The sequence below is a fragment of the Ammospiza caudacuta genome, chromosome 11 (assembly GCF_027887145.1).
Source record: "Ammospiza caudacuta isolate bAmmCau1 chromosome 11, bAmmCau1.pri, whole genome shotgun sequence".
Taxonomy (NCBI): Eukaryota; Metazoa; Chordata; class Aves; order Passeriformes; family Passerellidae; genus Ammospiza; species Ammospiza caudacuta.
In genome coordinates, this window is record NC_080603.1 from 12,905,761 (window position 1) to 13,049,939 (window position 144,179).

The following is a 144,179-nucleotide window of genomic DNA, read 5'->3' on the forward strand; positions in this document are numbered from 1 at the left end:
AGTTGAATAAAAGTAATTAACTATGACATTTTCATAAAGATTACCTATGTAGCAGGTACATCTCAGGAATATTTGTAATTGCCCGTTTTTTGAACGCATAGAAAGGAAAAAATTTCCCTCAAAGCTGGAGGTCTTAAAAGGTCTTGTTTTAGTAGTAAATCATCCACAAGTTGCAGGTTGTTAGCCAAGTAGATTTAGGATGATTTACTTGCATTACAGTAATTTACACAATTGAACTTTAGGCATACAGTACAAAACTATAAACAAAAAGGTGAAGCAAACTTTTTTATTTATATTCAGGTAAAAACATTAACCTGATGAAGTAAATTATTGCAGATTTGAGAAATCAGCACATAAAACAGTTGGACAGAGCATTGCTTACAGGTGTTTTATCTGTGTCAAAAGACAAAGGCTGAACTGCTTGTTCCAAGCTAGCACTGGGGGGAAAGAAAAAAAAGAAAAAAAAACCTACAAAATTAGCCAGGAACTTAGATCAAGAACAGAAAAACTGTTTACTCAAACAGGGAATGGAACGACTAATTTGTCTTTTAAAAAACTTTACATCAATTCGAAATGCTCTGGGCCTTACCACAATACACGCTGGCCAGCCCAAGCTGTTGGACTTCAACTATATGAAAGAAATAATTCTGCCTGGCCTCCCCTACGAGGGTTTTGCTGCCTGAATCACTGTGTAAACAGCTCTGGAGCACTCTGGTAACAACTGTCGCCATTATATCCTACCACTACAGTAAAACTAAGCTATAAGAAAGTTCTACCTAGTTACAAAGGCTGAATTATATTGACAATATATATTTGATTTCAGTAAAATTTAAATTATCTTAATCAGAGAAAGAGGCATGGAGCAGTTAAATGCCCATGCTAACCAAAACATAACAATTGTTGAATGCTGCACACAAAAAGAACCAAGTGAATTGCACATCAGACAATACATGAGGATGGGTAAAATTAGAGGCAGGTGAGGGTACACAGAACTAGTCTACTAAACTAGATTTGTCAAATACATGGTGTATTTTAATTTCTGTACTTATGTACAAAAGTTGTCTTTGGAGGAAAAACTTCAGACTTAGCTAGATGGATACACACAGCCCAGTATTAAACTGCACAGCGACATTTATTGTTCCAGCCTGGAAAAACATCCCTTTTTAAATTTCACACAGCAAAGCAAGTTAAAAACTTCACTCATCAAATAAATGATAATTTAAACAAGAACTTGCTAAAGAAACCTTGTCACAACAACTTTTAGGGCCTGATCACTTTAAGTCCATAGGGGCTTTTAATGAATATCAACCAAGTGTCTTTGCTTATAATCTGCAAGCCGTTTTTCTACAACAAGAAGGCGTAACACGTTTCCTTGACTCAGGTGATATATTTAGAAAAGAATCATGAGTTTCTCTTTTGCTGTAACAGGCAGACATTGCATTTTTCATTGTGATCAGGAAAGATGGAATGACTGCTGCCCTTCTCTTGCAGCTATCAAGAGTTTTTCACGCATTATCTCAATAGTTGAATAGTCTGGCAATTTGAGATAGTTCACACAAGTCATTACTGAGGGTAAGAAATCATCGGGATTCTCTGTGGACTCAAATGTCTTCCGTACAATCGTCAGGGGAGGATTCAAACTTCGAAAACCTAGTAATGAGAAAAGACACTCAGAATAAGGCTGCTCCTCCTTAACACCCACTGACTGCAGACATGCCCAGTGACAGAAGCACACATCGCACAACTGACTTCCTGGACACCTTCAGAAATTCAGAATATAACTTTATAAAGCTGCACAATAAGCAAAAGTACCTCAAATCCTGCCTGCAGATTCGTCTTACAAGATTAATTTAAAATACAGGAATAAGCTGCATGAATCTCCTTTAAATTGTGTCCTGTATGTGTAAAAATTCTATTCTAACCAATTCTTTAAAATTTGTTGGCTTCATGCACATTTTTTAACAGGAGTCATCTATGACTCTAGTTACCTGATTATTCTTACTTCAGCTATCATTGCTATACTCCTAACACTCAATTGTGTCTGCATCATGTCTCCACAGAAGAGCTCCCAAAATATACTAAGGGAAAAGAAAAATCAAGTCTTTCCCCCAAATCCCAAAGAAGGTAAATACTGGAACAGATGCATGAATTCTTTTTTGATCTGCAAAGCACTCAGCTGAGAATACAGTAAAATGTGTATTCTACAATAGTCCCTAGCAAAGACAGTAAATTTCTGTTTACTGCACTGTCTCTTACCTAAATGCTGAAATTCAAAAGGGAGAGAAATTAAATAAGATGATTAATACTATCCTAAATATTGTCTCCTTTCTAGAAAGGAGACTATTTTTTTTAGGTTACAATGCATCATATTGTTGCCATAACTTAATGCACCTCTTGCCAAAAAAGATAGTATTGGGAGCTTTCAGTTTTATTTAAATTTTGAACACTCTTTTGCCCTCTGACAGATTTTCTGGCAACAATGTAAACCTGGACAGTCAACTGTTGGAAATGTCACGAGATTAACACAAAGGTTATGAGAATTATACCTGACTGCCCAGCCACTTCTGAAATCAGAAATGGGAAAACTGTATGAACCAATGTTAAGGAATTTCTTCCTATACTAAAGTAAACATCTTATTCAGAAATACATCAATAACAGTGATTTCATGCACAGCAATATGCAATAAGGAAAACCTACCTCCTACAGGCAGTCTGGGGCTGCCTGTCACAAACTGGAGAAACAGTCTCTGCTGCTCACTATCAAAACTACTGAGAATTTCAAAGAGATACTTCACTGCTCGACTGAGGAGAGAAAAGAACCAAGAGAATATTATTTTGTTTATAATTAAAATAACTGCATCAGATTCATATTCAGAACAGTATGAACATTTTCAAATCTATGCCATGTAATTCCTTTAGCTTGAATAACAATGTATGAATTATTTCAAGAAAGTATTTTCTACTAGTTTGATTTTTGTTTAACAAGACCAACATGTTACCTGTCATGCGTATAACCGTGATCAGGCCTGCAACATTCCATTAAAGTCTTTGCATCCCAAGTGTCTGTCTTGCTGCCACACAAGAGCTGCTCCAACTGTAAAATTAAACAACAAGGAGTAAGCCTTCCACTCTGCCTTGCAAAGCACCAGGAACACACGAGTGCCACAAAGGCTTGGCTAACACATTGTTCCAAAGTGTGCTTTAATGCTTGTTCTTAAAGTCAGAGGTCTGAGTTTGTAAAGGTAAAAAAACCCCTCAAAGTACAGTCTTCAAACAAACTCCCTCACAGAAGAATAAAACATTCTCTCTTCTCGTCCAGAGAACCATAATTGTGATTTAATTCAGTCCACTTAAGAGTGTTGAGAATTTTACAACGAAATTTATATGGTGGTGGTGGAACTAACGCAAGACCAACTATCCTTATTCCTTACCCTTTCATCTGAATCTCTTCTTACTGCTGAGGAGCTGACTACTTGTTTTATTGTTCTAACTGAAGATCCAGGTAGTGTCCACAACTAACTATCTACAGCTATTCAGAGGTACTGCAGTACAAAGAATTAGGGTACCCACATTGCACAGAGAAATGAAGTATGATACATAAATTAAAGCACTTCTCAGAAAAGCTGGATACACACATTTTAAACAACATGGAGCTGTTCATAATAAAAGCATTAAATAAGTGACTACTGCACAGAGAAATCTTTAAGAGTTAAGTGTGGAATTTCAGGGACACTCAATTTTACTAACTTGCACCAGAAATGCAATGTCAGGCTGTCCCAAATGCCCTGCACCCTGGTTAAGACTGCCCATACCTGCAGATAAAGGTTATAAAAGCAGCAGCAAAAACACTTTCACCAACCTCCTCAGGATAGAAGTACTGAAGATGACTAAGGGGGAACACCGACTCAAATCCATCTCTGAAGGAGTCAAACTGTCTGGCAACACCTTCATTTAGTGCCCAGAATATAACCAACTGCAGGGAAAGGAAAAAAACAACAATGAAAAAAGCCATTTGAACAAAGGAAGCATGCAGTGATCACTACTGTACCAAGAAGTGCAAAAGCCAAACTCCAGCAGCCCAGCCATATGCTCACTGGAGTTCCCACAGGGTGCACATTGATTCGTGGAGCTGCTCTACAGCATTGCCTCGTTCTGCTTTAATTCATAATTTACATTACCCTTAACATGAACTTTTGCAGAATTTAAACAACTTACTTGCCTTTGTTTTTAACAAAACAAACAGAACTCAGAATGGCTGGTTAAACTGAACCTATTTAACAGAATAATGTAAAGTAAATTCGAACATTTGTTATCTTTAGAAGCCTTACCTAGGTGTCCTCTCTCTACACCTCTTAAAATGCAGCACCTGAAGTAGAAATCCATAGGGCATCATTTGGCAGTATTATCTTAATTTCCCCCATGGAAATATAGGGGTCCCTATTCTAGTATTAAGTTTAAAAAAAAGCAACTCTATCATGCTTGATATATTAACTAGCTTAATACTATAAGAATACCTAGGAACAAAAGCAGTACCTTCATTTAAAGTTACTGGAATATGGTTAAGAATCACAATGCAAAAGACATTAACACACTAATCTAGGCTTTCTCAGAGTAATTATTCTGTTTTGTTTTGGTTTTATATCTGTAGTTATCCCCTCAACATTGAAGTAACTCCAAAGTGGACAGCACATACTGAAACAACCATCAGTGAGGGAAAGCAAGGTCATATGACACAAATGAGACCAGAGTTCTTTTAAATAAATCTCCTGTAGCCAGTATTTCTCCACAAAATTAAGGTATTTTACAAGGCAGATTGCAGGCCAAGTTCAGATTCTTTTGTCAGTCACTTATTGTTGATTACACTTGCCCTGGATATCCTCAACCCCAGCAGGAAACATGGGCTGGTCATAAAAGATGTCAACACAGAACTACTCATTTAAAACGTGTTAAAAGCTCTGGCCTGTGGTGCTGATTAAAGTCATCTATGGATGCATCTGAACAGGATTAAATCCCGTTGGAGTCCTGAAGCAAGTTTGTCACCCTATCCCAATAACTGAAGAGTTACTGCTTCCAGAAAGCTCTCAAGGTACAAAAGCTCATTAGGATCTGCTGATAAGTTTTCCAATAGAAGAGTCAGGCATTGAATTTCATGTGAGATACACTGCACTACTTCCACAAACCAGTTTTAATACTGAAGAGAAAGGAAGCAAGCACCAGCAGCACAACAGAATAGTCTATGGCTATTCTAGCAGCAGAGCTGCTTACCTACAACTGTGATTAGTTTTTATGATCAAGAGCATGTGGCATAATTAAGCTGCACAGTATTCTTGCAGATTCAAAGATAAGATCAAGTTCCTAGGCAAAAATCTACACTACTGAAACGTTTTGTTCACAAATTAGAACAAGCAAGGTGGCCTCTTTATAATACAGGGGAGAAGAGGGGAAAAAAAAGCCAAAAAAAAAGATAGAGAATAAAATCTTTCACTATACTGGTAATTGAAGCAGTTCTACTTTCTGATAAAGGCAGCTCCTGTGGGAACTGTCCTTGGGGGGAAAACAGGGAGGTAGAGGGAAGAGTGACATGATGGCAGAAGAGGCATGAAAAGGAACATTAGGATATTCCAGCTTTATAAACTACTTTTCATGTTAATCCTCATACAAGATTTTAGTGAAAATGACATGTTCAAGAGCAGGGCAGCTGACTCACAGGATGTTATACAGGCCAGGTGAGCAATTAAAAATATTGTTTCTAAAATGCAATTCATCATACTTGTGATGGAGAGCACACTAATTTTCTATCTGAAGTATTTTCTATTTCTTTCACATCATGTCTATAAAGCTATAAATCCTTTAGGAAAATAAAAGTTCCAAAAGTTTTTAGTAGGAGGAGAGAGTTTTCTGTTATCTCCTTTTCCTTTACAAAGACAGAAGCCTGCAGCAGGAAAACTACAGGACATCTGAGCCACGTGTAAGCCTTTCTCAGTGTATCAGATATCTGATACAAGTTACTTAGGGAAGAAAAAAAAAACAAAACTGCAAACTATGGAAACTAGTCTAGAATGCTTGAATGTAACATTACTCAGTAAATGGCGACTGCAAATTCTGTTTCGAAGAAACTGTGGAAGTTTGTATTGCTCCTCTGTTAGGTCTGCAAAGAGCTTTAAACCCAAATATATTTAATTCTGCAAGCGATTCTTGACTAGTAGAATTTACTTTTAACAAATAAACACATGAGAAGTGGATGGGTAACAGTATGGAACTATAAGGTAAACAGAAACTGCTCAATATTCACTTGTAAGGACTACTGAACAGCTCTGCAAAATTTCTCAGCTGATAGCCAGGAATTTATATGATCCTTATTAAATTGTTTCTACCAAAACATCAGATGTGTTTCTTATCAGTGCTTCAAAACTTAACAGTCCTCAGAGTGAAACTGGAAGTACCCTAACCTGTCAGGAAATGCACTATTTAGCAACTGGAGTACAGTGATCCTCCCCTCCATCCCACTCACAACTTCATGTGATAATACTGCATTCCTCTTGGCTTTCCTCATCTCTTTTCCAGGCTGTTTTTAACCAATTCCCTTTATCACTTCCTTCAACAGAAACAGCTTCCTACCTCAGTTCAGCAATATCAGCCTTCTGTTTTTCTATGTCCCTTTTGCCACAGGAATGAATCAATACACAGGTGTACTGTCAATTTATTCTGGCAATATTTTGTTATCTTTTCCTTATTTATTCTTTTTATGGTTTATGCTTTTCTCACATGTGTTTGGTTTTCTTAAGTTGATTGGTTCAGTTTTCCCTGGGATTTTTGTTGGTTTTGTTTTGGCTTCTTGGACAAAAAACTAACACTTTATTTTTGACTCACAACGGTTGATGTTTTCATAAGACTGAGACCAAAAAAATTACACTACCAGTAGAGCAGTTGTTCAAAGGCCACCGGATGCTAGATTACTACTGCTAAATAATTTACTAAATCACTATTCCTAAAAAATTCATTATCATAACCACTTACAATGAATCCACTTAAAATACTTTTTCCCCAAAAAGCCAAACTTCTGATGACTTCATTACATATAAACCAGACTTCTTGTACTACACAATTTTCAAGTCGGGTGCAATTAGGTTCTAAAGTCTTACTGTAGTAATAAACTAGTATAGAAAAGTCATAAGTAGGAAATATATGGAAACAAACTACCTGGGAGCAAGAAAAAAGATAATTTTAATCATAAATTTGTTTTTACATACTCTGAGATACTCCTCTAAATTGTGGATGGTGACCGGTGTATCTTTTCCCCCCTTTTTCAGCTCTATGTTGGGAAACCCAGGGAGTGTGAAGTCCAGCCCTAGATCTTCCACTGAGCAGCCATTCATAGTCAGAGCCTCCAATGCATACTGTAGACTTTCTTTGGTCTAAAAAATTGGAAGTGAAAACCAATGAGAACAATTAATTCAAATAAACTTATCCAAAAGTTATGACTTCTAAAGTAGCTTTGACTAATCAGACATTTCTGTAGAGCATAACCATTAAAACTGTTGCAGCTGTCCTTGCTCTCCTTCTGGAGTTTTCATACATAACAGTAAACCAAGAGAAACCAGATAAACAAGCTTAATGGACAAACTGGAAAGATCACAGGAGTACACTTTGTTCTAGCAGTTTTAGAATTACTTAACATGCCAGAAGACCAACTAGCTAGAAAATACTACTGCAAGAAAAAGAAATGTGAAATATGCTACGGCTCAGGCTGTTTTTTTCCCTTAGAATAGTTAATGGCATTTATATTTGGCATGCATACTGACATTTTTCAGCTTTCACCCACCAGGTTTCAGGCTTTTCACATTCTTGGGAAATTAAAAGCCATGACCAAGGAGAGAGAGTGAGACAATGAGGTAAAGAGGAACAAAGACCCACAAACTTGGAGTAGTTTCACTAGTAACAAACCAGACAGATGTATTAAGACTATAAATTGGGTTATTACTTCCTGCCATCTATTAACATTGGATGCTAGAAAAACCATGTGTGCCAAAAATCTTTTACCACTAGTGCCAGAGTGAACTGTGGTATTTTCAGCTAAGTGTAAATATCCTTGAAAAATTAATCTATGTCTGAAAGAACCTGTATGCTCATGCATGATGACAGGTCACCTCAGTTCTGAATACAGCTCTTCAGTGGGAAAAAAAAAATCCTACATAAAAGGATGAAATTTCCTACATGAAATATGAAATTTTGATTAAACCAACTAGTAAAAAACTTTTGACTCTTCAAGAAGCAAGGATAGATTTTTTTCCACCGATATTTGAATTGGTTAGTCTTTTAAAAGTGAACCAAAAAAAGTCAGGCAAACATGTGGCAGTTTTAGAAATTTCTGGGACTGTGTTTAATCACACAGATGAATCCCATAATGAATTTCTCATGCTAGACTTTACAAAAAGACTTTCATAATTATTAGCCACTGATCCAATAACATTAAAACTACTCTGTGTGAGAACAAAGTAATTATCAGTATTACAATCAGTTTCAAGCCCTATGATATGTGCTGAATTACTGTTATTTCATAAAATCCAAACGAGTAAAGGTGCACTCTTCCATTCTTAGGGTTATTTTCCCACCTGAGTTTTATCCTGTTCAAGTCTTTTCTTTTGTCTTACAATATCTTCAAGGTGATATATTGATTTGGCTACTACTGGATCAATACTGAACAAATCATGCGATGTCAAGGAAGTTTCCTGTCGCAGCATCCACTTATAAAAAGGAAGTCCAAGGGGAAGATCCACCTGGAAAGCAAAGCACTGAACTGTTTAGCTTTGAACGGTCTTCCAAAAGTTCTTTTACATCTCTTGACCAGATCTACAATACTACCTCATAGTTGTGGCACACACCAAAGCACCATGTCTTAGAGTGTCTTTGCCTCAGAAATTTACAGTTATAAAACCCAAGTGACTGCCTATTAAAGCTATCAGCAACTGGAGTAACAATGAGCCCAAAACATTCTTCAAAGACTGGAATGATTGCAACACTTAGCAGATAATGGTTTTTCCTTTCTACTCCATGGTCTCAAAAGCCACTGTAAAGATCTTCAACATGTAATTACCCTTTTCCCCCACAAAACCACTGCATGCTCATCGCCTTCCTGACCTGCCTCACACTGCCCTTACTTCTGGAGGTGAAAGTAATAAATACCATGTAACTCTTAATGCTTTTATCTCTCAACAGTCAGAACCAGTATTTCTATGTGACCCCTTCAGAATAGATTTTCTATTGCATTCTCACCAGTCTGAAGTCCATGATTGCCTTGGCCATTAGTTTTCCCAGAAAGCGGAACTTCATTTTAACTTTTGCAATGTGAGCTGGCTTGGCTGTTCTACCAAAAGGAAGTGCAAAAAGGCCTTGAAGGTTATGAATGTACTTGGTACCTTCCTGGCTTCCTGTTGAGGAAGAAAGAAGGAAAAGAGTTCAGTATTTACTCTACTAGTTTCTTTCAAGATGCAAGTGGCATTCAGATAAGCTTAACCTAAGCTTCTCATAAGAAAAACAAGACAAAAAAACACCCCACCAAACAACACACGCATAAAAACCCCAACAAAACTCACAAAGATCCACACACTATGATCAGGCACATTAGCGGACCACAAACTGAGATGCTCTTTACATAACTGAAGTCAACCTAAAATCAATTCAATATTAATTTATAGATTAGGTAGTAGAGCAATTACCTTTTGGATTGGCTAAAGTCACTTCTTCTCCCCTCCAAAGGCCCAAGTCTGCTCTCTGTAGTTCCTGAGATACAAGTGCATAGAACTCTAGTGTAGGGCCTAGGCCTGTACCAACCTTCAGGGGATGGAGGGTGAGGGGAGAGGAGGGGGAAGGAGACAGATAAGTCCATTAGGTCAGTTTGAATATAAAAATTTTACTTAGTCAGAGATATATAATACATTATTTGCTATAAAAAGACTACATGGCAAAAAGCATCTAGGGAACCTAACTACAGCAACATTCACAGCATGACAGACCTGGAAAGGTCACATATCAGAGGAAGTAACAGTGCAGTAAAAGCATTAATCACCTAATGCTCATATAGAGGAAACACAGCTGTTTGCTTAACAGTCAGAAAAAAGATGAGTTCTGCTGAATACAACTGATTATGAAATTTAGATCAGAAAGAACTTCTCCTAGCAACTAAAAATCACAACCAAGTGGATTAGGGATAATTAAAGGGTAAAATTCTTTAGCACCAGCAACATGAAAGACAAAGGGTCTGACCAAGCCATTTTAAGAAAGTTGTAGCTATTTTGTATTAAACTTCAGTAAAAAGGGGATAAATTAGACTGCAGTGATATTACTTACTTCATTCTCATACTGGATTTCCAACATGGCTCTTGAACTGCCTAGATCCTGCATCACAGATTCTGCCTGTTTCAACAGCTCATCTCTGTTCACAGTGCGCTACAAATAAGAGAAGTTTTAATTTCATTATGGCCTTGAGTTCCAGCTCCCAAGGCACTTACAACAGGTAAAAATCAGTTATGCACATTTTTCCACTCCATGCCAATAAGTCCCAGCTTACTTTTATCATGTTATGACAGGTGATTTACCCTCCCCAAATACAAGGACAGTATTTTTGTTTATTAAGGGTCTAAATCTCATTACTTGAATTCTTCTGAGAATCAGGCAAAACAGAGGTCTACAAGCGAGTGTGTGGAAGTATCACTAATGCTGTCTGAAACTCTGTGTTCACTGCTGGAATTTAGTTTCAGGAATTATGTCAGGGTGCCTCTCCTGCCCTCATGCGGCCGGCACGGAGAAGACACGGCGCCCTCTGCTGGGGGACTGCAGGAACAAACCCACCTCCCCTTCCCTACAGCACCAAAACATCAACTTCTACAAATAAGCCTTGCTCCCAATGATATTCTTATAGACAACACGAAAATAAATAGATCCTTCATTCCATTTTAAATAAGATGTACTTACTTTTTTCCTGTCCAGTCTTGGTGCCACTCTGCTATCCTGAGAATCTGACTGATTGATTTCTGGGTTAGTGTCCAGCAGCCTTTGCATGGCTCGATCACGATCAAAGGCCGTCACATAAAACAGCATTTGGCGGGTGTCAAATGGAAAGAAAAATGGGCTGTGAAGAGCATTAGATTAGTCAGCTGTGCTCCAAGCAGCATCTCAGACTAGCATTTGGTTTAAAACACAACAAATCTAGTATGTCCAAAATGAGTGTTCTATTATACTCTCTGGTGAAAGCAGCCTCCAAAACACACTTTCGTTTTAGTTACAATGCTTAGGAGTAGAAGTTTTGAGAAAAGCAATATATGAAGGAGACAAAAAATTCGAGAAACTTTTGACTCCTCTTGAAAAGTAACTCAAAATACTTGAATGCCTTGACTGTGCAAAGTTTACATCAGAAAATAAAATTCCTTGCTCACTACTGCTCTACAATTAACAAATCCAACAGATCAAAGACTTAAGCTCAAGCTCCCATATTTGGCAGCAGAAAGACACGAGAACCTGCCTAGAACAGCACCACTACTCTACCTTCCACCATTTGCAAAAAATATTCTAATTAATCTGTGAAAGACAACCAGAGAAACTTCTTATTTCAGTTTATCACTTCCACTATTCTCAAAGGCATGTGTATGTTAACAGTTTGGTCCTCCACTGGCATTAAGCGGAAAGGCCGTTTTATTGAACAAATAATGCTACAGATATTTAAGAATATACATTCATGCTCATCATCTTATCTGGAACATTTATGAAGCAAGTTAGAGATCTTATTTTTTAAATGAAAAGCCAGAGTTTCTCTGAGTATGTATTTCCACAGTCATCAACAATATTGCTGCAATTAACAGGCTTGAAAAACCCAAGCATGTCAACTCTAATTTCTCATTCTTTCAAATACAAGAACTTTACAGCTTGTACTCTGTATCAAGATACTACAAAGTACTATGTATATAGCTTCATAAAAATTATTTTTACTCTTTTATCAGTATTGTTTATAAATGTATCTTCCTTTGTATCATACTGAATGTGCAAAGATAAATACAGTGATATGGTAAGAATGCTATTAAGCAGTGTAACAGGAGAAAAAATATCACCTGAATAATCAAAATTTCAGTGGAAAACCTTCAGATTGCTCAGCAATTCCTGTAAGAAGTGGTCCAAACTCTGCACATAGTCTACCTCCCAGAATATGCAATATAGGTGCAAACATCCATGCCACTATGTAACTTGGCAACACTTCTGTGACTGCATTTTGCACTCTCAAGTCCTGTAAGGATGATGCACCGTGCTGCCCAGGCAAGGCTCCTACTGAACTGGAATTAGAGACACCACACAACAAATCACTCATACCATGTTTTTCCAAGTTCTGTCAGCCAAGTCGGGATGTTTCCTGTCATAATTACCAAAGGATCCTGAAGCTGCCTGTTTGCTTTTGCTGTCAGTTTACTGTTGATAAACTCTGAGGTTGGAATTATCTCCTTGCAGACTGCATTCTGTGTTAAATAAAAGCAATGTATTTCTAGTTAGAGAAATGCTGAAAGAAACAGCAAGTCTTCGTTAAAAAAGATTTTTAATGCTTCTAATTTGCTTAGCATGGAAAGTAAAAAAAAGCTTTCACTGCCATTTTGTTCATCCAGAGTTTCAGACATGAAAGAAGGACTCAGTATGTTTACTACCAATCCCCTTTTCAGGAACAGCGTTTGTCTTTGAACTTAAAGTAAGGTCAAAGCACGGATATTGTGTTCAAAACAGTAAAAAGAAAATATGACTGACATTAAGAATTTACAGCCTTCATCTTCTCAGAAGTTAGACAAACGTAGTGGAAGATGACAGTATTTGCATTATTCTGCCTTCCTGAGGAGCAGTGGAAAGGGGGAAAAGGTTATTTAAAATGTTACAGATCGTTCTGCGCTGAATCAAGTACCAAAGTGATTTTAAAAGTGCTCTACTCACATCATACAAGTAATACCAGTATCGGCTGATAGCATGTAAAACTCTCAAAAGAAGAATAACATCTAATGAGGGGTCTTCAAATGTTATATTTTCAGGTGGAGTAGATATGAGGTAAATTTCCAGTGGATTTAACACCGAAGGGCACACACCATCTAGCAGGAAAAAAAAACATCTTAGCAAAATAATTCAATTAGAATTTTTCCCAAGATTTAATTATTAGGAGCCTAGGCAGTATTAGTCATGGCATTCACTTAACTGCAACAATTCAGTTAAACAACTCAATAAATATCTTAGTTTTAATATACAGCTAAACACATATGCTTACTATTTTTATACTATGTCTGTTTTAAAAGAAACACTATAGTGGCAGTAAACATTGTGAAAGTTCTGAGAGGACTGACAGGAAATCTAACCTATAGCAAGGCACCACACTCACCATGCCATAATTCATCATGTTTTTTAGAATTCCTAGGGGAGGTTTTTGTGGGAGCAGTTTGTGCTCTTCCTCTTTTACCCCCAACACAGTCCTTATTACCATCTTCATCCTCTCGCACAGGTTTGTACCTAAAAAGCAAACAAAAGTTAAAAATATGTTTTGAAATGCTAAATTACAGCGAAACAACAGCACTTTTAAAGGTGTTAGTTCTCAGCTTTCCAGAACTTTCTTTGAATGACAGTTAAAAGCAGAAAGACAAGAACGCTGTACTGAGATATGATCCAGCCTCTGAAGCAAAGTATTTCACAGGGGAGAAGAAACAGGGACCCTTCAGCTCTATGAACTGCAAGGAGAGAAGGGGAAGGTATCAACAAAACCCCAAAGTGACTGAGGTTAGAGAGTTACAGTTAGGTTACGTTTTGGCATTTTTTGGTTGCTGTTTTATGGGTTTTTATTTGCTTTTTTCTTTTGCACATTTAAATGTTAAAAAGAATATTAATATCTTCAGCACAGTCACATGTCAATGTTTCTTGCAAAGTATGGCCACAGAATAGATTCATTTTCACAGCAATCAACTGGGAAAATTAGTATGAAGTCAACCATTAGTTGCACACTGCACATTCTCTGCTGTTTGTGGTTAGTTATCTAACACTAAGAATGGTTCCTCCCCATCTAGCAGGTATCATTTAGAATTCCCCATTTCTTGTTCACCAGCTTTACTCAGGAGCTAGAAAGAATATCAGGAGCTATCAATGCATTCTTCCTAAGTTTTAACTATCTCAAGCACATCAGGAAATGCAAAGCTCCAGATTTTTCAAAGAGATAAAAAAGAAGACCGCTATATTCCAAATTTCTTGATGTATATACATTTATTAAACTGGAGAAGTTATTCCTGGGTTTCTCTAGGCAACTTACCAAATGGTGTGTGTTTTTGTCCAAATCCCAGCTCTCCCCAGTGGGTTACTTTCATCATCTGTAGACTCCCTCTCTTCCTCAGCTTGCAAACTGTACTGCCTGACTGCCTGGTACACAGTCATATTGTATGGCAGCAAGTGATCTCCAATGTAAAACTGCAATCTATGTCTCACATTCCCTGAATTTAAGAATTGAGCAGCCTGAACAAAAAATAAAAAAAAAACAACCACCATACAAGTGAGAAAACTTGTTGCATAGCTTTTCTTTAAGGCCCTCCTCACCCTCCCTGCACCCTCCCCATACTCCCAGAGCAAAAGCTTACCAAAGATTCATCTATTTCTTCATCTGACCCATCATCATCACTATCTTCATCATCTTCTCTAACTCTTCCATAGCCTGAGGCAAGAGAGAAGACATCCTCATTTGCTGTTGTTCATGAAAAAGGTAACAATGCTTTGGTACTCCATCTGTTACAACTACTAAAACTTTTAAAACAGTTCCAAAATGTATCAGTTAAAAACAGTAAGATTCAGAACTGTTAAAACAAACTTCAGTAGCAACACCTGGCATGAAAACTGACAAGCTACAGCCAGTGTGACAGTAAAGCAGTAATACTTCTGTTAGTATTTTGACTGAACTGTTTACCACAGGAAACAGTCTGTCCCAGAAAAGGAAGATTCTCTACAGCTTTAATCTCCTCCCTTGTGAGCAAGGTTATCTTCATAGTTACCTTCCATTTGTCTTCAGCACAATCCTCAAGAGGTTTTTACAGACTCTACACTGACACCAGAAACTATTCCAAAAAGGAAAATGCAAGTGACTGTGTAATAAATAAATACCTCTAACTACAAGGTATCTTTCAATGGCTTGTACCAAAGCCAGAGGATCAATCTTCACAGGTCCACCTTTCCACTGTTTCACATTAGCACAGTCTGGATGTCTTTGCAGTTGGCATTTTAATTGATGTGTATTGAAGAATTTTAAAGCTTGGGATCCTCTGTTAAGAGAAAAACTCAAAATAATTTGTGAAAAAAGTTGCTACACAAAGAATCTAATAACCACAATTGCATTAAAAATGCAATAAAATAGGCTTACACATGCATTTACAATTTTACTTGTTCAGAGTATTATTTGTCAGACTGCTTCTCTAAAAATAAGCTAACATGGTTTGGATAAAACATTTTCTTCTACAAGAACACCAGAATCCAAGTTGGACAAAATCTGGAAGAGAGGTTCTATGAATTAAGAGAAAGCCCAGCCTGAGGTCTGATTACAAGATGGCCTACACTGACCATCTTTGAAATCTGAAGCAGTTCAGTGGTCAGCTGATGGCACAGATTTAGAGCTGTGCTTATGTGCAGTGCAACAAGGATCAGAAACAGGCATGGAAAATGCAGTTATTCATTTAAATAGATTTTTTTCTATAAGGACCGAAAGAGAAAACCTGAAAGTTCCTCTGTTTTTTCCCTTGCCAAGAACAGTTTATATATACATTCCACCTCACCAAACTACCAATACTCAAGCTAGCTGGTTTATACAACAAGCCTCTTATCTTGGGCTGCTTCTATTTCCAGGTGCTAGCAAAAGACTACCAAAACTTAATGCTTCAAAATCCTCACTGACATAATCCACAGTAAAACTTGCAGTCAAACAATGCTACAGCCCTCTGGCTTCTTGTGTTTCATTTTCTATCAAAAAGAAGAGCAGGATTTTGCTTCTATGATCAGCAGCTTTATAATTTTGGTTGTTATCCCACTTTTTACCAAAATAATATACATAAGGAGGCATTCTGAGATTACAGAGCACATACTATTTGCAAAAGCCAGTATAGAGACACTAATTTCTTCTAATAAGAAATCTGTGTACTGCATTAATTCCCACTGATTTTAAGTTTCACAAAAAAAAGTACTGAATTTTAATGTTAGATTAATGCTATAGTGTGAGGTATAGAAAAGAAATTGTAGAAACAGGTCTTGATTCATTCAGATTTGTTACTTAAAACACAACTACTAAGCTGGATTCCAAATTTATTTTGTATCTTAAGACTCAGGGTAGGGCTATAGCTATTTTAAACTCTATTCACAGCCAAGACTTATCACTTAATCCACTACCATCCTAGAGAACAGAACCTAGATGAATCATGAAGTTGAGCACTGTAATACACTCTCTGCAGTTTAATTACTCTGCTGAAAAGCATCAGTGTCCAAGCAATAGATTGTTTCTTTCCAGCATTTGTTACTTGGGGACAAGGAAGACATTTGGATATTTAAAGGGTAAATTTAGAGATTGCATTTAAACTTTATCTCTCACCCCCAATTTAAGTGAGACAAGTTTCAAGATGGTAAGCAAACATTTAGTAAAATATTCCATCTTCCACTGACTAAAAAAAACCCAACTGTGTCATTGCTTCTGTCTTTAACAGGGTCAGAAGTTTCCACTACCTCCTCTTGTAATTGTACATCTACTTGTACTCGTCCTTTTAGTGTTGCTCGAAACAAGTTTTCGAAAACCAAAGCTTCCAACAAAACTGTTACCTGAGCATTAATCCTTACCTGCTCCCTGTTCCATTTCCACTAGGGAAGTCATGCACTTTCACAGGAAACTGTTCCATCTGACTGAGGCAGTTGTTCATTTTATGGACTAATGCCAACAAAGGTGCGTTTTCTAATGGCTCTAATCTTCCAAGGGGCTCTTCTCCAGGAAGCTGAAATACAGTCCAGTCTTTAGTTACCTGCTTGAATTAAAACATCCTTAACAGTTTATACATTAATTAAGAATCCTTGCTCTCACTGAAAGTAGCAGCAGTATCAGGATGAGTAAATGACACAAGTTTATCAAAGACCTGTTTCAAAGAATGTACTTTTCTCTCCTTTTCAACTGAATAGCGCAACAGATTTTAAGTATTCACCCTTAACCATGAAAAACAAGCTTTTTAGAAGTTTTAGTTATCTGCTTTTCTCTCTTCCACTTCAAATTTCTTCCTTTAAAAACAGAACACTAGTATCTTGCAGTATTTAGTATCTTGCAGTATTTAGTCCTAAGTGACAACATTACTATCCAAATGCTTTGCATATCAACTTCTTAGAAGACAGAAACAACTTTTAAGTTGTTTAAGACTCAGACAATTGGCAATTTTGGCATTTTTTTCCACTGCTGCGTAGAACTTTCTGTAATTACAGGTTGTTCAAAAAGTTCATCACCTACAAAGACAGTGAACAACGTGAAAGTTACAGTGTTATACAACTTATACATAAAAAACCCATTCTTTCTGTATTCCACCTTTAAGATAAGGTCCACACAAAACCTCTCAGATGGTTTTTTGAGAAAGGAAATCAGAGAAAGACAACCAAGAATGCCAAAAAAAATAAGCAAGAAAACTTACTGGAGAAGAAAAAAATACATGAAGAAATCTTTTCAATCTGATATCCCTGCTAACAGCATCTTTTTCACTTTTAGATGTCAAATAGAGCAGCAGTTGTTTAACAAACCCACTATGCTGGATTTCAAATGAGGAGACGTCAGATTCCGAGACAATGCTACGGATTTCTACAAGGCACTCTGTTCCACCATCCACCTGGAAAATATGAAGAGTGTTTTACTACCCAGGTATTACAGGCTTAAGAAATGCTAGCTTTCTTTTCACTGCATGGAACAGCTCTAAAGGGTGGGGGGAAAAAAGGAAAGTCTGGAATGTACAGTAACTCAATACAAGCGGCAATGCAGGGCAAATAATCTGAGGATAAGCACGTCTCTGTTCAAGGGGAGACATAACTGGCAACATCTACATTTTCTCTACTTTAAGAGAAATACAAAGTCCCATTTCTATCTTATGCAAGGTAAAGATAAGCTCCAAACAGGGATGCTTTCTGTTTGGGGGAAAAAAGCCACTAACAGAAGCCTAACAACTCAGACTGCTGCATGTTTTACACGACATCTATGTGGGAGAGAGGAGGTGGGAAAGTTTCATATTTTAACGATTGCTCAGATCAAAGTACAGAACACAGTTCAGCTCTTGTGCTGTTTAGAAGTTACATGTTTGGACCACCTATCAAGGAGCACAAATGTCTGAAAAGTAAGGCTGAAGTTCTTGACATGCAACCACATTTACCTCAATCTGTATTTCTTCTATAATTTTAACAAAATGCTGCTTCCTTCTCCTCTTCCCCCAGTCTCAAAGTTCATACTATAACCAGTATTGTTCTTTAAGAATAAAGTTAATCCCTGACACTTAACTGCAGAACTTTTGAATGTGAAATGCTATGCAAATGACACATTGCTAGGATGGGTCTTTTATCATAAAGTGGTGTGTGTCAGAGCATACACACTCATTCTAAAAAATTACTCCAAGTCATAATGACTCATAAGTCAAGGCAAGAAATTGCTGCCCCCCATTCTAAGTAAGTTTGCCACATCTAACCTGGAGGTTGAGTTGTTCAGTTGCAGTGCAAAGTCTCTGTAATACATTTAGTGCAGGATTGCTTCCATCCATGTTTTCAGAACTAAAGTAATGTTCTACAAATTTATGGGCTTGCTCCTTGATCCAGCCCTTAATTTTTTCTCTGTAAAGAAGCACACAAAAGGCATTTAGCCACACTTAGCGTTTGCATACATCAATATTACAAGTAAATACAGCCTGAGTATAATTTTCTCCATGTTAAACAGCAGTCACAGAAAACCCTTGCTTTCACTCCAACATCATGAAGTACTTTTCTCTACAGATCACTTCTTGCATTGTTTTTCTCAGTTCTCCATTTTTTCCCCACCATGCAACTTTAAACTATTCAGAAGTTATTCTCTCTACCTTAATTTCTTGATTCTTTTCCCAGAAATTTTTTAACTCTGGTTAAGCTCCAACTTCTTTGTAGGTGCTACCCTAATCACGTGATCATAGTCAACATCATGTTACAAGTACTGTGATATTTTTTGTGTGTGTGTACCTGTTATTGGAAATGGTATCCTTGGAAGCAGCCCTTGCAAGACCACTTACTCCTGCTGTTCGTGCTGGTTCAATATTATTACTGTTGGACTGTGTGCTTAATCTTCCCCATGTTTTAGGATTCAAACTTGCCAAGAAAGATGATTTAGGAGACTGTGTAGTTGTAGGGCTTTTAGCTAGAGGAAGTAAACACAAAACTTAAGAGAATCAAGAGGTTTATCACAGGTAACTCTTTCTGCAGTTTATAAGTTTACTTTAAAAGGAGATAAGAGTATCATATGTTCAGAATTATTTACCTTGATTGTCTACTTTGTCATCATCTCTTGGAGGGGAGTATTTTGGTCTCCTTGGCCCTCGTTTTGGCAGTCTTTTTCTCTTTAGAACATCACTCAGTCGTCTGCCCAAATTTAAAAATAAAGTTACTTATTTCCACCCACAAACACATACACATGCACACACCCCTCTCTCAGTTTAAGATGCATCTGCCAACTACTTCCTTGAGAGGTAAAGAACAGGTTCCATCCCATAAAAAGGATATTCACTAACTCCATCCGGTAAGAAAGAGTTTGGCTGGCTGTCATCTCTCTATTATGAGCAGGCAAGTACAGTCAAAAGTGACACTAAATGGCATTTTTTCATGATTTTCATGCTTTAATTTGTATAGCCATTTGTTTGTCCATTCATTTGAATACACTTAAAATGAAAAAAAAAATTCCACAAATCTCTACCGAATAAAGACCAACCAACATTGGATATTTGACATGCCTCCCCTACAAAAGCACAGAAAACACTTCTCAAACAATTTGTGGCATAGAAATGCCATCATCTTCTACTCATCAATCACTACATTTCACAAGTTCACATATTTCAATTCTTGTTTAAAGTGACAAATATTTGACCTTTAAAATAAGAGCAAACTAGTAATTTATTCCTACACTGTATTTTAATTCTAGAAGTGTTCAAAATTAATGCCTTTCAACAAAACTTAAGGACAATTTATTTTTTCTCTGGTCTCCAGCAGAAAGGAACCATGCTCCATAGCTCTGAAAGAATCACTGTCCTCAACAGTTAGATGTGAGATTACAAGCTGTTGCTCTTGACAGTCTCCTAAACCAGAAAATTATTTAATATAATTATGACCTAACTATTGGGTCACTGCTTTATTTCCTCTTTTAAACATTTAATATAAAATGTATCAAAACTACCCATTGAAAAATTCAACATCACTCCAATTCAGTTCTTTTGAGGAAAATACCACAGTGAAATGCAGATGACAATGTGGGCAGCCCATGTTACCCCAGACATTTTTTTACAAAAATAAGGCAAGAAAAACCCAACACCCCACAAGAAAGCACCAAAGGCAGAATGCAGATTACGCTTCAGGAAGTGTACTTACCCCTGTGGGCTCAGATCCAAGGAATCCTCCCGGCTGTGCTGCAAGCTGGGAGAGCCCAGATCTGCAGCTGCATTGCTGGCAGCAGTGGCTGTCCCAGTACTTATGGTTGTAGTGGTTCCCAGCGTCCCTGACCCATTGGTGCATACTTTTGGGGGGCTTGTTAGCAAAGCCTCAGACTCTGCCAAGTTTTTCACTTGGTGCATCACCCCTTAGAGAAAGAAAAGATCTTGGTTTGGTGGGTTGGTCTGGGGTAGGGGGAGAAGAGGGGTGGGGTAGAGATGTGGTGGCAGGAACAAAGGTGTTTGAAAATGTAGAACTGAATGCTACTTGAACCTCTGCTTTGAATATGGCAGTATTTGCTCACCCCACCCATCAATACCAAGCTTTAAAAGCAGTTCAATCTTTTCTTCAAAAAGTTAACCTACGTAGTTTAAAAATAAAAAATTAGAACAGTAGCTAAAGAAACCCCAAGTGCAAAGACAAGTACAAAGACTTCTTCAGCCTAAGTGAGTTCACCAGTATCCAGTAAGCCTGTACAAACTTGCTTCAGACTCTGAAAACACAAGCTTGTTTCCTCCAGAGTCTGGGCCAGCTCCTCCCTAGTAGTATAAAGACATCTTGCACAGGTCTGCCTTTATTACTCAAGAACAATACTCAACTTTTACAGCTTGGGAAAATAGACACACATTTTTAAAATACTACATAAAGAAGTGAAGAGAAAAAAAAGAAACCACGATTTACCTTCTCTTCTGAAGTAAACACTAAAAATGTCAGGTAACTTTTGCATTAAAATCTCTGCCATCTGCAGGGCTCCAACTACTATCTTAAGGTCTTGACTCGACAGCATGGAGGCAATATGACTAAAACAGATAATTTATTAGAATTAGCTTTGTGGGGTTTTGGCTGAGTTTTTATTTTTAAATCAAGTCAGTTCATCTTGCATACACAGCACTGGAGACTGAAAGCAAACAAACTTCACAATGCTTTTATAAAAGCTATCAATAAAAAGACTTAAACAGCTCTCTTCCTACCTATATCACTTTTACCAAGTTTTAACATAGCATAAAGGAGCGAGTCTTTTATAAACATGTTCTGGAACTCAGTACTGTCTCTGAAAAACTATTTGGTTTATTTTCCAGTTGCATCCTCAGATCCCCAACTTTACCTGTAACATGTAGGAGAGGTTTCATGAATAAAACTTACCAGTTGAATGCTATTAGTGTCTGTTACTGTTCACACTGTATTACCTCAAAGTTATCTTGCTCTCAGAATTTCATAGGCAAGTCTTAGAAATCAAAAAACCAATAAAGGAAATATTTGACACTCCTAGTACACACAGCCAGAGGCCACCTAAGTTTCCAGTAAGAATGTCTAGCATTGGCAACTACTGTAAAATCTATGATGCAAAAAAAAATCCTGCAGAGCTGGCAGCCTCAGCTTTTGAAAAATAAGTAACACTTTTAAAGTAACACTTTTAAAGTATCATTTTCCCCTGAAAAAGATGATTCAAAAAAGTAATCTAAAGTTTGAGCTGTAAGCTCAAAATTAGTTTCATTTGCAGCACTTAAAGAACCCACCTTGAAACAGCATGGTTTTTCAGCACATCCTTCAGAAGTTCAGCATCAGCAAAATAAATTATCCTAAGAATTGCTCTAAGGCACTTGTGTCTAACAGCAGGTCCAGCTGAAGAACTATATACTTCATAAAGAACACCAAACAGTGTTTTGATAAAGGATTTTGCCAGTTCTGGGTCCTCTTTCATTAATTGTGCTCGAGCATCATCCTTCTTCAATTCCGAATGTCCACCTGTGAGAAAGTGCACAACAAATCACTGGACAACCTTTGCATCTCTGCTCTGACAATTACTTTCTTTTGTTAAAACTGATTCAGTTCAGCTCTCAAATTGAGAAAATTCAAGAACCAGAAGTCAAAGTGAGTAAGAAGGTACAAAACTTCCCCTTTCAAGGAGTTTAATATTTTTTTTCTTCAGTTTTTTTATGTATTTCTGTATAACAGTAAGAAGCCCTCACAGTCTTCCTTAAATAAAAGAGCTGTAAGAACAGAACTGTTTCAGAAATCCCAAGCCAGGAACACCCCCAGCTCCCTCTCAGTTTGATACTTTTTCAGGTCCCAGGAGGAGCTTACATGTTAAAAAGCACACATGTCAATAGTATAAGCTTTGTTATGAAATTTTCTACATTCATGTAAATCAGAATAGTTTGATGTTCCACAGAAGCCGTAAGAAATTCATTCATTAAGAAGTAAATGGCTGCACAACCCAACATATATTAGCCACAGCTAGAGAGCCCAGGTGTTTGCTGAGCTGTACTTACTAGTGTTTGTACTGGCTAAAGGGTTTGGTTTTCGCTGAATGGCACGAGCTGTTCCAGTATCCTCATTTATTTGCTGCATAGAGTTAAAATCAATAGTATAGACACGCCCAAGCGTAGACAGGCTTATCTCATCCTCACCAACCTGATGAGCTGCCTAAAATCAAGGAAGAATATAAAGTTAAGAAACCCCTAATAAACAAAAAAATATATAAAAGGTGAGGAGAAGGGTAACAGTAGGAAAAACAGTGAAAGAAATTCAATAAGAACAGCAAATAAGTGATTTGGTATGGCTGAACACCAAAACAGTGCAATATTACAGCAGGATGTTTGAGGAAACTTGTGTTTCTTACTCAGAAAGATCAGGAGTAGTATTTTTAAAGAGAGAAAGCACTCAATTCCCTATACAACCGCATGCAGATTTGAAAAGCATCACCACACAAAAGTGTGGAATTACTACCTCTATTATCCGACTATCAATCCTGTTATAGGGATGCCAGAGACCCCTGTCATCTCGCCATTGCCATATTGCACCATCTGTATTTTGTGCATTTCCTTTCTTTAGCATAGTATCAACAGCAAAGATCCCCTCTTTTGGCAGGCAAGGCATCAGTTCACTGTAAAGAACATTAAAACAGTATTTTACTACAAGTATACAATCAAGTCCATCTAAGCTGAAAACTGTTCGCCTTATTTTAGTCAAGTTAAGGATTTTAACATACCAACCACACCCAAAACCTAGCACTGCAAGACTTACCAGATAAGAGAAGTAAGTTCATAAAGTTCTTGAGGACTTCGTGGAACAAGGTCAATTTGTTCTTGACAACTCCCATTTGAGGCTCCACAAAGGAGGAAGTGAAGCGTTTCTGCAATATCTATAAAAAATTAGTATTCATGAGACTGCCTGCATCAGATATGGATTCCATTTTCTGTTGGACACTACACAAAAGAGGTATTTACTGCCCAAAGCAGAGAGTGGACTATAGGACAAAAGTGTTTCTTTGAACACTAAGAAATGTGCTTGTTCTCAGGTCTGGAGTTAGTGGCTTTTTTGGGTTTGTTTCTTTCCTTTAAGGGACAACTAGGGGAGAAATACCACTCAATATACAGGACACAGAAGAAAACAGGGAAAGATACAGGGCAGATGAAGGGGTCAGTCAAAATTTGTGAGATGGAACAAAAAAAAAAGTGACAACTAAGACAGCTCTACACCAATTACTTTTGTCAATATTTTCCCCTAGAAGAAGTACTTAAAGCACATCATTCCTCCACATGGTCACAACTAAGAAAAGAATTATTTAGCTTGCATTGGAATGAGAATAGCCTGTGCAGCCAATACAGACTCAAAATTAAGTGAGCACTGCAGTGGCAACAGCTAGGAAAAAGGATAAAAACCCCTCTGGATAAAAGCTTTCAACAAAATTTAAACAACTTTTTATCCCAGGGGAAACATACTAAGAGAGAGAAAAAATGAAAGAACAGAATATTTATATAACCAAGTGCATAGAGGTCCACACTGACTGTAAGCATCCAAATGAACAGGCCCCCTAGAACATGGAAAGTAAGAACTCACTTTGCTTCATAAGCTGGACTGCAAGTGTGGGGCAGTTGGAGCACATCAGGGAGAACATGCGCACCACCATGATGAACATTCCTGAGCTCAGGATAGGAGGTGTCACGACCAGGAGCTGCTGGATATTTGTCAACAAGTCCTTGGAAGCAACCTGCTGCAGCAAGTTCTTCAAGGAGGGAACAACAAAATGGGAAACATTAGTCCTTGAAAGGTGAGCCCTCAAGAGAAACAGGGTGGGTGGAGAAGAAAGCAGAAGTGCACCCCCATCCACTCCCTTACCTCTTCATGCTGGAAGTTGTCCACTAGCCGTGCAAAACACAGACAAGTGCTTTCAACAGACTTTTTGTCCTGTTATAAGAAAGTTTTATTTAAATTGAAATATTTTAACTTGCATTAGAACAAGCTGCCATTTTGAGGCATTCATAAAGTTTCTCCAAAAGGGCCAGTCTAATCACATTTTACACAACATTACAGCTCTCACTTTTAAACTCACTGACAGTCTTAACTGACCTCCTGATACAGCTGTGCTTCCTACATATTCCCTGGGAAACACCCCTCCTCTTGCAACACAAATACCTTTAGGGACCTTTAGAGATTAATAAATTAATCTCTAAATAGTCCTTCTGAATAGTCCTGGATTCTGAAAGGAGGAAACAATAGGGAAAAACTGAAGTAACAGGAGTTATAGATAATAAGCAGGAGTGAACACTACTATTCCACAGACTACATGAAGCCTGATTTTGCTATTATGCAGCACATACAACACAGCAAATTCAAAGACACAAGTAAAGACTGCCTTGAAAACAGCTTTGGTTAAAAGTTCAATGAAATGCTCAAAAAAGTTCACCTGAACATAATAAAACACTAACTGTAAGGGTAGCTGAGCAATGGAAGAGGTTAGCCTGAGAGATTAAGTCTCCATCCTTGGAGATACTTAAAAACAGAAAAAAAAAACAACTCATCTGGACATGCTCCTGACAATCTGCTCTAGCTCAACTTGCAGGAGAACTAGGACTAGGTAACAGGGCTCTCTTCCAACCTCAACTATTTTGTTAAGAGCTAACGCAAGATTCTTTTCCAGAAAATTTCCACTTCAAAATTTCTTGAAATCTTACTTTGGTGGGTTGTAGCTTCTCTTCAGAGATCAGGATCAGTACTTGTCCCTACTACTGGTGAGAATGATGCTTCCTGTTTCTAGAGTACAATCTAAAGCTGTCATTTGGCTTCTTAGAAGCTGCCTCAAAGATTCAAGCAGTCTTTCAGCAAGACGATGTAGGCAAAATTAAGAACAGCACAAGAATACATAAAACCATTACCTGGAAGCTTCCAATTATTTGCATTTGTTAACAAACAAAATATTTCTCCTTTTTCATCTTTTTAACAGGGATCTGCCAACCAAGCAGATCACCAAAAATCTCTTTTGCAGCAGCAGTTATTGTACATGCTCATTTATAAACACAGCAGCACTGCATGATACGTAGCCCTTAGGAGCCCCTTGATTTCAGAATCATCACTTCAAACTACTGTACAAAAGCAGGAACTTTTTAAAAATGCCATAAAATCCCCCAGAAAGTTAAAGCACAAAAAAACCACAAAAACTGAAACAGAGGGTGTTCTGATTTAAAGTGGGAGAGAACCTTGTAACTCATCTGTTAAGAAAAAATAAAACCAGTAATGCTACTGGACGACTTCTCACTGATATCCTTGTTCTTACAAGGACTACAAAACCATTACTCACGCTTTGAGTTAAAGTATCTTATTTGTCTTGTTTTATAAAATGTCACAGTTACAGGACCACAGAAGGTCCATATGTACATTGGTATATCAGAACCTGACAGTATAGAAACGTGAACTCAATTATCACCTTGCAAAGGCAAATAATACACAGCAAAGAAACAGGTATCTGAAGACATCTTTAAACTGCTTTCAGATCAAAATCAAGATGTTCCATTTTTTAAACAACTTCTTACCTGATGGGTTAGCCTTTGTGTTAGCAGTGGCAAAGAGTCTGCCACAAAGTGAAACTCATCAGGTGTTATACTCTGGCAGCAGTTGGCAGCAATAGCTAGTGCATTCCTTTGTGCATTTATACTGAAGAATTCCAGATACAGCAAACAGTCTGCCAACCCACCCTGTAACAAAACAAACAAACATTTTCACTCTCAGTACTGCTGAAGTCACAGAAAGTTGTTTTCTTATTTCATCTTCACAGAAGATCACAAAGATGTAGAGCTGGCAGAGGCAAACCTGCCCTGTTTTGGTTGTACTTACTGCCTGCAGAATGGCTTTACTGTGCCTGCGTGACAACATCTCCAGGGCTGTGAGCGCCTGCTCTGCCACATCAATGCACTGGATAACTTGCAGCTACAAGAAAACAAAAAAGCTTGTACATCAACTTCTTAACAGATTTTCAAAAATAATCATATTGATTAACACTCAGATACACAGCCTCTACCAAGACCCATATGCTAATGAAGCCAGCTCTGACTAAGTCTGACAGTCTGAGGCTACCCCAGCCACGGAGCTACTCCAAGGGGTAACAGCTCATTTATTTACACATTTTGTATGTTTGTGACACCAATCCAACAAAAAGTTCTCAGGGAAGGAGAGAGCACTTTTCAGTAAGGGTGGGAGCAAAGATTAAGCCTGGCTTTAGAAGCTTATCATGCACTTTGTATTATCTTGTAAACCAGAAAAAGAAGCCACTATCTTAATGGAATTTTCTAAAGTTAAAACAAACTATATAATCCCCTCATGCTGTTCTATCACTGTTTTAATTTCATTTTACCTTTTCCAAGAAGACAGGAATGGCATCTACCACTACAGCAGATGATCTGGGAAGTGCTTCCATCATGTATGTTAAGGCCCGACACGCATGATTCATCTATTAAACACACAGATATTTGATTTTAAGTTCAGATAACATTTTAATATTTCAAAAGCTTCTTAAATATCACAAACTACTTACAATGTCAAAGTTGTGCTCCATCTGCAGCAGTGTTATCTGTTTAAAAAAAAAGTATTGTTTGTTTAAAAAAATGTATCTAGATGATATCATAAAAAGGGTACAAATCACTACAGTAGCTTTTGAGTCAGGATTTTGGATTGTTAGTAAGAATTCCAAAAGAACCACTGCCTATTCATGAGCTATTAAAAATTAATAAGACTATAAAATTTAGCAGAACATCCTCTCAAAACCAAATAATAAGATAGATACACACACATTAAGAAGACAATATAAATAGTGATGATTTAATTTAATCAAGACATTGAGTGAAATATTATATCTTACAACAGAAATCTGAGATTAAATCTTTACCAAAGCTGGTACAACACTCTTGACTGGAAATCCTCCTAATGTTTCTTCATTTCCCATAACCAACAGCTGGCACATCTCAATCACTGCCTGTAGTTGCTGACTTTCATCAGTGGCTTGGAGACCTTGTAAAAGCTGTTGAGCTTTAGAACCTAGATATCCAGAAAAAAATTTAGGAAAAAAGGTATTAGAAAGTGTACAAGGGAACTGTTATGCTATACTTCTGCCAGAGTGGAAGACCAGAGATAGTTTGTTTTCCTCTGTATTTGTAGTTTCATTTCCTTTCCCTGTCATAAAAAGGGGGAATAGGGAAGGGAGACAAAAATCTCACTCTTGGCTGCCTTTCCAGTGCAGACTGGTCAGCACAGGGAGTCCGCCACACTGCTCAGCACAGCCATCTTGCCAACCTACAGCAGGAACCCACACCACCCCACCTTTGTGCAGCACCCCTCAGTTAATACAGCACATGGAGCACCCATGAGACCCCATCCTCTTCTTGGCATGCAGTGTAACAGGCTGCCTCTGGCTCTCCTGGGAAGCCAGACATGGGCTGGAAGGTGCACATCTCATCCAGCTGCATAGCGCAGACCTGGTGCAACAAGTCTGACCCACATTCTCACTGACACAACGTCTGAAGGAAATCCATTCTGTCCAAAACTGAAGACACTTTTGAAACTAAAACCAACATAATAACTTAGAACTGACATCCACTAATTGTTTTAAAGCTAGCTTAAGCATTTGTTTAAAGCTAGCAAAAAACCCAAGGGGGTTGGAGAGGTCTTTTGTTAAGCAGCCCATCATGCAAAAGAAAAAGATAAGAAATGGGTGAAAAGGCAAGAACCCTCCCTTCCCCACCTAGAAGGGAACATTAAGATGCCCCAAAAAAGAAAAGCAAAGAAATACAGCTAAGGCAAATTTTTCTTCCTTAAAGGAAGACAAGCAAATTAGAATTGTTGACAAGTGGTCTAGCACTATCATGACATACAAGTCTCCAACATGTAAAATACTATATTAAACTATGAAGCTAATACAAATATTAGATTTACTACTGGCTGAATTCTACTAGTCTGGAAGTGGAAAGAATTAAGTCAAATTAGACAAACTTTGCTTACTAGCTCCACTTCCAATTGTCCTGTGGAAGAGCTGCGACATCCGAGGACCAAGAGGGCCAAACAGGTGAGGAGGAAGACCCCTAGCCTCTAATAGAGCTAAAAGCAAACAGAGGATAACAGCCATTGTCAAAGCTTCTATGTATATTTTTAAAAGCTTAAATTCCGTGATGTTATCATTTAAGACTACTAGAATGTTGATATTTAAAGAGTTAGGATTAGATGATTGCAGCTACCTCGATTTTGAAAAAACACCAAAAAGATGACCTTAAAGGAACAAGTAACTGATTTTTGTTTGTGTCAGAGCAATAAGGTCCTTTACAAAGTCACCCGCTGAGTTTGCACAGCTGTGTATTTCACAAAAGTAACTTCCTGTATTAAACTGTTACAAGCCTAGAGCCAGAGCAGCAGATACATCTGGCTGCAATTTCAAAGCTAAACTCAAACTACACAGGATAGGTTAAGCTTATCTTCATGTTTTCAGGACCTGCAGCACTACTACTCTGAAAAAAATGGCACTGAAAAACAGGTTCAACAGCCTTATTTGCTGACGAGCAGGAGAGGAAGAACTCTGGTAAGTATTAGAGGGTTTCTCTTCTGATTGATTTTTAACACTTTGTTACAGTACTGTTACTTAAGCTAAACTAAGTGGGTGATTCTGATTTTTATTGCAAGCAACCATCACTACTGCTGATCATTAATAGTGAAAATCAATTTAGCCCAATATTTCTAATGCATACCTATACTTGCTAAGAACTATAAGCAAGTGAACAGATACTGACAGCACTCCCACATTAAATATACAGATTAACAAACACCTGTCATTTGCAAGGGAGATGATGATCTCAGGACTCCCTGCAATGTAGTAGCAAAATCATTAGACCAGTTGCAGGACATGCATACTGAGTTTATACCTGTCATACTCTCTGGTTTTGAGAGACCAGGCTTCTTTAGCCCAAGCACAAAAGCAAGCATTTTAAGAACATTCAGACTTTTTTTGGTCAAAGCTTACAGCAACATGGGTATCAATGACAAGCACAAAAAAAAAATGTTATCCAGAAGCAGGCAGAGTATAACCTACCCTCTAAACTTAAAACATGCTTGCAAAGAATATTTTCATATTTGAGCTTACACACTTGATAGGACTGAGTTCTCAGTTCTCTCCCCTCCACCTCCTCATAGAAAACTATCAGAAGTAGGGTATTACACACCATTTAAATGAATAAAGACACTATCCCACCCCCTTCTCCAGACATGCTTGCATCTTTTGTGAATTAAGGGCTTGTAAATCCCTGCTTCAGAATTGCTGTGAGCAGAAACACATTCACAGACACTGAAACAAAATAGAGCCTTCTCACTTGAATGTAATACAGAATTTGTGTAGGTATGGTTATTTACAGGCTAACAAACAAAAAGGTAAATTAGTGACAACTTTTATACCTTGTAGTCTTCCCATCTCAGAATCATCTGACTCACTTTCTCCAGAAGTTGTCATACCTACAGCTCCAGCAACAGAACTAGAAGCTAAAGGAACAATAAGAGATTAATTAATACAAGTTACAGTGTCTTTAAAGCCACAAAACTCACATCCAAATAAGGCTCCACCATCAAAACCGCACTCTGCATTTAGTGCTGCCACCCACAAACTCCTGTAAAACTTCCAATTTAAAACGGAGCAGTCTAGAGTTCTAGCATTTCCAAAAGCTGAAGAGAATGGCTTTATCAACACAAGATAATGAAAAAAAAAATACAGCTAAGTCCATAAAATTAAGTTTCAGACAGATTTACCTGTACCCTTAATAAATGTATACCCTTCTTAATTGAGTATTATGCCATAGTTTCCATACTACTTTCTGTACTCACTCTTAGAGTGAGTTATAGCATAGAATGTTTAGTATTTTCTACCATTCAGTATAATTACTGCATAGTTCCTTTGAGCTCACTAATTATGGTCAATTGATAAAATTATCATCTAAAAGAACTGTGCAAGTAACAGAATTCAACTGGTCACAAATTTCTCCAGTACACACATGCTTGCAATTTCAACAGAAAAGCTGTGGAATATTCAAGTAGTTTCAACAGTGGTTTACAAGTAACGCTTGCCTTCTCTATTCTGAACAGTTTTATGTATTTTTCAGTTGATATTTATGCTGGTATTTATCAGCAGAAGTTACTTTTTTTTAAAAGTAGCAGAAGCTTAAAAGCTAACATCTGGATTACTGGATATAGTTTGGATACTACAAAAAAGCATAACTGAAACATGTACCAAATAGCCAAAAAAATCACGCTCGAATATAAGGATCCCTCTGACTCAAAAATCTTCCAGCATTATTTACCAGCTTAAACAATTGCTCTTCAGAACTTCATCCATTTAACTATTTTTAAATGCTTAGAATTTTATACTAGCAACTGTGCAAAAAATTCCTTAGTTTAAGTTCCTTTTCACCTGCAGCTCCCTGGGGAGGTTCATCTGTCCGCGCAGCTGAAGAGTTAACTCCATCCTGGTTGTTGTCAGGATCAGCCATCTTCTCCTGTCGGCGAGCTTCAGCTGCTCCTCTTTTGCCCAGGCCAGAGCCTCGCCGACTAAAAAGTTTCAAAACACAAAATTTCAGACCTTGTGAACTAAAATAAGAGATTTACTAATGCAAGCCCACTAAAGACTATATAATCTTTATGTACATCACTGCCACAACATTGTACAAATGAGCAATTTGTGGAAGAATCAATCTTCATAAAATTATCCAACCTCTCTGTACACTCCCTGCCCTGCACCATGGCAGTGATTTGTTTACACTAAGGCATTAAACATTTCAAGACCAGGCAGTGTACTAAAATATAACAGAGAAAACGAGCAAGGTTAAAGTGACTGTTATAAGTCATACACACATTTGGGAAGACTGATGATTGACGCCAATGAACATCTTTACAGGAAGTTCTGAACTACTAAAAGCAAGAAGACGACTCTGACATTCAATTTGGTTTTCAGAGTCAGAACAAGCTTGAGAGGATGAGTCTATTTAGATTTGCAGTTCTAAACACTACAGCGTTTATTGCCACAAATACATCTGCCTTCAAAGTAAACAGTCAAATTCAGATATGCACTTGACAACAAAATCAAGACTCCAGAAGTGGTTTTTTAATGGTGTGGAAGGGGGAAAAGAGGATGTGCTAGAAGTACTAAACAATCTAGGCATAAGAACAAAAATAAAGTTTGTTAAGGCTTCCTACATTTAGTCCCACAATATATGCAACTACAGAAGTTTACTGCATCACAGGATACATAAACTCTCCCCTCCCATTTAATCTTCCAGCTGTTTAAATTTACTAATTCAGGACTACTCCTCCTCCTACTTCTACTACCAAGAAGTACATTAAGTACTTAGATGCAGTTCAGACGAAACTGCTGACAAGCTGAGTCAGCTTAACAGTGCCCCTATTAAAACTGACTCCTGTGTGGTACCACGAAGACTTCTTTTTCAAAACAATTATCTATTTCACTATTCATGAGACAGTAGTTCAGCACTACTGTCTCTCTTCTTAAACACTTTTCTAAGGACAGGATTACTTAAGTTTGTGATGCTGGCTTTGGTTGTTTCTCTTCCTCCACCTCCACAGCTGGGCGACTTACTGGAAGTCTGATGGTGAAAAACTCTATGAGCTATCTATGACACCAGTGTACAGAGTAATCCAGCAGGCCTGAAAAGCTACAGCTGCTTTTACAACAGCCAAGTCAGAGACAGCCAAGGCATGCATGGAAATGACATGAATACCAGCTCACTGTAGTAACAAATTTCATTTCTTCAAGTTTTACCTGGTGCTAGCACAGGAGCCCGTGGTCTTTTGCCGTGTGCTCCGCCGTAAACTGGGGAGCTCCGCAGGTGGTGATTCACTGCGCTTCTTTGTGGATTTTCTTAGACCTAGGCAATGTGTAAAGAATTGAGAGTAAATCAGTCTTTAAATACACAGTAGTTCTACAAAGAAATTAAACTTTTGTGTACAGAAAACCTCCATGCAGAAGAACAGCTTCTACATAAGAACCACAATAAGCCCACATCAATTGTAGTCAGCCTACATTGAACTGCTACACCAGTAAAAGAAAAGTTCAGACATTTACTTTTACTTATTGACTTAAGTAGTACTAAACTCCAAGTTTTCATGTAAGTACCTTTTACTAAACTATATATAACAGCTATAGAGCATTTTTCTCATGCTAAACAGGTATCACATTATGGGATACAAGAGTATTATTTCTACGTTTCAGCAATTAAAAGAAGATGCTTTAGGCTTAAACAGAAAAAAAAAAGAAACTATATTTCAAGAGGGAAGGCAGTAATGGTTGCAATCTCAAATTTTAGTCAGTTTTATTCACACTAATCTGGCTTAAAAATTACTGTCTAAATCAGAACCATGCTCTCCTCCAGGAGTCAAGCACTGTCAGTGCTGAGAGCTATCCCAGGTATTATTTGTGCTCCTATTTCAACTACAGCCCCCTCTTACTGTCATAAGGCCATCCTTGATGTAAATAAGCAAGCACATCCTCATGGCTTTGGAAAAGGAGTTCCAGTGTTTAATTTACAAGCATTTCCACCACTGAAAACCGACCCAATTAATAATAATTTGCTCTAGGTGACAAAGCCATTGTTCTGGTAACATCCCACCACAGAACCAGGTTAAACACAGAAAAACCCCATGCAATATAACATTCTCAGATGATTCTCAGCAAGCTTAGTATCAGGTTGAAATATCCAGTGGCAGCTTCCAAAGCACAAAACTGATAATTTAGGGTAAAAATCAAAAATTTTTATCAGGTCCAGTCTGACATCGCAGTGACCCCATCCACACACCTCCACAATAAATAAACATAATAGAACAGAACATCGTAACATTGAATTCAGACATCTTATTACCAGAACAGATGTAAACAATTTTGAAAAGTAAGTAAGATCACTGCTCCCTCTTCTGGCAACAAAGCAGAAATAAAACACACTTAAACATGCAATGCATTTGAGTTCAGAAGTTAACAAACTAGCTCCTATTTCCTTAATCCTAAAACATTCCAGGAATGCAGAGTTGTGGTACTGAGGGATGAAATTATAACTATGCAGCTTCCGACTGGACATTTAACAGAAAAGGAAAAGTGATCTATAAAACTATAACTGATCTGGCCAATAATGTGTCCTTTCAAACACCACAGCATATGTGACCCAGAAACACAATGCTGTGTGCAGTTAAGGTCTATGTAGATGAAGGTTAACCTGATATTCATGTATTTACCACACACTTGGCTTAGCAACTCAAGAAATTTGGCAACCTTAAGAAAAAAACAATGTTCTGTAATTAAAAGCCACCAAGCACTGAACTGAAGCAGGCAGTTGCTTGAATTTCCACATGGTCTGTACATATAGTGCAAATGCAACTTTTTTGAATATTTAAAAAGTAGCGGCATATTTACTACGTGTGCTTTGAAACCAAAACTGTAAGTTGAAGTTACCACCTCACAGACTCAAACCTTACTTACATATAGTATATGTAACAGTGGGGGTGAGAACAGGACATATGTGACAGGAAGAAACACGTCATAACGTAGAGATACAAGACAAAACTCATTTGAAATGGTTGCAGCAGGATCCCATGCTATAGCTACGCTTCACAAGTACTCAGAAGTACAATGATACATCAACATTTCCCTCAGAGTTGGTTGTATTTTACACTAGAAAATGCATTCTTCAACTGGCACTAGGTATAGCACTGTACTACTCCACAGGTAAAATGTGTTGGCCCCACTGAGTTCAGACATACACTTTCTCATATATAACACACATGGAAAATTAGGTTACTCAGTACCTGTAACACTACAGTGAAATTCTAAGTGAAATGCACTTTTGCTTTACATTAGAATAAAATAATCACCTTGATACAGTAGACTTCACTAGAGGAAAAAAAAAGCACATTTTCATCCTTTATGTCAGCACACCATTTACTACTTCAAATTTGTGGGTAGTCATTTTCAAGTAATCAAACTTAAGTTAGGTAACTTCATATTAGCTTAGGACAGGGACAGGCTGTTGATGAGACACCACACATCCACTGTAAGTGAAGGCTGACTTAGCTTATATCAAAACAGGATTTCTGCTAAGGGCAAGAGTTTCACAAAGCAGCAGAGCCAGCTCAACAGCTCACTGTTGTTTAAAAGTATGGCCCATCCATCTCTTATTTTTCCCAAATCAATCCCAAGATGCATAAAGTACACATCTAACACACTTTCTTGTTTTAGTATTCTGCCAGTTTGGTGAGCTGAGCTTGCTTAAGGGTCAGATGAGTACATACACCATCAAGCAGTAGGACAAAGATGTAATAAAATAGGTTGTCCTTTTCCATAAGTGGCATTAAAAAAATTAGCTGAGCCATTTTTTTAAAGTGAACTACTTCAGAGGGTTGTAGAGAATGTACAGCTACCCACTTACTGCTTGGTGGCTGAGCTGCAGAATACATCACACCTTGAGCATCCAGAAACACTGAGCACATTTTTCCCCGCTGTTCAAGAATGTTCTACTTGGCAGATCTTTCTTTTCCCCAGTCTTTACTTTTCTGTCTCCGAGCATCTACCAGGATACAACTGAGCTTCTACCTCCCCCTATTTATTTTAAAGGCTAAAAGAGAAAGCAAAGAAAGTCCTCTCACAGCATGTTCCTTTGCTGCTGTTCAGTGCCACTCTGCCCTTAAGAAGCCTTCTTAATCAACTTTAAGTCAATCATACTCTTACCACCTGCATCTTCTGCAAATCCTTTGAGTCTTCCCAATACCATAACTTCAGGACTGCTAATCTCCAGACTGATTCTTCCTCCCCTCACTCACATAGTCATTAAAATTTGGGATAGCCAGCACAGCCTCCAAACTGAAGGTTAGTCCTGTGTCTTTAGGAGCTGCAGGAGGCTGAAAGTGGCAAGTATTCACCAGTGTTCAGGAAAATGAGATTAAGGATGCCCTGTGTATGCCTGATGGAGGAAAGCACTGGCCACACTGTCAGACAGTCAGCAAGGGTTCCCAGAGGAATTGGTTTGATGTTCATCTCCAGAAGTTGCTTACTTAGCACCATTTCTGTAATACATACAGCAATTGTCACAGACCCACAGGAAGCAACCTTCAGAGACCATCCAACACCACTGCTACAACAGGTTAATCAGTCACATCCAGGCACATTTTGAGTATCTCCAGAAAAGCAGACTCCATTGTCTCTCTGGGCAGCTGGCTCTACTGCTCTGCCACCCGCCAGGAGGTTTTTCCTCTTAGTCAGTGGAACTTCCTGTATTCAGTTTGTGTCCTCTGCTGCTTGTCCTGGGGCTGGGCATCACTGAAAAAAGAGTCTGGCCTAATCTCTTGACAACCACCCCCAAAGTGTTTGTATGCATTGGTAAGTCATCTTCTCTCCAGGCTAAACAGGCACAGATATCACAGCCTTTCCTTACCAGAGATGCTCCAGTCCCCTCATGACCTTCATTGCCCTCCAGAGGACCTTTTCAGTAGTTCTTTGTCTTCCTTGATCTGGGGAGACCAGAACTGGACACAGCACTCCAGCTGAGGCCTCACCAAGGCAGAGTAGAGGTGCAGGATCAACTTCATTGATCTGTTAGAAGTGCTCTTCCTAATGCATCCCAGAATTTTATTTGCCTTCTCAGCCACAAGAGCTCACTGCTGGCTCATGCACCACCTGTTCTCCACCAGGGCCCTCAGGTCCTTCTCCCCAGAGCTGCTTTTCAGCAGGTCAGCTCCTAACCTGCCCTGATGTGTGACCCTGCACTTGCCTTTGAACTTCACCAGGTTCCTCTCCACCCACCTCTGCAGCTTCTCCAGGTTTAGCTGAATGGCAGCACAGCCTCTGGTGTATCAGCCACACCTCTGACTTCTGTATCATCAGGCTTGCTGAGGGTGCACTCTGTCCCCTTATCCAGGTCATTGATGAACCAGCAGAACAGGACTGAACCCAATACTGACGCCCTGCCAGCTACAAGCCTCCAAGTGGACACTGCGTGCTGATCACAACCTCTGAACTCCGCCATCCAGTCAGTTTTTAACCCAGTCCATTGTCACACATCTCACCCACACTTCCTGAGCTACAAGGATGCTACAGGAGACAGAGTTAAAAGCCTTGCTGAAGTCAAGACAGACAACATCCACAGCTCTCCCTTCATCTACCTACTTAGCCAGCCATTCCATCACAGCAGACTATCAGACTAGTTAAGCATTACTTCCCCTCAGTGAATCCATGTTGACTACTACTGACAACCTTCTTTTACTTCACATGCTTAGAGATGACAATGCAGGATGAGCTCTTCCATCATGTTTCCAGGCATGGAGGTGAGGCTGACCATAGTTCCCAACATCCTTTCCCTTGCGCTTTCTGAAGTGACAATGGCTTTCCTCAGGCATCCCTGCTGTTCCCCATAACCTTTCAAAGATGATGGACAATGGCTTAGCAGTAACATCAGCCAGCTCCTTCAACACTTGTAGGTGCATCCCATCAGGGCCCATAGATTTGTGGGTGCCAAGTTTACCTAAAGGATCTCTAATCCAAACCCTTCAAAGAAAATCATGTTTAAGCACCTGCAAGAACTTCGAGAGTGAACTTCATAATTAAAGTAGAAGCACAGGCTTTCTTATGGCAGACATATATTGCTTATGCCCTGACATCATCCTATTTTGCATGCCAAGCACTCATGTTTATGAGTCAGAAGGAAAATACATTCAAACAGGCTAAACCTGAAATAGCACAGCCTAACAAATCAAACTGAAATATCTTAACTTCACATTTAAGTGTGTTTACTTGTCAGCATTTCTTAAGGAAGATTTTGTTGTGCAAAAGAAAAGTTCTGAATGCAGCTGTACTGTAACCACTTATTAAGTCTGAACATATTACTCAAGTCAAAACAAAGTTAAGACAAACTTTCACAGTTCATAACCCAGAAAGCCCTTCATGTGCAGTTCAGAAAGGCAATCAGGAGTGATTTACTTGTTAGGACTGGAATTTCAGTCTTCAGATTGGCTCCTGTGTGAGGCTGTTCTTCTCACCAGTTGAGAGAGGGTAAAAAGAGCTGTAGCAGGGGAAGGCAAGACAGCCTCCTGTTCTTGCAATCTTCCACTATCACCCTCCCTCAGTACCAAACTAGACATCCCCAGCTGTTATTAAAGCCCCACACAGCCTGTCATCACAATTAAACAAAGTATCTCCAAGCTAGCCATCTTACTGCCTCAATCCCAAATCCACAGTTCCAAGGCTCTAACTACTGTCACCCAAACCAGCACTGTACCCACAATCCCAAATAAACTGATTCAGAGCACTCTTTTCTCCCTCACCTCTGCCAAATCCCTCAAAGGAAGGAGTTACATACCATTCACACTCCATCTTTATGTTCACGTGGTTTTTCAGTACATACACCAATAACCTCCCTAACCCCCCAAATCTCCAAGTATTAGGTAGAGACAAGAGCTGTCCCAGGCAGGGACAGCTATCCCAAGTTACCCTGCTCTTAGCACTGTCCCAGCCATTGCTGCCAGCATCTTCCTACCTAGGGGCAACAAGACAATACACAAAGGACAGCAAAGATTCCCCAATAATGGAAACATAACTGAGTTTGATTTTATATTGTTGCATAATCAGTTACATGACCCAATTTGCAATGTTTGAAAAGCCCCTCCAACATATACGGCCTGAAAGGGATGTGAAAATAGTCAAGTCACAAGAACAAAATGAGAAACTTGCTTTCTTTCTCTCTTCCCCCTTTCCACCATGAAGAAATATTCAACTACTCAAATAGATGTGAAGAGCTTCAGTGTAGCCTGTTTTTATTATTCCAATATACTCTTTAGTTGTCATTCAGTGATATCACTGCTCTGTTATGGAGACTGCTGGGTAGAGCTTAACACTCTGAAAGTCACCTGGGCTGGATTTAACACCTATTAAGCTATCCAGGACGGATAGACAAGAAACCTCAGAGTATTGTCCTCATTCTCCTTCAGCATGTGAAAAACTTCTGCAAAGATGGCAACCATGTTTCTCCTCATTCTTCTCTTCAGCAGAGTAAGTCAGATCAGCTGCTGTTATTTTTCATTCAAAGACCACAACCCCTAACAATGATTCCTGCCCTTCTTAAACTGCATCATCTCCAGAAAATAACAGCATTGCAGTTATATAAACATGACTTACCAGATAGGGCTTTCAGAACCTGGTGTAGTGGAAGGTGGCCCTGCCTGTGGCAGGGGTTTTGGAATTTAAGATCCCTTTCAACCAAACCATTCTATGATTTTATATCAGCCTGAATAATCCCCTCCCCCCCTCCTCCCACTTATTTTCCTAGAGCCACTTCCACATATAATTTTCCTGATGTTATTGCAACTCTTATGTTTTCTTTTTTGTTTATCTCCCACTAATTCTATAAGCCCTATTTCAGACTTCTCCAAACATGTTTCATAACATATACACCTATAAAAGCCTATCAAGTTTAAGCTTTACATTTCTACACAGAATTACTATGATTTCTAAGGATTTGTTTCCAGGTAGAAGGGTGTACACGTCAATTTCATCTACACCACTCTTTGCTTTCCTGCTTTACAAAGCCCCACAGTGTTAGTATTTGTGTGAGACATCACTTTCTTCTGCTCCCTTATCCCCTAAGGTTATTGGTCTGCTACAGAAAACAAATTTGAACTCACCTATTCTTTCTCAAAAACCTACCCTAGTGGTTCTTTTTTTTTCATGTTTTCACAACACTTCTCAGCATTATGCAAAATGTGCATTTTGTTAAAAAACTTCAAATTTTTCCAAATAGTTTGAAAGTGTATGTCACACACACTTTCTCTTTTTTAAAAAGACTAAGCTAACAGTAGTTATTATTGATTCCAAGATCACCTCAACCTCTTGTCAGAGAGCACTATTTGAAAGGCTGAGACTGTTTGAAAATATCATAGTTTAAGACTTCTGTTCTAGGTTGGGCTCTTACAGGGATATCTGGTGATCAATGACATTTACTGGAGTATATTTTGCTGAAATCTATGGTAAAGAGGCATTAGACATTTTAGACTTCCTAATATCACCTGTCAGTACCTCTCCCCTCCCTCAAATTGAAATGGTATCTACAGAAAATAGTTTGGTTCTCCATCACATGTAGAAACATCTCTCACCATGCTTGGTGCCTCTTAGCAGTGACATTTTACACACACACCAAGTCCCCAACACCTTGGTTTTGTCACATATATTCGAGGACCTTCTGGCAAAAAACCTTTAGCTCTTCTATGACCTGAAAGTTAAGTCATAGTATCTTTCTCAGTTCAGTCTTTGCAGTAACAGTTTAGGCTCAAATTATAAATGCTGTTCTCTCAAGGTACACAAGACATACACACACAATCCTTTACATTGTGCTATTCCACCCTTCCCTTTCTCATTCCTTCCAGAATTTTTTTAACTTATCACATTAATTAGTCTCTGACTTCATCTTCTTGTTCACTTGCTGGAGGTAAATTCTCTTTCTCCTTCTTGTTGCCTTTCTTCATTGCCTGTAGTCTGACTTATTTCAGAACTTGCTGGTCGTTCCCATTGGTCCCTGACTTCTACTCACTTCCCTCTCCTTTCACCCTGTGCAAATTCAGAGTTTTGATTCTGGAATTCATCACCTGGTAGCCTTGAATCACAGAGCAGGTAGGGGAAAAAAAACTTTGTTGTAAAGCAAATAACTCTTCTCTCCTCAAATGCCATTCTTCATCTGTTAGGTGAGGTCATTCCAGAATCAATACTCCAGTCATGCACACTAGCCAAAACACACCTGTAAATTTAACAGACCTATGTTGAATGTTGTATGTCTACAGAAAGACATACAGTTGCTTTTGATTATTTCACCTACTTCCAGCATTAGTATTAGGTATGGATGTGTCCCCATTCAGACAAGCTACTTGTGATCACGCCTAAGTAAAGGAACAACAGTAAGCAAGCTTAGGAATCAACCTCTTACCTCAAGTTTAGAGAATGCAAGCAGTAAATAAATGATTCAAAAGACAACGACAGTAAAACACTTTAAAAAAAAAAATTGTTCAAGACAACAGAGTTACAAGCATATCTGCATACTAGCAAGCAGGTGCTCTGCTTGGAAACAGCCTGCATTTCTCAGTGATCATGTTTAGGAACAGTAGCTGCTATTCAAACTCAGCACCAGAGAGAAGCCATACTTTGTAAGAACAACTTAAAAAATAAAGTGACTGATACCCCCAGCACTATGTACACCAGGTTTACAAGACTACTGTTCTTAAATGTCAGATCCTCACAAAAAGAACAAACAGGGAAGTCTCAAAGAAGATACCTCATAGGCTCTGTTTTCCAGCATTTATCATTCCCACTTCCAAACAGAAGACTTAAGAAAATAAGGGGGAATAAACTCTGACAAAAGGAATATAATCAAGAGTGTTTTATAACATATATGCCCCCATCACAACATCTAATTATTTTGCATGTATTTTTAAAATTGATTTGTTAGACACAGAAGCAACTAAAATCCACAGAACACTGTCTGAACTTAAATTGTCTGCTTTAGCTGTCAATTTCAGTCACAGCTTTACTTAACTCAGCAGAACATACTAAAAATTAATTTCTAGGAAGATCATAAGCAGCTTGAAAAAACAGAAGTATTTGTTTAGAAGACTTGATTTTAAAACATATGTGTTTATTCTTCCAGAAAAGAATGACTTACTTGCTAGCTTAGCCTGTAGTCCTGAAGGTCCAGGTTTTGATGTCTCCGACTTGGAAGAGCCTGGTAGAGACAGTTTTGTTTTAGGCAGACTGACTTTGGGGCTAAATCGAGCAGCCCAGTCAAACTTTGAAGAGCCACCTGTTTTACTTGGTTCTTTGTCCCTGCTACTCCTTCTTGGACTGGGGCTGGATGCAGAACGGGAACGTCTAGCCTTACTCTGGTCCTTTCCCTGTTTCACTCTGGCACCCTGAGGAACAGCAGAAGAAGCAGAGGCAACAGCAGAAGAGGAGGAGGAGGTGGAAGCTGAAGAAGAAGAATCGGTGATGGTGCTACACCCAGCTTTGGCTGAGGTCACCGATTTTGAAGCCAGCTTGGAGACTTTTGCTGACTTTTCTTCAGTGCCAGTTGATTCAACTGATGACCCACTTTCTATACAAGACAGATTCTCTGTCCTTTTCCTTTTCTGACTTCGGGAGCTACCAGCAGCTCCACCCTTTCTGGTGTGAGCCTTGCTTGTTGATGGCAATTGTGTAGACTTGGGCTGCTCTTGGTCTGAGTGTCTTCTCTTAGATTTAGTATGTGGCTTGTTAGTTTCTGAGGAAGTTTCAGTGTGTTGAAGTGCTTTGGGTTTTTTAGCAGAGCTAGGAGAATTGGTCCTCCTGTAATCTGGACTAGCACTGCGTTTAACTCCTCGAGAATTGTCTTTCTTAGGCACTTGCCCCGTTTTTTGCTTTTCTGAAGTATTGACTCTCTCTGGATCTTCTTGTTGTGGTATTAAAACAGCAGATGAACTACAGCCTCTGTAGAAGTAAGCAGGAACAGCATTAGAGTTGAACTCAAGAAGCCTCACAGTTTGTAAGAATTCTGCATGATAAATGTCATCATTGTTTAATAATAAAGGATATTGCATGTAAGAAACACTGTTCTGCTCACACTGAAGCAAACAAACAAAAACCCCCACATGCTTGGATGCAAACAGTCGTACTGCACATATCTGCTAGCATAAAACCTGAGTATATTGCAAAATAAAAGCACCATACACCACTTTTTTTAAAAAAAAAGTAAATTTAACTTGAATAGATTTTACTTTTATACATATATGTCAAACTGATTAAAACCAAACAAAAAAAACAAATCAAGCCATGAAGCTATTAACTGAATGTCTGAGAATATAAGTTCCACAAGAGAGTAAGGAGTGTTCAGTAATGCATAACTAGTCATAACTGGATTCTAGTTCAAGAAAGGCTCTTAAAGGATAGTTTCTCATCAATCTTTAAATTGATGTAGTGAATCACATACAAAATTGGCAAAATTCTCTTCTACGTAACAGAAAACTGTTGTAGAGTGTATATAGCAGAAGCATAGGAAGAGCAGACAAGCAATACCAAGATTACCCTGAACATAGGACTACAGGCCTTTATATTATTGCACATTTCAATTCATATTGGGCATTGCTCTAAACTCCTTGGGCAATCTTTCCCCAACACGAAGCACAAGAAGGGGAGAAACACCTTGCAAGTATTCCAGGACTAGTTATGCAGAAATCGTTTCCTCCCCATCACTGATGGAATGCTCTTAGTTGGTGAATTAGAAAAAGAAAAAGCAAACAGAACTGGAAGCACTGAAATATATCCAGTGAATGCAATACCTAGATTAGTTAAATATCCATTAGTCATATGTTTTATTAGAACTCTGTGTAACTCAATAATTATACAAGTTTTTCAAGTGCAGATAACACTGGTTAACATATGAATATGAAGCACAATTACCTTTTAGAAAAGTATCCCTTGGACTGTTCAGAAGTAGTATTAGACTGCACTTTGGGTGTCTTTGAAATAGATTTTCTACTCTCAGGAGGGCTATGTGCCTTATGCTTTGCCTGCCCTAATTGTGACCTGTCAGCAGAAAGTCAAAACAGAAAGCTATCAGGATTCCAAGATACAGATACAGACCTGTAGGTGGAATATTGTTTATTTTTGTAGTATTTATACATATTAATTCACAGCTACCAATTTTTCCATATCAGCTCCTAATATTAAAGCAACATTTCAAAAGAACCACCCGATGCAGTTACAAATCACTACCAGTGTAACTGTTTTGCAAAGCACACAATTTAGTCATTTTAAATGAATAAAACATCTTAGCTCTGAGTTTTGCAGATAAGTTCAGATCTTTTTAGTGTGCAAGATTACTGAATTATTCACTTAATGATTAACCTAGCAGAGTAAAGCACAAGACTAGAGCATCTGTCAAAGATCTCCTCTCAAAAATAGATATATTCTCATCTAACTCCAGATTCCAGGCATTAAGTCCTTATACAGTTATGATTATTTACATCTTTACTCTTCAGTTAAAAAAAAAAAAAAAAACCCAAAAAAAACCCCCCCAAAAACACAAAAAAAAAACCAAAAAAAAAAAACCCAAAAAAACCCCCAAATGCTCACAATGGGAATGCAGCCAGTTCCACTCGGTAGGAAAGCTCAACCATACCAGTTATTTTCTGGCTGCAGCATCTACCAGTTCAAAAAATTGAGAACTGTGTGGTAACAGCTGAAGTAAGAAGAATGAAGAAATGCACACCACCAATGAAGGCAGTCAAATGAGACAGGAAACTTGTGATGTCAGAGACTGGAATGAGTTTCACATAGATAAGCTGTAAGAGTTCTAAGCAGCTTTCAGCTGCATGAAAAAAATGGTTTATTGTATGAGCTCCGACTGAAGGACAAAGTTAATACTGTACACTATGGATAAAATTTAAGACTTAAAGTTACATCTTTATATATTCCACATTTACTTTGAAACCCACTCAGAATTACCATCTGCAAGACTCAAAAGAGAATGCTCATCAGCATTTAAAACAGGACAGCATAAATAATTTCTAAGGCAAGAGACATCTCACTTGCACTTCCATGGATAAAATGTAGTTTTTGACTCAGCTGGCACCAGGAAAACCCTACTGAACATATCCTACCTACAAAGAAGGCCCAAGAACCACTAAGTTCTGAAAAATCTCAAACTAGTCCAGTATTAATGCTGAAAGAAGGAAAGTTTCAAAGTTAAAGAACTGCTGATTACATGGTCACATGCTATTAACCCAGGCCTAGACAGCTTTTGAATTGAGCTCTGTAAACACCCATGGAGGATGGGGAAGAATGTACACTTCCAATTTAAGTGTCCTGCTCCAGCCCATGACCCCAAACATCAAAAAGTTTAGCCCAAGAGACTAAGCGGAACTGGCAAGAGTTGCACAAGCTTTAAAATTAATTTCTTCCAATGAAATGGCAGAAGTCTGGTAGTACAGGCAGAGCTAAGTATACCACTGACCACTAGAAAGCTTCCCCATCCTCTTCAGGACTTCAACACAAACTTGAATCTCAGTAGAAAACAAAGTATCAAGTTTAACCATCCACATGAAAACCAAATGCTAATTCACTTAGAGTCAAAACAGTCAAACTTCAGCAGTATGACTGTTTTTCCTGATAACTTTCCTCCTTCTGCTTTCTTCTGAATTATTCTCATTTAGGCAGTTACTCAGATGAATGCACATAGACAGTACATATTCAACATTTTCTGTGCCCCATCTAAGAGTGTGACAGTTTGAAAGATTAAATTAACAACATCTTCTCCAGACTCCAGTAATTAATTTTTTTTATCACACTATAAGAAATATTGTTTACTATCAAAAGCAAGTGAAACAAAACTCTTGAGGTCACAGTAGCAAACTCCATCAAGGTAAACTTGGGAATGTTTCACCTAATCTTGAGTACTTGGATTTTCCTTTTCGCAACAAAAGACTAAGGCATGAAATTTAATTTTCCCCATGAAATGTTTTTATTATGGGAGTAACAGACATTATTACATAATTTGCACTTGGCATGAATCTCAAGTTTTATGTAAGCTAAACTGATCAGGGTTCATTTATTATGAAGTATATTTTAAAAGATTACTTTCCTGTAAAGATTTTTGCTTTGCTTTAGATATTCACAAAACACAATAACTGAAGAACTTTTCAACTAAAATACTGCTAAAACAATAGATGCAAAACAGGTACTGAAGAGTTTCCACTTGTTTCTGGCTCCTCCCCTTTCACATTTAAACCCTTCTGATTCTTACAAGTTTTACATATACACTTTCATACCAACATCCAATTTGTGTGGACTATTAAGCTACAGCCACATCCTAGGGATCATGAACACATGCAGAGTATTAGCATTTGCTTTGCTTTCTTTATCAAGCTATCAGTACAAACAGCCTTCTGAGCAGAAAGGTTACATCACAAATGGGGAGTCACAACCGAGATTTTTTTTTTTAAACTGTGCTCTCACGTCCCACTGTGAGTTTAATCATTCACCCTGCATAAATTACAAAAAGAAGGCCACAATACAACAGCAACTGTGCATGCAGTAGCATGTCAGTCACCAGGAACATGACATGAACTCTCCTCTCAGGTTTATACAAGAACACTGAGAATTTGATTACAGGATTAAGGTAAAACCTTTAACCATACATCAACAAGTATCATTGTCCCAATTTATATTTAAGTTGTGACAGCTTAGTTAAGGTCTCCTTAAAAAAGTTAACTCACATACAAAGGTAGTTAGAATAGTCTGTAAAGTTCAGAATAAGCAATGCTTGCAGAGCAATCAAGTGCTATAAAAGATATATGCACAACTGAAAGGCAGATTCTAAGGTTGTAAGCTACATGTATTTTGGTCTATAAACCAAGGCTTTCCACTTGTAACTTACAATTACAAGTTCTGCAGTCTTTTCCATTAATGTACCATTCATCAAGAACTGTCATTCCAGCAAGAAGTGTTTTGAGAGACTAAGTTCCTCATAATTGACAAAATATCATGGGCTAAGTATTTATGAGCTTGCATTCTCCCATTTCCACTCTCAGGGGCGCCTCCAGAAAGACTGCGCTCCTGCAGCACCCTCAAGCTGTGTTTTGTAGGGGTTTTTTGTTTTCCTTCCCTCCTCAAACTTAAAGACAGTTTCATAAACAACTCCAAGGCTTCATTCAACTGGGCAAAGCTGTCTGCTGATGCAGATTTTAGTTCACAGGCAGACACTCAAGTTTAGAGTAGCACAAATATACAAAAGTTGACAAGATAACCACCATTTAGCTTGCTGTGTTACATAAACAATATGGTGGAAAATGCCAGCTCTGAGCAAAACCATAATAAGGAACCAACTAGAACCTGTTCTCAGAGTTACTCTGTGCATATTAAAAAAAAAACCTTTTGAAGTTAGTTAATAAACAAAGTGTTTAATCTAAGTCATGTCCCTCAGCAGCTGAAAGAGAGCTATTAAATGCTTCCAAACAAAGTCTGCAAAACCTAGTTTTTTATTTCTGTCAAAAATGGGATTAAGAAAAAGGCAATAGCACAGATGAAAAAAAGCTGTGGAAAACCACCTACTTTCTCTCCTCAGAAATACTCTAAATGTCTTCCCCACCAACTCAAACATCCTATTTAGTTTTTTACAGGTCTCACATAAGTTCTTACCAGTTAACACATCACCAAGACTGATCCAAAACCAAATCTTCTGTTTAGAACAAAAGCAATCTAACTGACAAAAGCACTCTTTCTGCTTATATCAAAGTCCTACACAGAGCCAACAAGGATCTCATTTATCATTTAGCCTTCAATTCCAAATACACAAGTATTTATTTTATTCCAAAACATTAAACTTTACTTATAAAGTATCCTACTTCCATATAGAATAACAGTATAGCAGTTATTTATGTCAAAGTGATATGCTACTTAAATACTACTACTCCTAAAGATTACTTAAGACTAATCATATGCAAAAAGATAACCACCACTGTCATTTAATGTCACAAACAAAAGAAAATTTTTGCAGCACTGGTAGAGAAGGTTCTAGTGCATGGGACCACATCCATATACTCTATACAGTGAAACATTGCTCACAACTGAAAGGAACAATCAACTGCTCCATGTCCAGAAAAGATCTTATTGTTTCCCTTACAATACCACTTCCAAATTGCTCTCATTCAAAGTGAATCCTATGGCATCACTGGGAACTAAGCCAGGAGGGCACAATTCTTCAACACACATGGTAACAATGTCGATATACAGTTATGAAAATGCAATAAGTACCTTCCACCACCTCCTCCTATCCCTATGAAAAGAAAGCTTCATTAACACATCTGCTTCAGTTACTGCTGCAAAGGGAAACTGTAGCAGCAGCTCTCTGACCACAGAGAGCAGGGACAGGCCTTCCCAAACTTTTTCCCTGGGGAAGGCTGTGAGAAACTGTAAGAAAGCTGAAAGAAAGAATTAAAACAATTCACCTGTTACTAGACAAATGTAGAATGTGTTATAGAGATTTGTTTACCAAAAGGTAGTAACGTGTTAGTTCATCAATGAAGTCAAAACTGGTGCAATCGTAGCAGTAATTCTACATTTGGAGGTAAACACTAAATACTTTTCAAAATGGTATTAAAACCAGTGAGAACTATAATACCCACAAGAGCTAAAATTCATCCAAAGCACAGTTATTGCAACATAACTACTGACAACAGAAAGTGAAGAATCACATTAGTCCAACTTCACTAAGGCCAATTTGTTTACATGCATACATGGGGAGGGAATGACACCACCACCAGCCCATATACCCCTTTTCAAACACAGACTCCTGTCTTCTTTTAGAGAAAAGCACACATCACTGTTACAGCACAAATTGCAAATAAACAGCATCTGTCTTTCTACACTTCCTTGAGCCAAGTATCATTGCTTGTACCTTTAAACAATGCACCTCAAAATCAAACTCTAAAAGCTCCTATCAAGTTACTATACTGAGTATGAATTGCTGGTAAAACTCCAGCAGAAAACCATTACAGGCGTCCCCTGCTCATGGTGACTCAGGTACTGACGTTATGGGGACATCAAACAAGCCCAGTCTAGAGGAAAATGGGTTTGCATTGTTACTTCCAGGTTAAACCAGTCTGTCAATACTCAATGTAACAGGAGGGAGATTCTGCTTTTAAAAGAGGCAGGAGAGAAGTTTGGAAGGCCTTCATACAAGTGAACAGTAGCAGCTAAGCAGGTTAGATTGGCAGAGTTTTAACAAAAGACCTTTAAGCTGTAGACGTGTCAAAGATTATAGAAAGACATACATTAGCACTTCAGCTTGGCAGCACTACCATTCTTCTGACTCTCTCTTTTTTAACACCTTTATCAACTAAAATATCTTGCATTCACTCCCGCCAGAGCATAAAAGAGATAAAGGCAATGCTAATGCTATTACAAGGCCATCTGGCCATACCACACACTTACCTTGGATTATTGGCTTTCAAACCCAAGTCTGAAATTATGAGTGACAAACTGCATAAACTCTCCAAGCTTTCGTCACTTAATTTGTATTTTGAAAATGCACACACCTCAGCCACAAAAAAGCTTTGGAAAAAAAAAGCTGTTGCATTTCCAGCACTGAGAAAGCTATTTATACAAAGCAGAAATGCAATCAAGTACACAAGTTCAGACAGTATTGAAACCTGTCCTTGCTGGAAGGGTTATGATTGCATATCTATGACCAAAGTGAAGTAACCTCCAACACTGCAGAATGTGTGGCCCTTAAGTCTGCTTACAAACTTTGTGGCTAATTTTAGGCATGAAGCAACAATCCTCTACAGAGTCCCACTGCTGTCTAATTCCGTCTTTTTTACTGGGAAAGGGGGGAGTTGGGAGTCTTCAATCTCTGCATTGGCCTGCTGTTTCTTAGGGGAGGGCAAGAAATATGTGGATTTAATAAAGTGGCTGAATAAAATCTCACACTGTCTGTATAACAACATCAACCAGAGGTATGGATCAACAAAAGAAAATATATATATAAAGCAAGACAGTTGCCATTAAGGATCAGTGCCCACCATCTCTGCATTTCAATCATTTCTACTTCAAAGCATACCATATTACAACCACAAGTGACCAGCATACACAAACTACTCTCATAGAACACAACTTTCAACTCAGTTTCATCCAAAAGGATTCCTGTTCAAGTGCTCCAAGACCATTCCACATTAGCCAAAACACAGCAGGTGAGGATGACTGCTTGGCTTCAAAAGAACATCCCCAGATCCAACTGAAATACTAACATAGATACATCCCAAGTTGAGTTATTTGCTCAATGTGAGCCTATTACTGAAACTAGTAACTAGTCTTTCCACAGTTTCTTTATTCTATTTAAGTGATTTTACAACTCAAACTGAAAAGTTTCATTTTACTGATGACAAATGCAAGAAAGTCTGCAAATAAATTGTCTCAGGTTTCCCAAAGAACTCCATAATGTAAGAAAAAATGGGGGTTTTTCACTGTGTTTGGGGTTTTGTTGGGTTTTTTAATACAGCAGCGAAAGCAGTGTTTATCACTAGAGTACAGCGAGGCATAACAAGACACATCAAGCTGTGAACTCTAAATCTTCCTGCATACTGCTCAGCAGCAGAACTGAAACATACTATACCACTGCATGCTACATACATGGAAGGGTGAGTTCTGTGAGGTTTGTGTTCAAAGACAGGCATCAACTAAAAACTGTTACCTGAGAGCCTGCCTCTGTCAAAGTCATCCACAAATTTGGTAAGGACCTGAGAGATCTATTTACATCGGTCCTTGGACAAGAGCCATTTCTGCCCAGCACCTTATTCAAAAGGAGATGCTGGTAACAGCAAAAGAAGGCATTCATTTTAAATTTTATATTAATCAGCATGCTTTAACCAGGCCTTTTTATAGGCTTTGCCAGCTCAAAATGTTTGCTCAGAAATGCAAAGGCAGGGGAGGTCCTGTTCTAAAGAGACCCAGATTCTAAGAGGACTGTAAGCTTCTTCCATCCTGCTTACTTCAGCAAGGAGCTCATTCTGATAAAGGTCTAACACACTTTAAAAGTGCAATACACTCTTGTTCATGGAAGTCTGGCACAGATCCAGTGAGGGGTGGAAGAGGTCCAGTCATTTCAGACAAGTCAATCTTCAATCAATGTATGACAGCATAACAGATCACAATGCACCAAAACAACGGATGAGTGACTTCCTTAAAAGAAAACAGTGCTACCCTTAAAATGCTTCCGTTTTTCTGACTCACTCACTGTGGAGCTCCTCCCTGGTATTCTACTGTAAAAACTGAACTACCAGTAGATATCTGAAGAAGAATCCCCCACCTCATCTCCAAATAACTTGCCTCCAATCCTTTATTCTAGCGAGAGCTTCATTCACTCCAGGTGAAGTTCCATGTAAAAGGAAAGAGCTGGTAGGGCAATACCTAATTTAAACATCCACTGAGATGCAGAGACAACACAAAATGGGCAGAAGGGAACAAAGGGCTCACTATGCCTCTGTTAAAAAACCTATTCTCCAAAACCAATTCTATCTTACAAAATAATCAGCTACATAAGGCAGGAACTTCCCCTTCCTTATGCCACATTATTTGAGGGGAGAAGCCTTGTGTTTATCATCCGTTATTCTACTTGTACAGTAAACTAGTTTAGAGAAAGTGAAGCTGCATTCTTCAGATTCAATTCTCCCCAAAGGTCCTTAAAGGTTGGCCTTCTTCACCCATTCAACAGTTGTTCAACTTGTTCTCAGTTAGACTTGATACTAGTAAGAAAATTTACCTAACCTTCATTAAACTTTATAGCCTAGTTCCTTCATAGTAAAAAGCTTTTGTGCCACTGATCTTTAATATTTTAATACTCATCCCAAAAAAAATTCAAGTCCAAACTACACATATTCAACAACTGCACCAGTAATGTATCTGAAGGAGTAGAATAGATAGGTTATAGAGTGATGGTAGGCAAATCTTTCTTCATTAGACTGATCTTTTAACAAAATTAATGACACACTTATATCCATACAGGATTCACTCACAGCAGTAACAGTACAGTCATCCGTGGAACAGTTTTAAGGATCTTCTTTGTTCTGCACTGCAGAACCAACCACTAACAGACCAAATACAATCTGGTCCACTTGCTCATTGTATCAGGCATATTAAATTATGCCAAACCTTTTTTTCTTTAATTATTCAACATCTGCACAGGATTTAGATGCAGTGCAAAGGTATTCAGTACCAGTTATTCAGTCTTGCCGAAGAGGAACATTTTCCCAGATTCCCAGTAATGGACTCTCCCTATCATCCCCCTCCTATACTTTTATTATCAGCAAGAAAGACATGGAAAGAATTTCTTACTACATGTGATTTATGAAAAAAGCTTTTTCCCCCCTATAGCTAGCTCTACTACTGCTGTTGTAGCTGAACATGTATGGTAGTGAGTTCATCCATGGGCTTATCCCACACAGTAACAGTACAGACAGCATTTCAGGGGCAAAAAGAGTTTATGGAAGTTTCAGTGCTTGGACTGCAGGGTGGAAAACATTCTGTAAATCACATGCATGTCACTGTTAGACATTTGAACACTCAGACAGCAGCCATACCTTCCTCCTACTGCGTCGTCTTGTGGCTGGGCCCCGGCAGTGTTCCTCTGTGAACGTCGCAGTGACCCCCCTGGATTGTTACTAGGCCGGTTGGACATTGGCACCTCTCTCCTGAAGGGACATACCCTTTCTAGACACTATCATTCACTGAAAGACAAGAGAGAAGAGCCATAAGACACATGGCATGAAGATTCACTGCCACACCTCCAGAGACAAACGTACAATGGTATTGTTTAAGCAAAAACTTTCAAACAATTTTTAGTTAGAAGACACATGGACAAGGTTCTTGTCAAGACATTTAGAACCTTAATACAGAGCAACCAGGTTTTGGTATATATAGCGTACTGAACTAAATGGCCTTTAAAGCTCCCTTCCAACTCAAACTACAAACTCATCTATGATTTTGTGATGACACGCTTCCTTTCTAGCAGGCTTCTCCAATTATAAGGAGACAGGACAAACGCAATTTAGGAGAATCTCTGTTCATCAACATTAAGGAAAAACTCAGTGCTTGATAGAGAGCAACAGTATTCAAGTATTTTAACTCTCACTGTAGGAGACTACAAAGCCCATTTCAGGAATAAGAAGCAGTATTCACAATAACTACAGTGCTTTCCAAACAGCTTCTTTCTCTAGTGCGATTTATGCAACTTTCATTTGCATAAAGCAAGATACATAGTCATTCAGGAAAAAAGATCTAGATATAATCAGGAAGTTCTGCTCATGAGAGCTAAATTAAAGGGAAAAATATTTGAGACAGAAGGATTAATGAGTGCAAACAATTATTTTTAAAAAATTATCTGTGATGGTTTTGTATTACTACTGCTGGTATTGCTTTGTGACTGTTAGAGATCTACAGATATTATTTTGGTAGTTATTTATTAAAGACTACCATAACCCCCAGCCACCATCCTCTGAAACAGACATATTTCAAGAACAAGCCTTAGTTAATTCCTCAGTGAAGAGAGGTGACTTTTGTATCCTGTGCTAAATTGGTATTTCCATGTAGAGCATAGCAACAGGACCACAACCAGCAAATCCAGTTTTACTGTTTCTAATTTTGTGGAATCTGGTAAAAAAAGGTATTCACAGGTGAAAAAAAGAAGCTGTAAGAAAGAAAGTAACCCAAGTAACTCAGTTTATATACTGATTTGGTATCCAGAGCACAGTAGGCATGGAGTCTGTCATGAAAAAGTTTAAAACACTGCAGGCCTCAGATTCAAATTCAAATGTCTCCAATGAAATAATTTTCAAGATCTGGCATTGTCAGTAAAAACAGCGAATAGCTGAACATAATTGTCTATTCTTCTGAAAAGGGCTCATAGAAGTGAACAAAGGTGACAGGAGGGGAAGGGACGGACAAAGAAACAATCCTAAATGATTCAGTTTTACTGTAGGCCATAAGAAACCAGGCATATAAACACATTATCCAAACCATTACCTCACATATGATGCTACAAGGAACACATATATCATCCATATACCTGTGCAGCACAGGAAATTATTGATCAGGATTCTGCTAGCTCAGATTCAAGTCTTGTTACACTGTAATAATACAACCTAATATTGAAAGGTCACAGTCAGCATGCCAGAAATACTTTAAATATTTCCAGGAATTGAATAAGGATACAAATTAGGCAGAAGAATTTCTCCCCATCCTAATCCCCATATCACAGGAGCCAAAAGCATCTTTTGAAAGTTTTTCATGTTCTTTCTACTAAGAAATCCAAAATAGCAGCAAAAAAGCAAACACAGAAAGAATTAATTAACTAACCACTTTTGCCTTCATTTGTTTTGGCTGGGGTTTATTTTTACCTTGTGCTTAGGAATTTGAAAGAATATAAGTAAAGCACAAAATACACAACCCCACAAAATAGTTGTTTGATGAACCTCTTAGATAGAAGTCCTGATGACTAAGTTGAGAAAGCTATAAACACTACTACTCAAAAGGTGACCTTTCCCTCTTCACAACTGTTTCCTCTAATGCAAACTCCTTAATCAAAGGCAATATTCCCACTAAGAGAAAGTTTTAAAGCTTTTCAGTAACATGTAACACCATCAATCTAAAACTTCATATACTTTAGAGCACAAAAAGATTTACAACAAAACAGAAAAAGCTTGCAACTGCTCGAAATCATTCCAGCTTGCTGGTGCAGCCAGACCAGTCAAGTTCCTAAATTGCAGCATTCCCTTCAGAACAGCAGTGCAAGAAACAAAGCCTAGCATTAATCAGGCTGAAAGCTGAGCAAGGGCTCAGCACCTAGGGGGTCCAGCTGGAGTCAGTCACAGGCACTGTCAAATGTTTCTGTGCACTCTCTTTTTATTTCCTTGTATTCAAACACCAAAACAAAAAACCCCACCTCTCTACTATCAGAAATGAGGCACATTTTGTGCATTTTCTAAAAGGAGGGAGTAGTGTCCCCTTCTGCACGAAGGTCAGATGGCACTGAAACTGTAGTCATGTCAAACTTTCAGTCATACCACAAAATGGTTGCCACAGAACTACTGCCTCACCTTATAGGGATTGAAATGTGCATTCCAGCAGGTTCCACTCCACAAGAAGTAGTGCTCACCTAGACCTCTGCTAGGTTAGCCATGCACTTTCCCACCTAGGGCCAGAACATGGGCTTCTCCACACACCACCACAAGAGCCAGCTGAAGAAAACATTGCACAGGCAATCCTAGCCCTCCCTAGCAAAACTTTAACACTGATCTGCCTGGCTGTGCTGGTTTTGTCTCTGATCAACCTGAATTTATGCTAAAGTGGCTGGTGCAGGGCTGTGTTTTGGATTTCTGTTGAACACAGCCCTGATAATAAAGCAGTGCTGATAATACAGACGTAATATCAACAGTGTTGATAATACAGATGTTTTAATTACTGGTGAAAAGTGCTTAGAACCTTTAGACAGGCCTTTTCTGCTTTTTGTACCGTTAGTCATGCTGGTTAGGAGGCTTGAGGTGCTTGGGTGCATGCAGGTTGGGATGAGACCCAGTGAGGAGAGGTGACCCAAACTGACCAAAGAGATATTACAGAACACATGACTCCATGCTCAGTGTATCAATTGGGAAGGAGGAGGAAGGGGAGGACATTTAAAGTGATGGTGTTTGTTTCTCCTAGAGAAAGCTGAACACCTGCCTAGCCATGGGAAACAGTCAATTCCTTGTATGCATGGGTTTTGCTTTTCCCATTAGACTCTTTACCTCAACCCACAAGTTTTACCATTTTTACCCTTCCAATTCCCTTTCCCATCCCACTGGCAGAGGAGTGAGCAAGCAGCTGCCTGGTGCTTGCTTGCTGGCAGGGATTAAACCATGACACAGGGTTTAGCCAGACAGTTTAAGTAGTCTGTGCTTAGAAGTTATGCAGCACAATGTGCTGTCATACACACAGTATTTTCAGCTGTATAGAAGAATGAAATGACAACTGTTTTATCCTATAAGGCATCTGTCAAGTCAAGATGATGTCCAGAGTTATCTTCTATATTGATACCTCTCAACTTAACTGCATTTCTTATTGGGCAGTTATTACCACATGACTCCCAGTTTGCTTTTAAATACAATGCAGCTTCCTGACTCAGCTGTGACATTTAACATCAAAATGCTAACTTAAGTCTCACCACAAGCCACACAACCATGTGCCCAGTTAGTCCAGCAATGAAGAGACATTTTCACAACTGTGCCTTCCACATCCTAAAACAACAAGAGCAGAGCCCAGAGCTCCCTAAATCTCAGCTGTTCTCATTCAGACTTGTCTCTCTATCTCAGAGCTCACTCCAAGCACTTGGCTTTTTTCCCATTGTCAGGCAACATTCAAAGAAAATGTGCAGCTCAGCAGAGCCCAGCCAAATGCACCAGTGCAGTCCTGCCAGATTTTAAGACAATTTCCTCAACTACACCGATTCTTCCTCACACCCACAATAACAAAAAGCTACAACCCTCCATCAGACCTTCATGCTTCCACAACAGACAATACTATTTTGGAATTTTTAAGCTCAGGTCCCCTTCTAGCATAAAGTTATCTGCACACAAGCCTTTTTAATTAATGTTTCATAACTCCATATTCCTAGTTATGATGATGCCAAAGCATGGGCCTGCAGAGGTTCTCATCAGCAGCAGACTCTTTAGAATGAGGATGAATTCCAAAGGCCAGCATTTCATATAAACCCACAACATAACTTTTGAAGCTATGCTATCTAGTGCTTATTTTTATTATGCAGCACAGCATTTTTGAGTTTCATCAAACACAATTTGATTACTATTTAAAGTCATCTTTGTTATTGCACAGGAAAGCAACTAGAATTAATTTCTGTAGACCTTACATACCCATTGCAAACACTAGAGCTAATCTATGGCCAACATATGGCTCAGAGAAGTTGTACAGGAACACAAGACAAAAACCACCTGTTACCTTGCAGTGCAGCCTTTACCTTTCTTCTTGTGGAAAGGCCAACAGGAAACAACTAATATGCTTCCATGTTTTTGAAGCAAACTGGGAAAACAGAACTACACATCAAGCCTTTGCTTAGCATCCAAATCACTCCCTGCAGGATACAAGGAGCTAATGTAGCTACCCTGACATAGGCTACTGAGAGAAAAAGACAATGACTAAACTGAAGAACTCCAACATTCTCTAGGGCCATTACAGGGTAACATGGCAAATCAGTTACAATACCTGTAAAAATGAACTGAACTCTTCCACAAGGGCCTTCTCAATCTACTTGCATCAACTCTATAACTTGTTTAGGGTGTTTGTTCGGTTTGGATTTGTTCTGTTGTTTTAGGTGGTAGTTTTGTTTTGTTCTTGGGTTTGAAGTTCCTTGCAAAAATCTTGGTAGTGCAAGAGTTTTTTCAGACTCTAGCACTCTCCTGAATATTTCAGGATATGTCTAGCACCGCTGCCTATAATCCTCCATTATAATACTTGTTACCTGCTTGGAGTTGAGCTAAGTGCACTGGTCAGCATCCTTCCTCTCTCACAGTTTAGTCCAAGAAACCTGGTCCCTTATTTAATGTTGCTGCAGCAATCTAGCTCCTCAAAATTGTACAGACTTACTTCCCTGAAGTCAGTATTAGCCAAAAGGAGGAGGGGAAGAAGAAAGAGACAGGAGGATGTTTATATACCTTGCAAGATCAGAACATTTTCTTCCAGCATGTTGCACATCTTGCCCACCAGAACCCAGAGTTCACTGTACATATCAGAAAATATTAAGCCTGAGACTTCAGATTTATATTCCTTTACTTCAATGTAGACAACATTAATTTGCATGATCAGCTGTTTCTGTGATAAATCTTGTCACTTAAGATAGAAACAACACTCTATAAATATATAAGCATACAACACATTTAAGAGCTCAGACTTCAATTGTGACTAAACTGAAGAAATTACTGCCTACGGTTTAGTAACTGCTGAATTGTTACAGATTTACATCATTTTCAACTGATCTCAGCTGCACCTCATTTTTGCTCACTGTTCACAAGGCTCTCCTCATTTACCTGCAGACATACACACCTCTTTATTTGCCTTACAAGCAAGCACTTGCAAGTGCTCAATTACTACTTCTACTTCAATAGCTGACTTAAATTAAGATGACTTTTTAGTCCAAGGAGTTGCTTTAAACTCAGTCTTCTGCAGCTGGTTTCGACACAATATTCTCCCTTCCTATACTTTCCAAATTCAAGAGTTATCCACTCATTTTCCAAGTTCCAAAAAAAAAAAATATAAAAGCTTCAGTAAAACATTCTTCCTACATTCATTTACAGTGGAAGAGTTCTTTTTACTTCAGTTTCTCTGGAATCACTGGAGTGATTTCAATATAAAGAAAAAAAGTAAAATAAATCACTCAAGGAACAGAAGTTATTCCCTGTTCCACTGACTTTACAACCAACAGCCATCAGAAAATTAAGGCAAACTTCAGGCCTTGCTACATTAGGAAGTCAGCTTTCCCTTTCCCAGGCTTTCAAGAGATCAGCCCTTGCCTACCCTTCCAGCCAAGAGAGTGGCAGTGCTGAAGGCCACCTCGACAGAACAGCAAAAGGAGTGGCTAAGAGCTGTGAAAACAGAGCCTGAAAGGATGTAACCACTACTCAGGTTTCCAGACTGCATTTATGCACACATGTGTAATGACATAGTCTCTATGAAAGAGGAAGGAAGAAAAGCAAAAAAGTCAACATTTGTAATCTCTTACTGGCAGTATTTGAACTGGCAGTTCAAATACTCATTATCTGCAACCAGAGGATTTACAAGTCCTCACAGGTGGTAAGGACACTGAAAACACTTTTGAAAAGATGCACAGCACTACTTGCTAGAGGAATGTCCAGGCTGTCAGGATTATGTGATCCAAAAGGACATCCATGCTGTGACCCCAATCAAGCAAAGCAGCACATTTACCTACTGACTTCTGGCTACTGTCCTTCTGCAAGGACTGGAAGATATGAGAAGTTTTGATTAAGAAAAGATCTAAAGACAAGTATCACATATTTCAGTGTTGGTAAGAACAGTTCTGTGACAGTGACTAAGTTGCAGAAGCTGAATAGTCTCCCCTGCTTCAAGCAGATCGATTGAATTTGAAGTCTGAGAGTGCAGAGACCTTTCATTGAACCTGATATGGGAAAAGAAAACTAAAGACTTCAGGGACCTGTAAGAAATGTAAAAACTTGTTCCATTAAGATTACAGAGAACTGACAACCACCAAAACAATGGATTGGCCTTTATGCCACAGCCTAAACATCACTAAGTCCTCCTGGGCTGTGGAAAAGTCAAAGTGAATTAGCAAATGGGGCGCTATTCAAAATTACTGAGAAGTACAGGTACCACTGGCAGCCAACAATACAGCTAGCTTGTCAGCTGAAGAACCAAGAGAAACCTATGGATGGAGGAGAGGGCCACAAGTTGCCTAAAAAAACTTGTAAGCACCTGCAGAAGTTAGACAGCAGAACCTTCCCACACATCTGAATAGCTTAAAGGAACAAAAAACCTAAAGCTTGTACAGGATACAAGTGCAAGCTCAGGTATATCCGGTATGGTTGAACAACTGGTGTTCCCAGCTCATGGTATATATACAGGAATCCCGAGCTTCATTTCATTAGTGAAGAAAAAAAATCACTATATTTGTGCACTGAGAAATTACATATGGGTCTAAATCTTAACTGAACTCTTGCAAGGTGGTTGAGAGGGCTACCTAACATTAAGACAGTAAAAGTCCTTACTCCTATAGTCCTTTTTTTCTTCTGGAAAAACAGAAAATGCAGTCCAAGGAGAAAAACTAAGGAATGGAACATATATAATGGTCTCTTGAGAGCATCCCTCTTCAGTTCTGCCACATCACTGCTTTCTATCTCTCATGTTCATCAAGGACTGCAATATTACAATTTGTGTCACTCTTTGGACTGCACTTTGGTTCCAAAACAACACACGCATTATCCAATCCTCATCCAAAGGAGAAACTAGGGAAAACAAAGAATTTCTTTTTTTTTTTTCCTCTTGCTTCTCTGTAGTTTTACATTATGTATTGACAGTGTTGTCAACAGCTACTATTCCTTCTCTGCACAAGTAAAAGGGTTAACTATAAAAACCTCCTGGAACATTTACTCACTACTTCATTCAAAGAATTTGCCCTTCTACAAAAATGAAAATATTAAAGTTTTTCTCCTCCAAATAAACCCAATTTGATACTTCTCCATGTCACCTTCCATAACATGTCAGAACTAGTTCAGTGTAAGTTTTCCTCTACTATACAGTTTGACTTGGATTTATTAACAAAGGAAGAGAATGCTCTGACTCTGGAAGAGAGCCAGGACTCAAAGCTTCAAGAAAATATTTTTATGTTTACAAGACCTGTAGTTTCTCAGTCTAAATTCAGTGTCTTCTATTACCTTGGCTTTTTAACCAGCTAAACATGAAGCTCTGTTACATAATTCCATCAACTCTGCAGCAGTTAATTTTTTTGCTACTGAGATATAAAGATTATCAAAAGCATAAGAACCCAGAAACTCCTGAGTCAATCTATATAAAGATTCTGGATAGCTGAAAGCTAGCCAGAGACAGCACAGAGCTTCAGAAGCAGCCCAGAGGTATTTAAGCCATGTCAGTAACACAAAAGATTTGTTAGACCACACAGAGAACAGGCACACACAAACACAGCAAGTGTTTGCAAAATACTGAATCACATTTCCCATCTTTATGGACAGAACTTCTTCCCTTTTAGCACAGCAAAGGGAAACAAAGAGAAGTGAGGAACAAATATATTCGAAGTTTCATCTTCTGTACACTTGTGTCAGAGAGCAAAATTTTTCTGCCAAATCAGTCCCACAGCAAGAACTTGATTTCACCTCTACAGGACCTTTAAAACCAACATTACATACTGAGGAAGTCTACACTATGAGAGCCTCAGGACGCAATTCTGCTACCAAGTGTTAATAGAAATGTAGCTTCAACTTGTAATAAAAATGAATAGTTCTTTCCCTTTTTGAAACCAAACAAAAGCAGCTCTCTCCAACAGAAAAGAATACATTTTCCAACAGCCAAATTCTGGCCATAACCATGCTGTTTGAATGTAAAGTGAACTGATGTGAATTCTTTGTTTCTTCCAGGCTTTTAACTAAAAACACCATAAACAATAAAAGTACAATCTAACCTGATCTTCATTTTCAGACTCTAGAAACCCTTGTTTAGCTGTGTCACCATCAGAACAGTGGTTTAAGCTTTCACTAACAGCACAACAAAAAACATTAAAAAAATCAAAACAAACACAAAACCACACTGTCTGGCAAGAATGAAGAAGACTCCACTCAGAAGACAGGAATTCACTGGAATGAGGAGCTTTACCTTCTGTGAGACAACACGAATCAAAGCACAGAAACCTTCATGAAGTACAGATCAGTGACACTGCCAGAAAAAAAGCCAAGCTAGAAGCAGGTGGTCAAGCTAAGACCAAGTAAAAGAAGTGTGGCAAAGTTGGGAAAAGGGGTATTTATTACCAGATAAAAAGAAAAAAATATCTGTTCTATACAAATTTCAATTTAGTAGCTTATTTCAGTACTTTTTTGCAAGTGAACCAAAAAGTACTCAAAACCATCACCACCAATGCTTAATACCCAGCTGCCTTTGAGCTGCATAGCTGCATTTACTCACAACACTGAGTCTGAATGCAGAACCTACTGTTCAAACACCAAGCCTATTCCCTATTCTAATGCCACAGACCAGATGGTGCCTCATTTGCAGTTTGCCATTCACCTGCATCTGGCACACACAGCCCTGAAGCAAAACCAAGTGCAAGAGCACAAGACAAATACTGATATAGTGCACAGCCACGTCTTACCTGCAGAGCCTGCTAGACAATACCTGCCCAAGTTCCAGCATGGAAGGTTTTCTGAGACCTGCCAAATTCCTCATCAACTTTTGCCAAGCTGTCTTAAATTATTGAGAGACCCAGTGAGCTCAGTGACTAGTAAAACATGGTTTGGTCACCCAAAGTCTAAATTAACACAGGATGATCTCTGCAATCTCCTAAACAATTAGAAGGGTACAGCCAAAAACAAACAAACAAATACAACAACAAAAATCCAAGAGCTTTAATCAGCCACTAGACTGAAGAAATTCAGAGACTAGATGTCACAGAAATTACTGCTGGAAAAAGAAACACAAAAATCAGCAGACTTGTAGATGTGGATTAGAAAAGTTCCACAGATGAGCTCAGGACCACAGGTCTAAGTGTATTATAAAAACAGGCAAAGAAGCAGGAAACTGGATCTTCATTTTCATAACACTCTGCTTCAGCTCTAAACCAGCCTACAAATCTGTTCGGTAATAGCAGCATGCCTTAAAGAGGAAAACTACAAACCTAAAAACAAAAATTTCAAGAAATTATTTATGCTTCCAAGGCCAGGTAGAAGGTACTCATCTGACTTCTACTCACCTACAACAGGTCCTCAGATTTTTGCATCTTCAAAATATAACTTAGACAAGTTTGGGAGAAATCAGGAGGATTTCAGGAGTTTTAGTGGTGCTTTTCTAATCACTGATGTCCAGCACTGATTCAGACTAATGTCTGTTGAGGCTTCCTTTACCACACTGGCTCAAGCAGGTTATGTTGTTCCCCCGAACAGAGCCCTCATCCAAATGCTACACAGAAAAGGTAATAGGCCTAATGCATAGCAAGAGCCCTACGCCACATGACACAATCTGGGAAATGGTTTAATTGCAGTCATTGAGGAAGAAATCCAATTAAAACAGGTTAAGTTTCCGGCTTCCTCAGCACTGGATCTGCATATGGATCTTTTGCTATCACAAGAACACTGTAACAACAAACAAAGGGATTAAAACACATTTAAATTTTCTTAACTGGGCAATGCTCAAACCAGCAGCTTCTTGGAATTGTGTGCCAGAGACATATTCTGTCAACCATGGAAAAACTTCTACATTTACATTTTATCTTAGAGTGATGTAATTAGGAGCAAGCTCCAATACACATACCACATTACTGACACAGGCACAATTAAAGACATTTACCTTGTATGAAATCATGAAGTAAACTGCCTACCAAATATCTGTATAAACAGAAGAAGTTCTGTGTAAAGCTGAGCAAAACAAAGTCACAGCCCAAGAAACACTTGTTAACACTAGGGATTAAGCTGTCTTTAAACTGATCCTATGAATTGTAAGATCATGACTTTACAGTGCTCAGAGCTATTCTTTCATGTTAAATACAGGGAACAATATACATTCCACAACACTATTTAAGGAAGGTTCACTCTTTTACAGTCATGGAAAAAGTTGTCAGAAGCCAGAGCTTTATGAAGGAGAGTAACAACTTTACAGCACACTTTTTTGATAAGTGTCTACTCCACTCTGCACATTCACACCTTCTCAGTGCTCCACAAATAAAACAAGAGATTGCTGTGGTAACACAGCACTGTACACGATGCTGACCTTGAGCAAAACTAAATATTAGAGCTCCCTGAAGTGCTTTTAGCAGGATGCTAGATTTAGTCTTAGTTTTAAGCTAGACAAGAATTCAACATCACCAAATACACACAAAAAAATCTGCTACAAATTCCTCTCCTCCTTCCCTTATGCGTAAGTACCAATAAAGACATTTTTCTGCTTTACCTCACCAATGATTTTTACTTCATCTTTCCCAGGCTACCCACGCACTTTCCTTGAACAAGAACAACTGTAACTATGCCCATATGTTACAGCTCACAAGACTAAGAAATTAACACTAATGAGGTGTTTTTCCTAGGGTCCTAGCATGGCCAGGTTTGTCAAAGTCTGAATTTCCTGTCAATAGTCAATCACTTCAGGGCTGGAAGAAAGGCTCCTTACTTTCTGACAACAAAATGTTCCAACAGGTACTGCCTAAATCTGTTCAAAGCCTTTTGTTACCTTCTGATGAATACTGCACACATAACAGAAGAACACAGTCTCTTCACCACCCTGAGACACTCATAAAAGAGCAAGCAGAGCTGTAAGCTTTCTATAGCTTGATCAAAATTATTTCAGAAGATATTACAATAGCTGGTTTGATAAGTCTTTGCTCTTGCAATTTGCTCTGTGACCTAATCAGAATACTCAAAGAGTTGTATTCTATACTGGTGACCTTTCATCCAACACTAATGATTAACTATGCTTTATGAGCAAACCTACAACCTACTGCCCTGCAAAACAACACATTACTTTTGGCTTGTCCAGGACTGAAAAAGAATAGGGCGAGGAAGAGAGGAAAAGACGACAATGTTTCTCCTAAGTGCTTTGTGTATCCATCAATGACATAAGCAAAGCAATGCATCCATCTTGCTTCACTCCTAAAAAAACATTTTTGAAAGCATGAAAATAGCTCCATACTGGTAATATGACACAGAATTGGAGGCAAAGTTCACTCAACTCCCATGCAAGATCTCTTGTGTTTCTGGTTTGTTTTCATAGTTTGGGTTTTTTTTCTTCAAAGAATACCCATAAGACACTCCAAAACTACTTCACATCATCCTCTTTCCTCTCATCCTCTTATAAGCCATTTAATAAAAAGCACTAGTAAGGAAGACAAACAGGTATTTAACTGGAGAGGGCAGCTTCATCATGGTGCAAGATAAAATAACTCTTCACAACACTTTCATAAAAAACATCCAGGGAATGGAGTGGCTTCAGGGAAAGATAAAAGAAAGAATATGAAGCAGACAGGCTTGTAAAGAAAGACTGAAAATATCTGGAAGCGAGCCAGTTTCTTCCTTCCCCTCTGCACAATATCCTACATATGACAGGTAAAATGTACTAGTAATCCTAATATCTTTAGCATCTCCATTTCCCAATGTAAAGTCTTGGAAATACATCTTTTCTCCCATCAACTACTGGGATGAGGTGCTAAGGAGAGCACCTCAACCCCTATTAGCTACCAAAGATGCCAAATTATTGCACTGACTTTGGGTCTTTATTCTATGCTTTTCAAAATTTATCTTATGTTTACTTTGTATTTAAAGGCTTCCCTGACAGACCAGTTTTGGGACATAAACATCATATACTGCTATTTGGAAACAGCCTGATCTGTCCAACACAAACTTCTTCCACATAATTGAAAGCTGATGAAAATACAGCTCTCCAAACATGCAGTTATCTATGAAAAACTAATTGAAACTATTTCCTATTAAACATCTATTTTGGTAAAAACTGGAGGATTATAAAGCATCTAACATTCAATTTTCACAACAGAATTCTAGAGTCATTTTTTCTTATATCAAGGGCAGAATATACCACTAGCATATTACTAACATGGTATTGTTCATTATATTAAACAGTTACATGATAAGAGCCTGAAAGTTTCAGAAGTGCTTTTTCATTTTCAAGGAAAATATTTCAGATGGGGCATCACAGTCTGTGTTTTATAATGGATACTTTTTAAATTCAAATGACATCATAAATATTCTGTACATATGCAAGTACAACAGACGTTCTGAGCCAAACACCTACTTATTTTTTGGGGTTTTTCGTAACTCCATTAATTCTAAGCTTAGTGATGATTACACTTCCTTATACTCTTCATACAATATTTAACTCTAGTACTACTGAAGTTACAGCACAGACTAAGGAGACAAAACAAACAGACCAGACTTGAGGGCAGTAGAGCTGTGAGTCTGCACTATGCAGTTGCTCAGCTGAGCTCCATTGTATCTCTCAAAGCATACCAAGTACTGATGGAAGGTAAGAATCCCAACTACATTTCTTGGAAGACATCCTAGTGAGTATGGTCACCCAGATAAAACAGGAAGTCAAGTTACTTGCTCTAATCCAAACCTACATGGAAGGCTTGTGTACTATACAGAAGGTAATTTCCAACTATTACATGTATTTATCCAAAGTTCCACACACTTCACAGGGTATGGGGAGATAGAGTACAATCATAAGCTTCACTATTATGCCAGTGCAGATCATTTTCATGTTAAAATTCAGCACATGAAACTTAGGGAGTTGGTCAAAAATATAGATTGCATCTGTACAAGCTGACAGGGACAACTTAAAACCTGACGTTTTGATCTATCACCATTGTCACAAGTTAAACTTTTCAAATTCTGACGAAGCAACTTGAAATTACATCAGCTTCTCCTCCACTCTCCCACCACAAACGCTACTCCAGTCTACTGAAGTACAAAGAACAAAACAGTTTAAATGATAGCCAGTCACAAATTTGTATTTTCAAGTTACTCCCACTTCAAAGCTGGGCCACCAACCTTTCCAACAATAGAGCAAACACACCCCAAGAATAAATGCATTTCTAATTTGTTGTCATAACCTGGAATACTATTAAGTAGTAATAAACTACCTTGCTTTTGGATGCATCTAAGCTAAACTTAGACATTTAAATCACTATATTCTGCCATAGGTTGGGCTGCTGCTTCTAGCTGCCACTTGCACTAGTCTGGGCTTGCACTAGTCACATCCTGCATTTGATGCTGTCAACAGAAAGCCCAACTCCTTAGCAAGTAGGCTTTTTTACCAGGCAGATCATCTACATAAAGCAAGGATGGGGGTTCACAAGCCCCAGCTCAGCAATGTCTCACAGGGTTAGGTGAAAACTGGAGGAGATACAGTAGCTTGCATCTCCTCTACTTGTCACACTCAGTGATCTCTGAGCAGCATTCCTGAATCCATGGGTACAAAACTGAGTTTTTGAATTCCTTGACTCAGTTACTCAAGGCTCAGGCATGGCAGGTTAACATCTTTAGAATGCCTGAAAACTATCTCTCCTGGTAGATGTAACATTTATGACAACACAGCTAAAATCAGTGGTACGAAAACTGAACACTTGTACATCCTTCTGCACTTCAATTTTTCTCCTCAAGTTAGCCTTTAGCTGGCAACTAGGTATTTTACACAAAAATCAGGTGTTTAAAGTCATCTAGCCTAAAGCAATACAAAAAATACAGTAAGGAAGAATTGTCTCTCTGCTTCTAAAGAGACACCCTCAGTGCTGACTGTACTTCCAGAATAGGCCTTCTCCTTTGCTGAGAGACAAAGTCTATTTTTTTCAAGTACTTTACACAGGACAGCCTGTGTACCTTCGCTTCCCTATGTCAGTAGTGCTGTGACATTGTATTTGTTTACTCCAGGAATTTATGTAGATAGACATTCTCATTGAACCAAAGTTTCAAAGTTTAGCAAAATGTACTCTCTGATGAGGGCCACAGTTTCCGCCTGGTAGGCTTCAAAGCTGTGTTACAGCAAACACACTCAAGTAAGAATATTCTACCATTCAGATGTAGCTGGACTTAAAATATTCACAGTTACTCTGAACACACATTCAAGGCCAAGGTTTTGAAAAACAACTAGAAAACAGTGTCTCTGTAGGCTGTGGGTGCTTAAACTTAACATTTGAAGGCAGGCAATAATGTTCAAATTGTAACGGTATTAAATCTTGAAATCATACTTCAATAATGACAGGACATCAGCAGATTCCAGAAGCAAAAGATTTCGGTTTTTGACAGCAGAACTCTGGACACTTGTTTCTGTTTCCTGGCTCACAGAAGAGAGGTCATTCATATTTTATTTCTGTTTTGTTAAACCCAAGACTATTTAAATTGCTTTTAAGTAGCATCCAAACAGATTGCATCATTGCACAAATTTAACAGAAAGTGTTTGTAATGATAGAAGACTATTACCCATAGAAGAAAACTATTAACTAAGATGAAAGCTTGGTTATTATTATTGCCTTGCTTATTTACAAATAACTACACAGGTGATATGGTTATCTAAACACAGAGCTCTTCCCTTAAAACTTCCCTTTTTCCAAAATTATCAAAACTTGCAAGTCCCCTTTTCTCTCCTCTGTCCCTCTCCCAAAATAGTAAGGATATATGCAAATATGGAACAGTAAATGATTTTAAAGAGATACTTGCAATGCTATGAAGTACAATATTACCACTCAATATGGAGATGCTGTACTTCAGTACTGAACCCAAAAAGCATTTTCTGTAAGCCAAACCCCATCAGCATGTTCCAGTTCCTTCCATAGTGACGCAGCAGGGGAATGGGAGAGGAGGTGTGGAAGAGGAACCAATGCTTAGGTGTATGCACCATTACTGAGAAACTGAGAATTCTCAGTGCTTATCTGAAATACTCTACCCCATCACAGTGGGCCTTTGTCAAGAGACATGAATTCCAGCTGAAAACGAGAAGGGTGATCTTAAAGAAGGTAACTAATAAAACCTGTACTATTTAGCCCGGCAACAAGGCTGTACATACTTTCAGTAAGTGCCAATACTAAAACATCAACAGAAGAAAATGAAGAGAGCAATAGTATTGACACAGTTAGCAGGCAGTTAAGAGAAACTTTCAGGCTGGAAACTAGATGATCCTAAATTTTGAGACATGACATGCTGAAAGAATATCCCAGGAGGACTAAAGAATTAAAAAGGCAAGTATGACATTGTGCTTACAGACAACTAACAAGTTCTGTTGTCCTACTATGCCCACCAGAGAGGAGATGCTCATGCTGCTCAGCTACAAAAATCTCTTTCAAGGCTCAGTTCCTACAAAAAGCTAGTCCCCCCTTTGGGCCTTTTGGCTAAGGAAGTAACTAAAACACCATTCTTGCTATAGTAACAGACATCCTCTTTCTCAGAACGTGTAAGAAGTTAGAGAAGACACTGCAAAGAAAGCAACACCTCTATTATCTACAATTTGAGAAGCTTTTCCTGTCTTTCTTGTCCCATGGTACCTACCACTGAAGCTCTGTTATGACTGAAGAGAGGAAACTTGTCCCCACACCTTCTCCTGGGAAAGAGGAGGGGAGGCAGAAGACAGTCCTCCACAAAGCAAGTTATTGAAGTAAGCAGCAAGTTCTAGGATTTAAAAATAAAAAACCACAAACCATATACCACCCTTTTGGATAGGGTTAGTCTGTGCAGAGGTTGTTTACCCAGCTTGATCCTTCTACTGCTGTGTCACTCTGTGCCCATATGTTCATGTTTGATATCTGCCACATGGAAGGGGGGGGGGGGTGGGGGGGAAGCAGGGGGGAGGAAACTTGCCAAAGTTAATATATTCCAAAAACCAAACCAGTTATTCCATTTGTGGAAAGAGCTCCATGTAGAACCAGCAGACAAAAAACACAGGAATCCTATGAAAGTGCTGAGAAATTTTGTAACTGAGTTGCTAACATTCAACTCGAATGATGTTTGAGTGGGTTACACAACAGAGAAAGTCAAAATACTAACTGAATTCTGCTGTTAGATCAATTGGCACTATCACCTGTTATCTGGTTTTGATTTGCCATCTTACTGAGCTGACTTTCCAAGTAGCCTGACATCATCTTGGTGAAGGAAAACAGTATTGCAAATCTGTGAGCCTAAGAAAGAAACCATTTCTTAGCTGAAGGGGAACAGCTTTTAAATTAAAACACTACACAATTCGGTAATGCAGAGCGATCTACATGGCTTACTTGTGATAAAAGTTTTCAAGATACTCCAACACCACTAAAATAGGTTAAAAATTATTTCAATTAAAATTAATTAATTAAAATAATAGTACAGATGAGTCCTAATAGGGTTGCAAGATAGAAGTGAAACCAACAAACAGATGCGACAAACAGAAGCAACACTAGTTTAGCATAGGCAGACTGCAGAGAACAGGTTGAGGGAGTGTTCCTGATAACACTACAGGTACTACCAGCAAGAATCACAGTTTGCATTCAAGTGTGAGATCTCAATCTGATATAAACCCAAGACTTCATCTGAATAAAATAATGAATGAAGAATTTTTGAAAAACAGATGATACAATTTTTATCCATTAGTTGTTACTTAATAGGAATCTACTTTATTTAAACTACAAGAAGAGTTTTAACAGCTTTTGGCTAAGTCTGTAACAGAGGAAAAGCAGGGAATACGCTTTACTCCAGGCAATCTCTGAAGCCATGAAGCATAGCAACAAGTATGGTCACTGCGTTGTAGTTTGAAAGTGATAGATTGAGATTACTTGGCCTATCACTGCAGCAGAGTCTCAAAGGCAACTTCACATTTAGTTAAAGTGTAGTCCCAAAAATTAACTCATCACTACTTTCCTATTTACCCCCAGTTTTTAAAGTTCTCAGGTTCTAGCTTAATTGAGCTCTTCTCCATAAAGCACAATAAAATTGGAATTGTCAGTGCTCATTCTGCTCCAACTCTGGTTTGAGTTGGATAATACATCAAGAACCTCTAAACTCTTAAAAAAAAAGTATGGTCATAGTGCTCAAATGTCAACATTAACCAAAGGCATTAAAGTGGTACCATTCCTTCACATGCTAAATTTCATCTTTCCTCGTCACAGCTAATCTGAAGAGAGCTCCCTCTCTACCCGCTCCATGCAGCATTTAAATGTGCAGACTGAGGTGTGCAATGGCATTTCCCTTAACATGCTTCTTCCAATTCTAGTGACAAAGTGCTGGTGAAAGTTCTGAGGGGCTGTCCAGAGTCATGTATCCAGCAAGGCTATGTTCATTTGCAAGTCTACAAATACACAGCAGAACTGTAGCATCTTAAGAACTGCCATGGAAGAAATTTGACAAACACATATTTCCTATCTTACTTTTGGCAAAGGAATGTATCTGTTCTTCTGCCAAACTTCTTGTAACTGAGTAAGGGAGTGAAACTAACTTCTTAATCCACCATCTTAAGGTATAATTCAATTTTTAATTTTTATTACCAGCCTTTTATTGTAGACTATTATCTGCTAAATATAAAGGCAGAATATCACCAAAGTTAAGATATGGCAACATCCATTATTATATGAACTTGAAAAACACTAGAATAGACTGCAGCAGATCTTTAAAGTACAAGCTGCAACACTTGAATTTGTGACTTAAAGTTTGCCAAAGTTATGCAGCTTCCATCCCCTTCATTAAATGAGATTCAGCTGAAATTGTGTTTTCTCCAGCTGTTTAACTTAAAGATCTCATATGTACCTACCTAGCTATGCAGCTGCTTCACAGGTGCCATTCACTCAGGCTTATTGACACAGCTTATGACTGTCCTTGTTCAGCTGAGCAATTTCCTACCTTCCCCTCACCCCTGTGCAATGGACCTGAAACAACTGCAATGCTCAAGACAAGTGAAGTTTTAAGGAGAAATTACAGTTTGCAGTCAGTCAGTTGATTACAAAAAGTGTATCCCCAAAATAAAGAGGAAGAAAACACTCACTCTCTAAGGAAGACAGAGTTCCAAGTTTAAATTCAGCATACAGCCTATTAACATGCCCCTCAGTTACTTTCTTCATTTGTCCTCTTTAAATGCACAGCCACATCTCACCTGTGATCAGAAGATTCAGTTACACTGCACACACCTTCCAGGACAGGACACTCCCTACACTGAATAAGCTAATTACATAAGGGATTTGACATTAGAAGACACAGAACATTATTAACTTGGATAAGATGCCATCCTCTAGCCCTGACATTAACCACATCTTACAATATTACCTTGTCCAAAAACACTCACCTACCACATATTCCACAAAGGCATACATAATGTAAAAAGAGTTTCTCCTCACTAACTGCAGGAGTTAAAGTAAGCAACTAATCATTATGCCAGTATCAAGGACATGTAATTCAAGTCCCTTGATGAGTGGGTGGGATGCAGGTGTGTGTTTTTCCTTTTCTTTAGGGTTGGAGGGAAGGGGGAGGAGGGCAGCCATGGGGGATATTGGAGTCCTCCCTGACTAGCGTTACTATGCATTGTTTCCATCTTTTCTTTTTTGGTGCCTCAACGCATTTATGTTGCTCCTGATCCTACAAAAACTCAATGTTTGCAACTCAGAAGATACTATACAAGAGTCTATTTATTTACATGTTTATTTACCTGTACTTTTACATCTAAGCAGTCTTGGACTAGAGCAGAGGTACAGACCAGACTTCAAATGCATAAAAGCCCAGGTACAGCAAGATCCTTTCTCCTGCCCAGAGGTGCTAAGATAAACTATCACAAGCTCCAAATAAGACAAGTAAGACAGAGAAGGAGAAAAATGAGGGAGAACAGAACAGTATACATGCTTTCTAAAAGAAAACACAACTAAATCTACACCTAGTTACCTTGGGGCATGAGTTTGTCACAGACCTATTTTTCCTAATAGTTTTACTATTAAAAGCTACACCTGAAAATCAAGGTAAAAAATTAGTTACTGCTCTGCATTAACAAAAACTGGTATTAACCATGCTTCAAAAGCCAGCCACAAAACTGACAGAGGTGCACACTATCAGTATTAAGTCTAATGCCCATCTCAGGGCTTGACAGCCTTCTGAAAGTTTAACACTTTTGTTCCCAAAAAAACACATATACCTCAGAAAACAAAGAACACATTTGTATTCTTTTATTTCCAGCTTTACAAAAGTCTAGTCTTTGCCCTTCTTTACATTAAGTTTACTTATTTAGACTTCATGAAACACAACACAAGTTGTCAGCAGCAAGTTCCTCTAAAAGCAGAATAAAAGTGAAATATACTTTGCCTTTCAGATCTTAAAAAAAAGCCATCTTATTTGAAAAGTACCAGGGACCTCAGCTTCCAATTTGAAACACCAAATTGCTCCCTACAACTCAAGGTTCACATTCCAGAAGATGACTCAGACCCTTTCATACCTTTCAGGAAGGTCAGATCTTTGCAGTTCAGCATGTGCATTTTCTTGTGGACACTGTCAAATCAAATCATATAGAAAACACTCAAGAAAATGGGATTTTTTTCCCCCTCCAGTCCATAAGCCAGCATAGTATTACTACACACTGATAGAATCATTCCAGTTTCTTCTCCAAAAATACTTTTGTATGTTTGTAAGGTTTGGGGTTTTTTCTCCTTTCTTACCACTGAAGAAAACAGACCTCCTTTTAGCAGGCTGTAATCAATAAAAAACTACTCAAGGGTATAAGAAGTCAAATGTGAGAAGGGCCAAGTAACATCCTGAGGTTTCCAAAGAGGCTTGTATGAGTCCTTACAAGAGAGGCTTTTCTGCAGCAACTGAGGGCAACCATGGCTTGAACATCATTGCTAATGTTTTTCATGTATATTGAAGTCCAATATTAAACTAACAGGATTAACCTTTTTGATAATACACCTAAGTTCTAAGTTTTCCATTTCTCCTATATGAAAACAATATTTCCATTTTTCCTTACAGAGTTGACCATCTACTGCTCCCAGGGCAGTTTGCTGCCATATTTGTACCAAGTACCTTCATGAATGAATTTAGACCAGCAACAGTCAGTACCTTGCAAGACAAGCATCATAACAGACAAGGAGGGTAAAGAGATTGGTTCTGTGTGCTTGAACCCTGACTGCCAGACAGAACTGAAGGAGAACGTGCATATTTACACAGTTGGACTCTACCAACTTGATGGCAGGATGAGGAGAACAATTGCTCCTCAAACTGATCTTCATACAAAAGCAACCATTGCTGGTATCTGAAAGCAGGCAGAAGCCAGCTGACTTAGCCCTGTCCTCCACAGACACTGTACATTTGATAGGTAGCTAAAATTTCTCCGTTTGCAGAAGAAAACTTTAAAACATGAATTCAGCAACTGTTTTGTTAAAAAGAGCAATCCTGAGGCAAGTGGCTACATACAAGCATTTTTGTCATTATTGCTCACCACTGAGAACTCTGAAACTAGTTGTGCTCCTTGAGAAGCACTTTATTTCATATAAACTGAAAAAAAACTACATGAGCAGGAAAAAAAAAAAGTTAATATGACTTTGCTTTGCAGTTACCAACTTCATGTCCCAAGTTAAAACTGATCTATGGAAACCCCCAGCAATAAATTGCTTCATATACTACCATTAATCTGTTGTGACACCATGTAGTAATTAAAATACTAACAGCACATTTAAAATATTACTTTTTCAGAAAACTAAGCATACTCACCCAAAGCTAATATATTACTATATTAAAAAAAAAAAAATCCACTGTGGTACCACCTTCAGAGTCACTACTGAATGGGGCAGTGATACCTTGATGAAAAGAGTATAACAGAGTCAACCAAGTGCTTTATAGGCAGTGTTACTAATTTGACAGGTGATGAACAGGACACTGATCATCCAACAGGCCAATGGGAGATCCCAGAAACACCCTGGGTTAAGTTTTTGCCAAAGCTCTAGTTCACCATGTTGTACAACTTTAGTATTTGATTATTGATTTTTGTCACAAAAATTTAGTCTCAGTGTGACAAAGACAGATCCATGACCAAAAGTGTTCTACATGATGCTAACCAAATAGTTTGTTAGAAAACATAGCATGGCCTATAACTACAAGATTAACACAGATAGCTGTGAGATTCATTTAGCTGCAAATCAGGTACAAACACATAGTTTACTTACTAACTTTCCTACTTCAGCTTCATCACTTAGAAACAAAAGGAATTTAGTCAGGGTATGCTTCTGGACTGGTGCAGGTAAGTAACTGTGTAAGGATCCACATGGAAATTGATCATGTCTCCACTGGTGGCATTAAAGACAAATGCATCTTATTTTTGCTAAGCTGCTGCAGAAAGAATAGTGTTGTTGTCACCTATGGCTTTAGGCCTCAAATTTAGGAATTACTTTATAAGACAAAGTTTTCATTACAGGCTTTTTTTCTGTAATATTTACACTCTGGGTTTGAAGACAGTCAAAGTACAATACAAAAAGGAAAACTAAAAAAACAACAAAAAAAAAAAAAAAAAAAACACCCAAAAAAAAAAACCCTCCCCCCCCCCCCAAAAAAAACCAACAAACCAACCACACAAAAACTTGTGCATGATTCCTGATTAGGAATGACAACTTTGATTATTCATTTACTGGGAAGATGCAGAATATTTCCCCCTAATGGTCACTTTGACCTGAAAAACTTTTGCAAGACATTAAAAGACTCCATTTTCATAAGCTCTTACTCAACAGGTTGGCACTCCTACTGAAGTAGATCTGCTATATTAATATATTAATAAGCAATAATGTCACACTGTGGATGACCTACAATCTTTCTACTAACAGGTAAGACATGTTTAGGTTCCTACCTAGGCAACCATCTGGAGACTGAAGTCTTAAAGGTTGTTAGCTCAAGTTTACTACTCATTTTTCTCAGAAAAACCCTAAGAAGGGAAAAAAAAAATCTGATTACCTCTATCTCTAACACAACAATAAGACACACCAAACAATAAAACTTAAAAACACCTTTGCATTTAAGATCAAAAGAACTGAGCTGCTCACAATCAGCTGCATTTTAAAAATACAGAAACTACTACAAGTTACAAACATGTATATTGCCAAAAACTTTAGGCATAATTTTCAGAATTTATTCACCAGACCACTGTTTTAAATTTCTTAGTTCAAATACAACATATTTTGTTAAAATATCAGCTGCAAAAACTGAAATACAAGCATTTTCATAAATACATTTAACTCCTGTTGATATTTATTAAGTAGGCTACCAAAAATATAGTTATTTTTCCAGCACCTTCGTGTCTATTACATATATTTTTGCATACATAAAATACGACTTGCTTAAAAACTTATAGCTTAACAAAAATCTTAATAAATCTCAGAAACCTCAGAAATCAAATACCAAAAAAAATTAAAAAAAAAAATTTACATTAAAAAAAACCCAACCCAAAGCAGAACCCCAACTCTGTACAATTAGAACTCTAGTTCTGAGAGTGAAGAGGGAGAACTGAAGAGACTACACCAGAGATAAACAGAAATAATCACAGGAATGCTTGCTAGCTTTTGAAGTCTTATAAAAGTATATCTTACAAAAGTATTTTTCACAAGAAAATCTTGAAAAATTTATTTAAGTGCTCAGAATTCCTCTTCTTTCTCATTATGATAGATGTACTTGAAATTTATCAGCTGGTTACTACTCAGTTCCTCTTTATGGCAGCCTTTAAAGCACCAGGAAACTCAAAATTCGTATTACACAAAACAAAGCAGTGGAAGTTGGTCCGAGTTAAGTTTTGCATTACACTGTTAAAAGCTCTGAATCAGTATTATTTCTGCTGAACGAGGCAGGAAGAAAAAAAAAAAAAAAAACAAAAAAAAAACCTGAACTCTTTTTAGAGGAAAAAAATAATTTAAAACAAAAATTATTACTGGATTGCTACACATAACAAAAACACTCCCAAAACAAACTACACACTCTCTGAAAGCGTTCCTAAGTTCTATGCCAGACTTACAGAATAAATTTAGGCCAGTACCAAGCACTCATTTCTTCCCCGTGTGTAAATGCGACACAATCAGGCCTCACATGCAGGCCTCTCTCTCCAACACAGGCAGGACCTTTGTTCGATACGTCGATGTTTTTCCCCCAAAGCCCTTGACATAACTTTCCATTCTTTCCCCTATTATTTTCCGGTTCCCCGTCTAGACTTTGGGACTGCCGAGCCGAGCAAACCCCCGCCTGCCGGAGAGCCCGAGCACTCGGAAGGGGGAAGGGGGAACAATAAAAAAGTTGGACACAGGAAGACAGGCCTGCAGCTCTGCCGAGAGCCCGGCCTGGGTTCCTTCCCTTGCCCGGATCCCCGGGGCAGCAGGCGGGAGCCCCAGCGCCAGCAGCCCCCTCGAACTTGTGCCACGACCCAGCCCCCCGGGAGAAGGGAAGGAGGAAGAGCCAGGCAGGAAAGGCAGAACCCAGCGTTTGATCAGCCTCCAAGTACGACGCATTATGCAAGCAAACGCAAGGACCAGGCAACTTGCTTCTTGACTGAAAACAAGAAAAACATCAGCTCGAAAACATTTAGCTGCGAAAATAATCCCTTTCGTGGGCAGCCAGCTTTGTGACTCCGACCCCACGGGCGCCTCCGTTTTCTGCCCACCTTCTTCCTCCCCCCAAAAAAGCTTGTGAAATATGGACGTCGGCCGATTGTTTAGCATTTTTACCGAGCTGGGCAGGAGGGAAAGAAAAAGAAAATGCTATTTTTTTCCTTTAAGATATTCCCTAGCTTCTTTAGAAGGGAACAAAAAATAAAAGGGGGGTGGGAAAGAAAGGACCACTAAGGAAAAGGGGGCCAAGGGAAGTGGGGGAGGGAAGACAGGGAAGGGCATCGAAATCGGCACGGCAGTGTCAACACTGACACTACCCTTTTGTATCAGCAGCCACATAGGGCCCGCCGAGGGGCGGCCGCGCTGCCGCCCCCCTCCCCGCCAGGCGGCCCGGGAGAGGCCAGGGGGCCCCCGGCACCCCTGCCCGGGGTGGGGGCGCGAGGGATATCCCTGCAGCGGGCTCAGGGACTGCCTGGCCATTTTGTCAGCTCCGTTTCCACCCCTTCCTTGCACGGCGAGGGCCCCATTCCACTCCTCCGGGCCGCCCCATACACTCACCAGCACGGCGCCGCGTCGTTCCCGGCTCCCATTCGCCCCCCCACCCCCATCCGCAACAATGCTCCGGGATGGCGCCGCTCCCCTCCCCCTGCCCCGGGCCGCCAGGAAGGGCAGCTCGGCTAATGCCAGGATGACACAACAGGCCCGGCCCGGAGTCGCCGAGGGGCCCAGCGAGCGCCCCGCCGCCCCGCGCCCGCCTCCCCGGCGCCCCCCGACCGAGCGGAGGGGCCCCGGGTACCTAGTTTGTCCCGGTGCGGCCTCCGCAGACGCTCCGTGCCTCCCTCCTCCCGGCAGCAGCCGCCTCGCTTCCCTTCAATTATCAGCTGAAGCCGCAGCACCGAGCGACGCCTCGTCCGCCGCCTCCGCCGCCGAACCCCTTCCAGCGGCGCGAGGGGGAGGCCGCGGGACTACTTTCTCCTGGCGCCGGGGCCCCGCCGGGGCCCGCGCGCGCCCCGGGCCGGCGGGCGGCCCCTGCCCCGGCTGCCGCCCCCCGCGCAGCCCCCGCCGCGGCCCGCAGCGCGGCCCGCTCGCTGCGCTCGCCGGAGCCGCTGGCGGCGGTCGGTATCCCTCCGCCGGGGTCGTCACCTCGGGTCCGCGGGAATGTCCCCCCTCGGGGCGGCCAGGGGGCGGCCGGGGCGCGGGTCGCTGGTGGCACCGGCGGCGGGGGTCAGACCCTGCCCGGCACCGCGGGGCCGCCGCGGCTGCTCCTTTAAGAGGGGGCCGGGCTAGCGGTGACCCCGCGCGATGTCCGCCCCTTCCTGGTTGCCATGGAGACCGCCCGCCGGCGTCCCAAAATGGCGGCGGCGGAGCCGCGCGGGGCCGCCGCTCTCTCCGCCGCCTTGGAAGGAAAGAAGGCAGGCAAACCGGCAGCCTGAGGCGGCACCGGCTTTAGCCAGGGCTTGTCTTCCGGGAAGGAGCCCCTCCGTGCCGCTGCAGGACGAGGGGTCCCGTTAACGCCGCCAGGAAGCGACCCGGGAGGCGCCACCAGTAAGTGCCGCTGGCCTGGCCTCCTGAGGGCCGGGCACGCCCGGCTGCGAGAGGGCCGGCTACCGAAAGGGTATTTCCAGACATGGCGAAACTATGTGGGGAGCCTCAGGAGGTGGGAGTTCCTTCTACCTGGGCTTTCCCAGCCTGTGCGATGGGGCCCTGCGTGAGGAACCGGAGGGAAGGAGGACAGAGAAATGTGAGTTGGAAGCCTTGCGAAGTAGTATATGCACATCCATAAGTTTACTCTCACAAATAAATGTGGCACGACATTTAACGCAAATAAACGACAAATCCTTAAGTATTACTTCTAAAGAAAAGTTTAGCTGCACTTCCGGGGTAATCAGACTTAATGCAGAGGGGTAAACAATAACATGTCATTCCAAGGACATGAAACTAACATCTGGGAATGGAAAGGCTGTGTATATTTTCCACATTGTACCTGGAGATGTCAGATGTCCTGCCTTCCACCAGTGTAGATAACTGATTTTTCAAACAGGGAAATAAGCAATGATAAATATCTTGGAAGAGTTTTTTGAACCTTTGTTTTAAAATATCCTGCAAAATGTGCAATATGAGTATTTTTCAGAGTAATCTAATAGAATCATCAATGAGAAATGTTGGACAGTAAACAAATGAAATTTAACAAATCTATTATGAGTTTATAATATTATTAAATAAAAATACAAATATACTATAATCTTTGTTTCATTTTGAGACTTTTTTACTTAGTTTACTTACTTTATATTTGTTAGAGAGAGAAACACAAATACTTGTCTCAAGCTGGACATAATGATTTAGAAAATGTGAAGTTTCAAAAACTTTTCTGAGGAGGTTCTTTAAATGTCTCACCAGAACCAGAAAAAAAACCACAATATATTTTTAAACTAGGAGGAAGTTTTCAGTTTGTTTTCATAAAGTAAACCAAAATAGTGAACATATGTTCTTTCAGGGAAGAACTGCTGCACAATAACTGGGAAATATGTGGTTTTGAGTAGCTGAAGTTTTGTAGTGGGCCTGTCCCACTGACCCCATAGGAATCCTACCAGTGCTCTGTTTGTCTGTTGAATGTGACTGAGTGTTGTGGGGTCTTTGCTATTCATTTTTGCACTTGGATAATAACAATAAGATGGTTTTTGTTATTATTACTGTCTTCAGGTTTTTGGTTCTCGTATCTATTTCCTGTTCACACTTCAGGTATCTATTCTTGGGTTTGTTTTCAGCTGCCCAAATATATCCTGAAAACGAACCAAAACCAGTTAACATAAACCATGCAAAAAAGCTTCACAACTGTCAGTGTAAGTAAGTTCAAATTGTTCTGCAAATGTTCATTGTACAAAGCGTTACCAGGAAGCTGGTGTCATTGAAAAATAACTGGTTTGGACTGTTTAAAAAATTCAGATTTGATTTTATGTCAATAAGATCATTTGAGTATTGTGCAGTGAATGTATGTATTTGAATACATCACTATATTTTCTGAAGCTAATGCATCTGATTCCAGCAAACCTTTCCAATTCACTCAAATTTTAATTCCTCACTCCTCAAAACACCTTCATGTAAGAAGTGTCTCCAGTTTTAACTTCTGTACATGTAAAACTTCTGGATGCTAGTTAACCTTTCTCCAGGCTATGGAATCTCCTGCAAAGAGACCTGTGTCAAAAATAGCAGTTGAAGGTATGTGCATCACAGATGTTCCAAGTTGTGTCTCATGTAAAATATATTTAGCCATCCTGGGTTAGCAAGGAGGAGGCCTCATTGTTGGCTCACGTTCCCAGTGAGCTCTTTTGCAGTTTCCTAATAAATAACAGTCTTTGCCTGAAAGGCCTCACAGTCTAAGGCTCCAGCCTAGCACAGGGCTACATGAATGCTGAAACCTGCTACTTTGAACAGCCCTGTTCTTGGAAGTGAGCGGTTTCAGCACTGTCTGTTGTTATTTTCTTTAAAAGCAAAAAGGGGAGTTTGTGGCTGCATAGTGGATTTGTATGAAAGCCCCCATAATAACACTATCCAGTGTTGCCCTTCTTTGAACAGACTACTTGGGCTTTACATGAGCAGTAAATTCAGCTCCTCCAGGATGAAGTTACCAATTTACTGGGCATATCTTATAATGCTCCAAAGCTTGTGGACCTGTGGTCATGGCCAGGTTTTCCAGGTATCAGCTGAATATAAAGTCAAACTGTCACAGAACCAGAAATCCTGTACAAATACAGAAGATCTTAAGAATGTGTTAGGGCAAGGAACTTAGTTGCAGAAATGAGCATTCACAGAATGCAATTCACCCAGCTGGGTTGTGTGGAAGGGGAGATCTTCTGAGCCATCAGCAAAAATAATTTTTTTCAAGTAGCTATTTTCAGTCAGCAATCATAATTTTACAAATACACAGAAACTATTCTGCATATTTCCCCTGTGTGGGCATCTGCCAATTCCACTGCAGAAATATAAGACTGAAAGGGACAACTTCAGGTCATCCAGTCCCAGTGCCTGCTGTTTCATCCAGCTACATAATAGATCTTCATAGCATAAATGGGATTTGATGTGTTTCAAAGGCAGTGAAGCTTTTCTTCCTCTGCTACTTCACACAGAACAACTGCTCCAGATCATCACTTCTCTGATGGTTAGAAGTGCAGCTGTATATATATGTGTATATATATATGTGAGATATATTGTATATATTTAATAAATACGCACTCTGGATCGGGCTTGTTTTGTTTTATCAGTCTCCACTTGTGAAACAGACTCTCTGCTTCTTGGTCACTCTCATTTTCTCATTGCACTTATTCCAATTAATAATTTTGTTCTTAATCATAATAGGCCTAATAAGTATCATGTGCCAAAGCATTGTTACTTCCCCATGTCTTCTGAAAAAACCTGGGTGATTTAAATTTTAGGTTTGTATTTAACTTTCTCTACCAAAATCACTTTAATGACTCTTGATCATCCTTCGATTAGTTATTATTCCAATGTCTTTCTCCTCTGTCAACTTTCAATTTATAACCTTTGGTTTATGGCAGAAATTATTTCCAGATGAATGACTTTGCCATTTGTACTTTTCAATTTTTTTTTGTTTGTTTGTTTCCTTTTTTCCTCTCCAGGACTGCTCTGAGTTGTTATGAAGGAGAAGTTGGTGTACATGTCAGAATAAACGTGATAAATTACAAATCATTCTTGGCCATAAAATGTGTTCTAGGAATCCCACTAGTACTCATGGAAATGGTGAATAGTTTTTGTTTTCTTTGAGTGCACATACTATTACATAGAATGGGAATCTTTTTGTTCAAAACTGACACGAGGGACAGCAACTTTTTTCACGTATACCTTTTACTGTACGTGTTTTTCAATCTTGAAATGCCTAATTAATATTTGATATGCCAGTTATAATTTGGCAGTGTTTATCAGAAAAAACAATAGATATTATCTGTTTGTACAAGGCAAGTGATTTCTCTTATGGCTTCCAACATTAAATGTCAGCTGGCTTGAAAGAGCCACACAAATAACCTTCCAAAATAACATTTCTTACAAATTGTCTAACAGATGATAAGTACAGGTTTTGAAAAGTGCAAGAGAGGAATCCAGATGGTGGGGTAGTGTAGGAAAGATCAGTCACTCATTTTGGTCAAACAAGGAATATAGACACACATCCCCCAACCTCAAAAAAAAAAGTCTGGTGCTTAATCTGCTTATAGGGCAGGCTGATAACTGGAATGATGAGGCTGGTAACAAAAGAAATGTAATGGGAAAATGATCCGCTCAACATGTAATTAATACTAGCATCTGTTGCCATTTAATGAATGCTACACTAATCAGAAGATTTTGTCATGTTAGTAAAATGTTCAGCTACTTACCCACAAAAGACCAGCTTGGTACATTCACAGGGCTGCCGTGGTTCTGTGCAATATTCCACACGTGATCTGCTCCTGTAACAGCCAGGACTCTGTCAAATATGCAACTGCAGAATTGTGTGTTTGGCCAGAGATCAGCAACTGGGTTCTCTCAAAGACATACACAGGACATGTAGATGAACAAACAGTGTAAGTGACTGGGCAAACAGTTCTCATGAATGTTCTTGTTCTTTACCCCTCATTGCTCCCATTGTTTAGTGTTCGCCTCTCTTTCTTCAATCAGTTTCTGATTAAATCAATACATTCTGAGCACAGCACATTATTTTGGATACTGAGTACTACAGTATTTGCTTAAAAGATCCTATAATTAGTTGTTTCAATTTTTAAAATAAAGGTTTTTTCTGACTTTTTTAGTTGTAAGCAAAAATTCTGAACCTATAGCACTTAAATCTTTAAGAACCTTTTTTTAAAAAAATCCTTTTACAATAAACAACCCAATTCTCTAACTGATCTCTGTAAGTCCTATACTACAAAAACCCAAACAAAAAGTCACCACCACACCACCAACAACATATCCCAAACAAAAATTAAACAAAACAAAACACTCAATTTATAATTTTCAATAAAATTTCCATTTTAAGAGATGTTAATAAATGATCCTTAGGGTGGGCTGGCTGATTTTCAGTCGTAAGAACCTTCATGATTTATTAAACCTGCAAGGATAGCTCCTCAATTTGGTATTTTACAGTTAACTATTGTATCTTGGGCTTGATTTCAAGTCTTTATGATGACATTTGATATGTAACCTATTTGATTGACAGCAGATGCCATTTGAAGTGCTTAAGCCAGATGGATTGGGGCGGGGGGGAAATTAACAGATGTTCTAATAGTAATTGAGCTGAAATTAATTTCATGTTACACAAAACAATTTTTGGAAAGATAAGTCTTATTTTAAGTAAATATCTGTAGGAGATGAACCTTTTTCAAAATTCTACTATTTTATTTGCCTTTGAAACCTGAGGGATGCCATACCAGTCACTACCTAGTCAGATTGTATCCAGGTCTCTTCTTTGACTTTTCAAACAGAGATTTGTGTTCTTAACAAACAAAAAGAGCACAGAAATTTCTCAAGAGGAAGTTTAAAAAATTATATTTTATTATGAGCTATTTGTATGGAGCACTTCAACTGCATAAAATAGGAAATTGTTGTTGTTGTTGTTGTAAAGTAGAAATATTTCAAGTATACTTTGTTGAGACCAGGAGACAGCAGCCATTTTGTCCCAGCTCAGGAAATGCTCTGCTATGCTGAAAAGGTGTATTTCCAAAAGAATCAAACATTTTCATGGTAATTCTATCACACAGTATTAATCAGTTATTATCAGGAGAATGTTCATTAAGCCTAAAATACATAGGGAAATCACCTTTGCTTTTTTTGCTGTCTCTAATTCAGACATCAAACAGTAGAGCTGCTCAGAGAAAATGGAGACAGTTTCTCTGGGGAAATAATGCTGAACTGGAAAAACATGAATATTGTTGTCAGGTGTTCCAGTCCAAAGCTAAAATAAGTCAGTTTAGCAGTTTGGATGCCTGATGGTGCCTCTCATGTCTGTGATGTGCCACCTTTGGGTGTATGCACTTGCTAGATCTTATCCATAAGGTTTGGGGAAGATTTGGGAATTCTTTAGTCATGCTGCAATATTGAAAATGTAATGCAGCCACAAGAACTGACATAGGAAAATTTGGGCTTTTAACAACTGAAATGCAATTGGTGGTGTGTTGCACTGGCAATGCTGGAACTTCAGGGCTTTCATTATTAGTGGAGCAAGATTTCTCTAGAGAAGGGATTACGTACAGCAATGTAAGTGGCGGGGTTTTACCTTCCCAGAAGGCTCAATTCTCTTTTTGGAGGGTGATTGTTTTGGGGTTTTTTCCCCACAAACATTACTAAATGCTTAATCCTGTGAAACATTCATTTATTGATTTGAAATTAGATATATAACTTATATGGAGTGATTGTTACTTGTGAAGTTGAGTTCTTAGTGAGCCTATGATAATGCAGTGCTGTCGTGTGGGCTTATGAAATCCTTTTTCAGTAGTGGTTGAGCTGTTATTTAAAGATGCATTGGAATATTCTCATATCAGTTTTAATTAAGGTATGTTAAAGGTGATAAAGTAATCACAGTTAATTTGCCATTAGTCTGGTTTTACTATATCACTGGTAGCCTAGAGATGTCTCAGCTGGGTTTTGTCTACTTATAACTAGTCTTTAATATTCAGACAGCAGGATCTCACAGAATTTAAATGTGATCTCCCATTTTATGCATGATTTTAATATTTGTGGCTTTCTTTAAAAGTATCATACTTGATCTAGTCCTGCCTGACAAGGATGATTTTCAGGTCATGAAGTGAATAGTTTCTCAAGGTAAGCAATCACAACTACTTTCTGCTTAATAATGGAAACATTTCTTGCTGTAACCAAGTCATGTTCACATGTTCCTTATTGCCAGTGCTTGTTCTTTAGAAAAAAGATTTAGTGATATTTTTATACTTAGGTAGTAAATCCTTATCAATCTTGTTCTCTGTCTTGGGATATCTCAGGAGTAATTCTACTTTGATGTTACCGAAGGTAATTTTGTGTTCTTGCCTGTTTTGTTTTCCTTTTTCCTGCTTCAAGTTAGAAAAATAATTATTTCTTTTTTCTGTCACTTTATTAACCAAGAACTGTTTACATTATTTCATTTTCCATATACACAGTAGCATTCATGATGAAGAACCATAAGATATGTTTACTTGACTAGGCATATTTATACTTTCTTCATTTATCAAAAGTACTTAAATGCACTCAGCAAAGTGTTCAAGGGAAAGAAGAAGGGTAGAAGGCAAAGCTAGAAAAGGTTCAGAATTTTTATCTCAATTTGAGATAGGCTGTGAAAGGTCGTATCTAAAGATGCACCAATGTAACCTAGAAAAAAATTTTAAACAAAGTTGGTGGTCTAAACTGCTCTATGGATTTTTATTCTAAAGATTTGCTTGATTTTGATTTGCTGTAAACTAAATCAGTTTGTGTTAAACTGAAATAAGGCTAAATAAAACCAAAGTAAAAGTGCCTGCAGCTTTTGGATGGACTTCACAAAATTAGATTAAAATTGTGCATTGGGTACAACCAGTGTACATGTCATTTGTTGGCTGAAGCCTGAATTACACGAATTGTCTGGAGAAGGGTGAGAACTGGAAGAATGAACAATAGTGCACAGTAAAAGGATATAAATCATTTGTTGAAAAATTCAAAATAATACTGTAGACACAGAAACCTGGGAGAGTGTCTGAAGCCAGAGTTCTAAATAACCTAATAGGATGACAGTGAACAATAGAGTGAAAGGAATGACAGCAGATGGGGATTGCAAGCAAGAGAAGCTGTGTAGCTGGAAAGCATCAAAAAAGCAAGCAGATACTTTTGACAGAAAATGTAATGTATGTTTTAATACATGTGCATATCAAATTATCATGGCAAATGATAATGAGAGATTTCACTTTTTGCTAAGTTGGTGCTACAGCTGAGTTGTACTGTTGTTTCCTCCTGTGCAGTTTGTAATGAGATTGAAACCTAGAGGTAATCAGTGTTAAGTTTCATGTAAAATGAGTAGTTAAAATTGAACTGGAAAAATCCTAGTGTTTGAAGAAACAGGAAACAAAGTCAACCAACAGGTAGCACATGCTGCCTGTAGTACTGGGCTGGTAGCTGATGGAGAGAAAGGGCACACTTGTTAACACAGCTTTTTCTAAAAACTGGAGTCATGCGTAGGAGCCAAGTACATGAGAATGCCTGCACCATGTGATAGATTCTTTAGTGTTCCTGTCTTCTGATTTGAGGTGGAATTAAAGCTGTAAATAGGCACCAAGGGAACTTTGAAAAACATATTGGTAGTCTTAGTTTGTTCTTTAAAAATGTGGTGAGATTTAGGGGCCAGTGCAATAGATGTTCCTCAAAATTTAGAGTAGGAGATGTCAGTGCTGAAAGTGAGCTGCCCACGTGTGAATATAGGAAAACAGTTTTCAGCAGATATTAAACAAGTGGCAGATATATGCAAATCAGGAAGATAAGAAGTATCCAAGAAGGGAGCAGTGGGATGATTTAACTAAGACTTCATCTGTAATAAAAAGGATTGCCAGTTATACGTGCAGACCCTGCTAAAAGAGGTGCAGATTCCCTAAAAATTACTTTGCACTGTAACACCGCTATGCTTCAGGACATTTTAGACAGATAGCAAAAGTCTGACTGCCCTGTTCTGTTGTTTGGAGTTTTTTACTCTAATAAAGAGGAAAGAAACTCAAACAAAAAAAAGCAATTCAAAGCATTGACTAGACCTGAAATTGTGAGGAGAGACCTTGAAACTGAATTAAGGAGGACAAAACTTAAAGAAATGGTTTTAAATTAAACCTGTCAGTGTCTTATCCATCTAGAAAGGAATGTTATGTCTTGCACTTAGCTTACATGCTTTGTTCTGTGAAGTAGTAGCATAATCTCTTTGTGGCGGTCTGATCTAGGTCTGCCTGTTTAATCACATTAATAAATGGCAAGTATCATGCTCATAAGTGAAGACTCTGATCCTCTAGAGTAATATTTTATTCCCTCTCATAGTTTTGCTTTCCCCTCAGCACATCCCCTCCCTTCTGCATTGTCTCTCACTCTTGTATTGTTTCTCTCATCTGTGTGCATGATTCTATACAAAGGTAGACCTTAGCTTCCAAAGCACCTTTGCTGTAAGCAGCTGTGATAAACAGCTTTATCTCCTTTTTTTTTTTCCCCTTACTTTCTTCACTTTTTATTTATTCTCTCTCCCACCCACAAGCTCTGGGAAAACCAAGGAAGAAAGATACTAAAATAGGACTTAACCCAGTATGAAACTGAGAGAAATGGAAGAGACCATGGCAAGACAACAAATTTTGTGCTCAAATATAAGTACTGCATTCCCCAAAGGAAAAGACAATTATAATTCCAAGTTTTTTATTATATCTTCCTCCTGAATTTTACTAAAACATTTTTCAAATGCTCTAAGTGGGAGCATTCGGTAGTCATGCATACACACACGCAAAGCTAATCCCTTGGTTTAAGTGGGTTGATGTTTCCAAGTGTAAGTGAAGTGAAGGAAAAATTATCAACTTCTAAGTTGCTATATGTGAAATTTTGGAATTGAGACATTTCTCTTCATGCACTTGAAATATTTGTTAAAAGCACCACATGAAAGAGTTTGCCTTGACACCAGGAAGTTATCTTTTTTCTGTGTGTCATTATCTTTATCTCTGAACTCTGCTACAGTCACAGTCACTGGTATATTTTTGTTTGCTAACTAAAGCAAACTAAACTTATTTTAGCTTTCCTTGCTATTAAAACTTCTTTTTCTCCAAAACCAAAGCAGACATAAGAGAAGGGAAGTATGTGGGTTTCCATGATGACTAATGTGGTCCTGAGAAGAATCTGTACAAACTTTCAGGTACACACTGTTGTCCAGAATTTCTACTCAATGATGTGTATGGTTATTTCTTGTAGAACAGTTCCTTTAGCACAGCTGGGTATTAGCTTTTACACTTTAGACTCTGGCATAGATGAAGTGGACATCTCTGAGAAAGACTGAAACATGGATCATGTCTAGTTAATGCCGAATCTACTTTTTCTTCTCGTAAGTGGAGTGCACATCAGAAGGAAACTTTTACCTTATAGAGAAGTTATCCTATCAGTACAGACAAAATAGTAATTTGTATGATTTCCTATATTATAGCAAATGCAGATGTCGAGGTTTTGTGTCAGTTGTGAAATGAAGCAGGAACCTTGTAAGCCTTAAATTTGGTAAGGCTTAATAAATTGCCAAAAGAACAAAAAGCATATGATTTCACAGACATAACAGGCAGCAACTAGTACCTGTTTGGTTTCATATTGTTCATCCCTGAAATGTGGAATGGCATCAGTGTGTGGCACCGGCACCAGAGTCTTCAGTTTGGTGGACTCTTGCACTATTGCACCCAGATGTGTTTAATTTTTGTGTTTATTCCTGAGAAGTTGTCCTTCAAAGACTTCTGAGAACGCCAAATAAATTAGGACTTCATTAACCAACCTCTTGATAGTTCATTTTACTTTCTTTTTCAGGTCAAAGCTTGCCAGTAATTTTGAGCTACATACCAGCACTAGTCCTGAAACCAGCCCCTTCTTCCAGGCTGCATTTGCTAGTGTTCACATTCTTGCATATTAACCAAATCAGAACTCTCAAAATAATCTGCTTTGGCCAGTCATATATTTTCATTACCAAGGGTAATGAAATAACTGGTCTTGGAGGCAGGAAGGAAAAAAGGAGACTTAACAGAGTCTTCAGTTGCACAAGATCTGCCTTCTTGCTTTTAAGTTAATCACAATATGCCATTGTAGGCTCTCATGAAACAATTGCCCATGTGTGTTATCATTCCGCAGCAGCTTATCCCACAGGGATCAAAGTAGCATTGCCCTGAGCTGGGTCAGTGTCCATGCCTAAGGATAGCCTCACTTCAGCCCCTTCTAAAGCTATGAAACATTTTATTTTAGTTCTTTTGCAAATACCTGTCCATTGTCAGTGCTAGCTCTTTCATAGTTTAGACACAAGACATGTTTGCCTCTTCTTGGTGAAAATTTAGTAAAATTTTAAGGTACCTGTTTTGCATTTTTTAAAGTGACCTAGAAGCCTCAGCTTCATTCACTTGCAAAATGAGCATAGCTTTGTCTAAACCTAATGATTTATGTTGTCCAACTCAAAATTTCCTTTATTTCCTATGCAGTCAAAGCTGCAGTGTGGATGTAAATGCAACTGTGTGAAAAACTTCACTATAAAGTAAAAAAACCCTCTACTATGGTATCAGCTTCTCAATTAGATGCAACTATGTTAGAGTAGAAGTAGAAAAAACTATGGTGAGAGGGTGCCTTTTCCTAAGTAAAAATTTTAGAACTATCTAATTTATAGTTATCTCCTTTAAGATATTTCAGTAATGTTGATATTTATTCCACTTTTATTTTGTAAAGATTTAAATGAGGGTGAAATGGGCAATTTTTTTACCAAAATACATGGAAGTTAATTGTTTTATAACCAATAGATTCTTTTGCAATTGTAGTAAAAATGCAACAATACTGTGCAAGAGAAAAAAAGATAAAATTATAAAATGAGTGACAGAAGCATTTGAATACTCTAATTCTGAAATCAAAATTTTCTGGTCTTCTTTAATCTACAAAACCCAACCAAAGCACAGGTTGTTGTTTGTTTGTTTGTTTGTTTGTTTTAATATGATGGGGAAGTAATATAATGTGTGATAAAATAGTCTGGGTAAAGGGATTTAGTAGAGATAAAGTCTCTAAGACTGAGAATGTGACATTTTCTCTCTAGAAAACACAATGGCTCCTTCACTGTACAGTGGAATGAGATCTTGGACTGTAGTAACAAATCCAAGGCTAAAAACAAAGACTGGGGATTTAGGCCATTCACCTTGGACAGAGGAAAATGTTTGAATCTAGATCTCCTGAATCTCAACAATGTTATTTTCTAGATTCTGTAGTCACCTTCCTTCTCCAACAAATGTTTCTATTTAAAAGAGAATAATTTAAGGGAAAAGTTAACCTCCATATAGCCTGTAATCTGAGAAACTGTGTTTTGAGTTACTGGTTTTAAGCAAAGCAAAAAGCTGAATCTGAAGTTTGAAACCCTAATAAAGTGTACTGGGGAAGGAGAAGGTTTCTCATATTTGCCATTGTACAGGGTTTCACAATTCACCCTGTCTGTCTCAGCTTCCCCAGAGGTTTCTCAGTATACAGTATGAGTCTGAAGTGTGAGACTTGTCTACTTCTATAGCTTCTGAACGAGATTAAAGGAAGAGTGAGACCCACATCCTGAGGAAGGTGGCTCACCATGTGACAAATTTCAAATATTATTTTCTCATACAATGTAAAGAGTTCTATGCTTCTGGTAATCTACAGTTCAGATTCATTTTGACAATAGATACTTCCTAAATAGTTTAATTTTTGCTAATTTTCACTTAAATATTTGTTTTATTGGTTAAAAAATTGCAATTACTTTTTACCTGAAGCTTGGTTTGGTTCCTGCTTTTTAGATTTAGGTTTGTTCATCCTTTCCTCTTCTCTCTTTTTTAAAGAAGAAAATGCCTGTGGAATAAGCAGTGTGGTAGTGAATTCCTTTACCACTTGCACCTCCAAATAACATTGAGAATGGAATGTGTCCATGGTAACCAGGATGCACTCATAACACTTTCCATTCTTCTCTTTTAATCTATGCAAATAGTATAGTATTATAAAATCTATGCAATATTTTTATTTGAAATAACCACATGCTAACAAATTACCAAGGTAACTGCAATTTGCCCTGGGTATTTGTACATAAAGCAGTTTTTTAATGGGGTGGTGCTATTGACAGTTTGTTCCACTGTAAATGGAAGAATAATGTTACAAAAAATCACAGTGGTGTTCAATAAAATTACTTGAATATTTTACTTTTCCTGTGCCTCCACATGTTGGTCTGATCTTTCCATTTTGGCAGAGTTCCATGGCAGTGTGATTCCTGGTACAGCAATTAAGAGGAGGCAATGTTATGGAAGTATGTATTTCTTTAGTTTTTTTTTGAAATTCCAATTAAAATGCCTTGGAATTTAGAAAACAATAATTTGGAATTGTACAACAATACTGCAAGAAAGTACATTTTTATACCCATATTAAAACATCTGCTGTAATTGACAAGGGTATTTAATTTGCAGAGTATTGGCTTATATTCCATTTTAAAGTTTGTTAGATTCTGTAAAGACAAAAACCTTTTTCAAGAGTCTAAACACACATATGCCCACCTAGTGTTTAGAATAAGTATGTTCTTGGGCACTCACATATATTTAAGCTTACATTATAGATAAATTCATTCATATACACAAAATAACAAAAAAATATATAGAATACTTACAAACATTTAAAAGAAAAGTTTGTCTTGCTTACAGCAGTGCAGATTTTGAGTATTTTCTATCTGTCTGCACTTTGTTTTGTTGTATTGTACATCCCAGACTGAAAAGTGTTGATTAATGTATTTTATTACAGATCCCAATGCATTGTAATCTCTGGTACAGTAGAGCTCTGCTTTTTAAAGAATCAAACTTATAAAATTGTGTATAGTTAATTTTCTGTATAGACTTATAGATTTAATCTGTAGAACATTTTAAGGTATGCAAGTTCAAAAGTTTAAAAGCCACAGTTATTAATCAGTTTTGGTAAGTGGTTCTGGGGACAGGTAGCTATTTTGTTTTTCAGTTACATTTGGCATTTTCATTCTGAGAAATTGGTTTGTTTGTTTTTTAAAGAAATGTCACTTCCAACAGTAACAGGAAAAGGCCAAGAGAAAGCCTATTAACCATGTTTCTTTTCTCCTTTAACAGTGGGGGTTTTCTCATATATACTGTATTCATGTGTCCATGTTGAAGGATATCCAAGATGAGGAACATGTTATAGATGTCTTTTCTTTCTCTACTGGTGTATCAGTTTTGTTTTGACCTTATTCTCACCTCATGCTTTCCACAAATAAGAATGGAAGTAGCCTTGTGTGCTGCTTCTCCCTACACTGCTAGAGATGAAAAGAGCTTTAGGAAGTACAGTAGGGCATTCAGTGTACTATTATCCCTGTGCTGGGCTGCAAACATTCGAGTTCTAAAGCCTTCCCAGGTAGCAACATCATCTGTGAAACAGAATGACAAGGGCTTTATAATCCCTTTTGCATTGAATCCTCATTACCACTGGTGTATGAAATGAGGTTATGTTAACAACATTGTAGTCTATATTGTGCATGTTCCTTGCACAAATGTTAATTCCACTGTATCAAAGGCTTCAATGGTATATTTATTTTTCATATATTAAATTCTAGAATGCAGTTTGGATGAATATGGGCTTTTTTGCCTTCAAAGATGCAGCTGTTTCACTGCAAAGGACCAGAGACTGTTTATTGTAAAATAAAATGAATTTATGTAACTGAGTAGGACTTTTTCCTTTTATTCCTACAAAAGGTTGTTTTGCAGAGTACTGTGGATATCTCTGAGTGTTAATCAAAGCTATTTTATATGTATGCAATCAGATATGTGATTTAGCCATTATGATTACCCCATATAGTGATATATTAGCCACAATAACCATCAAAATGATAAATTTTGCCTGGTTATATTTGACATTCAGATAAAAATGTTAAGCTATTATTCTAACTTATTTACTGCTGTATAGGAGATATCAACAGGATAAAAGAAAAACTTGAAAAATACGGACATGATAGGTATAGGCCTGCCTTAGAAGATAGTCTGGAATAGGAGTTTTAATTTGAAAATTAAACTAAATACAACTCATTGGGAGTTACAAATACTTAATACTCTACTTTAAAATCTCCATTTTAGCAGTGAAATACCAGAGAGATCTAAAGTTAAATTTTATGTTGAGAGATGTATACCACTGTTGTCAGAGCTAAAATTTGTAAAAGTAACTCCATTTTTTTCAGTCAATATATGGAAGTATTGACAGTTTACTCAAGGCTTGCTTTTAATTTTCCTTTTTGGCATGCCAGTAGAAAAAAGAAAGTTCTATGGAGTATGTGTTTTTATACACACATGTATGTGAATGTGTTTATAAATGTTCACCTCTCTAATATTCTCATTTGTCAGTTTTATCACTCATGTCAGGAACCCACCTATAGATATGGCAGTGTAAAGTCCTGACTTTTCTTAATTAAATAGAAGGGAATAAACCAGATTAATATTAGTAACACTAGATTAGATGGGTTTTTAACCTTGTCTATAACAGCAGTGAATTTTACTTGTGGCTTGGAGTGTGCTCTTTATGAGCAACTTGTGTGAATGATGATGACTTTCCTTTTGGGTAGGCCCAGCTGTGACAGCAACAGAAAGAAAGTCAATGTTAAAAGGTGACACACTGTTCAAGCACATATGTAATGTTTTAAGACAACTCTGGGAAAATTGCTGGTAGTTAGGACCACTTATAGTCCATCATTTCATAGCTATCTAGTTTACTATTCACGTTAAATTTTTTGTCTCGGTTGCATGCTTTGTAATGCAGATTTTTTTTTCTTTTTCTGTCTCTGAAAATGTGAGTTGAACATTACTTCTGGAAAGCTTTTGCCAGAGTTTTCAGAATTCTTAAATGCTGAGCTTTGAACTGTCCTATTAGTTTTGATTTTTACAAAATGTTAAAGTCCCAGTTTAACTTCTAAGCTGCCACTTCTGAATGCCTGAGCAGTTGGATGGGTATATCTACTTAACCACATAACTTGACACCTGATACATTGTGATTGTATGAATAAATGAGAAACAAAACCAGAATCTTTGTAGTCTTGGCTGTTGAGATATCTTGTGTGTGAAGTGTGTGTTTATTTGTATGAATGATTTGCATGCAGGAGTTGTTAAAACATTTTCCACTTGTTGCCAGTGCATTAGGGGATGTTTATTGTCCCTTGAAGCTGCTGGTAATGTAACTGTGGTCTGATCTTTTAGGAAAACTTTTTTTGGGGACTGTAGTAATATTTACGTGGTCCCAACCCTGAATCTGGTATAATATTTATCTCCTGGTGCTTGATATTAATTTCATCTGCCTTTTTTCTTTTTTTTCTTTCACCATTGTAGGTAATTTTCAGGTGGTGGAAAATCTCCCTTAGGAATGAATTTCATAATTTAAAACCTAGAGAAATTATAGCATCCCAGGAGGATAATAATAATTACAAATGTTGGGTGGCAATATTGATCTGCAATAAATTTCATGAAATATGGGATTGCTTTGGCTAACATACTTCTTCCTCTGAATTAATTAATATAAATTAATGTATGAATAATGAAAAAACCAAAAAAGATGTGACAATAAACCTAAATATATGAAAAAGCCCAGCAGCATTCATAGTTTCATTGTAAGACAATGACAGAGATTTTAGCCACAAATATAGGCCAGAAAGCAATGTTCTTATGGCTGATAACTCATAATGCTCTGTGCCAGCACATTTGTTTCTATGGCCATGTTGTGAGCCATCCAGATTTGAATTCCCAGTCTAATTTGACACAACTGCTAATGCAACAGGTGACTGGGTCTATACAAGTGCAAAATTACTCCAGGAGCAGACAGCCAGGAAAAGAAGGGCAGTGGGGACACCACTAAATTAACCTCAGAGACAGGCTGGCCACTGATGCATTTTCCCAAAGTTCCATGGAACTGTGTCCCAGGTAGTTATTGCTCTGCATCTGATAATTTTGGTCCCCAGTAATGGATTAATTTAAGAGGTGGTCATGTTACAAGATGCAGTTGATCATGGTTCACAGAGAAAACAGTCTTCTGAAAATACTGATCCAGAGACATCTTTATTCAGTAACTGCTGGGGATGGCTGAGGTGAGCTATGCCTAGTCTGGAAATGGAGAATTTCTTAACTGCACCTGCAGTCTCTTTTGTAGCCCAAGACCTAATAGCACAAACCACCTCAGATTGGTGAGATCTTGACTTTTTTAAAAATAAACTGCTTTTGTATTCTCACTCTGTACAGGCATTAAAAAAATATTTACAATGTGACTTCATAATTATCCCATTTTTATTATGACCTTGAAAAGTGTCATTTTGAAATAAAGTTTTGTTTTTCTCATCAACAGCTTTGGTTGACATAATCTTATTGAATCACTATCTTATGTAATCATCATCTTATTTGAGTAAGTTCTCCAGGGAGGTGCTGGAGTCACTTTCTCTGGAAGTGTTCAAGAGGTGTCTGGATGTGACACTTGGAGAATGATTTAGGGGTGATTATGGTGGTGCTGGGCTGATGGTTGGACTGGATGATCTTTAAGGTCTTATCCAGCCTGAGTGATTCTGTGATTATTTGCACAGAGGTGGAGGAGATCTGCTTTCCCAAGAAGGATATGAATCTTGGGAAAGAGGTATGGGGGTAGGGGGAGGGTGCAACCATTTATCTCTTGTCAAGAATAAAATGGAGTGTATCCTCACTCAGAGTCTCAGATAAGACCAACACATTCTCTATGCTTTGCTTATTAAAATCTAACACATCCTACAGCACAACTGGGAGATTTTTAGCCCTGCTGAGTTCATATGGCCTGCACTTCTATGTTTAGGTTTGTGTTTGTTACATTTGTGTTTCTGATTTGCTGTTATAACTTTTGCAACTGGTCAGTTTCAAGTGAACGTGATAGAAATAATAACACCACCTTAGGCTGCTGGGTAGGGCTGTGAGCCCTGTTAGTGTTCCATGGATGGAAAGGCTTCACATTCTCAGCTCAAGGGACTGGATATATATACACAAGGCATGGAAAAAGTTTCAATCAGCACTCACAGTCCATGACAAAACCAATCTTTAATTCCAGTTATTACTGCTTGTTTTGACTAGGAGGGGAATGAATATGGCCTGAACCAACAGAAAATGGACTGCCTGTTGAACTTGGCTCAGGCTCAGACAGACTTTAAATATGCTGGAGTTTTGCAGATGTTCCTAATTGCTCCATTAGTTGAAGCAAAAAGTTGTACTGCATTTTAATTCATAGCAAAATTAAAATTTTATAAATTTGAGCTTTCAAAGAAATAGTCTTCTATACTCTTTTTGTTGACCTCTTTTTTTTAATTTACCTTATAAAAGTAGATTTGAGATGTGAATATATGCTGGTGAGAAGGCTTCTAGCTTTTTGGTTTTTACTCATTGCTTGTAGTGTAAGGTTTTTCTGCAGCATTTGATATTAATATGATGTCACAATGAAACATCTGTTTTATGTTACGTGGGTGCAATGATTTAGGTAATTAAATTATTGTTAGCAAGCAGCTTTCCACTGTTATTCTGTGGTTTTAGTAGGTTACAAATAATTCAGTAGGTTATAAATAAGATCTGCCTGCTTTTTCTTGAAAAGTCTTACTGGTGGTTCAGAGGTTTCCTTCCCTATAGGAAGTATTGAAAGCCACATTTGCCATTCTTTTCTAAGATGTAGTAATTTCTTTCTCCTGCTAAAATTATCTCTAAAACTGGAGGGTTCCCCTCTACTTTTTATTGAAATTATAATATAAAATAAGGATGTTTTCTTTTTAGAAAAATGCTAACACAAATAGAAGTATTACAAGTATAAATTACTATGTTTGTGAGTTGTATTGTCATACTGATATTATTTCTGTCCATAGTTCTTGCTGTTCCACACAATGAGATGTTTTTACACCTCCTCACCTCCTGTTAAGAGCTTTGCTGCTCCTAAATATTCACACACTATTATTTTTCTATTAATTCTCCACAAATATATAATATACATATATATTGACTGGAAAAAGAGATAGATAGATAGATAGATAGATAGATAGATAGATAGATAGATACATACATACATACATACATACATACATACATGCATACATACATACATGCATACATACATATTCTGGAATAATATTCTAGTTATCCATACTGATTTATTTGCTGACTGAGAGTTCAAATAAATACTTCTCACCAGATCTGTGGTTTGCTGCTAAATATTTGGTACCCTCCTGCCACTAAAATGTTTTCCTGTTAAGTGTTGGTATTTCCTGTCATTATCTCCTGGTTTTCATTCCTGAGATTTTATCTCTCTTCATGTGATTGGGATTTTTAGAGAACTTTTTTTTCTTTTATAAAGTGCCTGAACTACTAACATTACCATTTTAATAAATTTATAAAAACAACCATACAGCTGTAAACATTCATGTTTGTTTTGAGATGTTTTCTGTTCTTTTTGGGCAGTGAAATAACATATCATTATGTTTCTTTTCATTATTTCATGAAGCCAAGAGGATAGAGCAAGATTTTGGATTTGGTTTTGCAATGATGGAAAATTAATTGATGATAGTGTTGAGCAACTTATATTTCTGGATGGGTGAACAATTAGTACAAGTCATCAAATATTCTCCAGCACTTTCAGAATGAAAATGTCATAGAAAACTTAAAATTCAATGGATTTTCACAGTTAATTCATTGTTAGCTTCACATACATTATTAAAAAAAAATTAAATACTAAATATATATTAGAATAGCTATATCAGATCACACTATTATTTCTAGAAATAAATAATTTCTAATAAAGAAAAAGTCAAATATGTGTGTGGTAGCCTGCTTGATCATTCAACATTAAATAGATGTGCAGTGAAAATATTTATCCCCATCATTCCCAGGATGAGAATATTTGAAGCATTCTTTCATATCAGCTTGAATTAGATCAGCCCGACCATTTTTAGTTGACTGTGTAGATCATTTTGTACTTGCATAAGAAATTTTAGGGAAATTACCAACTGTATAGAACTGAGATGCTTGCAATGCAAAAAAGCAAAGGAGAACTGACAGCGAACTGATTGTGCAGTGAGATACAGCATGGAAAAGAGAGCTGCAGAATATTGGGTCACCTAGCCGAATGCATGAAGGAAGATAAGGTGATAGCTTCCTCCCATCCTCCCCTGTGGCTGCCTCAGGAATATTGGGGGGCGGAAGAAGAAAAAAATCGTAACATCTTAAAATCGTGTCATTTTCAAAGCTCTTCGAAAGGTATCCACACAATGCTGAGTTTTTTAATTAATCTGACAAAATACTTAGGAAGGAAAACTGCAGCATAAAAATAGGCCTATAGACATTATAGTTTCAACTTCCATGAAAAATAAGTGGAAAAAATCCTTTACAAATCTGGATGGCTGCATTCATTTTGTTAGGAAACAACATGCAGCTTCAGAATGTACCACTGATTATTCATTAAAAGTGTAGCAAATTGAATTCAGGATTTCTATTGTAGTGAACCAGTAATTCTATTACAGGAATTTGATAAACTAGATACGTGATCTGAAGAAAACAGTGGTAAAGTCAACAGGCCAAGTTCCAAGTCGGGCACAGAAGCAGAAATAATCAGGTGACTGCGGGATGGGCAGTTCCTCCCTAGGTAGGAGACTTACAGAAGGACAGCTTGGTTTGGTACTGGATCACACAGGAATAAGTCAAAAAATGCCACATCCCCGTAGAAGGGAACTGCCTTCAATTTCATGTTGGTTTCACTGTACCTGTGTAAGATAAGCAGAACTACAGGGACTCATGATGTCAGAGCCATCATTATTTTCCCCAAAACATATGACTGAAGTATCTTTTTCAGTTGTTTTACCAACTTCCCTCTGAGTAAATAGCACATTCTTTACATAAAAATCTGTATGTACATGGGAAAGTTGATCCAAAAATGAATCTTAATATTCATGTTAGATAATATTTTCTCTAGAAAAACATAGGGGAAAAACATCTGACTTTTTGTTGGGCTGGTTTTGGTATTGTTTGTTTGGGTTTTTTTTTAAGATGTACCTGCATAACCTGGAAAGAAATTTCAGGCTTTTACAAATCTGTTGTCTCTTGTATTTGGTTTCATTTTTTTCCCACTTCAGATTGCTGTAGTGTTTGGTGCCAGAGTTCTGGAACGTCCTCAATTTGTGCCGAGGTAACTATGACTTCCTGAAACAGCTTCCTGTCCCATTGCTCCTGTACATCATTTCCTTTCTGAGCTTGAAGATATTGCCAGACTTTCTCAAGTTTCACACAGATTTGAGACAGTAAAAATTTAAAACCCAAAACATTCAAATTGAAATAGTTATCTTTGCTGAGCAGACTGTTGGCTTTGATTCATGGTTTAACATAATCATCAATCTGTCTGCTTTCCTTAAGACAACAAGTAAATAAGGATTGTCATTTTTTTGGAGACAATAAATGAATCAAACTGAATGGCTGCAGTAAAAAACAGATCTTACAAAGGGTGTGTTTATCCTGCAAGCTTTTGTTTTATAATAAACTCAGTGATCCAGGTAATTCCATTGCAACCCATGGCTGGCTGTTGCACGCTACTTCCAGGATTAAGTATTGGAAATGTGAAACCTTTGCTTTGTTTTATGATTTGTATTATTTAGTGTCTAGAAACTTCACCCACAGACTGAGATTTCCTTATTCTGAACTCATCACCAAACAAAAATTCTTTATGTCTTTGACAAAAGACATGAGCACAAGGAAAGAGATTTTTTTAGATTTTGCAGCAAGAACTGTTAGAAACACAGGAGGAGAAAGAGGTGACTTTTGCTTGCTTGCTAGGAAGCTCTTCCCAGCCCTCAGGAAATGATGGGAAATAGTATGTACATGTTGAATTGAAACTTTAAAGAGTGAATAACAATAAGTTGCCATTATTGGAAAACTGGAGCTAAGGGTATCCTCTCCATGCTGAATGACAGGTAAGGGATTGGAAGGATAACCTGGAAGCTGCAGGAGAATGGGGAGCAATCTGTTGGTGCAAAAGAGAGAAAATGTATTGGAAAGGCCTTTGGGAGGGCAACTGTTCCAGCTTCCTGGTCAGTGCAGGGTCAGGAAATTGGGATGGAAAGCTAAAAAATGCAGAGCTATCATGTAAGAAGCTTATTTTTGTGGGTCTGAATACCTCAAAATTTTCTATCCCTGTCAGAGCCTGAAAAAAGGCTGCTGCAGTAATTCAGGTAGGAGAGAGAAATATTTTAGCTCATGGAAAATAGGAAGAGAAATGTTTTAAAGAGTAAAATAACTTTATTCTTATACACAGGAGTGCTGTAGAGGCCTAGAATGAAGCCCATCAGTTTCTGGGTGGAGAAGTTAATGAGAACATAAGCACCAGTGAGACCTTATGAGGAATTGTAAAATGGGTTTAGTTCTCTTGATTCTGCTGTGACAACTAGATATGCTCTGAAAGACTTCAGAGAGGCAGATTAAACTTGTAGTATGGAGAGTGGGACATGTCTGGTGCAGAGCACATCCCAATCACAATGAGATTGCTCACAGGATTTCTATTTTGACACTATGTGGGACAAGATTTCAAGAAAAGTTCTGTGTCAGACTGGCAGTTCCAGAGGATGTGGATGTGCTGCTATTCCTGTTTTGTGGCTACCAAAGCATTACAGATGCTTTAGTGAGAGCGAGTTCAAGTGAGCACAAGAAAAAGGGAACAGGGCAAAGAAAGCACAGGAGGAAATGGCAAGACAGGAAAATAGAGCGTGTCATTAATTTAAATATGAAGGCCAGATGGGAGCAGATAAGCTTGCTAAAGTTCTGGGCTGTATTTCAGTTTGAAGATAAATCAGTTGATATTGTGACTGGGGAACAACTGAATGGAGAATAAGGGAGTAAAATAACTAAGAGAATGGATTGAAGAGAGACCAAGAAATTATTTGTCAGTATATTTGGAATTCATCTGTCATTTGAAGAGTGTGAGTCAAGTAGGATAAGGTACTATGGAGGGCAGTAAACTTTTCATTAGTTTAACACAAAGCCTTGGATATTTTGGAATTTAAAGAAATCCTAGAAAGCATTAAGTTGCATACCAATAAAAATATGATTTTGGCTTAATGCAGTAAACTATGAGAACAAGTAAAGCCATGCTCCCTTTCTCTCATTTCAGCAGTATACCTAGGGAATTAAAAATTTGCCCAAATAATATGTTTTTATTTCCAGAGTAATTTATGTATACACTGGAATGCTGCTCTCTGTGGGATTATCGAGTAGCATATTTGGATTTCTGAACAGAGGAAATAGAACAGTCTCTCCACTCAGGACTGGAAAGTGGAGTGTGGGAGCTCTGTGTGTCCATGCCATGCAGTGCATCCTTGCAGGCTGAACTCAGCAGATATCTGCATTGTTACCCCAAGCATGGCATTTCTCTGACTGGAGTTCTGAGCATAAATCCTGCTCTCCAGGAGATCCAGATGCTTTCAATGTGTTTTAGACTGTTCACTAGGTGCTATTCTTACGTCCTGTAACACAGGTCCTGACGTGGACTCACCGTGTGAGCAGTGTGTGTGTTTTCCCGACGCTTTGGCAGCGAGCTGCTGTTGTGTGCAGCGTCCCGGCCCCAGTCCCGTCCGCGAGCGATCCCAGCCCGGAGTTCCGGACGAGCCCTCCTCAAACTCCGGGCGCTGCGGGGCGCGGCGGCCGCCAGAGGGCGCCCCGGGGCAGGGCCGCTGTCAGCGCGCATGGGGACAGCCCGGGAATGGCTGGGATAACCCAGGGCCAGGGAATGGCTGGGATAACCCAGGGCCAGGGGATGGCTGGGATAACCCAGGGCCAGGGGATGGCTGGGATAACCCAGGGCCAGGGAATGGCTGGGATAACCCAGGGCCAGGGGATGGCTGGGATAACCCAGGGCCAGGGGATGGCTGGGATAACCCAGGGCCAGGGAATGGCTGGGATAACCCAGGGCCAGGGGATGGCTGGGATAACCCAGGGCCAGGGGATGGCTGGGATAACCCAGGGCCAGGGAATGGCTGGGATAACCCAGGGCCAGGGAATGGCTGGGATAACCCAGGGCCAGGGGATGGCTGGGATAACCCAGGGCCAGGGAATGGCTGGGATAACCCAGGGCCAGGGGATGGCTGGGATAACCCAGGGCCAGGGAATGGCTGGGATAACCCAGGGCCAGGGAATGGCTGGGATAACCCAGAGCCAGGGAATGGCTGGGACAATCCACAGCCAGGGAATGGCCGGGATAACCCAGAGCCAGGAAATGGCTGGGATAACCCAGAGCCAGGGAATGGCTGGGATAACCCAGGGCCAGGGAATGGCCAGGATAACACAGAGCCAGGGAAAGGCCGGGATAACCCAGGGCCAGGGAATGGCTGGGATAACCCAGGGCCAGGGAATGGCTGGGACAATCCACAGCCAGGGAATGACCAGGATTATCCAGAGCCAGGGAAAGGCCGGGATAATCAGCTTTGCTTTTCTTCCTGTATTTTTTTATAGAGCACTGTGTTTGGAAATATAAATATGCAATAGGAAAAACTAATATATATTGTTTTTAACTTCATTAAAAACTTCGCCATTCATGGTATCCTTATTTCATGGGCAAACAAGATTGGCAAGAGCAGAGAATAAGCAGAAATGTAAAGAGAACTTTTAAGAGGCTCGCACATTTTCATTTCAGCACTTATACCCTTTTTTCCCCAATAATCTCTCCTTTTGCTCAGCTAGAATGTGCTAGGATGTTGTGTATGCCTGCATAAGAACAACCAGGACCACACGTACTCTGAGACAGCTTTGCTGTAGGCAGAGGGAAGCAGTTCCAGCTACATCTGCAGTGTGTAACACAAGGTACACGAGGATTTCTGCTTTTCTATTTCTGTTACCACTTGCATTGGAGTCATTGAGTAGAACTGCACTTAGGCTCCTGCAACTGCACCTGGAAAGAAAAGTGGAACATTTGTGGGAAAAATTAATGTTTCTGTGTTCTTGTATAATTTACGGGTAGATAATATATCACACAGGGTATCTTCCTAATTTTTTTTGTGATGGTTCTGTCATCTAACAGATTACATCTTTTTTTTTTTTTCTTCCTTATATTGTTTCCACCTGATTCTGTTTATGGAGTCATTCTGAAAGCAGGCAGCATCTCCTGAGAAACAGGCTTAATCCTTACAGTACATCTCAAAGTTTTCTAAAATCGCATTTCTGTTCAAACCCCAAGGACTCTTTTACTTACCTTGAAAACAGATTTTATTTCTGAGGTGATTTTTACATCCTGACAAGGTTTTTGGCATCAGTTTACACAGCTTGGTTGATTTCAGAGCAGCTGTATGAATTACACACGAGGAAAATACGTGGCATTACAGCTGCTGCTGCTTTTTTTTTTTTTTTTTTTTTTTTTTTTTTTTCCAGTGGTAGAAAGGCCTTGGATATTATACCAAAAATAGCTAAAATAGCTTCTCATATATTTCACAGAAAAACATGTGATATCTTGCACTGGCAACCCTGGACAAAACTTCTGATGTTCTGTGAGTTTAACTATCACTGCGTCTTTCAAAATGCGTGGGCAGCTTGCACTGCAAGTGACCTTCATACAAGGCCTCTGTGCTGTCTAAACACATTTTGTGGAGTAGAATAAGCAGCAATGAGTAAGCCAAATGATGATTTAAGCCTCTACTTTCTCTTACAAGCAGCTACGTGACAGTAATGTGCCCTGGGAAGCTCTTGCAGAGAGGCTGCGTGACACAGCCCCCCCTGAAATGGAAGAGCCCCCCAGGAATTGGGCTGGGAACCTTCACACACACAAATGTCAGCCACAGCTCCAGAGGGGGCAGGAGCAATGTACCAAGAACAAAACCTAACAGAATAAAGGTGTGTGTTCCATTGAAGTAATTGTTATAAGGCATGGCTGTTTATTGGGTCAGACACATGGACTTTTCTTCTTTACTACAGAAAACAGACTTTTTAAGGATTGAAAGAAGAAAAATAAAATATGTTTTACCAGGAGCAACATGTAAATATTACAATGTTTAATAGGTTGGGTATCGTGAAATTGTGTTTTATCAGCCTCATAGTAGTTACTGCAATAGAACAGGTTGTGGCTACTTTGTATTTCTCCATTCTGATTTCTCTGTTTTGTATCTATGCCACAGGTACTCCACGGCTTATAGGAGATGCTGTGGCATTGTCATTTATAGAGGGTAATTAATATATCATTTACAATTGACTAGATCTAGGACCCAAGTATTAAACCAGTGATTTCAGTATTTGGATATAATAGTTTCATATTTGAAGAGTGTAAGGAGTTTACAACTTTTTAACATGTCAAGTACTAAACTTGAATTTTAGAAATTGATTAAAAACTATGAATACAGGGTTCTTGTATAATTCTGTTTCTTTATAAACCAGTACTTTAATACTTAAATATTTGTTGATTTAGATTAAGGATTTTTTTCTTCTAGAACTATATACCAATATGCTGGAAACATTCAGTGACTGTTCACCTTTAGGTATAAGAAGCACTTCCATATATATTCTTTCATCTTTGTGATTACTTTGTTTTAGGATAATGAGAAATAAAAATTCCATTATGTGGCTAAAATACCATACTAACTTAATAAATGAACAGAAAGTGTGTTTTTGGGTAATGTAAGTTTATTCCCAACACGTGGCCCTGTAAGAACCTCTATTAAAAGATCTATTGCAGATACCACAAGTGAAGAACATATTTTTCATTACTGTATTATGCAAATACCATTGCTTTTGACAAAAGACAAAGTGAAGATCTATGTATGAAGGATACATATCTTTCAAAAACAAAAAAAGCTCAGATCAAATGAGCCATCAGCAGCATTCCCACCAAGAAGATATTTAACCTGTAACAAAGAACTGATGTGAAATTTTACGTGCACATTCTCTCCAATAACAAAAGCTGATTTTCAGAAGTTACTGACTGTGTGTTCACTCCATGTGTTGCAGTTCAGTGCCACCTCAGTTGTCTTATGTGAATTTTAAAGGCCATACATAACTACCCTACATGATTGTACTGATGTAAATCTTAAAATAATTCAGGGTTTCTTAAGGTTTTATTTTTAACTTGGCTCACTTCAGTGATCTTTAAGGAATACTTTAAAGTATGTCCCTGACAAGAGTTGTAGAAGTGCAACACTAAGAAGCTGGTGAATTGCAATATGGAACAATACACATTCAGAACTTTTTTTAACCAACCTTGCAGCTATAAAGAAGATAAGGATATTGATATTGTTGTGTACTGAGCTGTTTCCCAATAGTTCTTCAATATAATTGAACAGTTTCAATTGCTTTTTAAGGAATTCCAGCAACACGTAGAAATATTAACCTAAGAACCTGATTCGTCATGCAAAGAACTTTCATAAAGCTAAGAGGATGAAAACTTACAGTGGTTCTTATTTGATAGGAAAATTAGCATCAGACTCACTTCTCAAAGCTGAAAAAAATAAACCCTCAACCACCATACATCACCTTCTGCACTGGTTACCAGACCCTTAATGTTAAGAAAATTTATTTTAATATTTTAAATGCTCTTTAGCTATTCCATGCTCTGCAGTATCTCATTTTCTAGAGAATAAATTTCCCAAACATGATGAATCTTAGTCAGTTCATGGTACATTACAAGCAGCAACACGACTGCTCATATGTAACAAAGTTGGTGAACAATTAAATTAAATTATAACAAAATTTAGTGTGCAGTAGTAGTGTTCATTCCCATGGAAAGAGTCAGTGGCAATTTTATTAAATTCTAAAATAACTCCAATTAGGTAAAGGGGCCAAAGAACTCAAACTGTTTCTGGAAACATTTTCAATATGTTTCCTGTTTCTTCATTTATGGGTTTTTTACTTCAGGTGCATTAAATGTCACAGTGTTTAAACTGCAGCCTAGTTATTGAGGATAGCTACTTCAAATGCAGTTGATACTTTGAAAAAACAAAATTAAAAATCACTGAAGTAGAATCACAGAATATACTGGGTTGGGAGGGACCTATTGAGTCCAACTGAATAATTTCAGAAATATATGAGAACTTTTCTTCAGATTTGCATCACAGAAATAGTAACTTTAGTAAGCTGAATTAGTGGAATTGTTATAGTAGCATTTCAACAGTACTTAGGTAGCCAGGCAAGAGATACAATCATTATCTAATACCCAGTAACTAATCTTTCATCAGATTGAATACATAGTAGAAAGGACTTTTATAAATCATTCATGTCCTGACCAAATTCTCTCACAGGACTAGTGTAAATCAGAGTAACTGCACTGCAGTCAGTGGATTTTCACCAATGGTTAATGGTGAAATATCAAAAGAGAAGCAAGGGTAAGTATTCTTAGCATTGTTCTAATATTGACATACTAGCAGGGTGCTTTAATCACTGTATTTAGTAGTTCTAAAGTAAAAAATATCTTAACCAATTTTAAAAGCATATTTCCAATAATTTATAAGCCTTATGGAGTATATTTGCTTTTCACTTAAGTGCAGCGCAGCTAAATGTGGTTGGTTCTATAAGAAAAACATCTTCATATGCCACACAAGAGAAACACAAAACAAAAAAAAGTTCTGGAAAAAAGTTCTGGAATTTGTTCTATACTTGTGCTTCTTCTGTAGATTTTTCTCTTGACTGTTTCTTTTGAATACAAGGTTGTATAAGTAAAAATATTATTCCCACCATGTATAGCAATCCAGCTATGTAAAAAGAAAAATCGTATTTTTGTGTGATGTCATAGATCCAACCTGGAAAATAAGGACAGAACATGTTTATTACAAAGTTTGCCAAAAATGTACATTTCATGAGAAAATTCAAAAAATACTTCACATTTCTTTCATGACGTTTCTGTCAAATCCACAGATATTTTATGGAAAAACAAAATTTTTCAAATATGTTATCACAGGTTTGATTTTAAAATCGAGATTTTGTAATCCCAAACCAATTACTTCCTCCTCCCTATCACTGCCTCTGTAAAATGCCCAATACTGGGTATTTCAAATGCTATGCCTTGTGCAAGCAAACACATTTCCCATAGCTGTTCCCAAGCCTCACATACCAATAGAAGACTGTTCAAGAGATACAATCTCAATACTGCAATGACTCTCATTCCAGCCTCAATTCCTTTGCAAAAACACATTAAAGTTACTTCTTCATTAGAGTTACTTATTCATTACTTCAGGAAGGTTTGAGAACCCAACTAAGCCAAACTCCCTCACTCCACGCTGGCTGCATTGCGATGTACCCACAAGATCAGAAGCTCTCTTTACATCAGCTGCTTGCATCCAGTTTGCTTCTTAACCAAAGGCCAAATTCAGAGACAGGGTTAGCACACACTGGGAGGTGCTGAGGGAACGTGGCACAGTAAAACACTGCTGCTTTCAGGGGGCACTGAGAGGGCTTTCTTCTCGCTCGTGTCGCTCACCCAGGGGTGGGGAGAGAAGGGGCTCTCGCTTTCCTGGGCTGCTCATGCTGCTGCTGCCTTCCCTTCAGCCTAGAGCTGCCCTGGCTGACTAAGGCCATGACTCCCAGAATTTCTCACAGCTTTTTTCTCAGCAGCACCTCTGTAAAAGAGAGCTGGAGTCTGATATAATACTGACAATCAGTACCTGTATCTCTTCTGTATTCCCCCACCTCTTTCTATGAGGAAATGTGTAATGAATGTCTGTTTAAACCTAAATAACTCTAGGGATAGCATACATACACTTCTCCCTTCTGCTGGGGATGGCAGAGTTATGAGCTGTAAATCTGTACAATGTAAAGCTGGACGTTATGTCCATTCTGGAGCAGCTGTGATTTTGTTAACTACACATGCTCATAGCATAAGAATGTTTAATAATACAAAGAGTCATACAGTCATTACACAAACATCTGTTGGTTAGCAATTTGAACTTTTTACCTGCAAAAGGTGGTCCAAACAAAGCAGATATTCCATTGGCACAAATGATGATGCCATAGGCATTTGCAAGGTGTTTAGTTCCAACTAAATCTTCAGTCACAACAGGCATTAGAGAAAAATAGCCACTAGAAAATCCTATTAGAGCACAAACCACAGCCAGGCCAATGTATGTCTGCATTAGTGGCAAAGTAAGAATGCAGGTGACCAGGGTAAAGTTAGCCATGAGGAAGACATTCCAGGTGCTGATGCATGGCAGATCAGAGATGATTCCAAGGATCACTTTACCAAAAATATGAACAATGGCTATAATGGATGTCAAAGGAAATACATTGTCCTGCCTAGATAATTTGTACTGCTTGACTATTTCTGGAAGGTGAATAAAGGGAATGACAAAGCTGCTATAGGCAAACAAAGCCCAAATGATAAAGGCCACAAATACTCTATTGGTAAACAGTGATGCAGCTCCAAAGTAGCTGGAGTACCAGAGTGCAAAGCCCTTCCTGACTGTGACTGTCAGCTGGCTCACTGTCTTAAAGAGGCGCAGTCCATACATGCTCCTTTCACTTCCAGATTTACCTCCGATTTCTGTGTGCTGCACACTGCCAAGCACTTCTTCATTTGCTGCCTCTTCTTTTTTCTCTGGTTCTTCACCAAGGACTCCATTAGATTTTATAGTCTCTGTAGATTGGGACAGAGCTTTTGCCTGATTTTCTTCGCTATCATTTCCCACCACATATTTTTCACGGAGCTCTTTGGGAGAGAGTGGTCTCATGAGTGCCCCACAGACACAGAGGTTCAGGGAAATGGCCCCCTGGATGAACATTGCATTCCTCCACCCAAATTCAGTGCAGAGGTACTTCAGTAAGGCAGTCATTAAGAAAGCTCCAAACCCCGTTCCCGTGGTACTGAGCCCTTGTGCAAGTGCTCTTCTGTTCTGAAAATATTGCCCTACCATGACCACTGCAGGCAGATAAACCATGCCACTTCCAATACCTATAAAAAAAAATTAAATAAATCTGAACTGTTTGCCAACAACATAAAAAGCAGTGAAAAAAAATCTATTTTATTCCTCGCTTTTGTGTAAGCATAGTAGTAAAACCAATAATAGATTTTCAATTCTGATGTTAGCTTTCATTTCTGTTTCATAGTGTTTTCCAAAATCTACAATACTCATTCTAGAGAGAATGCAACACTGATATTTATTGCCAGAAAAACTAAACACATGGAATATAAAACCTTTTTCTCAGGTCAGCGTGACAACACTGAAAGTTACAAATGTCCCACAACCAATCAGTGACAGTTACTATGGGGACAAACACAGACACAGCCTGTTTTGAAATATCTGCAATTATAATACCCACATCTGATGGTATCAGTAACCAGAACTGCTTAGTGAGCACATCTTGTTGCTTTCACCCAAGTTCCCCAGCAATGAAGATTCACACTGAGATCCTGTCCTTGTTCAGTAACTGGAGCCACAGTGACCATGACATGTATTTGAGGAGTCAGCACACGGGGTTAGTGCACTGGTGGGACCTCAGGTGGCTTCCAGGCTGGTTCTCTTTGGGCAGTCCAGGGAGGGCCACACAGTAGCTGCTCAGTCTTACAAGGCAGATCTCTAATTCTGTTGAAAACCCCTCCCCTGTAGTTAAAAACCAGGCTGGGTATTCATGGCACATACTTCAAGCAGGAAGCGACGTATTGCACAAACACATCATTAGAGGTAACAGTTCACCATTTTTTCTCGCAGCAAATTCTTCACAGAGGGATTTGGATTGGAACAGGTGTATGCAGAAGATGCTTCCCAACTCACTGTGATAGTAATTCAGAAGTGTTTTGTGACTTAGAAGTTTGCCTAAAGAGGTGCTAACATAGCTGCATACAGCTACAGCATGATCTAGCTGCAGCTAGGCCAGAGAAAGCCGTGATTCCAAAAAAGCCCCAAAAAAAGCCCTTCACCATCACAGCAGTGACCCTGACCAGAGCTGACCCATTTTGCTTTTTAGAAATATTTCTTACTTTCCTAGGCAAATACACAATTGGGCTTTTATTTTTGGGCTTTTGTTTTGCACCAGTGTCCCTCCCCACATCCAACCACAGATTCGGGGAGGCCTCTCTGTCCCTCAGGAGAGCCGCTGCCCCTGGGGCTGCTGCCGTGAGGAGCCAGCCCCGGTGCCGCCAGGGGAGTCGGCTGCCAGGAGCAGCGGAGCCCTGAGGGAAGGGCCCTCGGCAATGTGCTGAGGGTGGCTGCGGATGGAGAGATGAGGTTGGGATCGGAGGGATGGACTGAAGGCAGCAGCCATGAGCAGGCCCACAGGCGCAGTGTGGAGGCCCAGAGGTGATGGCAGCAAGATGTGGCCACCGCAAGGGAAAAGCAGCTTTCCAGGAGCAGCCATGAGAACATGGAGAGACTTCTCTGGATGGGCCGCGACTGGGCATGGTGAGTGAGGGGATGGGAGTGAGCGGCAGGACTGAGGGTGAGTGAGCAGATCGTGAGGGAGGGACAGTGAGCAGAGGTCTCATGGAGCTGGAAGGAACCTGTCAGGTATCTCTACACCGTTTTATTGGACAGAATTACTCCTGCAACATCTCACTTCTCTATCTCACATAAAAGTTTGTCTCTGGCTTGGTTGTTTGGTTTTTTTTTCCCAGAAAATCTGTTTTTCACCCCTCTTTGAATTCTTTACTTAAACTCTGCCATTTTTTGTTTTGTGTGTGCTCTTTCTGAAAAGAGCACAGGAGCTGAAGAAGACCTGTGTAGATTCCTGCCTGCTTGATTATATTCAGTATATATGAAAACAGAAATTCTGAAAAAGGCAGGATCCTCTCTGTGATCATTGTTCTTTGTTCAGGAATTTACAATGTTACTGAAGTCTACGGTAAGGTGGTGTAAAGAGTCATCAGAGTGATCTTTGCTAAGCTCAGTATTTCTCCATCTGGAAAGCTAGATAAAAATTTATGTATAGAAATTCTGGAGAAAACATTTGTTATTCTTTCCTGTGGCAAGGAGAGGAGTTAGCTAGATATGAAATTCATCTTTAAATTTTACTTGTCAGAGTTTGGGTTACAGTAACTCCCCTAATTAAAAATGTCCTCTAATGTACTCACTTGGCTGAAACTGATAGAAGTTCCACCTTCACATGGCAAATTTAAACAACAACAGAAGTCACTGGGCCCAATCCACTGAATAAATAAGTTTTCTAAAAGGATAACAGGCTGTAAAAGTGTGAAAGCAGAGCTGGAATAACTTTACAGTCTACCTTCCCTATTTACTCACTCAAATAAGCTTCAAAGGAATCAGAAATAACTGAAAGAACCTTCAAACATTAGTGCAGCTCTCACCAGCTGTCACTCCAAAGGTGAGGAAGAGGTAGTGCACATTTGAGGCATAGGCACTCAGTATCCAACCCAGGGCATTCAGGATCCCTCCAATTATGGCTGTCGTGCGGCACCCACACATGCTGATGAACAAACCGATAAAAGGACCTGTTAAAAAACATGAAAGAAATGATAAATTATTTATTTAATTCTTTATGCTCTAATAATTTTTCACCTTAAGTTTCTTAATGTTTTAAATAAAATGTTAAAACATCAGGCAACTCGTGCAAGTCAGTTTATTTTTCATATTATTTCTTAAAATCATGGAAAGAGAAATACAACTAACTGATTAAATACTTAGCAAATACCTGCAATGCCTACAATCAAATTTGCCCCATGAAGAAGGGACAGTTTAAAGAGAGGAATCAGCTGAAACTCTTGCTCCTCATTCTGATGCTGTATAAGTGCAAGACTTGTTCACAAGTAACCAGAAGTTAAGCATTTTATCTTGTTTTCAGTAGAATAATTTAGGCAGATATAAACATAACTTTTTTCAGTTTTCATTTAGGGAGTCATACATGTGTATATATATATATATATATATATACACAAACATTTTCTCCAGATACTATTTTGGGTTGATCCAACTACAACTAAAAAAATACATTTTCATTCAGCTGCCAAACTGAAATACAAACTGTGTGAATTCAACATTTTCTCCTCACAGATGCAGCATGGGGAGGACTCCAAGCTTCACAGATCATGTTTTCTTAATTCTAGTCAGACCTGGAAGTCACAGCATTCCTTTCCTGCTCATGCAGTCTGCTGGGCTGTCTTCCCTGTCATCTTCCCTGTTATTCCCTTTCTCCATCTACATTGTAAAATTTCTCCTGGTGACTTTAAAAGGTCAGCTTGGGACAACCATAAGAAAATATTTTAGGGATGAATGGCAAACATATTCTAAAAATATATCTAGTTTTAAAATACGTGGTGCCGGCACATACCTACAATAAGCGTGATGCCCATGCTGAGGGAGCTAACCCAGGCTGTTAAGCCACGACTTTGATTAAACTCTTCAAGCCATTCCATGTTGAGTATTCCAAGGGCCATTTGGGAGCCCATGATGAGTATGTGCACAAGGAAAGAGGAAAATACAATCATCCAAGCCCATCCTCCATCGATGTTTGGATTAGGTTTAATTGGCTTACTTCCAACTTTGGAGTGATCTCCAAAATCATATCCAATGTCCTCTCGACTTGCATACATTTTCTCCACAGTATTCTGAAGCAAATGCAGTAAATACCTACAAATGCATACAAAATAATCAGCTTTTGCGGTTTGGTATGGTGAATACCATAAATCACTGTTGTATTTCACCACTGTAGTTAGTGCAGTTGTAGTGAATACCGTGACTTAATTGTTCAAATGTAAAATGCTTAGAAAATCGTGCAATTAATTTATTTCTTTGTGTAACTTGTTATCGTGGCTGTCTATGCAGGAGTATTTACAGACTGACAGTAGGCTGCACTATTTCCATTACTATATATTTTACTTACTTTTAGGTGGCTGAAAGCCCTCACTCTTCATGGGTTGACTGTCGTCACAAAAGATTGGTCTCTCTCTGTATATTACTTCTCTGTGTCACCTTCTGCTGTCCCAGTAAGATGATGTGCCTTTGTGTTCCAGTTCATAAAGCTTGGAGTAAAGAAGCAGCAGGTAGATGAAGTTACCACATCTTTTCAGAGGAAACCAGTTTGGGGATGTATTTCTTCCTTAGCAGTGGAAGAACAAGAATGAAGACAGCAAAAGATAAGGAATTCAGATTCTTAATTTTCAAAATGTTTTACTTACATAAATTAAAACAAGGCAATTGTTACTGCCTCTCTTTTTAAAAGAGTCAATATGACAACAGTTTGCTATTATGTGTTCAGTTTCCATAGCATTAATCCTTATTATCCTACTATAAACAAAGAATTCTTCCAAATTAATGTCAATGCCTATCAGAATCAAACTGAGTGGCAGAGTTTCATGCATAGGTGTACATAGGATCAGGTCACACTAGCTTCATTTGATTATTTTGATTTATTCTGTTGTTACTCCAAGTAAAGATTACAACACAAGGTGAAAATAATTTCAAAACCTCTTTTAATTGATTAACAGTCAAGGTGCATAATCCAGTCTTCCCTCCATCTGATTTCTGCCGCAACAGATTCAAATCTTACCCAACTGTGGAGCACCACATAGGTTTCCATGGAGACTAGGAATGCAATGATACAAGTTACCAGAGATGGTAATTTTTTGTCTTCTTTTCTTCTCCGGAGAAATAAAAAAGAAACAGCAGCTTTACAACAGTGGAAAGGGAAAAAAGTTATCAAAAAATGATTTTAAAAGGTTCTTATGTCTTCTGTGAGCTCTCAGAATGTGTGCCTCTGGGCTGGCTCCTCACTGCTGCAAACCGGCAGTGAACAGACAAACCCAGATTCTGTACCAACTCAAAATTTGTCTTTAAATATGTGAGTACATTTTGCTTCTCAAGTCACTACCTTTCCAAACCATTTTACTTTTTTCCTATTGCTAGATAAACACACAGAGAAGGCGCTGGGCATTGCACAGTAAGCCACAGCTGGAATCAGAGCTGGCCAGTCCCAGCCAGCAGTGAACACCCATTGGTACGTGCAGCCTCTCCAGCCTGGCTGCTGCCCGAGGTCCCTCTGTACCCGAGTGCCACCTGCCCCTTCCTGGCAGTGCAGGGAATCAGGTGTAACTAAGGGCAGCTTGAGCCTGTAGGTTCTGAGAGCACACCGATCTGCCTCATAAGTGAGATGCAGCTTAAATATGTTGCACTCCTGGAGGCAAATCTTTCACAGATGGATGTTCTATAGTGACTAAGTTGTCATTTGCCCTAACTTGGCCATAGGAGGTATTGGTGACACAGTGAGGAAGAACAAGAACTGTGCACATTTAACACTTGCTGCACAGACAGATAAGCTGGGATCAATTGATGAGTTGCCAGTGGAAATGGATACTGAAATGCCTTCCAGGCTGTTCCTTTCCAAACTGGGAAACAGAGAATGGGGATCGTGCTTAGAGGTCCTTCTAGAGGTCCTGCAGGGTGTTTGAGGGAGGGCGAGCAGCACGGGAGCAAGTCAGAGCCATGCAGTGGTACAGACTGGTTTTTTGACCATAAAAGGACAGCCTGGTCACAATTATTAAATTCTATTATTAATTAAATTAAAGAGGACAGCCTTAGTCATAATTACACCTCACCCTTCCTCTGCAAAAGATAGGTCTTAAAGATGACATCTCAACCCTTTCCTAATAACGTACTGCGAGCCAGATCCTCTGTTGCTGTAGGTTACAGGACTACTTACAGAGGATTCAGCCCACTCACAAGGCAGAGAGAGACTAGGTGCAAAAAGGTGATAAACACAGTGAATAATCATGCTAATGGGAAATAATGAGAAGAGGCAGAATGAAGGAAAATGGCAAGCTGTTGCACATGCTCTGCATAAGATTAATGAAAATGTATGAGGGATATTACAGTGCATCTTAGATAATGGAATACAAAATTATGTAACTGAAGATTCAGAGTCAAGATTAAATGTAAAGCCTCACCTTTCTCTCTTATACTTTTGACTGGTTTTGTGCACACCTGAATCCTGATATTGGATACAAAAAATTCTTCTTTGGACAGGAAATAGGCACATCTTTTACATATTTTAAATAATTTGAAGAAAAATAATTGATATTGAGCTGCAAAGTTATGACACTCCTCTTTGCAGTCTTGCTGACAGAACTGGCTCAGATTGAGTAGATGCAAGTTAATGTCATGCTTCTATCAACCCCCACAAATCTTCAGAAAATGCATATATTTTCCATTTGAACTGAATTCTTGCTTATTATTACTTTCATACTATTAACTTTTCACTAAGGTGACAAGTTCAGAGTGAATACACTCAAAAGCAGAGAAGGTCATCTCCAATAACTGCACAAACTCAGTCTCTGGATAAAGCAAGGACTGGATGCCTGGATCTCTTCCCCAGGACAGCCTGATCATCCCATGGCCTGTTGCACCCAGGAGAAAGGCACATACCTGTCTTCCACCTTCTTCCCACACAGCCCTGCCAAGCACAGGCTCATGAAAGGCAGAGGAGCCAAATGAACCCTTTGCAGTTGTGAAATCCTAGAGAAACTGTAGTGAAATTGCAGCTGCTGATGAAGCCAGCCAGTTTCCCCAACAAGCAAGGCAGGGAAGAGCCACTCACAGTAACAGTGTTTGAATACAGCCCCTCAGGAAGAATTTCATTTAAAGGCAGGGGAATCTGGATTCTTATTTGGTCACCTGTAAAAGAATGAGATTTTTTTTTTCCCAGAAAAGCTTTTTAGACTAAATGCACACAAAGTATGCAGAGCTCTTAGAAAAATGGCCCAAGCATTCGTGCCTGTGAAGATGCTGAGCTTTTTTGAAAACCTGACTCATGAGATATTTTAGGGACAAATGCAGGTGCTGCAGTAAGACCTATGTTAGCAGCAAAACACCCAAGTTCTATGAACCATAATGGAGCTATGGCTCTCTTACTTGTAGTTCAACTAAATCACTGAAGAACATCTGCTCTTGCTATAAAAAGTCCATATGATGAATAATTTACATATATTTGGTCAACTACCTTCAGCATTTGACTGCCTCAGTCTTAAAAAATATAGAATAAAACTGTACTTTAATGACAGTTCCAATGGATAACTCATATATGCATTATAACTAGTAATGAGGTTTACTTTGTAATATTCCCGGGAATCATGCCACATGTAATTATTTGGTTGCTGAAGGCATACAGAGGAAACATTGATAAAAACATGGTTTATTTTGGTTGTCATATGTTTCAGCAGTCTGACTTCACCTTGCTAACATGCCCAGCACTTAGCTGTCAGCAGCTTTGCGGAGATATGGACACCGGCCACCTCTGCCAGTCAGAGCCCCAGTGCATAAAAATGCATGCCCAGAAGGGAGCAAAAAATCAGGGAAATTAGATGCTTAAAAGGCTAAACTAATTGCCAGGGTGACAAGTTTGCATAAAGTCTGCAGCAGTTCGGTTTCCAGACCGGGGTGCTGCCCTGCTGCCCCTCCCTGAGGGATGTTTCCAAGCCCTGCTCAAGCGGCCTCTCCGGAGACCCCTCGGTGCTGCTGTGCCCCGGTGTGACCCAGGCGTGGTGCCCCGTCCCTGCACACAGCAGAAATGGCTCAGATAGTGAATCGTTATCTTCCCTTGGTCCCAAGGTCGTGGGCACCTTGCATCAGGCGTGCACCTCTATTCTGTACAGGCTTACAGCCTGTTTCGGGAGCAGCCCGAAGGCAGGGGATGTACTTTTTTCTCCCAAGAGAACAGCTTTGGGAGCTTCACACGCGACTCCTTCCCGGCACTTCCCAGCGTAGGTTCGGTTCCCCTATGCGAAGCAGAGCTGGGGCGGGGACGGCCGCCACCGCCCGGGCCGCGGGGCTGCCACAGGGCCAGCTCAGCCGCGGCTGTCCCGCAGCCCGGGGCGGGGGCGCGGCTCGGCCCGCGGCGGCTGCGGCGGGGCCGGGCGGCGGGGGCGGCGTTCTGGAGGCGGCGCGGCCGCGGCACCGCCCGCCGAGCACAAAGGATGACCGCGAGTTACCCCGCTGCGGCAGCCGCACTCCTGCTCCGCCGCACCTCCGAGGGGCCGCCGCCCCCGGCCCCGGGAGCCCCGTGCCGGGACAGCCGGGACAGCCCGGGACTGCCCAGCCCCGCACAGCCCAGCCCAGCCCAGCGCCTCTGCCGCAGGCGGCGCGGCCGCTCCGCGTTCCCCTCCCGCTCCGGTGCCGCTGCCGTGTGGTGGCTCCCAGCTCCTCCCGAGGTACTCACCGCGTCGAGCTCCGCCAACGCCGCCGTCCCTGAGCGCCTCGGCACCGTGTCCCGCTGTCAGCCCAACCCGCGGCGCTGCTCCGCGCCCCGGCACCCCGGGGACTGCTGCGGGCTCCGGTGTCCACCTGCGCCCGGCTCCTTTCAGCCCCCGCGCCGGCTCAGCCTCGCCCCTGCTCACCACCCTGGGGCTTATTTTCCATAGGAGTGCGGCACCGGTCTGGGGCCTCCTGCTCCCCGGGCAGCTCGTCCTCTGCACCGCCTTGTCTCCATTCTCTGCAATTTGAAATCTCCACGCTCTTTCATTCCTGCGATACCGGCTAATTCTGGTTTGGCAGAGCAGATTTGCAATCCTCTCACATGCACACTCTTGTGGCTGAACGAAGTTTATTGCTGCACAGGTTATGGCCGGAAATTTACATCCCAGAGAGCTGGAGGATATGATCCAATAAAATCAGTCAGTATCGAGATTTTAACGGCCGTTGAATATGTTTATTTCAGAGTGGCTGGTTGAACTTATGTATCCAAACCACCCTGACAGTGCAGCTTGGGAAGTTTCACTGTATGGCACCTTATTTGCACTATAAATAAGTTTCAAAAATATTCCACTTTCGGGAGAAGAGCTGCAAAAATCCATCACTTTTTCAAACGAGTATCCACTCCTCATTGGGTCTTTCTAAGTAACCTGACTAATGAGGTTTACATTCTGCAATTCGTTGCTCTATTTGCAGTGAATATAGCCAGGCTAAGGTGACCACATGCCACCACACATAACTTTCATTCTCAGAGATTCTTGATGTCCTAGCAGTGCGCTGAGTAGTATAAATGAAGGCTGTTCAAGAAGACATAAGAAGTATCTTGCAAGGAGACAAAATGAGGAGAGACCAACAGGAACGTTCTGTGTTACCCATACTGCCTATGTGCAAAATGTGGCACAGAATCTGTTAGAGAAGAAATGGTCAGAAGAGGGTTAAAAATATTAATTTGGGGCTTTTAAATATTTTTTCTGCATTTTTGCTTGACGCTCCTCCATCTACTGATAAATGCAAGTCTGATCTGTTTTTTCATTTAAAAATGTGCTGATGCTAGTTATGGATCTAATTTATCAAATATATCAATATGAAACGCTTCTATCTAGGTTCCGTTCAAATGTGTGGCAGATTATGAACTATTGCTAGGGCTTCTGTTTTTACTGAATAAAATACTACTTTGCATTGTAGTCTTCAAAAAGAAGTCCTTTTGCAGAATAAATAACTAGATTCATGTCAGAGACTTGTGATTAGGTTTATTTATGTCTCCTTCATGAACAAAACTAGATTTCCATTTTAAAAGACTGTGATAGTTCATTGCAAATATGTGTCATTCTACAGTACACGTGTTCCCTGATGATTTAATCTTTTACAATACCTTGCACAACAGTGTATGGGCACTTGTACCCCAGAATTTAATTTATAACTTGGCATTAGCTTTTTGACTGGAGTCTGCTTTCTTAAAAGGCTTAATGCTAGGGGCTTGGCACTTGAAATTAGCTGCTTATTGACTACTGTTATTACTCAAGTTTGAGACACATACACTTGGATTTATGAATTATCCAACATGCTAACATCCTTTAAGTCTGCTGCAGAAACAGATTTGACTGGCTGTTAACCCCGTGCCTCCAGCACCTGAATGCCACCTATGTGCCTAAATCCTTGTGCCAACAGAGATTTGATCTGATGGAGAATTTCCTCAGCTGTGTCATACTGCTTCAGTAGTTTTGGGTTATATACTACAGGGGTTCTGGGCTATTGTTTTGGATTTATGTTGTCCCTTGGGAAGATGAGTATGTGTGGGTCTATTTGAATTGTAACCACTAAACTGTGCAGGTCTAACAGCAAGAATATGAATTGTGTTCAGTAAGGTAAAAAGTCCATTTTGTAAGAATGGAGAGGACAATCCTATAGTATCAGAAAAAGTCTGCCAGGTAAGAAGAATAAGGCGCCTGATCCAGTAAAATAAGAGGTAAACAAAGTGTGACAGACTCTGGTACCTTAGAAATCTTTAATCTAAAATGTACCTTTCTAAGGTACCTTTTACTGGTACCTTAGAAATCTTCACTGTGTAAAATGCTTGGATGGCAAGCAGAGTAACCCCAAATGAAAAGGAAGGATGTTTTACTAGTCCCTTAAACATAAAGGTAATTAGATGGCATAATATACTGTCTGGGGGTCACTGTGCAGCATAGTCCTAGAAGCGGTGGTTGGAAGGGATCTCTGGGATCCACCCTGTCCAGCCCTCCACTTGGAGCAGGACTGTGAAAGCCTTCAAGGATAGAGACTGGCCTGCCTTTCTGGGCAGTATGTTCCTGAGTAGCACCAGCCATGCTCAATCACATGCATCCAGACACAACTCCAAGGACTCAGCTTGTGACTTTTCCTTCTGGTTTTGCCATTTGCTACTACTGAGAAGAGTCCAGCTCAATAATCTTTCCCACTTTTCTTTGAGTAGTTTTAGTTTGTTGTCAGATATCCCCTTATTTTCTTCTCTGCCAGGCAAACCAAGCCCAACTTATTCTAAACTCTTCACAAGTTGTATGCTGTAGGCCATTTGCCATCTCATCAGCCCTCTGTGAGTCCCTCTCCTGTTTCTTGACATCCTTCTTGAACCGGGGAACACCAAACAGGACACATTATCCCAGGTGTGGACTCACTATCACTAAATAAGGAGGGATAATAATCTCCATTCATCTGCTGTCTGGGCTCCCTTCCTAATGTAGCTCAGAGGGTGGTTCACTTTATTCACAATGAAAACTCCCTGTTGGCTCCTGTTCAGCTTAGTGTCCACTGTGACCCCACATTCTCTTCAGCTGCTGCTCTGGCAGCTTGCACTGGAGCCTGGCACTATTCAACCGCAATGTTCCCTTTGCACTCTTCATCACCCTTTGTAAGGTTTCTGTTGCCTCAGTTTTTAAGTTTCCCAAAGGCTTCTCAACTGGATCTCCACTGTTTGACTTGGAAATCATCCCTTCTAAGTTAATATTGTCTGAAAATCTCTTGCAGGTGCATCCTATATAATTATTCAAACTAAAGTCAAAGTAAAGAACAATTCTGGCACCAATTTTTGACCCTTGAGTGTTCTACTTGTACTGGTCACCAACTAAACACCCTGTTGATTCCTATTTTTCAAGCCCAGGATTCCATGCAGTTTTAACCCATCTCGCAGTTCATTCATTCAGACTATACTCTTCAGCTTCAACCAGTTGCTTAATCCTCCTTGCTTAAAAGGGCAGCTGTGCTGTAGATCTCACAGACCATTCAGCTCACTGGAAATGCATACTGATAAAAAAATAAAGTGCTATTTATCTTCCCAGCACTTTTCCTCTACTATTGCTGTAGTGCTGATCCCTCTCCTCCCTAAAGCTCTCATTAAGCTGCCACCCTGCTTCCCATGAAGTCGTGGTGCTGTAGTGATTGATGAGGAAGGAAAGGTTTGAAATAGGAGCTTGGCTGCTGCAGCACCAAGATACAGAACAGAAAAAAAAATCCTTCTCCCTGTTTTGTTGAACCACTGAACTTTTAACCAGTACGAAGTACCACCAAATTACCTGGTCAATTCTTCATTACACAAGTTACTGTTAAAAGGAAAGATAATTTATGGTATTTATAGATTTTGCCTTCTCTTTCTTCCATGAGCCTCTTTGGGTGACTGAAGAATTCTGTATATTTGCAAGGGCATGTTACATTGGTGCTGGGTAAAAAGGCAAAAAGGAAAATAACCCAATATTATCATTTGGCATAGAGACTCCACAGTAGTACAGCTACCTTACAACACCCTAAAAGTTTGTGCCCTCTATTTTGGTAACTTCAGACTACCAAACAGAAATAATGCATATTTTCTTCTTTTCCCACTGCCTGTCTGCAGAGAATCCTTGGTATCTTTGGTGGATTCAACCACAAAACAACATTACCAAACAATACTCTGAGCAAGTATGAACATTTTCAGCAATTCCCCTGCCTACTCCCATGATAGCTGCAGGGTCTTACTCAAATGGGAAAGAATGAACTAATTTGCTATCTTCAAGTTCACTCAATACTGAGGATAGGCCATGGGAATGGAATTCAAAAGTAGAGGGAAAAGCAATATTTTTATCATTGCTGGCATGGAGATTTCCTTTTGGAGAGTAACTTCTTTTCTGTCTTCTCTCTTGTCTCTCCAAGAGCTGATGAATCACAGTAGCTACAGATAGAGAAGATCCTGTTCAATTTCCTTAGATCCTTCAGGAGGACAGTGCAGAATCATAGAATGGTTTGTGTTGGAAGGGACCTTAGAGATCCTGGAGTTTCAAGCCCCCTCCTGTGGTTAGGAACACCATCCACTAGACCGAGTAGCTCAAAGCGCTGTCCAGCCTGGTCTTGAGCATTTCCAGGGATGGTGCAGCCACAACCTCTCTGGGCAACCTCTGCCAGTGCCTCACCACCCTCAGGGAAGAATTTCTTTGTACCATTTCATCTAAGGCTACCCTCTTTCAATTAAATTGTGTAAAAACACACCGTGTATGTGGTGAGAAATGTGAAAGTTTCCTGGAGTGTATTGAACCAAAGAATGTTTCTCAGCAGCTGCAGAGGTTAACAGTCCTGCCTCGGAGTGGAGAGGCTATTTTATCAGTGACTTGTCAAGATTCATATTAGAATTCTCCCAGCAAAACTGAGCATTGACTCACATGAGAAGTTGGAGGTTCAGCCTGCCACAAGAAGTGCAGCAAGAATGAAAGGAGAAAGTGAGCAGGAACAGGACACTGAGTTGCAGAAGAAGTCTAAAGAGCTGGCAGGGTACATTGTATGGGTAGGAGTATGTATGGTGGCTGCTTCTGAACTGAACTGCTGCCACCCACACACTTAAGTTCTTCAGTGGCAGCAGCAACAGCAAACCTACATTTCCATGTTATAGATAAAGACGTCCACAGGAAAATGTGTGTTCGGCAACTCATTATAGTTATTTCCCTAATTCAGAAAGTCACAGCTCAGGAGGAATGACACTTGCTAACAAAACAAAAGAAGAGGTGACAAAACAGTCCTTTTTTGCAGCATTATTTAACTTCAGCTTTCTTCGTTAGTAATCAAAGTTGTATATTGAGAAGGGAAGAAAAGCTGTCTTATCAGGAAAAATCCAATGAGTCCCAAGTGCAATTGGAACACTAACATGTTTTGCACACGGTGATATCTCGCTTTTCTGGTTTAAAACCTGCGAGTATAAGGGTGTGGCTGCAGCTGGCTGAACATCTGAAGTACTGCGTGAAGAGAGAGAACTTGGGGCCTCCCACATGACTCACACTGGCACTGCAGTCACTCCCTCCGGGTCAGACTTCAGCATGTAAGAGATCTCAGAGCATGCAGTACATGACTTGGTTGTGGGTTGCACCTGTTGCAAATATACCAAATTAACTGCAAATTAATGCAAGGTCAAATTAGCACTAGCTAATATAAATTCATGTATTTACTTTAGTAGTACCAAGGCTATGTCTGATTTTATGGCACTCAAATCACAGTATTAATCTGTGTGCAGTAGCTTTCTAAATTTTTGCTCTTGAAATGTTTTATTCCAGTGGGTATGAAGTGAATGTTTTGCATGTGTCTAGTGCAAACCAATAAATTTGGATTTGCTGGAGATTACACATAAAGTTTAAAATATATACCTAGCTTTGTTCTGTAGTTTTCTTCATGCTTATCTTGACAGACATTTTGGTCAAAAGACTCTTCTGATATCTAAACATTTTGAAAACATAATATAAAACAGCATTTGTGCTTGTAAACATTGAGATTTTCTGAGATTGATTTGAACTGTGTGATTTTCCTTTCTGTTTCCCTTTTTATTTGCTGTATCACCACTGCCAAAGTATTACATTCTTTATAAACAGTTTGTGAAATATCAAAACTTTCATTAAATCCTAACACAACATTTCAATAACTTGTTTTGGGTAAAGTCCCAAAGCAATATATTTTCAGGAAAGGTCTTTTTTAAACACTGGAACAGCAGTGGTGTTATGATTTATGAGAACAGAGCAGGTAAACAATGCATAGAGACAGAAAGAGACATATACACTGTCCTCCACTGAATTGAGAGCTGTAAATATTTCAGCCAAGTTACAGCACGTGACTTCCTCAGCTCACAACTAAACTGCAGTGTGCCATTAGTGGCTCGTATCTCATAAGGTCATCCTCAGCAGTTCTGCAGGTACCTGAACCAGGGATTTTCACATTGTGTGAAGCTGCCAAGGTGTGCTCAGTGTTCTGCTGCTGTCGTGCTCTCCACAGCTGCACAGGCTGTTTTGGAGAGCTGGAGTGGGACTGATCTCCATTAGGCCAAAAAAGCCCAGAAGTCCTGCAACAGAGATCTCTGTGACAGCTCAGCCAGAACTGTTTGTACAAAAGCTGCCTTTATGTGTCTAAGATAGAGCCATTCCTTCCTTCTCAGTAACTGTTCCGATATCATTTGATTGTTTCACTGGAGTTTTTTCAATCTCTGCATAGCGTTCATACTGTCAATAACTACAGTTTTCCCTAAACAGAGATAAAGGAAAGGAATGTATTATTAAACTGCCTCCAGTTCCTTAGAAAACTTAAATAAACATAATCAGGACTGCAGAACAGAAATATATTTAATGGGATTTTTTATTTGTGAGCATTTTATAAACTTCAGAATTAAATTCAAACATTGTATTAAGGCCTGGTTTGTGTTTCCTTGTTGAGTTTTTGTTCTTGAACCATAAACAGAGGGCTTCCTTTGAAATCTATATGAGCACAAACCGAACAGTTGTTGCCTTGTGCTTAGTTTGTCCATGTCACAGTATATAAAGAAATATTTACTTTTCAAGGTCACTTAAACTTCCAGTGCTAAATTATTGCTTTGACAGTTGACATATTAAGCCCTCTTCGCCTTTCTTCTTTACTCTTTCTGCAGTGGGTTTTAAATGAAAGTAACATTTCAGCTTTTGATTATGTTCCATCCATGGCTGTCCTTTAGGTACTGAGCATCCTGTGCTCACTGTTCCAAATGACCTTATAAATGCATCAGAAACTTGGTCCTGCTCAGTGCTCTGAGCTAAACCAAGTGTCTCGTGTTTCTGTGGGCTGGGGCACTTCCTACACCTTCTGTGGGCACACAGACACCAGCTCTTGTTTTCTTACCCTACCACAACCTGCAAACCAGCATGACCACGAGTCCAGAGGACTGAAAGGGACAGATACTTGTGTGGATATCATGGACTGGATCATCAGGTAATTTAGGTGAAATGGAAACATCGACACTCTGAACAGCTGCTGTCACATTGTCTCTGGAGAGGTGAGACTTCTCTGAGCTTCTGAGATAGAGGGTGACCTGCTGGGTGGAAGAAATCATGCTCTGATTTCTAAGGAAGCAGTGAAAAAATGCAGTACCTGTAGGAATATTCCACATTCAATACAGAATAGAAAGTACAATATGGGTAACTTTGTTTTGTTATCAAATTAGTGACTATTGCAATTTCTGTTACTTTTGCTATTTATTTCAGATGTTTTAATAATTATGTTAACATGGATGTCTAAAGAAATCAACTTGGTGTAGTATTGATTCCACAAAGTAACCTGGCAGCAACGAAATTTTAGATTTCATGACTTCAGTATTTTAGGAGTTACTTCGTATTTGATAATATAATGAACAAAATTGCTCAGGGTTTTTTTCCCCAAAACTTGACATCATTGCTTTAAATGGTGCAGAATGAAAGTGCAGAATCTGCCCAGCAACAAGAGCTGCTCTCTCTCCCTCTAGCGGAGGATAATAAAATAATTTTCTTTCCATTTTTCCATATGTAAACTGCCAAATAATGTTGTCAGAGCTTGAAAGCTTTTCTGACCAAAATTATACAATATTTTGTTTTTCATGTATAACATAAATATTATATGAATATCATTTTAATATATGTTTTCATATTAATACTTTTCTGCAAGTGCAGAATAAAATTATTCTATAGATTGTAAAATATTTATGTATGTAAATATTTACATACACCTATGCACTTTTTAAAACAACAATAAAGCAGTAAAGATTATAAATAGCTTAATCTCAAAAGTACAATACAGCATGCTTAGGTTGAACAGGAGCAGTTTTGCTTGTTGGCATTTGCCAGATTGATCCTCAGTTTAAAAAATACGTACCTAAATTATAAGCTTTTTATTTCAATCCAAATGTTTTTAGCATTTGTAGTGCTCACCTTAAAAGAAGAAGGAGAGTGCCAAAATACTTGGATGTGATGTGTATCCTCTTTTTCATAATTAAATGCTACAATCTACTGCTTTGTTTCAGTCTCCTAATAAACAAATTTTTAAAGAACAGCATAAACATCTTCTAAGTATTTACTATTCATTGCAAGCACAAACTTCTTATGCAAGATTTACAGGACTAAATCCATAATTAGGATTCTAGAAAATACTTCTTATGTATTACTGATTAAATAAGATGAGCCTCTAATTATTCTACTTTTAGTTTCCAAAGTATACTAAGGCCATTTTTTCTTGGCTATATTCCTGTTGCTGTTTTCAGGGGAAAGTTGGATTTCTAACTCTGCTGCTGAGCTTTTTTTTAGCATATTTTTCTATTTTGTGTTTTTGTTATCTCACTTTCTCTATTAGTAATTTTCTTTCTCTTCATTGTTGCCATATAAAACTTCACACAGGTAGGTGGGGGAGCTGTCAGCTCAAGGGAGTCTGAAAGACAATGCACATGTAGGTAACTTCAGAGTCTTCATCTTTCAGGGAGAGGCACTTTCTCACCTGCAAGTCCCTGTCTTGCACTGTGTGTCACTGGGAGCATTCCAGTTCCATTCCATTTGAGTTTGTGTATTTGTTGTTCCTACCAAGTCACTAAGGGGTAAAAAGCTACTTGAGAAGAAGCGTTGGATGACAGTTCTGTCTGGGTTGCCACCATCTCACTCAAATACCAGCAGAAAGTAGATCTCATAGAAAAGAGGGAGAGCTTTTCTTGTATGGGAGAGTGACTCCAAGACTTGTGGTGTCATGAGTCACTCGAGTTGTAATTGCTTTAAGAAGCACAGAAGCTTAGAGAGGGGGATGGAACAGAGTGCAGAGAGATGACACAGGAGAGGTGGCAGAGATGTCAGTATGGACTCCTGTCGATAGCTGTATTTCTCCTCCAGCATGAGAGGAGTCACAGGGATGTATGGGACCTCTTGTGCTTCTGTAGCTGCTGCAGCAGCTCTGCACTTCTGTCCAGATAGAAATGGGCTGATGAAAATGCATTCCAGACTCTGGAATTACGGGCTCAGTTTGTGTTGTTTTAGGGAGAGTGAAGAACAAAAAGCAGAAGAGCAAAGTATGAGAGGGACATTGGTTCAGTCATTGTCTTTATTATCAAATGGAGAGAGAGAAGTAAGAGATTGCTGGATGGGATAACATCATAATGTCCTCCCACACACCAGCCTGTAGATGTTGCTTTCCCAAATGCTTATTGCTTTCTTTTCAGTGCAACAAGAATGCAATAAACATTGTTATTTGAGGGAGAGCCAGGGTGTGGGCTCCCAGGCGTTCATTCGAGCCAGCTGTTCACTTCGCCCTGGTTTCAAAATGGACTCGAGCTCCAGGGGCTGGTGCTGCCGGTGGCCCAGGCAGATTTTGGGGGTGCTGGTCCTGCTGTTGTGGCGGCTGCAATGCAAGAAACAAACTAGTAAATGTTCTTTAGTCCAAATCAGCTGGTCATCTGTGGAACTGCTTTAATAGGGAATGCAAATATTATTTTAATACAACTTTATTATATGTTAAGGAAGGAAATGATTGCTAACCTCTATGAACATAATTTTAGAAGCACTTTTTGTTTGTACTCTGAAAGGTTAATGTGCTCCTGACACTGGGATGATGATGATGATTTCTGCCAACCAGGTGCACTGTCTTTTAGGTTAAATATTGCAGACCCTCTTCTCAAGGTTTTATTAATAAATGGAAGGTTTATTCAGCTTATACTATTACTGGCCTGACTTTTCTGCCACTTTGTATCTTTTAATGTACTTCTTAACAAAATTGTCTTGCGGCTCTAATGAGGAGCAACAATTAGTTTTAATAAGGCTTCCTGCAAGGGGCAGTGACCACAACGTTTTAGTGTCCATAATAATAATAATAAAAATAATGTTCCAGCGCCTCCGGTAGGCCCTTTCCCCGCCATCCCGGTGTGAGGCCGGTGCTCCCAGCGGGGCGGCTGTGGGGCCATTGCGGGGCCGCTGTGGGGCCACGTTCCCCGCCCTCCCAGTGTGAGGCCGGTGCTCCCAGCGGGGCCGCTGTGGGGCCGCTGTGGGGCCCTTTCCCCGCCCTCCCGGTGTGAGGCCGGTGCTCCCTCAGGGCGCGGGGCCAGCGGGGCCGCCATGGCGGGCCCGCCTCGCCAGGGGGCGCCGTGGCGCAGCGGCCGGGCCGCCTCAGGCGGGGCTGCTCCGGGAGCGCCCGGGCCGTGCGGCAGCTGCAAGCGGGAACAGCCTCGGCCGCGGCTCGGCCCGGCCTGGAGCAGCAGCTCCGCAGGGCACGCCAGGTGCTGATGTGGCGGGACACACCGGGCAGGCGCTCCTGGCGGGGAGCGGCGGGAATGACGCCGGTAACACCCGCGCAGTGAGCGGGTCACGCTGGGGTCAGACACCTTATGGGTTCTCAAAGTTTAATTATTTGGCAAGTATACACTGGAAGGTTTTAATATTTATTTTATGTACTTAACTAAGATCCATCTGAAAATATTGCTACGTCAGATGTAGCACATTAGATTAAAAATATTTTTAAATCCTATATCAATTTCTCTCATGCTATTGCCAAATTATTGATGTCTTGATGGGCTATTTAAGTAAGCCCACTATGATGGGGGCTTATTGTTCAACACATAATTAGTCTATATTCTTGAATTTTTATAAAACTTTGCTGCACTAAATAGCAGCTGTTAATGCTTTCTGAGTATCTTTAATATGCACGATTCACAGTACTTTGCAAATCATTAAAACATGACATTGTTTCACAAACAATGCCACGTTCGTCACAGAGGAGCCAAGAAACACTGGGAGCAGACTGCTGAGAAGACAGGAAATAATGAGCTCGTCCTCTGACCCCATTTTGATGCCTCTTTGACCCAAAAAGCGAGTAGTGCTTGCCAGGCAGGCAAGGCTGATCATCGGGGCCTCTAAGGAGCTTAGAAACTGCATGCAGGAAACCTTAGAATCTGTTTTCACATCAGGTTTAGAAAGCTATCCATGGTTTCGATATTTACTGAAATACACCTGACATCTGTTAGAAAGGAGGGATTCTAGCTGTCAGCTGCACTATTCTGAGACCAGAGAATACTGTACAGCAAGTACAAACAAAGTCTGACCTCTGTGTCAAATTACCCTGATCTTTCTCCCTGCAGTTCTTCTGGAGAGGTGGGGAAGATTCTGGGTCTCACCACTGACCTTATCCTCATCTTTTAAGAAAAAATGTTGTGGACTAACTCGGAACACTACTAAAGGATGAGGTCTTCATTTTCTGGAGTTACAGCCTTACAGAACCAAATCTAATCTTACTCTGCCAATAGCCAACTGCAAATCCTGATTACTTTTTGCAGGGTTAGCATCAAGGCCCTTGGCCTGATTCTGCCAGAGCTCCAGGCAGTTTTAGATAACTGCTCTCACAATATCATTTGTCAGACCAAGGTTTTGGCTTATATAAGATCAGAAGGGAAAACAGTTATCAAATGCATTGCCAAGTAGTGGTTCCAGGGGGAGCACACAGGGAAATAAAACTGTTACTAAATCTTTCAAATGTTACATTATTTTAAGTCATTTCACCCTCAGTGGTCTTCACAAATTACTAAAGTTAATTTATAAACAGAAGGAAAAATCCTTATACCCATTAGTAAAAGATGTTTTTTTAAATACTTTAATTATACTAAGTAATTAAATAAATTGGAAAGAAGCCTGTATTCTGTAAATGTGTATGCTGACCATGAAAAGTGCCAGGGTGCATATATAAAGTCTCATGAAAGAGAGAGGTTTCAGTATTGCCCATTGCCCAGGACTAAGGTCATGCCAAGTTAACACAGGACACGGATCCTGTGGTGTTAGACAAGCATGTGCTGAGGCAGTGAGCAGGACTTTTCACAGCACAGTGCATTTAGGACATGCAGTAATTTGGAACATCTGAGGCCAAAACCATACAGGCCATTTTTCTAGGGCTTTTTTTCTTATGTTTAGAGAGCTAGATTTTGCATTTAAAGTTGCTGCCTATTTTAAGTTTCTTGTTTTTTAATATGTTAGATTATTATGCCCATCTGCTTTGTTCTTTCTGAACTTGTGGCCTCTTTCAGATGTTTCAAATTTGGCACCGAAGAATTGAGATGATAATGACTTCTGATGCAGTGTGTTGTACGGTTAAATGTACCTTGATTTGTGTGTTTCTTAGTGTAGGTAATAATTTTGTTCTTAGGTAGCTGGAGTGGCCTGCAGCTGCTCCCCTGAAATCTGTGGGAGTCTTTTAGCTTTGACGCCAGCATGAGCTGGCTCTAACCTAGAGGCCATGCAGCTGGCTTTTACCATACTTAGCTGGGTATGAAATCATTGTATTAGTCAGAACAATGAGGAGGCAGCAGCAAAGCTGAAATTGAAGCTTCAAGGATCTGACTCATTCCGTTTGTGGCGCAAAGAGGTGCAAATTGCACTTCCTGAATTTGCTGCACACCTACCAAACCCCAATTACAGCATGCCCCAAACGGGCTGTGCTGTGAAAAGCCCTGCTCACTGCCTCAGCACAGAGCCATCACCTAATTTGCTGTTGGCAGCTGCTGTTTGTAGGATGTTAGCTGAAAGTTATCTGTGTGTTGCTGCAACTCTCCTTACCAGTTCTGCAGTCTTAGCTCACTGTCACCCAGAGAGCCTGGCTTGTTGTAATGGTACCCTGAGAATCTTCATTTGGACAACAACATAACAGAGCAGGGCCCTCCTCCTCTCTGCTGGGCATAAACAGCATATTGTCTACTTGTTATTTTCCCTCAGAACTAGCAATAATATAACTTCTCCGATGTGTTCTATCTATCTCTATGTGTTCTATGGAACTAGAATAATTTTATTATTCTAGTTCATAAAATTATATTAATAAAACCCACCCCAAAGCCTGCAAGCCCACTGTGGTCTTGCTGAAAGCATGTTGCAGTCCTTTTTAAGTCACAAGCCCTGTCTGAGAAGTATCAACAAAATGCAGTGGGTTGTAGCTATGTCAGTCTGATGCAGCAGGTACTTGTGCATGGAGACAGCCACAAGGTACACTCAGCATGAAGAACCAAAGGAAATTCTGCCTGCTGATCTTTGGTGGTTGGAGCAAAGGAGGAGCTTTCAAGGACAAGTCAGACAAGATGGGAGACATGTTTTTCCCAGTGCCTGTGTCATTGTACAAAATGTACTGGTGCAGATACCCCTGGTTGCTGCTGTTCTGTACCCAGGATACCAGCTTGCAGATACTTACTTAGGACTGTTTTTGACAGGTAGTTTGGGGGAAAGGCTGTTACCATTTTAAGGCTTGGGACCAAAATTTGCGTGAATATATGTGCAATTTGTCTTAGGCTATTAACAGGTATTCTCTTTACCACAGCTAATCAATTAGGAGAATTACATTCTAAGTAAGGGGAGCTGAGATTTGTTACTTTTTCTGTTTCTGTAAAATTTTAGGCCACAGTAAATCTATGGTAGCTGTGAACTTATTGTATTTATTACAATATTTATATCTCTTGCTATTACTTTTTGAGTCTTTGATGGCATAAAAAACTGTAAATGCCTCTAGAAGGAATCACATTCTAAGTATGTAATGACATTATAGACATTTTGGTTTCCAAGTAACTTCTCTATTTTTGTTTCTCTTTAATTTCTCTTGCTTCTTCTTTTACAATGAACAACGTTTTAGCAACACAGAGGAGGAAGCATGCAAAAAGTACTCCAGTTTGAACAGAGACAAAATACAAGGTAAGTTAACTTTCTTTGAAGATACAGTCAAGTTACATCATATTCCTTTAATTATCATTGAGATAGTTGAGAGGCATGAGTGTACAACTGAAATTGATGTTTTATCTGTTTTTAAAATTTATCTTTTCCAAATAAAAGTCTGGGTATCCCCTACATGAAACTCTTATCAGTAAAGGGATGAATTTATGATGACAGTTTGTGTTACACTCAAAGAATAAAACTATATCGAGTAGCTAAACATCAAAAGCATGGGGATACACCAGACTATTCTTCTTAGTAGTAAGAAAAACTGTTTCTGGAAAATATACTTTGATATTTAAAGTCCACAAGATATATCTGAAAATTATTCTTGATATTATTCAGCGAATCTGCATCCTAAGATTTGAGTCATATGTCTTTAAATATTGCCTCAGTAGGCTCAAACTTATAAAATTTTCCTACTTCTGAGTTATTTTTAGTTCATCATTCTTGTCCTTTAAGTTCCCCATGTTCCTATACTCTTTTTGTATTGTATACTCTTTTTGTATTTTTGTATTGTGAAACTTCTCCAAATTATATTAAATTTGGGAATAGGTTATTGGTACAAAATCAAAATACTTTTGTTATCTTCTTAACATTTTACCTATACCTAACAACATTCTTGCTCGTGAGTCTGAATAAAACTGTAACAGACTAGAAAGCATTCATCATCAATTCCCACACATCCATCTTAAACCAGTCCTGTCCAATTGAAACCAGCAGTACCCTTTGGCTTCAGTGGAAGAGAGCCCATTATTTTAGCTACAATTGCACATAATTTTCTGTCATCATGTAGATATTTTTTTCAGAATAGATCCAGTCAGCTTTGTGGTATTACAGACAGTTTAGAAATACCTTATCTGAACATCAGTCTGACCTGTTAACAAGTGGTGCCTTCCTAGCATCTCACACTGTAATCCACATTTTTCCTTGTTTGAAGTCTCTCCCATATCAGGATTACAGTTAGAAGCAGGCCAGAATCAGAGCAGCAGGCTGCTCATGCAGTGTTATTTGGGATGAAATTCAGTTTCCTAAATGGAGGCTTCCAGTGCCTTTTAAAGCACCCTGAGTTAGCCAAGACAGGCATAGGGGGCTGTTGGATGTGATGGGGCTGTCAGAATAAGGACCCTCATTCTCCTGGAGCCAGAGGGGCTGAAGCGTGTGACGCCCTGGAGTGCCGTGTTTCAGGCACTGCCAGCAGACAGGGCAGTCAGTACTGTCCCAGCTACACCTGCTGAAGGGGCAGCTCCTTCTCCTGCCACACTGCAGCAGCCCTGGCTGCAGCATGGGCCAGCCAGGCTCCTGAGACAGGGACACTTCAGGACACAGCCCTGGCAGCTGGTGAACACGAGGTCCTGGATGCCAGATCAAACTGCCCCTCTGGAGCAGGGAGAGTTCACTTCTGCTGGGTGTATATTCTCTTTGATTTACATTACCAGATCACTTCAGCCACTAAATATTTAAGTATTAAAAATCCTTTTGTTTCCACAGTGATGAAATATTGCTTTCAGATTATTAAATATTTCTATATATATTTAGTCAAAATTAGTTTGGAGTTTTAAAAGTCAATGAATGTAGTAATGATAGAAGATAGTTTAAGACACATTACAGCGGCAATCTGATTTTGATTTCCTTTAAACATCTCCTAATTTATTTATCAATATATTGTCATTCTAATGTCCATGGGCAGTGCCCATGTGAAATAATACAACTGATATATTGAGGGGTTTTTAGTTTGTGTAAATGCTAAAATGCTAAAATGAAATAATTTTACTTTCATGTAGTCTAAATAAAAACTCCAAATTAAATCTGTGATGCTTTTAAAATGAAGCTTTAGCTCCATGTAGAAACATTGCTGATGTTCAAACAGGCTTCACTTCCTATCAAACTCTGTGTTAACATTCTTTAAGCTTTTGCAATATGGAAAATCTGCAAGATGAAGACTTCCATGTGTTGTGGGTAAAGACTTGAGTGAACAGGCCCCATGACTCTGTTACAAGAACTGTAAAAATTCATAAATTGAAATTTTACCACATGCCTTGCAGACTGATCTTAATCAGCATACAGATCTAAACTGCAGAGAAGACCCTTTAACCACTGTTATCTTTTGCCCATACATAGGAAAAGACCAACTGATAGATGAATGACTAAGCAAAGCTTTCCTTATTTATGCACATATAAAATTGACTTTCTAGAGCCCCTGACAACCACAGGACTCAGTGGTTTCATTCTACAAAAGCAGTTTTCTGCTTATTTAATGCACCCTTTCAATGAGCTCATCATCCTGCACAATGAATGGAAGACTGAGTGCCTACCATGCATACATACATATATATATATATATATATATATATATACATACACACACACACACACACACACACACATATATAAAAAGTGGCTGAAGTAGCTAAATGCACCATTTGCTTAACAGATTACAGTAGGAGACCAGAAGGCTGATTCATGACAATGCAGTGCACTTTAAAAATAGCCCCAGACACCAGTATTGACACTGCTGAAGTGCAGCTCAGTGACTGCACTGTACAAACAGAAGCTGCAGAAGCTGGCCTGTGTGGAGCAGTTTGAAGCTTTGGAGCTGTAGCTCTGAAGTGATGTGTTAGTGCTGACAAGTTGACAGGAAGTGGTGATTCAGCTCCTTGGAGGGAAGCTGCAGTCACTGGCCCCTTTTGCTTTAACAAAAGAAAAATACTAATATTTCTCTTTTTATGTAAACCTGTCCCTGACACTTGCATCAAAGTAAACTTCATATACTCTGTATTTTTCCACTGACTTTTTGCAGCCCATGCAATAATTTTAAATGCTTATTTCTTCTCCATGTGCCCAAAGGCCACACATGTCTATGGAGGTTCTATGTCACCTTCTTGAACCATGCAGAGTCAGTAAGAGATACTGATTCTCCCACATCCATATGCTGTTTGTATTCAGAAGTATTCTGGAAGAAGATGACTGTAGGTGAACTATGGAAAATCTGCTCTAGGGTTTTGTTAAGACAGAAATGATATGTAGTACCTGTGTTGTGGCTTGCTGTTACCCAACAGCCCAGCACAGGCTGGTCTTCGTTGTAATAAAAATGAGGTCACCAGGCTGTCCAAAGCAGCCTGGAAAATTTGTCAGGAGGAATCCTATGGCTGACAGCTGAGTGACAGCTGGCCATGAGCAAAGTGAAAGCTTCCACCAAGGTTGTTGTGGTTGTGGGAAGAAATAGCATCAAGCCAACTGTACAAATTATGATACTTTGGTGTTTTGTTTTTTTTTTTACAGGACCTAGGAGCTGCCTTTAAAGATCATGAACATGTTTAGTAATTCATCTGAGAGGAAATGCTCAGTATCAGTGCATATAGAAAATGTACTAAAAACATTCCTTTAAAGAGATTATTACATTGTTATTATTTCACTTAGGTTGCTAATACCAGAGATAGTCTGAAAATGCTTCAAATGAGGAAATAAGTGCAGTATTTTCTCCTGCACCATTACCTGCTCTGATTTTCCCTCCTCTGTGACCTTGGTGCAATCTGTTAAACACTACAAGTACTTAATGTGATAACTCCACGATTTGTAATAGGGACAATGTTTGGAATACAAGGAGCAAGTGGCAGGATGGCACTTCACTTTGATGGCACTTCACCGGTATCTCGCCGCATACGCTGATCTCTGCAGTGTTTACCACCAGTGTGCTCAGTGAAACACCAAGTCATCATTTGTGCTTGGATTATAGCAAAGCTTAAAGCTATTTGCCTATTACTTACAGAAGGCAGAAAAGAAACACCTCAAGGTATGCTCAAAACAGAACTTCACGGCCAACTCTGCCTGGAGCTACTTTTGTCAGAGCAGCTGGAATTGTTTTAGTTATAGTTCCTATAATCATCATTGTAATTGACTACTGTCTCTTCTGCAGAGAAGAAAAACATGATGGGCATTCAAATATCTAAAATAAAAAGCCCAGAAAAACTATCATTATTCATGGGCTGCAACTGAGTTTGCACCTTCTGCTACTTCTGATAACAGCTGTTGGAAGACACCATGAAAGCACTGTTTTACAACCCTTCTTACTTTGTTATTTGCACTATGTTCAGCTGTTGGAAGACACCATGAAAGCACTGTTTTACAACCCTTCTTACTTTGTTATTTGCACTATGTTTTAACCCTGTGGTTTATGGTCAGTGAAACAAAGAGCTGCAAACCAAGCTATTCAAGGGGTGAAGACTTGGTGCAATTACTCAATACATGGCAAACATTAATGACACAGCAGCTATTTAGTTTTGCTGAGTTAGGTGAGTGATCTTACATGTAAAAGTCTAACTTTCCACTTTCTAAGAAATTATGATCATCAGGACTGTAAAATAAAGGAGAAAGCCTTAGATACTCCTGCACAAAGTGTTTTTATGACACTGACTAGAACTTAAGGGAAGTTGAACTGCTTCGTTCCTTTAACAATTTTCATATTCTTGTTATTATGACTCTACTACTATGAAGCTGCTATGAAACAAGATCAAGCAGAAGACAGAGTATGACTTGGCATGTGAGAATGCTGCAGGTTTGCCAAATGAAATCTAAAACAGGATTTATTTTAAAAGAAATGAAAACCTACTTTCACTGGCAGTGAAAGTTATGACTACAAAGAATACGATGGAGTCTATCTGAAGGTAACTGTTATTAGATAGGCAAGTAACAGCAGTAAGTTCCACTTAACAATCTTTCCAAATGCAAAATCAACTTGCAGAATCAAGTTTCAGAATAGTTTTTAATATACGAAAAGATGTACACTATTTTTCCTTTACTCATTACATTCAGACCAGTGAAGTTTCATTACTATTTTAGTGAACTACCTTTTTTGATGAATTTATCCTTTTTACTATTGAATTCTGTAATACTTCAAAAAATAGGAGCACAAATTCTTTTGGTTTATGTTATTTAAAACAATGAGTTCTTGATCTAACAATGCTGATTCATTGTTCTTGTAGGACCACTAAAATTGCTGTACTTGAGGAAAAGACGTGTATTTACACCTCTGGCTTCCTTACATTCACTGTATGCTCTGGAAAGTCTAGAGGTTGCCTTTTGAAGTAAGGTAAGGCTAATTAAATCCTTGGGGATTTATTTTGAGAGAGGCTACCTAAACATAGAAATCTGAAAAAGTAGAATAATTTTTAATTGAAAATTTTTCCAGCATTGTCAACTCCAAGAGATCATTCATAAGTACATACACCAGAAAATGAATTGTCAGCTTTTAAATTATTATAAAACTAAAGGAAAGCAAATCTGATGTTCGCTTGCCTTTTAATGTTTAACTTTACAGGGTATATTTGCTTTCAGCTTTGATAGAGATCTGTAAAGCTAGAAGTTATTTTTAAATAAATGCTAATACACTTCCTTTTAATAGGATCCCCAAATCCTATCCCATAATGCTGTGATGAGGGGAAAAGTTACATTGTACTTCAGGGTGAATTTCAGTAACTGCTGCATTACTGTACCATTCACTACACATTGACATGCACAACATGTGACACTTAAATTTGAAAGCAGGGGCCTTGTCCACATGGTCTTACTTATGCAGATCTGACAAGCAGATGAAAAAGGAGTTAAAACCTGCTTATGTGGCAGTGGGTTTAGATGAGCCAATGAGATCCCTCTTTGTAACCTGAAGTACAAAAAGAAAAAAAAAAAAAAAGAGGAAGTATGAGCCTAACCACAGCCCACAGCTTGGTCTTTATTTTAGCCTATTACCGTCGTCATAAGTACAGCACAGTTTGCACAGAGACTGAAAACTAAAGTCAGCTGATAATGAGTTCCACTTTGGAATGAGCCCTGAGTTTTAGGTATGATGGGGAGAAAAGTTTCTTGCGTCGCAGTACAGCAGAGAGAATGGTATGCAGGTAATGACCTGGGAAACAGAAGCAGCCCGAGGTCCGTGTGTGAGCTGGGCCCTGCTGCTGCCTGCAGCCGCCCAGCCCTGCCCCTGCCGCCCTGCGCAGCCATCGCGGGCCGGGGCTGCGCTGCTCGGCCGGGCCTTTCCGGGGCCGCCTTCTCCAGCGCTTGTTCAAACCAAGAGCTCAGTGAAGAAAACGTCACAGGATGTCAAAAACAACACAGGATGTCTGATCTGTACAGTCACAACTCCTGAACAGGTCTTTTAGAAATGCACGCATTTCTACATCACTGAATTGCTATGTAAAAAGATGAAAACAATCTATATAATGCCATAGCTCCATATTAGCAACGGAACCTAAAAATTACTCCTGGCAAATATTAGAAAATAAAACAATTGGAATTATTAATATTTTTTCCCCGTAAGTAATTTGAAATCTTGCTGCTTTTCTTATTTTACCCTGTTATTCCCAGTGTTGAATCAGAGCAGGAGAGACAAGAAGAGTCCTGCTACAGGGAGGTGGGGGAAAGTCCAAGCTGACAGGTGGAAAAAAGTACTGTCTGCATGAAGACTGGAGTAAGATGGCCTGTTCTGAGTATCACTTAACTGCATTGCAAGTACAGGACCAGAATTAGAATAACTGCAAACTGAAACCTGAATAGTGGTGGAAACAGTCATCTCTACAGAATTCTGGTAACACAAGCTGTGTGATCGATGGGGTCTCTCTTCTGAGTGTCTTGTTCACAAGCACTTGTCCTGGCAAGGAGCCCTAGGTCCTGGATATCAGGAAGCAGTTCACAGTTTTTCCTTTCTGTGGCTTCTTTGGGGTTACAGCCCCAGGACTGACTTAAGGTCAGTCACTAATGCAGATTTATGGTGGCTGTTACAACAATAGTAATTTTGGTATCTTTTAAAGGCAGAGTTTGCAGTTAAAGTAAATTCCAGTTGATAAAACTTTAGATAATATCAGATTTTATGCAGTTTAATCATAGTGAGATGATTGTAGACCACAAGCTAAGGCAATCACAGACTTTCTCAAACAAGTATGCTCAGCGTGTTATATTTGTCAAGACACTAAACATTCCAGGATCATCAAATCCTTTTCTCCCATAGAGCTCTTCCTTATAAAAGTAAGAGGTAATGCCAGTAGAATCTATGTCAGGTAGGCAAAAGCTAATAAGGGATGTAGCTAATTTCTGACTTTCTCCTTATCCCTTATGAGAACTCTAAAAAGCTCTCTTAAGCTACTTTTGCTTTGTTGTGTTTTTATGCTTTAAATGCATAATGCAAAATACACTATTTTGTCTCTGCTCTTCCTCTGCATTTGTAAAACAGACATTGGTCCACTATTCTCTGGTTATAGTGGCAGAGAACCTCAGAGCAGCAGCGACCAGCCTGCTCACCCACAGTGAGTAACCACAGGCTAAAAATGACTGAGAACTGCATGCTATGTAGAAAAGACACACAGAAACCAATTGTCCTTGTGGTGGTCCTTCTCCCTTCAGTGGATTATGATGGTTTATTTGTATATTCTCCACTGTAAATGGAGAGGATGTCTTCTGATGGTTTACACAGAGGATTTCAGAGTAGTGACAGTTGTTGGTGGTCTCATTTCTCATTTCAGAGAATATAGACAGAAACACCTTGGAGTGTATCTTCAAGGTTGCCTTCTGTGGTGGTGCATCCTTCCCCACTCCCTGGGCTGCACTATCATCTCAGAAACACCCATTGATGAACAGCACCTGGACTAAGCTCCTCTTGAACTTGTCAGAAACTCTGTCAGGTCCTGTTTTTCAAAAAATAGCCTTGGAAAATTAGTGCTCAAGCCTGAATAGCAACCTTGAGTAGAACAACATTTTTATTATCAAACTTTCGAAGAAAGTCACTGACTCTAATTGTGGCCAGGATGGAAAATTACTATGACTAAAGCCAACTCTTCTGCAACCCTATAAACAGTTGTCCTAAGTGAGACCCTTTGAGCTGTCCTGGACCAGAGCAGGCTGTGCCCAGCCTCCCCCCTTGAGCAGGACACACTTGGAGCAGGTGAACTCTCATGTTGGCTCTACTTGGGGTACCTCTGCCAAACACTGCCAGTGTACCAGTGGACCAGTCATTTGTGACACTTTCATGACAGATGTTCTACAGTCCTGCAGAGCTTTTCAACAATTTCCAGGAAGGTCTCTCAGGTCATGTGGTTCTGCCCACATGTAAAGATAGGTTGGGATATTTTACAGATGTGGGTTGAAATCAGTGATTGGGCCTAAATAGAGATTACACAGCAGTTTAATAGGGCAGCAGATAAATTCTTTTCCACAGGAGCTGACATCTACCAGCAGTAACTGCAATCGTGATTAGTTTTCCAAACTTTAAATTTTTTCAGGAGAAAGTATGCTTTTACATGTATTTTTACCTTTTAGTGTTCCTACTCAGAAGTAAAGCTGGCATCAAGTATCATGAATATTTTCTCTCAGTGCCTTCCACTCAAAAGGCAATAGGTTTAGGTGATACATTCTGTTTTCTGTATTTGCAAGCACAGTGAGTGGTCAGGTCTCTGACAGTGAAACACTGTGCTTTTCAGTGCATTTTTCATTGATAACAAAAATCCTGAAAATCGAGTTATGCCCTTGCTTATGTCTGCTCAGCCTGGCTGCCTAGACCTAGAGCCCAGGACCATACTGACTTCATGGAATTTGCAGTGATGTAGCAGTTTGAAATTTAGCTTGAGAAAAAAATTAAATACATTCTCCACTGAGTAAAGGGAAGTTGGACTTCCAACTTCTCTTTATTACTTCTCTTTATTATTACTTTCCAAAACAGATTCCCTTGCAGTTAGATGTTTCCAACAAAACTGGTTAGCACATTGCTGGAAAAAGATTTTGTGATCGTGTTTTTTTTGTATTGTTCTGTTTTGTCAGTGTGGTTCAGAACACAAAGGCTATTGTTTAAAAAACCATGAATGTTAATTTGCATTCCATTGCTGGGTTGTTACACAGAGTGTGGAAAGAAAAAAGCTCTGATTTAAAATAAAAAGGACATTGTTTCCTTTTCCCTTTCTTCTTCCTTGTGACTGGTTCTCCTTTATTTTAATGTTTCTAGCCCAGACAATGCTCTGAGAGACACTGACTGTCTTCTAGTACTTGAAGGAAATGTAAGTATATCCACAACTGTGTCTATAGAATACAATATTTCAGCTGGGAAGGGCCCACAACAACCATCTAGTCCAGCTGCATACAGATCACCAAGTAGAGCTATATAAATTAAAAAATTAATTCTATAATGATATTTGTGAGCAGTGACATTTGCAATACACTTGCTCTTATATTAGAAGGTAATTGCAATCTGAAAATTCGTATCTGTACTATTTCAGAGGACTCTGAGTGTAGTTTCACAAGTGGCAGAGACCCCTCTTAGACCACACTGCCACATCTACCACTGTCTATTGATTTTCAGCCCTGAGCCACACGTTCCAGCCAACTCCACAACACCAGTTCTGGTGTTCACACTGCAGTGTGGGGAAATAACCTTACCAAGAGGATTGGTTTCCTCCTGAGCTGCTCTGACTCCACATGCAGCCTTACAAGCACTAAGCTGGAATGAGGAGGGTGGGAGGAACAGGACACAAGGAAGAGGAATGAGTAGAACTGTCAGGACCCTGATGACTCTAATAACCCTTTACTGGCCTCCCCCACAGCCCTACCCATGGGCCCAAAGTCTCTGTTTACATTCAATATCTATGTGTACCACAGCCATACCTGTGCCTGTATCTGTGCCTGTTGATCTGGGCATTGTGACTGTTCTGGCCTCAGACCTATGGACTGACTTCCCAGCCTCACCTTGGCTCTCTCCTCTCACTGTTGTCCTGACTGGAGATCACAAGGCTGGACCACTCCTGGCTTGACCTCAGCTCTGCTCTGGCATGACAGACCTGCCTGTCAGTCACAGGCAGTGTCTGACCCTCACTTGCAGACTGACTTCTCAGCCTGACCTTGGACCTGCCTCATGGTCATGAACTTGCTTGATGACCTGTTTTGACCCTGGCTCCCACCCCTAGCTCCCACCCCTCCCTTACTTCAGGACAGGAGGAGGGTATCTGGTGAGCCAGCTGTTCTGCTTGCTGCCTCTATCTCCCCGTCCCCAGGCAGCAGCCAGCCTTGAGAAGGACCAGGCATTGGGAGCAGTGTGGTCTCTGCCTGGCTCCTACCAGTTTAAACAAATTAGAAGGCTGTGTTAAGAGGTGGCAGGCACAGAAGTGGTGCCAGCTCTTCCAGGAGCTGCTTCCCAAAAGAGGCAGGCACACCCCCTTCCCCAGGCACAGGTATTTGTTCCTACCCCTTTCCCCTGGGCCAGCACAAGTGTTTGCACAGCAAGGCAGTGAACCAGGACAAACAAAAGTGAGGCAGTTGGTTCTTGAAGGAATGGATTTAACCCTTTACCTGGATCAAGAACAAACACCTTATGTTGAGAAGAGTGACCCAGATTCAGCCTCAAGTGTTTGTGGAAACCTGGAAGATCACCAAGATTAGGGATTTTGCTGTGATTCCACCAGGTCTGGGATCCCAGGAATTTGTGTGACTGGCCTAGGCTGAAGTGAGCAATTGTGTATTTTCCTTTCTGTCACTACCCAAACTAACTCAGGTGTTAAGGTGCTGCTGCAATTACATCCTGCAACTGACAATGTAGATGGATCTGTGGTTGTTTAGACCTTTCTTATATAAGTAAACAAAACAACAAAAATATTCATCTAGACCCAAAGGTCCTGGGCTCAGGGTTTACTTTCAGTTCATATTGAACAAGGAGAGGGTCAGAAGTGTTCTGTGCCTGACTCTGCCTGTTCAATTGTGTGAGGTCGAGCCCCTTTAGTCCTGATTGACTTTTTGGGCTCTTCTACTGCTCAGCATTTTGACTGTTCTTTCCAAATGTCAACTTCGGTCAGAATCAGCATGGAAGTAATGTCATGACTGGTATATCTGAACCAGCAGCGTTCAGAAGATGTTAATTTATGGAATCCTCAAGGCACTAAGTGAAATCTCCTGGATAAAGCTCCCCCCATTGACCATACTGCTGGCAGGGAAGCTTGTGGTTAGCTGGAAATGGAGACTAAGCTGTTGCTGCAGTTGATTTGCTTATATCTGTAGTGTTCAGCTCCTATGTTACACTAATTTAATTTTTATGAAATGAGAAAGACTGATAGAGCCAGAACTGCCCAGCAAATAAAAGGCATATTCAGCATAAGCAGGTAAGAAACTTTTAAGAGGATTAATGAAAAGAGAAAATGGTAATCACCAATAATTTCTTCAGTATGTTGTAGAGGAAAATACCTTTCATTAATTACTAGTTACTCCCTGTTGGATATTCATAAGAGAACATTTTCTTTCTTCTGCTATTAACAATGACAAGTCTGTTAAGGATTTAATTAAAATAATTTTTTGGGGACTAACAAGATACATTTGCATAAAGATTGTGATATTCTAGAAACTGATGTTGTTTAAAAATGTATCAAATATAATGGAAATTAGGAATCATTGAAAAGGCAGTCTAAAAGTAGTAAACCAAGCAGGCACATGAAACAAACTACCAGTGTCAAATAAGTAGCAAATGATGAATGGTACAAAGGGTGGAAAAAAGGCAAAGGATGATTTTTGTCTGAAATAGAGTCTCTGATGCTTGGCAAAGATGCAACTTTGTTGTAGCTCTCATTGTGAGATACATTAAATTAGACTAAGATTAACGAGTGACAGATTAAGTGTTTTCCAGGACATTCAATAAGGAGAGGAAGCCAAAACAGCTCTTAAAGGTTTGGTTGTTATTGTTTGGTTTTTTTCTTACCAAGAGCTGAAATTATTGGAGGAACCTGGACTGGTACTTGGAGAGATATTTTATTATTTTAACTGTTTTGTCCTCCTTTCTATATCCAGCACGATATTTAAAAAAAAGTGGATACAGTCATGCTGTCCTCTTCTTTGAAGTCATAATGTGATGTGAATAACACAGATGACTGCTTCAGGCTCATGACCATTATTTAAAATATTCTTCTACTTTTAGATATGTATCTGAGTAAACCAATATAACCAGTAAGAAATTCTTGGTGTTTATGAATGATCTTGCAATGGTCCAGTGAGAGTTTCAAAGTAAAGGAGCAAGTGAAAGAAATTTACCTGCTGTATGTCCACAGCAACACTATTTCCTTGCTGGTGAGAACTTCCTCAGAGCAACTACATCATGGTTTTGGGAGTGCTTTATAATATTTGTATCTGACATCCCACTTGGATTAATCTGTCATCAGTTCTTGGTTGGGATAACCCCCTTGTGCACGTGGTGCTGGGTTCTATTCCTGAGTGAATCACTTAACCTCTCTGTCTTTTTCTCTTTCCATCCATAAAATTAGCATAATAATGCTAATTCATCACAAGCTATAGTTAGGCTCAATTAATGTTTGTAATGATCTCTGAGATTGTTGGATAAAACATGCTGTAAAAGTGTATTATTATTGTTAATAGAGCCTTTTGTACTTCAGCACTCTAACAAAGCACTACCATTGCTCACCAGCTCCTAAAATTTCATTGAAACTCTGAAGGACTTAATGGGATACAGCTTTCCGTTAGTGTGTCCATTTATCTTCCCGACTTATTCAAACCATCAGAACAGTGTCAGTTCTGCAAATGGAAGAGCTGTGGAATTTGTGTACAGGGAAATTATGTAATTTATTTTGTAAGTGATCTAGGACTGAAAGCTTTTTAAACAGGCCCTCATTTACACTGACCTCAGTTCTGGCTGAACTAGTTCAGACTGCAGAGAGCTGTGATTTGTAGAAAAACTTTTTTTAAAATGAGGGACCTGTCTGGTCAGGACAATAAATAGTCATAGCTGTGGAAATGATGGCAGTGGAAGAGAGTGGGAGTAGACAAATCTCACTCTGATGTTGGAGGAAATGATCTGGGGTTCATTTTTAATGCTTTTGGGTCGTGGTTACACATACCAGGTTAAAAGTTGGAAGACAAACACTTAGAACTCCCCTCCCATTTGTCAGAAGCAGAGGAAGAAATGAAGGAACAAGCTTCACAACTGAACTAATTGGGAGAAATGGTTTGAGATTTGCTGGCCTCAAAGAGCAGCCCACATTTAGCAGCATTTTGGACAGCTAAGCTTGAGCATGTGAGCCTGAAATGGATTTGTTGGTTGAATTGGTTCTACATTTGTAAGATTATTTGGAGCTGTGAGGCAGTCATCTCTACCCATGGGTTTTAAGCAGTCAGATTGCTCTGTCCTGTTATGTGACATTTTATCAAATGTGGGACTTCAAGTATTTTCTCTTCTGCTGACATACGTCAGCTTCCTACCCCTGCTTGTTCCAGTACCTGCATTATTCACAAGTGATTTCTTACTATTTTGGATAATGAGAAATGTGTGTTATTCTCATCTTGTTTGTTCTTGAAAATAGGTGGACAGTCCCTACTAAAGCTTTATGGAAAAAGTAAAACAATAATTGAGGTCATATTCACAGACTGGTTCTTCTGAAAGTCTTATGTTCCAGAAATATCTTTAATCATGTGTTTTCAACAGAAAGTTTTTGATGATTTGAAAATGTAAAATGGCTGAATAGATTTTATGTTGGCTACTTTGAGAAACCTCCTTTTTTTCCAACCTATTTTTTATTGCCATTCTTGTCTACTGTATAGTATTACCAAGGATGACTCAGATAAAATGACTGTAATCTCTCTGCAGGATTTTATGTGACTCAGTGAAGCCTCTTTCCATATCAAATCTCTGAGTCTATTACTCTCTAAAAGAAAAGTTTGCTCCTTGAAACTGGAACAAATATGTGATGTGAACATGGATGAGCTGATCAACACAAGCAAGTTTTGACAAGTGCTGTTTTGTACAGAGAAAAATAAAAGTGGTAAGGACTTAGTAAGTTTGATAAAAATACAATACCTGCATTCACTAATCATGTGAATTAATCAGGACTGATAAGAGACAGAAATTTGAAAGTGTCTGGCAGCAGTTTAGAAAGCAAGTAGGGCCTTAGATGGAGAGACCACGCTCATCAGTCATTAAAGCACTATTCAGAGAAAAACCAAGACAAAGCCACTTGTTATTGCTAA

At 39.2% G+C, this 144,179-nt stretch overlaps 2 protein-coding genes across 11 annotated transcripts; both read right to left on the reverse strand.

Annotated features, from left to right (window-relative positions):
• Positions 1-272: 272 nt before the first annotated feature.
• Positions 273-77,309, reverse strand: TRIP12 (thyroid hormone receptor interactor 12). Of its 10 annotated transcripts, XM_058812244.1 has the most exons (43): positions 77,173-77,309; positions 52,147-52,293; positions 43,472-43,597; positions 41,841-42,502; positions 41,703-41,762; positions 32,783-32,888; positions 31,418-31,554; positions 30,412-30,495; positions 28,975-29,070; positions 27,866-28,014; positions 27,515-27,550; positions 27,335-27,430; positions 26,818-26,910; positions 26,517-26,678; positions 24,826-24,894; positions 24,547-24,712; positions 23,731-23,848; positions 23,434-23,590; positions 22,977-23,130; positions 22,221-22,449; positions 21,385-21,503; positions 20,644-20,851; positions 19,544-19,644; positions 19,249-19,423; positions 18,729-18,870; positions 17,694-17,885; positions 16,864-17,015; positions 15,151-15,323; positions 14,634-14,707; positions 14,312-14,511; positions 13,397-13,524; positions 12,961-13,112; positions 12,358-12,500; positions 10,972-11,128; positions 10,348-10,446; positions 9,717-9,831; positions 9,274-9,428; positions 8,613-8,777; positions 7,251-7,415; positions 3,860-3,973; positions 3,000-3,094; positions 2,699-2,802; positions 273-1,650 (listed from the first exon to the last, which is right to left on the reverse strand). In XM_058812244.1, exons 2-43 carry the CDS (start codon positions 52,242-52,244, stop codon positions 1,454-1,456), a joined length of 6,123 nt encoding a protein of 2,040 aa, XP_058668227.1. In that variant the 5' UTR covers positions 52,245-52,293; positions 77,173-77,309; the 3' UTR covers positions 273-1,453. The 10 variants fall into 10 exon arrangements, with proteins under 10 accessions (XP_058668227.1, XP_058668226.1, XP_058668224.1 ...); XM_058812243.1 differs by having other exon boundaries at positions 15,151-15,308; positions 41,703-42,502; XM_058812241.1 differs by having other exon boundaries at positions 41,703-42,502.
• A 26,515-nt stretch (positions 77,310-103,824) lies between these two features.
• Positions 103,825-112,045, reverse strand: SLC16A14 (solute carrier family 16 member 14). The gene is made up of 5 exons (XM_058812421.1): positions 111,869-112,045; positions 111,317-111,615; positions 110,337-110,480; positions 106,995-107,987; positions 103,825-105,843 (listed from the first exon to the last, which is right to left on the reverse strand). The coding sequence occupies exons 2-5, from the start codon at positions 111,576-111,578 to the stop codon at positions 105,695-105,697; spliced, it is 1,548 nt and encodes a 515-aa protein (XP_058668404.1). The 5' UTR covers positions 111,579-111,615; positions 111,869-112,045; the 3' UTR covers positions 103,825-105,694.
• Between the last annotated feature and the right edge of the window lie 32,134 nt (positions 112,046-144,179).

Coding starts and splice junctions, on each gene's coding strand:
- TRIP12 (XM_058812241.1), bottom strand. CDS start 52,244: ATGTCCAACCGGCCTAGTAACAATCCAGGGGGGTCACTGCGACGTTCA. Junction 19,424..19,543: donor TGACAAAGTAGACAATCAAG/GTAAATAATTCT, acceptor TACTTCCTCTAG/CTAAAAGCCCTACAACTACA. Junction 3,095..3,859: donor AGTACTTCTATCCTGAGGAG/GTTGGTGAAAGT, acceptor TTAATTTTACAG/TTGGAGCAGCTCTTGTGTGG.
- SLC16A14 (XM_058812421.1), bottom strand. CDS start 111,578: ATGTATGCAAGTCGAGAGGACATTGGATATGATTTTGGAGATCACTCC. Junction 110,481..111,316: donor GGGCATCACGCTTATTGTAG/GTATGTGCCGGC, acceptor GTTTTTTAACAG/GTCCTTTTATCGGTTTGTTC. Junction 107,988..110,336: donor CACCTTTGGAGTGACAGCTG/GTGAGAGCTGCA, acceptor TTTTTTTTATAG/GTATTGGAAGTGGCATGGTT.